Here is a 116,788-nt window from a genome sequence, read left to right as displayed (position 1 = left end):
TGGGCAAGCAACAACAACAACAGCCACAACAACGTCGCATTGTGCGGCATTTTTCGATCAATTTGGTAGTTGCGCCTGTGTCCGGACTTATAAATCAGCCAAATACCCTTTCCAGCCATGCCCGCTGCTGTGCCAATCGAATTGGAAGCCCACCTTGGTGTTAGCTTGAACATTTTTCTATTCTGCTGGCTTTTTGGACTGCCAGTTAACTAAGGTAAATCAGATATGAATACGCATATAGCTGAAGGGTACTGAGCTCTGCTTAGACATTTTGCTGGTATCATGCCAAATGATTTCTGATCCAGAAATTATAAATTTCCTTTTGCCCCGCTTGACTGAAGAATCGAGATGTGATTGAGCTTAAATTAAAATGATTTTAGTATAAGTCGAATGAGTGAGCCCAAAACATTAAAAGCAAGTATCTATTCAGTCTTTGAATGTACCTCAACTATCCTCACTTAAATGTGTATATAAAGTTAATTAGTGGTTGCTAATTCTTATCTATAAGGAGCATCTAAAAAACGTAATTAACTTGAGCATTTATATATAAATATATATGTAAATCAAGTAAATTATGAACTGAAATTCATGAGAGCCATGTTGAAATCTAAGGACCAAGAATAAAGAGCGCCCACGTAAAGACAAAATCAGTTTCATAGAAAAGGATATCCTGGCGAACTTTCTTAAAACGCAAAAAGAAGTTAAAAAGTGGCATTTGGGGCATGGGGCATGGGGCACGCCAGCAATGAGGCATACGAAAAGTGAAAGATACGCACAAAAGATGATTAATAATCTCTAAAGCACACGCTATACATAGAGTGCTACCGCCCTCTCCCCGTTGCCGAAAGAAAAGCACGCGTAAAATCTGCAGTTTCCCTTTTGGACTTGGCGCCAAGACAAATGTCCTTGCTGCGTGGCCGCTTTAACAGTTCATTTAAACGGATGCAGCTCCTGGCTATGCCCAACTTCTCCATTTCCCCCCACAGCTGAAACTCCACCTCAGCCCCTGAAAAATGCTGATTTTGTCAACTGTTTGCCACTGATAAAATTATTAGCTTCTCTCTTTGTCTCACAGTGCTCCCCCAGCCAGTTCCAAAAAATTAAAATAAAAATGTTTCGTCGCATTTTTGTATTAAAATGCAAATTTTTGCTTAATTTTGTTGTTTCTGTTTTAATCAGCGGCCAAACAGGGTGAAGAGCCCTCGCAGTAGCTGAAAAACTCATCCATTTACCAGCCGGAACACATCCTGTCTAGTGGTTGCACTTGGCTGATGATGAATAACCTCGGCGTATGTTTCGCCTCGTCCACAGCAGCCCCTGGCCTGACCAGGCCAAGGCCTACAAGATTGAAGATTTGCAGCACAACCTGCGGCTACATTTTTTTCATTTTCAGCTCTTAATTATAGCTGCTGATTGTTTTCTTCCTTTTTTAATTAGCCTGCCTAACGAGCTTGTTCTTATAAATAATATAAGAAAAAGTAAAATTGATATTTAGAATATATTTATACTGTAAAGTCCTAAGAAGCAAGAATTTAAATAGAGCAAAATTCTTTGGAGATTCAAGCGAAAATAAAAAATATAAATCAGAAAAACTATGAGAATGTCATAAGCATATCATTTACCTATTGAAATGCCTTCAAAAACAGATTTATATACTCATATATAAGTTATATAAGTTTATATATATCAGATAACATAATGCCTCATCAGCTGGCTATTTGTTGCTGTCGCTGTGTTTGCTCTAATTTCGGTTGCCTGGCACAGGGAGAGGTAATCTATATGTATGAGTTTATCTGGGATCTGGGTAGGCACTTGAAGCAATGCGACATTGTAGGAAACTCGAGTCTCACATAAAAGACATAAACAATTAAACTCATTTGACGATTAATTACGCGACGCGGCTAAATCGCGTGCCGCCGGCGACGCCAGCAAAATGTGTGCTATCACAACAACCAGCAGCAGCAGCAGCGGCAGCAACAGGAACAATAACAACAACAACAACAATGAGTTGTTCTGGCTGTGGCAAAGTACAAATTCATTTGCTGCTAAAGACACTGAAGGCCCGATCGGAACTTGCATGTCGTGTCATAATCTAGATGAATGTATAATTGCATAGCCCGGCCCGACATGCGGCACCCAGGCGAACTAGTGCAGCCCGGCCAACAGCCTAAGCCCCCCACTGAATACCCTAGCTTGCTGCGGTTACGTGCTGTGCAGCAAATGAGCCCAAATGTCAACCAGCATAAGTTCAGCACTTGTGCCTTGTCTATTTTCAAAATATTTTCATATACTTTAATAGAGAGCATTCCTGGCTGCTGCTAGGCACATGCAATTAATGAATAATTACTTAGGAGCCACCCTCGAGCAACCCATTCGAGCAGCCAGAACGGCGCATCATCAATGGCTTTTCTCACATAGCTGACCTAAATTATTCAATTCATTTTTATTTATTTTTAATTTTTTGATTTCTTGCAATACTTTGCTCTCTCTCTCTCTCTCCCTCTCTCAGTCTCACTCTATCTATCGTTTTCTTAGCTCGTCTCGGTCATGTTAAAGGGGTCTCTTATTGTTTGTATAACTATTTATTCTAATTTGACCCGCTTATTGCTGGTCGAGTAACATTCTCACATTTGGGGTCGCTCGTTGCTCCGATTATGAAATGCTCTTTGCAAGATATGAGGGAGCCGATCGACAGAGTGAGCCGATGCTCGTTTACCCCGTTTCTTAATTGCTCTAACAATGTCGCCCGACGCTCGATGCTTAAATGATGAATCACTTTTTCATTAAAATTTGACTTTGAGCGTGACCCTCATGTTCTTCCCGTTGACTTCTAGGCGGCTAATGTGAGTAAATAACTCTCGAGTGTCCGCCTTAATGAAAGAAATAGAAGCACAGAAAGATATATTATATATATCGGAAGTGAAGCAGTAATGTGCAAAGAGCTTAATCAAATATTATTTAATTTTATAACAACTTTTACAGAATCTTGAAAACAATACTTATTTTAGGAAAAAACCTTAATGCACTCGGTAAGTTGAAGGCTTATGGAAACTTAAATGTTTTCTGATATATTAGATGTTAGAAGAAAATAATAAAAATCGTGAACGAGTCTAGCTTATAATTTTGTTACGTTATAAGCTTTCATCAGAAAATTCAGCTAATATCTCCTTGATTATTTATTACTTAAGTGTGATATAAGAACTAAAATTCGTAGTTAATCAAACTTTGTTAGCGCTCTTGCATAACCTGATTTGGCAAATCTTTTATTTGATAATTCAAGATTTATTCAAACAAGAGTTTTACTTGTTTTCTTCATCTAGCTGAAGCAGCAGCAGCTGCGCTTATCAACCAATTCGTGCTGCAAACGCTCTCAAGCTAAAATGATAAAAATTGAGAAGAAAATTAGAACATTTGGCAAACAGCTGCAGTGAAACCGAACAACCGATAGTAAAAGCTTGACTTGCCAAATATTATTTAAAAGCAGTGGAAGCTTGGGCAAATGCATTTCAGTTCAAAGTTTTGTTTAAAGAACAACTGCATAGAGATGAAACTACTTTTCATAACAGCCCTGCTGGGCTGCATAATTGCAACGGGTGCAGCTTCTCAATATACGACCACGACAGAGGCTGTGTCGACAACTTCACAGGATACGACTTCAGCGGAAAGCACGGCAGACACCACAGTTGCAAGCTCGAGCACCGAGTCCTTGAAGCAAATTTCGACTGAGGAACAAATACTTAACTTGATGACAGAGCACACAACTCAGATGCTTTCTTCTAACAAATTCCTGAGTGAAATTGAGAACGCTATAAGCCTGTTATCCTTCAATGTTCAAGAGCAAATCGATCTATTGCCCCAACTGAACTTAACGCAGCAACAGCTCTCCAACACTAGCCGTATGGCACAGAATCAAACAGAACTAGTTGTGCAGACACTTAACAACACTGCTCGTGAAGTGGGCACTAAACTGGATCGTACTGTTGACAAAATTGAGTGCGTGATGCAGGAGCAAGAGGTCATCAAGGAGCAGATCAAGCAACTGCAAGACAAGCTCAACTCTTATCAACACAAGCTGCTCAAGAGCACTCAGAGTCTTGATAATAATCTGCTACAACTTACCGAGCTAGTCACTCGCGCTGTGCTGCCCCGTATACACAGTCTAAATAGCTCCTTTAGCAGTCTAAACCACTCTCATTCAAATATTAATCTGGAACTGGAGAACGTGGCACGTATCAAGGCAGTCCAAAAAGTAGCTGTGGGCCAACTCAATCACTTGGATCTTCAATTGGCTTATCTAAATCTTACACAAAACTCTCAGCTTCTTAAGCTAACAGAAGCTTCCAAATATTTCTGTCCAGAGAAGGTAAAGGAGATTGATAAGGGCTTACAAGATTTGATTGTAGCTCAAAAACGCATCCTTACAAGGTTGACCGAGTGTGAAGAAAAAAGGATAAAGCCAAAGAGCTACGAATTGACAAATAGCCCTAAGCATATACAAATCTATAAGTCCGCCAATGCGAGACCTCAACTAGTGCAATCCTATAAGACTACTCAACAGAATCGAAACGGCCAAGCAAGCCTGAAGACCTATTCCTCAGCTAATACCAATCCAAACCAGCTTTCCCATTCGAAGCTAGAATATTACGTTTATGATAAGACACCGCCGACATCACAGTCTGACAAGGCATATAGCAATGGAATCATAGAATCTCAACCAAACCTAAAAAGTTTTACATCTGAAAATACTGCAACTACAACTAAGCAAAAATCTACAGACTACTACATAAATGATATGCCATACGTATCGAAGTCTAACGAGCATGATCAAGATGCCATATCTGAAACTAAGGAATATAAAAAGAAACTTTTGCCATATGATTTTATTAAAGACCTAGAGACTAAGCTCCATGCTATTATAAAGCCTGACGCTCAGCTTAGCAAGCCTGTTGAAATTTATAATGGCAAACAGCGACAATCACAGCCAATCTATGAAAATTTTGATGTAACTAGTCAAAATCAAGCTATAGAATTGTCTAAAGTACAGAACACTGACAAATACATATATTATATAAAAAATCTGCAAGACGAGCAACTCAATGATAACTATAAAAATCCACAATTCAAGTCGAGGCGAATTGGTAATACTTATTATGGTAATGGGTATAGCGACAGCTATGCACAGGTGCCACAATCCTAAATGGAATTTGAACTACATTCAATGTAAGAGAAAAATATGAAATAAATATAAAAAATATAAATGAAATTATAAATATTATATTTTTTTTTTAATATCCTAAAATTATAAACAAAGTAATAAACCTCTCAATAGACTATCCTACACTGTTCAAAAAACATGCCATTTGCCATCTATTTATTTTTATTACCATTCCTTAGCTCAGACCGTGGAACGAACGAGAGAGTTGAACAGCAACCGAAACGAAATAAACTTAAATCGAATGAACTACAAATTGCCCGGGCTTGCAGTCCGGCGACAAGACCAAACTGAATTTAAAGTCAAAGTCAGAGTCAGAGTCAAATATGCCAGCTATTTGGTGGCTATCAATTTACAGACAAGAGCCAAGCGTGAAGCAGACCAAATGAAACTGATACCAGGCGAATGCTATTGAGAGCAGCGGGAGGACGAAAGGGAACTGTATATGGTAGGTGGCAAGTAGACAAAAGTCGCGCGGAACAAGCGCAACATGAATGAACCTTTTAACATACTTGTAGTTACTAATTCCAAGCGACAGGCGACACAGGAACACAACAAAAAACAGAAAACATAAAACAAAAACAAAACCCAACAAAAGGAAACAAAACGAATTTTTCATTTGTTTTCATTGTTGGCCATTTATAAAGCGAGACGGGAAAAGTGTAGGTGGGGCGGGCAAGGATAAGACAAGCCCGAACAAAGTTGTATCAACAAAGTGACCAAATCACTGGGCAATGGTAACAGCTACCAAAGCAGCAGCAGAAGCAGCAGCAGCAGCCACACCAGCAGGAGCAGGAGCAACAGCAGCAGTTGTTGTTGTCCTGATTTGTTGGCCAAACAGATGCTATGCGAAGGTGTTGCGCCCGTCCCGCATATAGCCTAAATATATACATATATATATATTTATGTGTGTGTATATATACATATCGACGGGACTATTCAGACTCAAGAGTTTTCAGGCACACGACCGTTTTTGGCACAAGCGATGCAATAAATTATCAGCTGTACAAGAAGGCCCAGGCCGAGAGAGATGGCAGACAACAAAAGGCACTCGAGCGAAAAGAGATGGCAACAAATGCAATTGACAAAACATAAAAGACAAACAAAACTCGAGCCCAGAATGACCAGAAGTATGTATGGCCCGAAAGCAAGACAAAAAGGCAGCCACAATAAACACTGGGCAACATGCTGCGACCCCGTAGCTATAGCCTGAACCTAAATCTCAACCTGGTAACGCGCTCCACACCTCCCTACGAGTCCGCACTTATCGGGCCAGAAGTCAGTCGGAAGCAGAAGCAGCCGCACAGCAGTCCAAATGACAACTTTGAGGGCAAAGTCAATGAGCGCCTTCCTGCACCCAGTTTGCCATCGTCTTCGTCCACTGGCGGAGACAAAGGAGGATCCCGGCGCGTTCCATATCAAAACATGAATACAACGACAGCTAACAAAACTCTCAACATGCGTTGAAATGTTGAAATGCTAAGAAATATTTCTACAGCCTCAGCGACCACTCGAAACATGCAACGTCTCAAAATGTTGTTCACCAATAAAAATAAAATAACCAAGAAAAAATATTTAAGCTTGCTCCTGTAGAGGTTTGTATACTCTATCACAGATATTTTTATTGCACTGAATAAGTGTTGGGAACTGGGCCAACTGTTGATGAAGATGAAGAAAAAGCGTAAGAAATCTTAGAGATTTTCAGCTTTATAAGAAAATAAATAAATTAAGTTTACTTTTTATTAATATAAAGCAGAAGAGTAATGAATTAGAGAGACTTCTAAGATTAAAATGATTCATAATTATTTTTAAATAAAATTTATTATAATATTTATTCTCCAGCCATAAAAAGTCAGATATTTACATTTACTTAAAAGGGTATACAAAAGTCATTATGATTTCATCAGAAATTCCAAATAATATGTAGAAAAATACTCTAAAGTCTGATATAAAATATAGACGACTGTTTTATATGAATAAATTGGCTAAATATTAGTAAAAATGTAATAAATGTTGAATACTTTTAAATACAAATTTATCAATAGATATGCTCATATTCCCTCTGTTTAGTTCTTTAAACACTTCTTACATTCCAAATTTGCATACATTGTAAATAAATAAAATGTTTTAGAAATGTTTCTGAATACCTGTACTAAAGATAAACATCCATAGAACTTACGAAGTACGAAGCAAAGCTGATAACTCGTAAATGAGTTGAGATTTTCGCAGCCATATAAGCCCAGCTAAATTTGATTCAAGCTGAATAATAACAACAACAGGCGATGGCAGTCTATTGAGCTCACTCTCTTCCTCTCTTAAGGTGCATGCGGCATGCCTCAGTGTTGCATGCTACATGCTGCTCTGCTGCGGCTGCTGCTCCTCTGCTGCTGCTGCTGCTGCATGCTGTGCGCGATTCATGTTTGGTGATTAAAGTAAAGTTCGTAAATTTACAGTTTTCATCAAAGAGGCGACTTTTAGTGGACTGGACTCACCTTTTGGAGTGCAACAACAACAGCGCAGAGTTCAAGCCCAGGTGACTGTGACGTTGACTCTGTGGCGACTCCGACTGTGAGTTGACTCGGGCAACAGCGCAGCACAGCTCTGGCTCCACACTCCACATACACTCGCTCCTCTAGCTTTCCTAAACTGATTTCCAGCAATAAGCATTAGTTGAAAATTGCAATTGTTTTTCTTTTTATGCCATGAACCCACTGCAAATCGCTGAAAAGGGTTGAATGTTTTTGTGCACAGCTTTGCCACTAATAGAAGAAGGAAACTGTAATATCATTAGTTTGAGCTAATCGTGAATAGAATAAGGATACCGACATACGTCTCGTTTTCAATGAGGGCTCGACGAAGTATATTTCTTCTTATAGAATTCATCGAGTTATACCTTTTACTATTTAATCTATATATTTAGGCTATCCTCTAGTCTTGCACGCCCGACCAAAGCTTTGTGGCTTGTTTTTCCCCGTCTCACTTGCTAACCGTGGCGAAGTGCACTGCGCACCGCGGGGGAGTGCCCAGGACCAGAACCAGCACGAGCACGACTCCACAACTAGGCATGGACCTAGGCACTGGCAGAGGCACAGGCATAGGCACATCATCAAGTTCGACAGCGAGCGCTGCCCCAAAAGAAATCCAATTGTATTTAACGAATTTTTGAGTAACCCGAAAAGCATCTGCGAATCGGCTGGCGATGGCGATGGCGATGCCTGGTCTGGTCGGGTCTGGCCTGGTGCGCACTGCCGTGAATCATATGGACACCATTAAATGGGAAAGGCTAAGACTATGGCTATGGCTATGGCAATCACCAACACGCGTCAATTGCGCGCTGTGTGAGACCGAGGAAAAATTGAGCAAAAATAAAACAAAATGATGAAGAAAACTGTGTGGAAACTGTGCGAAAGGCAACAGGCAAACTTTGATTGCAGCCTGCGCTGAAATCTGGCCGCGTTTTTCGCTGGAAATGCGCAACAGATGCTGCAGAGATTCGGACAAGAGCTTGAGTGTGAAACTACTATAGAGCAGCCAGACGCTTGTCATTTGGGGACCTGCAAGCATTAATAAAACCTAATAACAACATTAAGGGTTCAGATATCTGTTTGGGCTAAAACCCAATCAAATCTCACGATAAGTGCACTAAATCAGCTGCTCAAAGTGTTGTTAATAAATGTAATTTGAATTTCAGACACATACAGGCGGCAGCAACTGTTGCTGTTGCGGTGAGTGCCGGCAACATTACTTAATTGCATTGCATTGCCAAGGATATCACCGGGCAATCGATCGTCACGGATTATCAACTTGTAATAGAACCCGCTCAGCGTTCATATCTCAGCGTTAAATTATGCGTTGAAAGGGCTGCGCTGTCTCCCTTTGTTGTTGTTGCTGTTGCTGTTGTTGTGGCTCATTGGACAGGTGTTGATTGCTCTGGTCAGGCTCTGGTTGCCAATTTATTGCCCAGCCGCCGCATCTGTCGGTTCGATTAGAATACGCTTGCAGCATCAACAGTTGCTGCTGCCTGTTGTTGCTGTTGGTGTTGCTGATGTGCATGCACTTGCCGGGCGAACGTGTTGCAAATTATTGCAAATTGTACGTGACTCAAATGACGACAACAGCCACACGCAAATTTGCTTTGAATTGAGTTGGATGCGCAAATTGAAGCTAAGAGAAAAAAGAAGCTTAAATGAATATATTACATTTTCCAAAAAAAAAAGGGAAAACAACATCAGATTATTACTGCAAGAAAATTATATATACACATATATGAGTAGCAATCATAATCAAGACTTGGAACTCAGATGGCGTCCCATAAGCAACTGTTTAGCTCAGTCCAGTCCATAGACTATTTGAAGATTCATTTACATTGCAAAAATGAATTATTTACTTTCAATATTTAGTTTTATTAAGGCTCAGCTTTCAGCTAATTAAATTATAAATTAAGCTCGGAAATTCCCGGTTCAATTAATGTCTATTTTTATTTGTTAAGCTAACAAATTGAACAAACTTAGCAATTGCAGTTCAATTGCAGCAACATGACTTCATTTTGTTGCTGTTGCTGCTGCTGCTGCTGCTGTTGATTGTTGCGGTTGTTGCTCGCATTTGAAAGACAATCATCGTTGAGCTACAGCCACAGCAGCAGCAGCATTGCATCGAATGGCTCCGCCGTTGCAATTTGCTTAAAATTTGAGTTCAGCTGCGGGTCAAGCAACTGCCGGCTACTGAATTTCAGCTGAGGGCGCTACAAAAATCTATTTACTTCAAGTTATTTTTATTTTTAGACGCTTTTTTTTGCTTGAGTATCTGAAATCGCGCATTAAAAATTGTTTTTGATAAAAATCGCAAGCAGACAACAAAGTTTTTTTCTTATTCAAACAATAACGTGCCAAAAGTTTGCTACTGCATTTTAAATATTTATAATCTCGAGTTTGTCGTCATTGCACGCCCCAACAGCCCCTCGCCCTCCGGCCGCCCCTGCGCCCTGCTTTACTAAGTTTGTTTGGGGGCGCACGTTTTAGTTGTAGTCGCAAAAATTTGACTCGAACATGAAAAATATCTTGTTTAGATTTTAATTTGTAGATAGACAACAAGTAGACTTAATTATCATTTTTTCTGTAGTTTGTTTTTGTATGCCAATGTCGGCTTATATATGTATACATAATACATTAGGCAAGCTTTGAGGGCGGCTTCTCGACTGTTTCAGTTTCTGTTTTTTTTTTTTTGGTTTTGGCCAACTTTCTATGAGGGAAATTTCGCCAAAGCTTTGGCATAATCATTTCCCAGCAAATCTATGCGCATCTCCCACTCGATGCTATGCAAATGTAACTTGTATTCACCGAATTAAGCACAAGAATGCCAAAGAGAGAGAGAGAGGGAGAGAGGCAGAAGAGAGAAAGAGTGTGAGCGAGGTAAGCAGTAGCTGCAGCTAGGTAAACATATTTTCCATGTCGATGCTATCGATTGCGTTATGCAAAATATATGCAAATGCCATAAATACAAGCCAGAGAGACTAGACCCGACCAGACCAGGCCCCAAAATAAAAGAGCCCAAAGTGACGCAGCTAAGGAAAAACTGTTTTTCACCAGAATTGTGCACTGTTGGTGCTGCTGCTGCTGCTGCCTTCGCTTCGGCTTTGATACGTCGCGATGCCAAGATTTGTGAAATTTATCGGCCAAGTGATTGGTTAGGTGTGGGTGTGTATGTTTGGGGCAATAGAGGTACTTCGCTTTGCTGTACTGTTCATTCTCGGAACGGTAGTTAGTGCCGCGTCTTGAATAATCGACGACTTTGACAACATTTGAATATCGTTTGGTAGTCACTTCGATTGTGGCCATTGTAGCTATTGTTGCTACTCTTGTTGATGTTGCCGGGTGAAAATTGAGTTGGTGAAAGAATAAATCTGCGAAATCACGACGTTGAACCCATCTGTCAGGCGTTTGTAATTGACCCAAGGCATACCAAAAGGCAAACAAGTGGGATGCTAAGGTGCCGTTTATCATGTTTAGTCTAAGCTCATGAATGCCTAGTTAATAATAAGACGAGAAAGTTTTTAGAGAGCATAACAGTTGCATGAGCTGGAAACCCAGCTTAAAACTCAGCTTTATATATATTCCATATATTTATGCTTATATATATTACATATATCGGTTCCTATGGACTTAGAAAACCTAGTAAATAATATATATATTTATTTATTCATTATTTTTATCAATCTCATAGTCTCGTTGAGAGCATGGCATAATTTAGAGGTATACCTAGAGATTTCTCTGCCTATAGAGAACATATGTCTTTCATAATTTGCCTATCTTCCTCTCTCACTCACACCCATTTGCGTAGCTATAATTCTTTTACTTTTTTTGGTCAGCTAGAGAGAGAAAATCAAACCATAAATCTTGCGCAAATAGCACTCAAAAAGCAATAAGACTATTTCAACGCCATTGTGTGCTAAGTAGATTTGGAAAAGGCGATACAAATTTCACCCAAAGAATAGCATTCTAGATGGCATGGGGACAATGCCCAGCAGACCAAGAGCAAAGCAGACGCATGCAATACACAGTTGCAGTTGCAGCCAATACGCATTTCCATGACAATGCGGCAAGCAAAGACAAAGCAATCTGGAGGCAGCGGCAGAGGCTGAGGCAGTGACAGAGGCGGTTGCAGGCTTCGGGATAATCTATGAGGCAAATCACAGTAAAAGATGCGCCATATGCTGCTGCCCCTACCAAGGATCGTGCCTTGTCCAGTTGTAGCTGAAATCAATTTGTTAGGAAAAGTAGCCAGAAATTTAGCGGGAAAACAAAGCGAACTGGAGAGGCGTGTGACGTTTACACACATTGTGGGCTACTTAAGATGCCAGCCAACGGGGGTGTTTTCCTGTGGTGCGGGCGTCCAAATAAATGGACAAATGGTTAGCTAACTGCTCAGGTAATCGGATAAACATAATTTGTGCACATAATGAAGCCAGCTGCTGATTAGCTGTAGTAGCTGCGGCAGCAGAAGAATGAGAGAAACTCTGTAAAAATGCCGCTAAAAGAGACAAAGTTTAGCACCACTTGAACCACATAAACCGTCAGCGGTTCAGGGCAGCTGATCGCTTATCACCACAATTCCACGCAGCGGGCAATAGCATGGCACAGTTCTTGAGTTATGCCAATGATGAGGAAGCATTTGCGGTGCCAAAAGTGTCACACATGCAACGTCATCGTTGTCGCGAGCCACAGCCAAAGACAACATCAAGATGCAACCGCAACTGGCTGCCGCAACAGCCGGCATTTCACCTCTCTCTCTCTCTCTTCCTGTTTCTCTTTCATTGTGGCTTTATCTGATCGCAGACATCAATAACTTGGCCTATAGCTGACCAACAGCACATATCGATAAGGCCAAAAGAAAACAAATATTTTCAAGATGTTTTGCCAGAAATGTTGCCAAAAGAAATGCTGAAGCATGCCACATTGTATGTGGAATTCAGATATTTTTGGGGATTTCTTTAACGCATGAGATGCAAAAACTGTAAGAAATATGTTATTGCAAGAGAATGGTACCGTATGACAATACGAACCATAGCCGGCCTAAAAAGTATCAAATAACAATTGAACTAATTGATGAAGGATAAGAAATGGATATCTAAATAAATATTCTTGTATATACAAGTTATATATACATATATATATATATATATATATATATATATATAAATATATATATATATATCTCATTTAAATTTTAAATATGCTTCGAAACCAAAAAAAAATAATTTTAATTTTAAATAAATAATGAATAATTAATAATAATATTTGAATAAAGTTTAGGCTTAGGAAACTTGCAAAAATAAATTTCTGCAATTTCTTAAGGTATAATTGAGTTGAGCAAGATTATTATAAAAAGATTGGCTATAATGCAGGCTCAGTATTTATTAATTAATATATGTATTTATTTTTGGCAGCATCTGAAATAAAATCTGTGAAATCTATCTAATTCGAATATATCTAAAATTCCTTCATGTGTTAACATATATTTTTATAAAATAGTTTATTAAATGTTTGTAAATACTTTCCTACTATCCTCCACAAACGTATACATGCTAATAGTTGTATTTTATAACCATTCCTCAATTTGTCTTTGAGATATAAGTTAAGTTATTAACATGAATTGCTTAATCAAACATTGTGCATTTGCAAGCTGTGGGGACAGCATGTGAATAAATGAAAGTACTTCAATTAAAACTAATAGAACAATTCAAGAAATGCACATACAGCTAGAGTAGATAGTAGATAGAAGTAGATAGAGTGAGAGAGAAAGAGGGACAGAAAACATGAGAGTGAGAGAGATAATGGTATAGAAAACAAAAGATCTGCGCCAAATGCGGAATTGTAAGTGTGACGAGAGTTTTGTAGTCGCCGACTTTGGCAATTAAACAAGATGAATAAATAAATGAACGACTGCATGAATGAGTGACTGAGTAAGTGAGTGAGTGCGTGTGTGAGTGAGTGGGTGAGCTTATAATTTCTCAACTCTAATTCCCAAGAAGCACACACACAAATTAGACAAATGGGCGAAATGATGGGATGGGATAGAATTTCTACATAAATGAAACAGTATTTGCCAGCGGGTGGTGGTACAAGACGAGATAGGGGCGTTGCCCATAGTTGCAAAGTGCACACAAACAGTTAAACGGCAGCAACAGCAGCAGTTGCTGCTGCAATTGCAACATGCAATTACGGAGCAGCTGCCACAAGAAATAAACAATTTGTGGCATGAATTATGAATAGATATAAATATATATATATCTATTATGATTCAAGCAAAATGAGCACCAAAGACTCTTGGCTCTAATTAACTAAGTGCAAGAGGCAAATCGACAGCCGCCAGCCGACAGTCGGCAATCAGCAGGGTTTGAGCCAAAAACCCATTTTTAGCTTCATGCATTTTTAATTCCCTTAATAGCTTTTTGTCTCTGTGCCAGACATTGATGGACCAGCCAAACACCAAAAAATGAAAAACAACCAAAATTAAAACACCAAAAATTATGCCACAGCTGCCACTTGCCACCCACCAGCCAACAGATAAAGCAGCGGCGGCTGCTGCTGGAAAAACTTTTGTTGGACCTGGTGAAAAGTTGTTCTGGTTGTTTGTTACCTGGGACGCAGCTGTTAGCCAACTAAGCGCAACGTGTCGTCCATCAAAATTAATTACAAAAGACGCACAGTGCAGGCCAATTGTCAGCTGGCTGGCTCAAAAGTTAAAAGGGGGTCCCGCCAACAGGGCAATAAGCCAGGCAACTGGCGCCCTCTAACGGCCGCACTCAAACTCAAACTCAAGCACAGCTATCTACTCCCCTATCCACAGTAAGCCATGTGCTTAGCCGTCAACACTGTCCTGCGTGGCATCCGCTTAACAAGTTGCAACAAACTCGCCAAACTTTACAAAATGATAAATTGCCACGCCATCCCCGCAGACCTGGCCGCAACCACAACACGTCTCGCCACTAAACAGCGTAGCATTTCTGCTTGTCAGCAGAAAAAAACGTTGCATACTTTGGGGATTCTGCTTTGATATTCCAGTTGGGAAGTCGAGCAGCCAATTGGCTTCTGATTTGATTGAGTTGTTAATAATATTGTTTATTGAAACCTCATTACGTGTGTAGTATTTTGAGTTATTCATATTAAAGTATAATTGAGAGAGTTTCATTGTAAAACTTAATACTTGGAAGTAATAGATTTAGTATTACTGACTGAATAAAAGGCGTATAAAAAACAAAGCACAAACAGAACTGTAAAAGTAGTCAGGCTAACTTTTTGAATAAAACAAATGAATATTTGAAAAAAGTTTTTATTTAAAAATCTATATGAAATGTCATATTATATTTTCATCTACCGTCAGCCTAAGCTCTTCCCATATTTAAGGTAGCTTATTCTCTCAGACAAAAGCCGAAACTCTCTCTGTATGAAGTCGCAAACAGAGCAAACATCCAAAATGCAACCAAACAAATTGCGACAGTGTTGCCGCAACAATGCCAATCCTGCTATATTGCCAGGATATAAGGATAATGGAAGGGCAGCAGTGCGGCAACGCATGCGAGTCGCGCACTGATTTATTGGCTAATGCGCATTTCATGCTCGGGCCAAGGCCAGATTAATTAATAACAAAGCGTATGCGGCTCAATTGTTGGTTTTTAATTAAGGCGCCGCTGAATGGAATACGATTTATGCTGCTGATAAACGTCGGCAAAGAAAAATCAAAAAAATATGAAGAAAATACGTTGAAGCGCGACTTTAATTATAAACAAATAGCAGTGGATGTGAGGCCATAGATAAAATAAACAACATAATTAAAAGCGAACAACAAGTCAAATAGAAAGCACAAAAAAGTTGTCAATGGCGGACAACGTTTTGAACTCCGGGTCGCAGTTGGCACAAACATTTGCGCAAATATTTGACAACAGCAAATGCGACGAACGACATCAACTAATAGCCCAAGTATCCTTAACATGTCCTTGAATGCGACGACGCACCATTTGCCCCCTCTCCAAGCATCTCTATTTACCCAAGCCTTTTAATGCGAACCGCAAGCTAAGCCGGGGGTGTCAAGAGACGCCCCCTGGCGTCGGGTAAGTCGTGCCGTTGACGTCCTGTCAGCGATAATGTCACACATGGCTACCCCTTGGCCGCCCCTCCTTGTGTGACTTTCTAATTAAAAATGTAAAACATTCACGCTTGTCAAAGGACCGCAATATCTAAATTGGATATTCTTTATGCGATGCATTCTACTTTCGTTTTTGACATTTGAACTGCAACAAGGACACGCTGGCCTCTATGGGTGATGGAATATGGCTCTTTTCAATAAATCTTTTAAGAGATGCTTACTGTAAAGTTGTTAAATAATGTACATATATAATTCTTTACTCAATATTCCATATTTAAAAAAAAAAATATTGACAAAAAATACTGCTAAAGCCTATTGCCTCCTGTGAGGATTGAACTCACGACCCCTGGTTTACAAGACCAGTGCTCTGCCACTGAGCTAAAGAGGCACATGCTCATAAGGCAGCTTAGTAGCCAAGATAAGACAAGAACTCGAAACTTGTGTCAGTCAGAACGTCAGTATCATAAGATAGTTACAAACGATATCTTCTATTAGAAATAAGATAAAAATCAGTTGACTTTAATTAGTTTAAGTACAGCTTGCAATTACTTTGAGATAAAATACAGTTTTCAGATATTTCAGAGGCAACTTTATGCTGTCTTTTCACGTCTGTTATAGATAACGGAAACAATTTATTAGATCACTTTCTAAAAATAACTATATGCACACTATATTAAACGACTATAAATTATATGTATATTGCAAAAATATTAAATATACAAACAGTTCCCTTGGCAATTTAAAAAAAGGCTGAAACACTCACATTTAGGTATACAGTTTTTCATAAACTCAGATTATGGCCAAGATTATAACTGAATTGTTTACCTTTTTTTTCATGTTTCCAGGTTCATTGAATCATTTTTGTTTCATTTTGCTTTAAGGCCTTCTATTCTGGGCCGAGGGACTGGTCCAAAAGGTAGGTAGCCCACGCAGGTTTGCGGTATAATCCTTCCAGACGAATGCGTTGAAATTATTTATTATGACGCAAAACTTTTTTCCGGCCGCGACATTTTTCGAACACGGCTGCACCCGTTATCTGGCGAAAAAGTGCCAAAGGGCTCCAATGGGGTCCACAGCCAACCCGGGGGGACACAGCAAAAATAGAAAATTGCGTGCGTTAAGCCCAAAAAAAGCTTTAAAAGGTGGACAGTAGTTCTTAACGTTGCAATAAAAATTGAATGTAAGCTGATTTTTAAGAGACATCAAACGAGTTTTTTGTTGCTGTTTGGGCTTAATGGCTGAGGATGTCGTAATGATATCCTGCTATTATTCTTACAAGGACTATGACATCATTGTCAGCCGACTCAAGAGAGTTAAAGACAATGCTAATTGAATTTAAAGGAGTCCTCTTTTATATTTGCCTGGACATCAATTCTTGTTTTACGCGGGGTTTTCTAACCCTTTTTATGGCTACTGTTCTTAGTCTGATTTTCCATGCAGAAGTCATGTTTTCTTAAGTGTCTTATTGTTGGCAATTAGTGCGGCTTTAATTGCCGAAACCGTTAACAATTTATATGCCACAAAAAGCGGCAACCGTTGCGCTTTATAGCATTTGAGTCAGAGGCAAATAAAAAAAAGGATGAGTCGGAAAGGGATTTCATCCACCTCTGTCCGCTGGCCACATTTATTGACTGACCAGATCATTAATCCTGCGCCTTGTTAAGCCAAAAACAATTTGTCCAAATAACAATTAAGGCTACCAACCACAAGCTCGCACCCTCGCACAGCCCCCCACAGCCTTCTCGACAGTTGGCTAATGAAATCTGTTTGTTTCGAGTGAAAGTGACGCAAGTTGCCCTTTGATTAATGGCTTACAAAATATATTTATACGTCTTCTCTGCTTTTCTCTTGCATTTGTTTAAAATTCTGTTTCATTTAGCTGCTCTTTTAAATGCATTGTTTGCTGCAGTCACTATTTGTGCTGCATTTCAGTCCCTGTAAACATCCATTAAAGTCCATTATTTCAGAAATTTCTCTGTTCAGTTTTTTCCTCCTTTCTGTTCATTGTGCTGCACATTTTTGGCATAACAATGAGTTTTAGAAACAGATATGGTTTGTAGGTAGCTATTTCACTATAACTAATGTAGCTATTGTTAGCGGGTGCACAACAGTTTTGATAGAGAAAGCTGGAATATATTTTAAATTTAAAATATTTTAGATACTTTAATAAATTCAGTATTTCTTTTTGTATTTCATACTTTGGTTTAATTATATAATTAATGAAATAATAAAAATATTCTATGATCTCAAAGCTAATTGGTTCATCCAAGATGCAATGTTCTTATAGAAATATATATCAAGAAGAGATAAACTTCAAGTTGAGTTGAAAGTTCACATTGCTTGTTTAGAAGCATGTCACCAAGGCATGGCATAAAGTGATCATTGCACTTAGAGGTTATTCACTCGCTTGTATCTGCACATAGCTCCCCGTTAATAGAAATAATTAGCACTTGACCATACAGCAATTGTCAATAATTAACATAATGGAACCATAAATTGCGAAAGTCCACCCCAGAAGAAAGTCCAATTGAGTCAGAGCAAAGCAATGAAAGAAAGCAGAAGGGCAAAAAAAGAAATAACAAAACTAAATAAATATTATCATTGGCCAGCACAATAAATTCTAGTGAAAGCGCAAGTTGTAACGCCACATAAATTAATATGAAATGTGCATATGGCGCTACAGAGTGGAGGAGCTCGATGCCTATCTCTAACAATTGCAGCCAGTTGGCAAGTGAAAGTGAGCAAGCGGTTCACATGGGCTCATGGGCTTTAATTACTGCCTCCCCACCCATTTGTAGAAAGCATGTCCACTCGCCTGGACATGACAGGGGCCTAGGCAATGGTCATTTTGGAGTCGCTTCTTTGGTTAATTACCAAGATGTATGCGTGTCGCGCACACAGCCCAATTAACCCCCATTATGGGCCTGGTGGGTGACGACCACGACGACGACACTTCAACGCCAGCCCCTTCAGCTACAGATTCGACTTAAGCTTGTTCAACACTCGTCCTGGGCGTGTGAGCGAGGTCAAGCGCTTGGTTGGGCAAGTAATTAAGATTTTTGCCGGGTTTCCCTGCCCCACAACAACAACAACAAACACTGCGAGCAACAAGCTGCACATATCCATAAACGCGCTCTATGCGACGCAAACAACTCAGCGCGCCCCCCATTCAAAGCACCACAAATTGCTTTATGATGTTGCAGATTATGATAATGAATGCCATCTGGACTTGCACTGGACACTGTGCAGGCAGCCAAGGGCGCCTCAGAGTCAGCCCACAACTTGCTTGACACTTTAAGTGATTTAATGTTATTGTTTTCGAACAGCTCTACAGCTATACGACTTATAAGTGCCACATACTCCACTCCCCCATAGCTGCTCCCTCCTACCTCCGGCCTGAGTCTAAATAATTTAATGAATATTAATGCGTGACATTTAATTGAAATGTTTCGCTCTTCACAGCCTAAAAGCTTGCAGCACTGCAAAACGCAACTTACAAAACAGATTTAAAAGCATTAAAATTCTATTTATCCTTAAACCATATACAAGCAGAAAAAATAGTCTGTCAGCAAATAAATAAGAAATGCCAAAATCATAATTATAATAACTTCATTTACACGGCTGATTTCTTCAGCAGCTAAATGATATTAAGGTCGTAACGAGTCTATTCCGATTTATACCTATAATACGTAATATAAAAGGATATAGAAATAAGCAGAAAACAGATCAAATAAGGAGACGGAAGAATTTGATGCTGACCAGTAGTATAAATTATTATTTTTAAATGATCTAAAAATAAATAAAATTCTCGGATTTGGCTTCATTGGTATATAAAACTTTATACGAATCGATTTGTAAATTTTATAAAAATCAACTATGAGTTTTTATGTATAATAATTCTTGTCTTAACATAGACCAAATGGTATCCATCCTAAAAATAGTTCATATTGCCAATTTCTCATACATATTAAATGTATTCAGGACAAACGAAAAATTTGTTGGCTGTGCTATCTGACTAATGCATCAAATTAAATATTTTGTGCAACTTTATTGACTTGGAATGAAATAAATCCGTCGTCGTTAGCCAAACTCCAGTGAACTGAGTTGAGGGACTGCTGATTTCACATCGCCCACAATCAACCACCCACTTTTCGTTCAGTGTATGTGTGAACTGCTATTGAAATGTTTTTGATTGGAAAAAATTTAATTTCCTATACGCTTCAGAGTGTGCTTATCGCCGCAGCATTGTGTCAAAAAATTGTCAATTTTTTGCCAAAGCTATTTTTTTTTTAAATTTAAATCAAGTGTGTCATTGACTGGAAAGCGTTTAACGGATAGCTAAACTTTTTTGTGTTGCCGATATGTTGTAAGTACCTCAAACCACAATTAATTAAGCCCGGGCTCTTGATGACAATGCTGGCAAAAAGCGAATAGCGAGATTTCATAGACAGTTGCCAAATATTATTTCTCTTTTTTCAGTCTACTTTTTTTCTTTTTCTTATTTTGAAAAATGCGAATAGCTTCAATTACGATTTGGAGTTTCGATTTGTTGCAGCCAATGGGAAAATGGAGAGAAAAAAGAAGCTGTATTAAACGTTTTTCGTAGCGGCTGCCAACCAATTTTCGCATTCATGGAAATTTGCTGCCCACACAAAAGGCGGCTCCCGAAAGAAGAAAAACCGCAGAGCATGGAGTGAAATTCATTTTTTCCATTAAATCGAACCGTTGATTGTGCATGCACAAATGTCAACGCTCGGTTAGATGGCAGCGGCCTGATAGGTTGCCAGCTTCCATTCCCCGCCATACCCCAACTCCCCTTCCGCCGATGCCACGCTCTCCCTCAGCTCACACAGCTCCTGTCACATGCGAGTGGCAAAGCCCACCCAAGGGAGTATTTTTCCCAACGCACGACAACTCCAACTGTCCGACTGTCGCAACACCCTACCCAAAAGTTGCTCCAGCAAGCAGCTCATGTGTTGGCTACAGCTATGGCTATATGTACTGTACACTTTTTTGGTATATTCTTTTTTCGCAACACTGGAAATTCGATACGAACCGAAATGGCTTTTTGACAAACAATGACACGAACCTCACCTACTATTTGGGTCGCATTTGTTGCGGTTTTTTCCTTTGCTCCCATTGAGAATCGCATTTGCAAATGAATTGCTTATTGACAGTTTGATAGAATGCTGGCTGGCTGACAGTTGCTTCTTTTGCTGTCTCAATATGACTGGTCTTTTGTTATTCTTTAATTATGCATTGCGGCATTAAGCATCAGCAAAAGTCAGCATCATGTTAGAAAGAAAGAAGACTGAGACTGACTAAGAAAATAGCCCCATGGTGCTCAGATCAGATGTATTTAGTGATCTGAAAGGTCTTAATTGAAAAATTAGCCTAACATAGATGTTTCTGATTTGTATTGCAATGTATTTAAAATTATCATATCATATATATAACTCAGCACGAGCGGAACTATCCAGTATCGAACACATTTGTGTAGTTGCCAGTTTTATCCCTTTGAGCCCTAACTGATCATCAGAGCTCTCCATTAGCTTTACGATATTTTAAAGGCGAACAGTTGTCCGTTTTTTTAGAGTACCCTTTCAACTGGCTGCACACTGCAGAGCGCGCACTTCAGAATTTGTCGTCATTTCCCCTATCATTTGCGAGATGAGCGACATTATAATAATAACAATAAATTCGCATTGCAATTAACAACTTGGCTTCTCGTTCAATTTAATGCATGCAAAATCCATTAAATCACTTAAAATGCACAAATCTTGCGGCGACTGCATTAAAAAGTGCTAAAACGCGAACAGAACATTTCAGAATTTGAGAGCACTTCAGAGCAATGACATATAATATGACTACAAACAGTTGAGATGATGTGTGCTGAAAAGTCAGGACACAGGCCAGGACATGCACAGGAGCAGACGACCACGGTTCGTGCTGCCTGATGTCGATGATAATGTAACAACACTCAACCTTCTCCTTCTCGTCTGTGCATTTTATACCACTAGACAACGCGGACAGTGCCGGGGCGTGGCAAAGCACAGCCAAAGGGTTGGACAAGCGTGTAAAATCGCGAAACAAGGGTGAATGAAAAATCACCGCAAAATTAATTGTCACAGTTTCCAAATTTAATTACAGACATGCAAATGAAGACACGACTTGAACAGATGAATAAGAACTGTAATTAAAATCTATAAGCTTGTATTAAATATACATTATATAATCTATATACTCTACACTCTACACTCTACACTCTACACTCTACACTCTACACTCTACACTCTACACTCTACACTCTACACTCTACACTCTACACTCTTCACTCTACACTCTACACTCTACACTCTACACTCTACACTCTACACTCTACACTCTACACTCTACACTCTACACCTACTACACTCTACACTCTACACTCTACACTCTACACTCTACACTCTACACTCTACACTCTACACTCTACACTCTACACTCTACACTCTACACTCTACACTCTACACTCTACACTCTACACTCTACACTCTACACTCTACACTCTACACTCTACACTCTACACTCTACACTCTACACTCTACACTCTACACTCTACACTCTACACTCTACACTCTACAACTCTACACTATACACTCTACACTCTACACTCTACACTCTACACTCTACACTCTACACTCTACACTCTACACTCTACACTCTACACTCTACACTCTACACTCTACACTCTACACTCTACACTCTACACTCTACACTCTACACTCTACACTCTACACTCTACACTCTACATTGACAACCCTTCTCGTTCGGGTGCATGTTCATCAGCAAACTGTCAAAATTGAAATTTAAAAATGTCAGAAATGTTGACATGTACCCACGGTTACAATCGAGATGCTGATTTCATATGTGAATGATGTCATGCATGAAAGCCCGATAACAAAATATTGACAAAGAGTTCACTGAAAATACAAAAATATTGACTAAAAGTTGTGAAAGCTTCAACATATAATATATAAAAATAATATATATATAATTTTATAGATATTAAAAGACCTTTGAATATGATAAGTTTGTATATAAATTAGATTTTCTTAACACAATATAAAAAGAGTTAATCAAAATAAAAATATTAAAATTAGGGGCACTCATAGAACAGCCTACTAAACGAGCAAGCATTGCCCAGCCCATACCAGCCACTAATAAACCACCAAATAATCCACCAGTGCTTAAAGCTCATAAATGTCGGTTACTAAAAAATGAGCATAATTTCGTGAGGTAGTTTACAACACTGGCTAACGAGTACTAATGGACCTGGACCTGCTTGCAGACAGAGAGTGGACCATTTGCAAATTGCCGAAAATTGTTGGCCAGCTGCGGCCCATGGCCAACAGCAACAAAAAATAGGTGGGCGGGATTTTTCAATTAGCCTAAAACCAGGCTGCAAAGGCTGCCAAGCTGGTGACCAAAATATATTTAATACCTTTTATCCAGCCTCATAATTCGCATAATGACAAAAAGTCTCATTTGGTAATTTAGCCAGTGTGTGTGTTTGTGTGTGGTGGGGGCATCAACAAGAACAGTAAACGAACGAACCACCCAACCACATTTCGCTGACCAGCCGGATGCACTTCAACTTTCCACCCTGTTGCGTACAATCAAGCATGTGGCAGGTAAGGTGAGGACGGCGAGCCGATGGGGCGGGGTTGGTGAAAGGGGACACCCGCTGGCTGGCACACGACAGCCGTCGTCGAATTGTTGCAAAAGTGCGAAACCGCAAATGTTAAGCGCAACACAGAAGTCAACGCCACCACCACCACTATTACCACCCAAACAAACCCGCCGTAGACCGCAAATGCTCTGCGCGCTCTGCGTCGACCCACTCGATGCCGTCGACAAAGCTCTTCAATTTGCTTGCCATCTATTATGGCAGCTCATTGTGGGATTACCGACCCACAACCACAGAGCAACCACTGGCGTTAACATTGACGTTGACTGCGACGACGACTGCGACTGCGACTACGGGCAGGGGCGTTGAGCAATTGCTAATAAAAAGGGTGGAAAATCCACTTTGCTATGGCATTTGATTTTGATTTTTCTCTCTCTGTTTGCCCATTGACTCGAGGGACTTGAACGCCGCGCACAGCAGAGGGAGAGATTTCGAGAGATATATATTTGGCTCGCTGACTGTTGATGTCATCGGATAAGCAGAGGTTCGTGTACTTTGTACCAGGTAAGATTGGTTATGGTGCAAATATACTCTAATGGTTAAATAAAAAAATAATAAAATAAATCAACATAAGGGCACAATAATTACCCATTGAAAATTCAATTAAAAGTCAATAACTGATACGAAAACTTTACCAGAAAATAGGAAAAATACCAAAATACTTTAACTTATTATAATATATTAAAAAGCCAAATTTTATTATGCCATTATTTTCTATAACCTCAAATGTATCCAAGATGCAAACAGTTGAGGAATGACTCGAATGCCCATCTGTAAACTGCGCCTAACCCAATAAAAACGCCAAGGAAAAGGAAAGCTAATTCATCAGCACAAAAGCTAAGCTCGTTGTGAATGAGGTTTGGACATTTGGTGAGGACGCTTCAACAATGAATGAATGGCATCCAGCTGAGTGAGCTCGTCAGTGAGCAGGTCTTTACAGGATTACACTCGATTACAGGATACATTACACAAGTACTGACGGGAGGGCAACAGTTTGGCAGCAGCCGAATAGGTATCAGCATACCCGCTGGGTATGATCAATCAGTTCGAATCAAATTTGATTTGATGCACAACTGACTGAATGGGCCACAGCCGTTGTCGGGGTTGGCAACTGAGAGACGATTCCACTATTGTGATTATTATATTGCGATTGATGTCGAAAATGGAAGCCATGTTAATTATGAAATTGAGCTTTGGTTTTTGGTTTGGGTTTGCGTTTCCCGACCATCAATCTGTAATTAACCACTGAAAACTGGACTCAAAGCGATTGTCCGGCAAACAAATCATTTTGTGGCCAGCGATATGGATAAAAAAAAAACAAACACAAACATATCTACAACCCATGGGCATTTTGATTTGCCTTTTCGTCTGGGCTTAATGAAAAACGGAAATGCCACTTGTTTTATGCTCTCATTCAACATCCTCATCAAAGTCCCTCGGCCAAAGCTTTCGCATTTTGCGTCTTATTACAACTGTCCATGGGCGGGGGAGCTCTCGTGTTTGCTTATGTACTTTGTTTTTAGCGATTAATTAATGCAATTAATCTGCAGCTGGATTCGTGACTTTGGGCCTCAGGCTTTTGCCTTTCAGTTTGATGAAATTGTTTGTGCGCATTTCTGTGTATTCCCTTGGAGCCGCTGCCCCGTACACTACGACCATGAGCATTGAGTGTAAATAACTGGTAAAGATTAAGTTGAGATTAACGCTAATAAAGAAATTCATTAAGGACAGAATGTATATGAAATACCATGAACTGCATTTCAGTTTACAAGAAATTTATTAACTAATTAAGATGTAGCTAGGCTGACGATATATGTTGGTAAAGTTATCAATTAAAGTATTTAATAGACGTGTAATAGTGTAGTCTGACTTAGGGCTAAAACAGATTTAGATTACGCGATGAATGAACTGAATAAATCATTTTCAATCATTTTTGAGATGCTGCACATGGTTCGATATACGCAAGCAGCTTCAATAAATTAAGTTATTTGCTTCATCATACACTCATGAGAATGTTGGCCTTTGAGCAATGGGGCTAGTATTTATTATTAATTAGATAGCATATCAAGTCATATTTTATTAGTACTTATTATTTAAATCTAATTTATAATGATGAATATTGCTTAAGAAATTATTTGACTAGAATCAAATCGGACAAGGCCATGTCACCTTCACCAAAGTAAATGTTAAAATAAATGTTCATTTGATGCCATTTATACAGAATGACAACAAGACGGGATTACACAATATCAAAAAGAAGAATTTTCGTCTCCAAATACAATGTATAATCTAGCCTAGCCAATCTCACATAATTCAGTTCAGTTAACTTGGCTGAAGCGTTATAAATCTTTACATTTTTGAAGCTTTACATAAAAAATCTAAATAAATATCCTTACAACCAATATTCCAATATTGGATTCTAGATTCAGTGTATGCAGTTCCTTGCCCTTAGCTAGCAATCAGAGCCATCTATTTGAACATTACGATACCAATAATAATAGCTATTTCGCACGCCGTCATTACTGCTCGTAGTATCTGTTAGCACTTAAACAAATTACCATATTAATTGCTACTAATTAAAAATGCATTAAAACACAGAGCTCGTTCTGTATCAGCAGCGGGATTGGCTTCAGAAATGGCCAGGCTGGGAGTCTGGCAATTTATTATGCTTTGTCATCTCTGTGTCGCCGGGACCAAATGTGCAAAATGATAATAATAAACATTTTCATAATGGCTCCGCTATCAATGAGTTCATAACGATGGCCGCAGTCCCCCTCGCACTGTGTACTTTCAATTAAAAGCCAACTTTCAGCCATAATTCAAAAACTAAAATATGCAAAACGGGTTTTGTGGTGAAAGTTTCAATCGCATCGATTCGCATACAACGAAGGGTTGTCAAATATATCTGCATACGCGTTTGTATATGCCACCAACCCAACCACCCAAACACCCAACCACCTTGCCACACAACCTGGTGCACCTGTAACATCTGTGCATCCACCGCATTGCGCTATTTATGCCATAAATTCCGGCTGTGTGGCACATTAATTAATTTGCTTTGAGCCATTTCAAAAGGATTATTTACCGCTCATTTCACATGAGTGTGTGTGTGCGTGTGAGCACGTGTGTGTGGGCGGGAGCGTGTTAGTCAATAGGCTTAACTGTGACGCGTGTGTGTCTGCTTAGCGAGGTATTCAAATATTAAAGGCTATTTCATAATTATATATATATTCCGTTTATTAATTAATAAAGGGAATATTGAACTTCAATCTTACTTTATATATACTATAGTGCACTATACCCTTAGCTTATATAATTAATTCGATACATTTAAAAGTTTTCTATAGTAAAGTTCTATTCTCTTATTTATGCATAGCAATATCTTTAAAGTTTACTCACTTTCTGGGTCTGCTTTCGCCTTCTTTGGATACTTTTCATTTATTTCCTCCAACTTTTCCCCTTCGCAACCGGAGCAGCACTTAGTCTCAGCTGCGTGTCGAGAAACTTTGTGACATTTTCAAATCTAATGAACAAAAATTAATTTGCAATAATAACTCAGCTAACACGAAACGATGCCACAAGCTGCTAGCCACCTCAGAGTTCGGTATTCCCCTCCCGCCACATTCAATAAACCTTCGGCTCCTGTTACACAGCCGCAGAAGGAGTTGCGCCACAAGCCATGCTCAGTCACAGAGTTGGGGGCGTTGCGATTTCAAAGTGTTTCCCGTTTGCAATTTGCATAAAATTCGTTAAAATGTCTAACGGCATTAATGAGCAGGGCGAAAGGGGTGTGGCACTTCACCTGTTGCCCGGCAAAAGTGTCATCGGCTATGCCCAGTGGAGCTCAAGTGTAAATGGATCGCCTTGTGGTATCCGGTAATTGAGTGTAATTAAATCCAGCCCAAAAAAATAAAACAACAACAAATGACAAACACTGCGCTTGCGGCAGAACAGTGGGTGGCTCTGTGGTTGCCACAAACCACAAGCCACAAACCACAAACCGCAACCCTTTGCCTTTTGCCTTTTGTCTTTGTCGCAGTTTGTTTCTTTAATTATGTAGCGTGAATAATTTTTGCTCTTTGTCTCGTCTGTTTATGAGACATTGATATTACTTTTCTATGTTTTAATTAGTGGAAATTCTGTTGTAATTGAATACAGCTGGCAACTAAATTGGATTCGGTAAAGAGTTGTGTTTGGAATACAAATGATTAAAATTACTTTAAAATATTTACTATCAATAGAAGCTCATTTAAACAGTTTTAAGAACATAATTATTTTCTGTTATAAAATATAAGTAATATCAATATGTATAGAATATATTTTGAAATATTTTAAAACATTTTTGTAGTCTAACATATTTAAATAAAATAAAAATAATTTTGTATATAAAAGTCGATCAAATTAAAATATCAAAATTGACATGAATATAAATTTTTTGATGCGTGCAACGCCGGGTAACTTCCGCAATTATTGCTGCCTAATCTTTAAGCTGTTCAAACAAATAAATGTATTATTGTTATTACTATTCTTTGTGCCTTCCATTACAAATATCCGAACAGTTTTTGTATCTTGAACTTAATATACTCAGAAGTACTACAACTTGGCTGGGAGAGAAAGTTTCTCTAACTGTTGCAGAACGCCACAAACCGCAAAAAGTCTTAGGCATTCTTTGCTGTTGCTCGTGTCATGTTAGCCAAGTTAGTTTTGCTTGGATAAAAGGCGTAGTTCTAACACTTTTATTTGCATTGTGTGTATGTTTTTGGCCAAATTGTCGCCAGCTTTCGGTTAGCTGCTTGCTTTGCTTGCCACAATTTGCGGTGCTTGTGGCAATTTACACCAACAACGGCAACAGAGTCGAGCAGGGAGCAGGGTATCTCCTAGCTCCCCCAGCGTTGTGGCACGCTGTTTGTTGATTGTTGGCTGATTGAAGCCACGAAGAAAATTGCAGTTGTTGGTTTTGCTGCAGCCTGCGTGGGTTCTCTGTGCGACTGATTGCCTTACAATTAATGTTTTCGACTGGCGCACACCGCACGAAAAGAAAAAATTTACATTTAATTTGACTCAACTGTTCGCTGTGGCCCCAAAAGAGGTGCTAATGAAACTACAATTCTGCGTGGGCGCTACAAAACCTTGTTCACGCTGTTCTGTTTACGTCAAATGAGATCCTAACTTGCTCAATTAACGAATTGCTCAATCAATAAAAGAAGATATCGAAAGTGGTTGGAGCTCATGCTTATATAACAATACATTTATTGTATTGTTATATAAGCATTATATATCATGCTTATATAACAATACAATAAAACATTAATAATCATAGTATATTAAGAATATTTATTTCAAAAGTATTTTGCTTCTGTTAATAAATAAAGTTAATATAGAAACAAAACCCAAAAACGTTTTCTTGATTTTGCTGCATCATGCTAACCTCAATCTTAATGTTAGAACATTAAATTGTATGTAATTAATAATAATAAATATTTATTTACTAACTAAAAATTTTAGAAAATATATTTTTTAAATTACTTTTTAAAATGTATTAAAATGAAATTGAATATTATAAAATTTATTAAATATTCTTGAAACTTTTTAATAACTTTTAGAATAACTAAGAGCAAAAAAAGTTAATGAAAAACTTAAATAAGTGTTATAAACATATTAAAATATTTCCTGCCAGCCCAAAAAAGCACCCAGAGGTAAAAAAAAACCGATTACGTTATCTTCAGTTGAACGTCGACCATTTGTGGTAGCAGGGACGACCTGACCGAATGTTGTAATTAACCTTAGAGTTGGTGCGGGGCAAAACAAGTTGCGACTAATCCTGAATTATTATTTGCCATAGTCGAGCAAACGACAAGCAAATGGTTTATTTTCAATTTATGGCACGAAAGGGTTACCCAAGCCAAGCTAGAGGTTTGGTGTTAGCCCTCCATGGGCAATGCTTCCAAATCATTTGCATATGAATTTTGCGGGCATCTTTCTGCCACTCCACACTTGCCTAGTTGAGCATTCAAATTACTGTTATTATTATTTTCACTCATATGGCACTCGTCCGGGTGGGTTTGGGGTTAGGTTGAGGCCGGTTGAACAGTGGGCTGGGGTCGTACGGGCAAGCATTAAAATCCGGCACGACCTTTGAGCTGCGGCGATGCGCTTGGCGCACTTCCTCGTTGGCTTTTAATTCTATTAGACAAGGCCACAAGGCTCAACGCTTATCGCTGCCGGCACACATGTCGCCCGCCTCTGCCTAACCTCACGGCTTGGTGGCGCCCTCTGGCGGTCGGGCAACAGTTTCGAGGCGCGTAAAAGGTTAAAATTATAATTTGCGGCTTCGCCGTCGTCGCACTTTATTACGCAACTTTTTGGCATTTGCAGTCAACAAGCGTCGACACGCTTAATTTCTTGGCCGCCTTTTCATAACATTTGTTCAACACAATGTATTATGGAGGCTGGAGGCGTGGCAGTGCTTTGTTTGCCCGCCGCGTTCTCTGCAAAAACAAAAGGATGCGGTTTAATGGCCCTGCGTGGGTCGCTTATCAGCCACGGATATCCTTGACGCACTTGCCACAAAACAAATAAAGGTTAGTTACAAGATTCCCGAGGTTGCGGGATTTCGGTTTTGGCTTTTCCAGTTTATTTCTGTTTGTCTTCACTTTACACCTAAGCGGAAAGTGCGCAAAGTTTCGCAGTTTTCTGTGGGATAAGCGAGCGATAAGCGCCGTTTGAATTATTTCGTTAGCTGCCAAAAATTGTTTATCCTATTCCGTTAGCCATGCACAGGCATGCCCTTTTTTCATTCATACACATGTGTTTTGGATTGGCTGTGGTCGGACGAGGTTTACCTTGCAGGTAAGACCCACACATACGTGGAAGCTGTAGAGGCAATGGAATACGTTTGGATATGCTTTAAGTTAGAGATTTCAAATGCTAAATGTACCGAACAGTCATGCAGGTTTAATTTAGTAATATATATAGTACTATTATCATTTACAAACATTGAACTATCGAAGATAAAAACCCTAACGAGTATATCAAATTAGTTTTACCTATAATTTAATTAGAAAGAAGTAAAATAATCATCGGTAAGTAACAGAATTTATTGACAAAACTAAAGAAAACTAACATATAAGAGAATCTCAGCTACGCACAGTAGAGTACATTAGCATTCGCTGCCTCCAACCGTACTCATTTGCTATTATTTACTTTAAATAAAAAATCACTAATATTTTTTAACAGATTTTAATTGTAAAAGCAGTCATCTACTCTGCCAAGACCCTCTACATGTTGCAACATACTTTTTTTCTTCAATTACAACCATTTCTCAGAGGCACATCAGCCCAAGCTCAGCCCAGTACAAAGTATTTAAATGCTTTTATACGCCCCCTTTGGCAGTTCCCCTTTGCAAACAAGCTCGAGCCTTGGCTATGCCCAATGCCACAAACATAACAAATTGTCAACGCATAAGATGGCATTTAATCTTCAACAAATTGTGAGCCACTTGTACAGACAGCTTAAGTAAATACAGTCAAGAGCAGCCGCACACCACCTGCACCACCGATTCGGCTGGCAATCTATCAAGCTGCACAGTACGCAGCGTGTTATGCGGAAATTTGTGAAAATCTCTTTAGGGTTTGCATTTTCATCTCTTGGTCTTGTTCTTTTTTTCCACTTTTCTTGTAGTCATATGAAATTTGCATTTTAAGTCAATAAATTCACTTTGCATACGCACACACGTTGACTGGAAGCCACAACATGCTCTATAAATCTGTTCGCGTCGAGCGGGGCGTGGCAAGGGGAGTTGTCTTAGCGGCTTAGCCTTCAGCCCGCGGCCAACTTAAGTCTGGCTACTGACTTGCAACTGCCTAAGCCCCTGTACACCCCTGTATTACCAGATTACGGCAAGTGTGAGTGGGCAAATAGCTGAGAATAACTGAGAGCTGAGAACTGAGAACTGAGCACTGTGAGCTGATAGCTGGGTATCGCGACTGCCGTCGCCTTTTGTCGCTTTGGCCGTGCTTAAGGCGATATTTGCGTTATTTACGATTATTTACAATTTAAAATTTACATGTGCCAGCCCGCCCCCTCCCACAGAGTGCCTGTCTGTTGCCATGATGTTGTACATCGCTTCCCTTGGTGTATCTTGATCTGTTGCTTTTTATTTATATCACAATTACTTGGCTCTAACTACAGATTTGTTGTGCTCAACTGTGAGTTAGCGTTTGTACAACTGAATGTAGAGATAATTAAAAATTATTTTTTTTAACTACGAGATTTGAGGTATAGAAACTATAAGATGAGAGTGTGTGACTGGAATAGAATAAGACTTTTATATAGATCATTTGGATCATTATGATATATCACCCTGGAGAATAACAAACTAAATTTAAGATATTCATTTAGGATTTGTTAGACTTGAAAACATTCTTTTGTTCCCTTTTGACTTAGAGCTGAGTCAAAATTTATTGGCAACCAGTTTTGAGCAATTTTCACTTCTCATGCGCTCTGCAAATTTATGCGGTGGTGCGATATTTAGCCGCCGGCATTTGGATAATCGAAGCCGCGCTGCACCGCATAAACTTCTGTGCAACTGCAACCGCTGAAGAGGAAACCCAGGCTCAACAAGCAGCAACCCAAGTCGCCCCGCACTGCCAGCAACCAGCTAGAGTAGTCAGCATCACAGTTTGGCATCTTTTTGAGGCAACTAATTGAATTATTAGCGGCTGCAGCCAGTGGTTGGGCCTGTGGTTGTGGTTATGGTTGGGTCTGTGGCCGGTCCGTCTGCCCCTTGTGTGCACATTGAAATTATTGTTGGTGGTTGACAAGGATCAGCGCCGACGCCTTATTTGTGTTCATGCTCATTGCACAGCCACAGTCAGAGTCACGGACACAGCCGGGCGCCCTCTACGCGAACCAACTGCTGCTGCTGCTGCTGCCCTTGGGCAATGGGTGGACCAAGTTCTAACAAGCGGGTGTTGGCCACGTTGCAGCCCAGTTGGCAAGGGAACTTGGGTTTTTGTTGCCGCCGGCTGCCGACATATGCACACGTATTGTTCTTGTAAATCATTGATTAATTCTTACTCTTTTTGCATATGATTAGTGAAAGTTACGAGCACAGATTCAGATTCAGATTCAGATGCCAGTAAGGCTTGCCCCAGCAATGCGCAATTAAATTACGGCCACAACCCTTGGCCAAACTAAAGGTCGAACGTAAGGGAAAAGCAAGTGTTGACGTGCTAAATACTAAATGCTCTTGCATAGTAGATATATACTCAGCATTGGTACATATTCAAGATATATACAAAATAATCAACTATCAAGTTTCAGCATGAAATCTTCAAAACTGACAGAGCTCACATAGTCCGCTAGACAAAAAGCTCACTTCTTTCTGATTAAGTATATATGAACTTGTGTTATTTTATGTGCTTTATATAACTCTCAAATTAAGATACCCGCTGCTAGGGTATCAGTGCGCCATGCTCTAAGACACGTCCGTGCAACCCTTTGTTATCAACAATCCCATTCCAAGCAGGAATATGAGATGCACACACTTCCTTGACACGCTGACACTCTAGTCTGGCATCAGGCAAATGTCACGCATGTCACAAGGCCCAAACAATGACCAGATATAATCAGCATGTCTTGCAGGACTGCAGATCCTGACACTTTAGCAGCAAAACTAAAACTTTCTGAAGTGAAAACTTGCATATCTCTTGGCCAAGTTTGTGCTGCATTATGTAAACTTTTTGTGGCCCAACTTTGAACTTAGGAGTTTTCATCGAGTAGTTGACACTAGTTGGAATAGAAAAAGCATATGAAGTAGGGGCATATATATACCGAATATATAGAGAGGCAGAAAGAGAGAGAGAGAGACAACTCTCATAAGTGGAGCACACCAAGACGAGCAAATGGCCTGCGCTTCCGCACAATTAGTTCGTTCCAATTGTGCGCCTTCGGGTGTCTAGAGAAATATTTAGGAGTAAAAGAAAAAAGGAAAGCCATTTTCTGAGCTAGCAATTTACAAGGTGTTAGACTTAAGCGATGTAGGCGAGATGAGTTTAGGAGAGGGGAAGCGACGGGGTAGCTGTTCTCGGCAGACAAAAACAAATCACTTAGCCTTAATGGCTTATGAAGGCAGCGCATTTAACCAAAAAACCTCAAGCAGTTAAGCGCAGCGACAGTGGGCGTCGGCAGAAAGCCAAGGAAAGACAGGCAAAACTGGAGAAGGAGGTGCTGCAGCAATAGAAGCTGTCAAATGGTTGTCTTTACACACACAGAAAACTGGAACATTGCACGCTGCTGACGCTGCAGGCGCTGGGTATGAGATGGAGAGATGAGATGTGAGAACTGAGACCTGGGACTGGGTCTCCAGCTCGCATAATGGGCGACCCAATTAGGCAAAGTGAGTGTTGGTGTAATGTATATGAACCATAAAACAATTGAACAATGTGCTGACAACAATTAACAGACAGGCACAAAGAATCGAAAGGATAAAGACCCTAGAGACTGAAAGCAGTAGCAAAGCATATACCTGTATGAATAACTGAATACTTATATAAGTACTTATATAGGTAATACTAGAGCAAATCTTATTATATTCTTCCTATTATATGCTCTATACTGAACTATTTGGCAAGCTCATAGGCTAAGACGCCGTTGGTCTGTCTCTTAAAACAGACTACTTCGGAATTTGATTAACTAAAAGCTATAGATTCTATTGCAAACATATGCCTGGCCGATAAATTTCTTACAGCTGTCTGTCATTTGCTTATTAGATTTGTCAATGCAACAGTTTTTTGTCAAGTACATCCCCCCAGCTGGCCATAGAAATCATCGGAATTGCAAATAGATTGAGCACAAAAAACTTTTGCCCAGCACAAATGTCGGGTGTCACATGCAGGCGATGCGTATAAATTAGAGAATGCCACCGAGTGGCCATTGTGTGTGGCATCTTAAATGTCAAAAGTGACACCCCTCGCCCTTGCACCCTGCACCCTGCGCCCTGCACCCTCGCCTTTGCCAAGTGCACCTGAAGCGCTTCAACTTTGACTCAAACCGCCGGCAAAACAATAAATTTCCCTTTGGAAGCCATTGACTAAGGACAAAGCGGAGGCACAGCTTCAAACCTGACCAAAGCCCTTACATATCACACACACCCACACACACACACGCTTCACATTTGGGGGCCGGGCAAGAAAAATGATGACCACAATGGCCCGGCAACTGGACGCACGGCTGAACATAAGGGCATAAAAAAGGAGAACTGTTAAGGAACAACTTCTGGGCTAATAAAAAAAAAAAGAAACCAAAAAATCAAAAGGCAAAAACCAAGGGAAAACCTGCGGAAAAACCTGTTCCAAATGCATTTGGCCATTATGTCCTAGTTGGAGGGTGTTTAAGCGGAAAAGGTAAGTGAAGCTGGCGGCTCTGCTTGGCTGGGGTTGGGGTCTGGGCTTTTAGTCAATATCTCAGGGTACGCTGCAATTTTTCTTCATTTTTTGGTTTTTGTCACCCAGCATGGAACTCAGGCGGAAGTTAAGCTGTTGTTTATGTGTCATCGTAAATCATGTTCAATGTACACGAAACAATTCCACGTAAGTGGATAATGGAAACGCACATAAACTAGTTGAAGTTAGTTTTATGCTGTCGATGATGGCAACTGCGTGCACATTTAGTTCCTTAAAAGCTAAGCACACGCTGCTCTACAAAATAATCAATTTTATTGAGTAGAATGTTTCAGTATTATTGGCACTGAATCGAACCAAGTCTCGTTCTCATTGAAGCCGAAGAGATCAATAAAATTCTGTGATGAAGATGATCTTCAAAAGATACTATAGAGATCAAGCTGAAACTGCAATTGATTTGAATTGAAAAAGGAAGTGCTTAAAGAGAACTGATAGATGGATAAGAAAACTGGTTCAAGGAAAACTGAATCTGTAATGACGAAAGATGTGACCTGATTCTCTATAATTATGCGACATTAGATATTTGTAATCCAAATTGAGAGAAAACGAAGTCTGTCGCTTATCAAGACATAAACTGTCAAAAAAGGAAAAACCTGAAGATCGTTGATAGCTATATGTATATATGTCAAGCCATAAGTCAAGTCATAAGTCAAGCCATAATTGCTACACGGATCGACAAAACGTTTCTGCAGCCAATTACCCATATATAATTCATATCTACCATAGTCTGATGTATATCTAATGAAATTAAATGGTATTATTTGGCTGATTTGATCTACATTAAACACCTTTAAAGTACATCATAAGAGCCACACAACTTAGCTGGAAGCCATGAAGAGCCTTAGTTTATTTATATTACTTTTCATCCGACCTCAATTTATGAGAACTGAACCGAAAGTGCCTTTCAGCAAAGGTATGTAAAGCAACCTAAAGTCGACCATCGTATAATCAGATTTTGCTTAGGTGATTTGAAAACATCAAGTGAGATACCTTTAAATAACACGAAAGTGAGCACCTTCAGTCCCCTTAATTCAACAATAACATCCATTACGAGATCGAGAACACGTTTGCCATATCCATTTGTAGCATCAATACAGATCAATTCGAAGGGAAAGTATCAGCATCTCTGTGGCGCCACGATATTACATGCCCAATTCGTATTAACAGTGGCTCATTGCTTCAAGAAATACACTGAACTCAAAGCCAAAGATTATTTTGTGGCTGCTGGTTCCAATAAGTTGTTCGATGAGCAAGCTAAACGAGTTCGTGTCAGCAGTATAACAAAGTATATTGACTTCGACGTTCGCTATGGCTACGATATTGCCTTAATCAAATTGGAAACTCCAATGCCTCTCGACAACACTCGATTTGCCAGTTTAGATTTTAAGGACGACACGAGAAAAGGAGGCGATGTGAATGTTTTGCTACTCGGCTGGGGCCACACACAACCCAGCGTACCTAAGAATCTGGAAACTGTGCCGTTTCGCACCATAACAGATATACAGTGTTTTTTAGAGCATAAATTTAAATACTTGACTGGCTCTGAAATTTGTGCGATCAACACAGGTGGACCTCGCGGAGCGTGCGATGTGCGTGCTTGGATATTAGATACGCATATGTAGTGAATCTCTATACTAAATATAATTCCTTTTAGGGCGACTCGGGCGGACCTCTAATTGAAGAGGGAACACAATTGTTCTATGGCATGCTCTCATATGGACGCAAGCCCTGCGAGAAGGGAAAACCATACGCCTTTACACGTATCAGCGAATATGTCAACTGGATCAAGCAGAAAATGAGTGATTTGCAAAAAGTCAGTCACAAGACGACACCTTTAAAGGCCTTGAAGAAACGCTCTAAGTAGATATACGAATATGCCGCACAGTTTGTACAACTTATTCGCTGTATATTTTTCTTAATATATGCAGTATTATTCCCAGTTGACGTTTGCTTTTTCTCTTCTTTCGTTCGACAAACGTTCTCAAATGCAAATAAAAGAAGTCACTTAAAAAATTATGCCGCCCACTTTAGCAAGTGCCACGGGATATCCACGGATAAAAATGTGTTAATGTGCCGAGCGGCAACGCTTTTAGAATTCATGTCAGTTTTATAAGGTAACAGATTCACGCGCTATTGTCACTTACGCTGATTTCCGGAAAAGGCCCCCAGAGAGGAACCCCAGATCACTGAGGACGAAGCCATGCCCCAACCAGGCGCAGGCAGTACAAATGACAGTTACGTGTGCGGGTATTCCATTTCTTTTAACTGCTTTTTATATTGCATACTCTGTAAGAAGTTAAGCAGGGCATATCTGCAGACTTTGTGTAATGTAAAGGAAAAGAACAATTTAAAATCGACTCAGCAGATATATTAGAAATATTTGAACAATCATCAGTTAAATTAACAGAAACTTATAGGTTTTCCCAGCTAAGTTCTATATATTTGATGAAAAAGTAAACTTTCCCATTTATTTTTATAAATTCTCGAAATATTGACTTTTTACTGGCACAGCTGCATGCGTAAGCTGTGTTGACTTTGTTTTCTGAACAGAGTTCAAGGTAGATGACATTCATATAAGTATATAAATACATATATATATATATATATATATAAAAGCTAGTCGACTGCCATCACAGTTCAATTGAAGCAATTGTGAAATGTGGACGCGTTTTCTCTGGCTCTTCTTGACGATTATCTTTGCCTGGAGCTGCGGCTCAGTTGGAGCCTACAGACTGCTGGACTCCCTCGACGAGCCTTTGGAAAGCTGTCCAGTGGTCAAATTAGGCGCACAGCACAAGACATATTACAATGTCAATAAATTGAAAGGGAACGAGGCAGACGTAAAAGAAAGATGCGACATACCCGAGAGGCGGCAGAAGTCCGTGCACTTGCTGTTGCGCATTTTCAGCATCAGCAGACTTATGAGAAATGAGCCGGAACATATAATACCCAGAGCCCCATTGAAACACGGAGTTGGGCTATTCAGAGAAACTCGACTTTTCGAGAAACCCAGACGAAAACTGATTCTGGTTTTAAACGAAAAGCCCGAGAAGTCAGATGCAAGCAATCTTAGTTTTATGTAACAAATAATATATTTTTCATACTTTCAATTCATCAAGTTTTAGTTAGTTTTAGGAGCTCATAATTAAGGAAAGTTTCCAAAACACATGCGGCCACATTTGGCCATAAATTAAAAACATTTTGCTGCTGCTAAAGGATTAAGCAGTCAAAGCAAACGACTTCGAGCCCAAATAGCTTTAAGAGACTTTTGCCAATAAATAATAAGACTCACATATGCGCAGCTTTGGGCTTTGACATAAAAAGCTTCTGTGGCAGTTGATTGCGGTTGCACAACCACCCAGCCCAGCCAGCAAGAAAAGCCACTCGCATAAAAAATGATGTTATATGCATGACCCTAAATTAATCTAGCGAAACCTTTTCCTTGCGCAACGAGAGCCCCAACTCTGCTTTGCTCCGGATACATCAAAGCCACTGAAGTATGACAGAAACGAAGCTATTTGAATATCCAATGTCATATGCGAACAAATTAAATTTGGCTTATGACCAGCTCAGAAAAAGAGATGGAGAGACAAAGAAGGAGAGAAAGAGCGAGAAGTAAGCCACAAAACGGGGAAGTTTGCTGCATATCTTTTATGTTGAGCTCATAAAGAAGTGGTCCTTGGCCATTTGGATATTTCATAATTTCAAATATTTTTTGTGTGCCATAAAATGGCTCATTACGAGTTTTCAAGTGCCCAAATAAAATACAGACTAGGTAAATATTATATTTGATCTATAAAAAACGATGCCAGAGAATTCCTCTCACTTCTATCTTATTGTACCTTAAGCTTTCAACTGAGAAGTTGTATCTTTGTTAAGCCAAAACACATATTATTATATATATATACTCCTTTAATATATTTCTCTTATAAGATTTTCGGGATACGAATCAAGCTAAAAGAAGTGCTGAAAACTAGCTGCGCAATATGTCGCTTGCAGCGAATTGAAATTATGCAAAACAAAAGTAAGAAATAGAATTTCATTTGAAATTCAAAATTCTTTTCGCAACAAGACGTTGCCAGACTGTGGCAGAGAGAGGCTCATTCGCATGCAGTTGGCGTAGCGCAAAGTGGATATTGATATTTTGTTCTTAAATTTTGTTATTTATGTGGACACGGTTCCCCCGCCCCTGCTCAAACATATATATATATATATAAATTTATATATTCCATATAAGCGAAACAGAAGTTTACAATTTGCACAGGCGAGCGACATTTTTGCCAAGTTGTGCAAATTTAACGCGACATTGTGAGCGTTCCTGGGCCTGCCCTGCTCTGCCCTTGCCAGCCTGCCTTTTGCAACCTTTTTTCTATTCGGGGCGTGGCGGCGTCCGCCCTGGGTCCCGGTGTTGTCATGCCCATTGACATGCATGTCGTGTGCCAGTGCAGAGGCCGCCGCTTAACTTTGACAGACCAAACCAAATAACCCGCCCCAGCGACCCACTCCCAAGCTTTTCCAAAATTTTGCCATAAATTCTGCAACGTTTTCGACACATTGCAAAAGTTTTTTTAGCAACCACTTGAATTTTTCAATTGTCACAAATTTATTTTAATACAGCGTGAAATTTATGAGTGACAAATTGAATTTGAAAATTGAGTAATATTTTTACTTTAACATGGGGGAAAGTGGGTTTAAGTTCAGAAATAGAATATTTACTTTAAAAATCGAAATAAAATAAGAGCTAAAACAGAGAATTAATATTTTAAATTATTTTGAGTTTTTCTTTCTATAAGCTGAACTATTCGAATTATATTTTTCCGGCCTAAAACTTTTATCATAAAAATATATTAAAGACTTGTTCAACTTTATTTCCACAGCTCCCCCAAATATATTTGATTGATGATTCTTTTCTGACCAACAACGGCAAAGCATCACATGGTTTAGCCCATGTCAGAGTGATTCGATATGGATTGGTTTGGCTGCAGGACATTTGTAAGCACTAGGCACAGCCTCGCACAACGGCCTGGCTTAAGGATATGCGCGTGTTTTATATTGTTTCAAATGGGCCAATACACTAAACACTCCATAAATAAAACCATTAGAGGCGCCATTAAATGTGGCAGAAGAAAAAAAAGGAAAATAATATTCAAGTGAAGCAATTTTTTGTTTATCATTTTTATGTGCGCCCTGAGTATGTGGGCGTGTGTGCGGGAGTGTGCCTGTGCGTATGTGTGTGTGTGTGTTTGACAATCGCAATCATATAAATCTTAATGTTTATAAATCACGTCGTATTGTTATGCCCCAGGGTCACTTTTTACGATAAAGCAAACTTCAGATTGTTGAGCTGGGAAAAACTAAATACTTGAATTTTAGGATTTCATAAGATCTTGGAATATATTGAAATTGGATCAAGCAAAGCAAAGCAAATCAAAGCCTCATTACTTGAATACACATACTGAGAGTTCGTGGTCTTTAAGATGGAATTGGAACCAAACTGGGGTAAATCATAAAAATTATAAGTACATTTCAACAAATGCTTTCAAGCTTCAAGCAGGGGACACTTTCTGCTCGATTTCTCAATAGATTATTTTGTGGCACTTTTAATATGCAAATAATTTGATGCTGCCAAATGGCAGCCAACTGTGACCCAAGCAGCAGATGACAATGCCCAACGCCCTCTGCAAAAGAAACATGCGAAATCTATTCAAGAGTCAAGTTGACAACAAAGCGACGAGGCCTACTTGGCACTTGCCAAGCCAAGAAGCAGAGACAGGATGTGACCATGGCATCGGGATCTGCTCTCCCCGTTGCTACGCCATTTGAATATGACACACAGATGACAGCTGCTCCAGCTACGGCCCGGAATCTTACTGTTCCCGGTTCGGCCTGTTCGCCCTGATGATGCGTGCGCATTGTGCGCATTTGACGTTTGGTTTATTAATCAGTTTGGCCTGCGGCCAGGCCAGGCCAGGGCAGGGCACAGCACGGCAGGGCCAGGGCCAAGCACAACCAAACGCCGCCGCAATTTTCTACAAATGAATAATTTTTGTGCAACACACAAAAAAAAATAAAAGGCAAAGTCAAAAAGCAGCGGCCGCAAAAGGACTTGCCACAATCCTCAGTTCATATTTTTGTGGCGCAACTCGCATTTTAATTTCTCACAAAAGAAAAATGAAGTCAAACAAATGTCAGTCGTGTGTTAATCAACTGTAAATAAATGGCGCAAAGATTAGAGAGAAAAGGCAAAAAAAAAAAAATAAAACTGGGAAAAGCACCTTTGGGCTGGTGTTAATAGAGTAGACTAGCAGATGACCTGTAATCAAGGCTGAAGTGTGACACGCTCAGACACATTTCTCAATGTTTCCGATATCTAATACCTTTAGTAGTTATATTACATATTATATATTGAATTTAGTTCAGATACAGTTAATGTGGAGATACTTTTCATGCATCAACTCATTGCTCGAAAAATTATTAATAGAAAGTACAACTCTTTTCATACAACCCATACTCATTTCTCCATAGATTCTCTCTTCAATTTTATCACCTTATAGCCCCAAAAAAACCAAGTTTTATCCGCTTTTACAGGGTATAAAAACGGCTTGCTGCGACAGCCCTGCAAAAATAAGCAAATAAAAAATGGAGTGAGATGCACGCTACAACAAAAACCCCAAACAAATGTGAAAAAAATTGGCTTGACGAAAATATTTAATGGTTTTTTAAATGTTTTTTAAATGTGCGTGAAAAATCTGTCACTGGAAAAGCAAACAAAGGAAAAGCAACAACTCGCAATACTTCAAAAGCTTAAAGTTGCCGCAACATTTCCTGTTTTTCTGGGATATCCCATGCAAATTAGTTATACGAAAAGTTGTTATCATGAATCCAAGGCGCGCTGTTACTGCTTGGCACCCACTAAATCCGCAGCACAGCTCGAACTTGAATGCCCAATAGAGTAGAGAGGAAGCCGTAGCCATGGCCAAACCCCCAGCAACGCCTACAATAAATAAATAAATGCTCAGACACTGTCCTTTTCAAGGCGTTGCCCCAAGGGCAGGAGGCTGGCGCATGGGGCTGCCTGCCTGGTGTTGATGATACTATTATCTTAGATCGCGGCTGGGTTGATGGCAAGGACTCGCAAGCTGTCAGTGGACGCGGCCAAGCACTTCAATAGTCCTTTTACAATTCATAGATATACGCACTTAGATAGTCGGTTGGAAAAAATCGTTTTATTGGCTTTCGAAGTCCTTTTTGTCGCCTCAGCCGCCCACCGACAGCAACAAGGAGACATAAACCGCAAATAAGTTTAACATTGTACAACATTTACATTCCGGCAAGTGCCAGAGGTTTCCCTTTTGTTATTGTATTTGCTGTGATTTGTGTGGCTTTGTGTCGGGCAGCGCTCGAATTTTAAAATGCCAAGCACAGTGGGGCAAACATTGCAGGAGAGCAACAAAAACGGAAGAGACTCTTACACAAATAAAAAAAATGAAAACTCAGGTAGTCTAAAGAGTGGGCAAAGTATTCCATAGCAAACTAGTTTTGTAGTATGTTTTAGACTCATTCACAAAAACTAGCCAACTTATGCCTGAGCTCTAGAGCACTTCTCACTAAACAGTACTCATTACTTTAAGCCAAACTGTTAAATATTGATAATCGCACAGCCCAAACGGCCAGCCTTGGCCCACTGTGCCACCTCTTAGCCTCTGTCAAGAAAAAGGGGTGCAAATGATGCAATTTGTAAAATGGCTTGTTCTTTCTTGAGCCCCAGGCGAAAGTATAGACGTGGCTATAAGGCGACACAATGCTATCTAATCTTACTTGATATTATTTTTACGTTAAACTTGCATTTCAGCACACTTTCAAGGCGGAGTTTTGGGCGCCATTGTTCGAGCATCCCGGAAATCTAACAAATTGCCTTTAACATAACGAGTCGTGTCTTTAAACTTGAAAACAAGCGTTTTTAATGACATTTAACAGGAAATGCCAGCGAACGCATCAATCATTTGTCAGCCATAAAAATTCGCTACACATGAGCATTAAATTATAAAAAATAGAAAAGCCCTGACAACAGCAACTACAACAACCAAAACAACCGAAAGAGAACATTTCTTAATGGTTCTTTGTAAAAATGACCTTGTAAGTTATGAGGCACTGCCGGGCGCCCTTTTAGCCAAAAAGCCACGAGTCGAGGTTCAACAACGGTCACTCCACAGAGTTTGGCACAAGCCAGAGAGCCATCATCCACTTGTGGCTCAGTGGCTAAGGGCAGTGGGTGGCGCGGGTTCAATTGGTTTGCCAACCGCCTACGCCTGCTGTGTGTAAAAGAAAGACAGGGAGAGAGAGACTAAGTAAGGGTGAGAGGAAGGTAGTCAAGTGCGTGCGCGCTCATATGTGAACATTTATTGGAAAACATTATTATTTATGACTTTTTGAATGACATCGCTTGAACTTTTTCAAGCAATAAAGTCCAGGCACAATAACAACGGATATTGCGGCGGGACTTCAATTTTTTATATCCGCTTTTTAAAATTGCATTTTCTATAGAGAATTGAGAGTTTCTATTTTAATTTTGATTTATGAAGATATTCATTAGAAATTAGGTACATACGATGTACGAGAATTGAGGAAATATCAATGAAATGAGCCTGGGAATACGAACTCGATTATTATTCATCATTTCAGTAATTTGTTACACGTTCTTTTCCTCAAGATAGCCCAACTAAACTAAGTATGCTACTTCCAAAGGAGAAACAAATTTCTTAAGTCTCAAGCTCAATCTAAAATGAAAATCTTTATATCCACGCATTAAACAACCTCACAGCCTCGATATCACTACGCCAAAGGGTTGTATCCCAGCCTCCGTTTCAGTCAAGAGTTCCCTCCCCATGTGAAGGACGTAACATATATGCGCACGCTTTAAGATCTTATCAAATAACCATGAAAACAAAAATGATTATTTTAAGTAATTGCCAGCTATTGTTAGCTGACAAAATACCAACAAAAACGGATCGTTTTCTTAAGGCAGGCATTCCTAGCCTTCATTTAAACTAAAACTGTGACTTTTGCCTTTATTTACTGCAGGTAGAAAACTCTTCTCTTATTTACTTCTGCCATATAGACAAAAAAAGGGAAGTTATTGTATATGTATGAGTGAGATATGTACATGCTCCAGGCGCATGACCCATTCCTGAACCCACACAAAGCACTGCCAGCTTGGCATACGAAGAATACACGAACTCTCGCACTCCGACTAAACTAATGCCATCCTCGTCTAACCTCGTATCTCTGTGTGGGTGAGTCAAAGCGTAGATAGCTGCCTGCCATAGGACGACAACGAAGTGAACGATGTCGACTCCCCATACATATAGAATGTCCTAAGGTGGAGCAGAAGCCATGACTGCGGCCATGACAGCGATAATGTATACAAACCAAGCGGAAGACGGGTATAGCAATACAGTGGGAAGGCGGTGGGAGGGAGCTAGAAGATGGGAGCAACATTTGTAGGGTTGCCGTTGCTACGGTCCCACCCACCGGACCAGACCCAACCAAATGCCTGCTAACATCTGCAGCTCTCTCTCTCTCTCTCACTCACTCACTTTCTCTACTTATTGCCTGTTTCAGCTTTGTGGGTATTAAGTTTTGGTCTTAATACTAAAGCTAAACGTCTGTAGCCGCACTTATCGAGTTACTACTAGGAAGCTTATCTTTATGTTAAAAGTGAGTTTTCTTAGTTTTTTTAATAAAAGGAATATAAATGCAATCTAAGTAAATTATTAGCAAGTTGACTTTAAAATATTAAAATAAAAAAATTCTGTTAATTATTAAGATTCTGAAAATTTAAAATATATGGCGAAGAGATAACAAAAAATATATTAATGGAAATGATTACCTTGAAAATGATTTACCGTTTCTAAATCACCGATTCTTATATCGTAATATCTTTATTTATTTATATTATAATATATTTTTATTATAATTCCAAAAACTTGTTTTTTTTTTCATAGGAGATTAAACTGAAATATTTCCGAGAAATTAGGTCAAAACGAAATACATTTAAATATATAGTTTTATGAACTTCAGTTTAATAATTGTAGAATTCGTGATGAAAATGATCTGTTTAACAAGAGGATTAAAATGAAATGAAATACAAATTGAAATGAAATGAAATACAAATTATGTTATACAAAAAACTTTATCCCTACATGTTAAATATTTAAAGGCGTAATATATATATATATATAACTTGCTCTTGAGTGATTGTAACAACTATAGAAGGTTGCTCTGAAATTCGTATTATAAAAGATCGTGACAGTTCGGTAAAAGTATTTATAAAAACCAAATATTTAAGAATGATATTATTCAATTATAAGTTTGTTTCGGATTTCTGAAATCAACTGCTTAGCTATAAGTACTTAAATTATGTGTATCAAAAATGCAGACAGAAATCTGTGCGTATGCAATGCACAACAAATTCACTAGGGACGCTTTTTTATGGCGCATTCTGTTAAACGACACGATGTGGTTTGCGTGTGCGAGGGTCAGGGGTAGCTGGGAAAAGCCGGCGCCATATCCAAACAAGATGTGGTTTTTTGCAGCAACCCCAACAGTAAAATTGTATTCTTATCGAGCCAACAACTTTAAGCATAGACCGTGGGGACGTGGGTCAGTTGTTTTTTAGCTGCCTGTTGACTGGACGGACATGTGAAACACTTTTGTTTTATCGTGAACGATGATACATCAGCCATCAAGTTGATTAACTCACATGGAATGTGCCAAAGTGCCGAAAATCAAATTAAATTGCCTTGATGCGAGTGTTTGTGACATATCCAAGTGGGTTATGAGGGAGTTTTGTCGTGGGATGCTGCTACGCCATTTGATTTATGCATTGCAAATCGATAGGTTGTGTTGGTCCTTAGGGTAAAGGGATAAGTGTCACATGCACATAGATGATGAGATGGTGCACATCACATTGGAAAATTTGATGATGTGAGTAACAAGTTGACACTAGGCGGATTAGATCTGCTTGGCCTCTGCGTACTTCTGGTGCTTTTGCTCTAGGAACTTAAAGACAGATTCGATGGCTGCAGAGGAGGTCCATTCGTGCTCCGGATGTCCAGCAGATACGCAAGTTATATTTTTATCCTTATCACCATGTGTTAGATCGGTGTCAAGCGGCTCATTGCTGGAGACCCAATTGCAGGTTACATCTAGAAAGTATTTTTGACAACTAGCTGGCGGATTACCTACTGTGCCGTCGGTTAGCGCAATGGCATATACTTTTTCTTTGAAAAATTTCGTAAACTTTTCCGCCTGCAATATATAAAATATTAATAAAATATCTACTGGAAATACGTATTCACTTACCAGAGCTCTGCACACAGATCCACCAAAGCTATGTGCCACTATGGCCACACTTTCAGGTTGCGATGGCATGATTATATGCTCCCATACATAAGCGGCATGATTCATGGAATTGTCTACACCTTTGATAGGCGTACGCTTGCCCTTTATTATACGTGTGGTGTCATTCGTATTCGTGACGAGTATATCATAGCCCAGCTTCTGCGCGCGTTGTATATATGGCAGCTGTGTTCCATGCTCCAGACAGTTGTTAATAATCAATCTAATAGACATCATAGGATTTAATATCTATCTATAGACCATCTGAATAAACTGTTAACACAGCTAAATTATTTTGCCTTGCATAATTTTAGTTCGGCTTCAAACAGTTCAGACAGTTGAAAGTCAGACAAATTGAAAGATATATATATATATATATAGAGTTTCTACCTTCTTGCCCATTGGCCTGCCAGAACATAGCCGCTGCCGTGGATGAGCACAAGCAGCTTCTTCGAGTGGGCCAGAGGTTGAGGCTGTGTGAAGACGAAAGTGGAACGCTCAATGGGCTCTCCAATGGGTACATAGGTCCTCTTTAATCCATTCTTTTCCAGTAGCTCATATATTATGTCGGGTATCTGATTGGCTAGTTGTTCGTAATGCTCCTGATTTATAGCCGGATTGTCGCTTATCTTAAATTCATAAGGCAGATCACCGGGCTTGCCGCTGGCTGCATCTATTTTGCGTAGTTCGCCAGCTGCACGTACATATGGGTAACTGAGTATGTGACATAAACTGTAATTATTTGTATAATCACCTTCATTGAATGCATATCCGAATTCCCTCAAACGTGCAATTGCTTCCTGGCTGCTGTTAGTACAAGGATCTGACATGGTACTTTTTTGACGACTATAAATAGCGGCTTTGGTAATTGAAGTGATATATTTAAAGCGCCGCCACAGTGTCATTTTAATGCATGTTACTTACTTAATACAAGCTCACGTCTATTTGCAAATACACCGGCGTAGTTGGCAGCAACGATACCAATTGCAACTCTACACAAATTGACAGCCCTCTAAACGTGGCGGTATGTTGATATATACACAACTCATCATCGATTAGATTTTTATCGGTTAATGGTTTAAATGTTCTTTTATTAAGTTTTAAGTTAGTTTCTCTGTTCAAATTTCAAAAGCGGCATAGTAGCTAATTTCATGGTTACATTTTCAACATATTCGAGATTTTTAAAATTAAAACTTGTGCTAAATTTATAGTTTCTCAGTAATTTTGCCAACGTGAGTTTTATAGATAAGAGACCATATCGCCACCCTGAAAATTTGATATTTAATTATTATTATAAATTTTAAATGCATATTTATAAAATTCAACTGACCTATGCAGTTACGTATACCCTTTGTAAAGGGTATAAAACCGTAGGGATGTATGTCCTGGAAATTGTGTGGCAGAAAGTGATCAGGATTGAAAGATTCCGCCTCTTCTCCCCATATATCCTTTCTGCGTTGCATTTCAAATATGTTAATAATAATTTGCATGCCTTTGGGTATCACAACGCCGCTTGATAGCCGCACAGGTTGAGACGTTTGCCGTGCTACGATTGGAACCGGCGGTATTAATCGCAAACATTCATTCACAACGAGATCCAAATAAACCATTTGTTGTATATCTTCGTAGCTAATTGAAAAGTCGCCCGCTTTAGGAAACAGAGCTTGAATTTCCCCAAATGCCTTTTCTTGATACTCTGGAAACATGGCTAGCAGCATGAGCGTAAAGGCTACTGCATTCGAGGATGTCTCAACGGCTGCAGCAACCAATACACACGACTCATCTTCAACATCCTTTCTGGCAAAGGTGCCACGTTTAAATTGGTGAATTGCCAAATTGAGAACAGAATTATTATTGCAGGGGGTTTCATCTTTAATATCTTCAGAGAGCTTCTGATCCACTATCTGTAAAAACATATGTATTACTAATGATTCTGTCAGAGAGGGAGCATTTGTTACCTTGGTTATAAATGTACTTGCATAGGTTTTGGATTTTACAAATTGCTCCTCTTTGCCCAACATTTGACGTATAATTGGATTATACAACCACGGAGAGTGCATAATTTCCGTTGCGCATTCTATAAGCCTAAATTCGAATAGCTGAATACTCTTGAAACAAGATTTACTCACCATTGAAAATGAACCACTATAGAGTTATCCTGGAATTTTGGATCTTCCTTAACACAAGTGCCCATTGTGGTTTCTTACAACAACACAGACTTAAATTAATATATTTTTTTTAATTTAAGGCTTATACTTACGCGTTGCTATGCTTAATGTGAACAGCTGTAAACATGGCAATATATCCCTTTCTTCGCCATCTGCTAATTTGTTGAACTCTTTAAGTAATATTCCTGTCTCCTTGTTGAAAATCGGAAAGAAACTCAGCAACATTTTGTGGCTGAAAGCGGGATTTAAGATCTTTCTATGTTTGGTCCAATCGGAATCTAGAGTTAGGTCTAATTAGTTATCCTTTAAGAAAATTAAATGAGATTGCTACCGTGCAGAGTGATCAAGCCCTTGCCCAAAGAATCTTCTATAATCTTATAGAAGAAACTCTTATTCACACAATTTGGAGACGTTAATATATCCCGTGTTACTTGAGGATCACTGACAATAAGCGCAGGAAATGGACCCAGCCAGGACACAAAAATGTTTCCATATTTCTTGATATAAGTTCTTAGCAGCTTGAGCACAACTAAATAAAAAATACAAATTAGTATATATATATTACTTTGCTTAAAATCGATCTGCTGCTCAATTTACCTCCGTTATGGGATAATTTTAATGCTATGCCAATTAAAGGATATCCTAGAGGACCAGGAAACTTCATAGAAAGCTTATAAAACTCACGACGTGTCCACAGATAATAAAGCACTAGCAAAGCGACTAAGATTATGCACAAAATTAAATCCATGACTGAACGATCTTAAAAGCAAAAATACTTTAAGCATTTAAGCTGGAGTTAAGTTCTTATATATAGCTGAGGGAAGTTACAAATTGATTTCCATCCATTTAAGTTTATAGCTGTTGCACTTTGAATTTTATTTTTATGCCTATTAGAGACATAAACGAGAATGAACTCTCGAACTGATAATTTTCATTGTGCGGTGATAATTTGCTCATTGCGAAGGGTAATGTATAATGCTCGTATTGTATGTATCACCCATTTGTATTGCAAGCTCTAAAATCGGAAAAGTCGAGTTTCTTAGTTCAAATGAACTTACTATCGAACTTTTAAGAATAATCAACAAAGTTCGATAAATGGAGCCAGAACATTGTTGAAAGTTCACTCAGTTAGTTCTGTTTTTGACATAATTTTGGATTGTGATTACTTATATAACGATATATATGAATACCTCCTAAGCGCACTGTTTCATTAGACCATAAAGTCACGGCTGTAAACGAATGACCAATAATTTGATCTTTACAGAGCTTAAAATCTCTCGTCTGAGCCGATCCGTGTTTTGTTTTCTTTTATTGCCCGAAAACTAATGGCAAGTAAATGGTTGTGTACCACTCAGAATTAACTGTTTTAAGGTTCTCTAGTGCTCTAGCTGTAACAGGACATTTTTAGAAATAACGAGGGTCTCGTTTGACTTGAGGTGCTTCTTCCGCGAACAACTTTTGTTGCATTAAGCTCGTCATGGCTCGTCATATTTATCGGCCATTTTTTGCATCGTTTCTGTGTTGTCCTGTCTCTGTGTTGAAAAACGAAATAAACTTAGCAACATTTTCTGGCTAAATGCGGGATTCAAGATTTTGCTGTGTTGGGTCCAATGCGGATCTGGAATAAGATAAAAATTAGTAACACTATAAGATAATTAAATGAGTCGTCTACCTTCCAAGGTGAATAATCCTCTGCCCACACCACCGTTGAAAATATTATAAAAGACACTTGGTAAAAGTGCTTAACGAATTAAGTACACCTAAAAATTTTATATAAATATGAAAGTTTACTTAAGCGCCCTGCTTCAGTACAATTGACCTTCTTTATGCCAAGAAACTTAATAAAAAACTTATAAAACTCTCGACGTGTCCACAGATAATAAAGTACTAGCAAAGCAACAAATACTATACACAAGACTGAATCCATGACTGAACGATCTAAAGAGCAAAAACACCTTAACTAAAGTAAATTTCTTTTATATAACCGCGAGACAGTTACAATTTGATTACCATCCATTTTGATTTATTAGCTGCTGCACATCCCATTTTGTTTTAATGTGATATACATAAATAAAGTGAACTCTCAAGTTCAGCTATTCGTTGGTATTTCCTTGACGAGCTCTAATTTTTCGGCGAAGAGTAATATAGCGTGTATGTAGATTTGAAAAAATAATTTTCTATATATTAGGTGTTAGCCAATATGTAAGAATAAAATACCAATTTTAAATTTTCCGTGCTTAACCAGCACTCTATCAATCGAAAAAGTCGATTCTTATTTCGAAGTTCGAATGTACTTCGAACCATTTAAAATACTCAGCAGCCCATCAGCTGTTTCTTATTACGGCAACGTTCGTTTGGCAGCATTTAAATCCCAAGCTCTGAATATTTAATGCTTTCGAATTAAAACCTTAAAAATTTTAAATTTTAAGTGTTCCCGCTAGGTACAAAGTAATTCAAATAATCATATTAATAAAATACCATTCCAACTATCGAAAACAAGTGGAAAATCAGCTGTTTTGTTTCGTTGGCAGTTATCGATATGTCATCATTAGCGGAATCCAAACAACACAAACAAAAACGGACACATCGCATCAATGCTGATTGCATTCACTGCTAGTTCGCTGCCACGCTGCCAAAATTAAAAGTTATAAATGCAAAAAACGGCGTACGCATTCAGGGATTCGGAAAACTCGCCACGCACAATGCTTATGCGTGACTGGCGTACCGCCTTGCGTACGCCAACCTATCGAATTGGCAATCGCACCGTTCGCTTTAATTATCATTTTGCATTACTTGTGTTTTGTGCCGTGGTGCTAGTATGGCTCTTTTTATATGCGCGACAAGGCAGTCGCAGTTCCTCCGATGGATATTGGCTGCGCACCCAGTATGCCAGTGAAGCCAGCTCTATTCTCGCAATACCATACAATTCAACGTATCCACTGACACAGCCTTTGAGCGTGCAAGGCGGCGTCTGCAATCGCTTCAGATAAGCTGGCCCGGCTATATGATACACGAGAGCGTTGTCTGGTCACAGGTGCATCAGCGCTGGTATTTTCTGCCACGTCGCTGCTCAAAAGAAAAGTTAGTCATGTAGACACGATGTGGTTTGCGTGTGCGAGGGTCAGGGGTAGCTGGGAAAAGCCGGCGCCATAGCCAAACAAGATGTGGTTTTTTGCAGCAACCCCAACAGTAAAATTGTATTCTTATCGAGCCAACAACTTTAAGCATAGACCGTGGGGACGTGGGTCAGTTGTTTTTTAGCTGCCTGTTGACTGGACGGACATGTGAAACACTTTTGTTTTATCGTGAACGATGATACATCAGCCATCAAGTTGATTAACTCACATGGAATGTGCCAAAGTGCCGAAAATCAAATTAAATTGCCTTGATGCGAGTGTTTGTGACATATCCAAGTGGGTTATGAGGGAGTTTTGTCGTGGGATGCTGCTACGCCATTTGATTTATGCATTGCAAATCGATAGGTTGTGTTGGTCCTTAGGGTAAAGGGATAAGTGTCACATGCACATAGATGATGAGATGGTGCACATCACATTGGAAAATTTGATGAAGTGAGTAACAAGTTGACACTAGGCGGATTAGATCTGCTTGGCCTCTGCGTACTTCTGGTGCTTTTGCTCTAGGAACTTAAAGACAGATTCGATGGCTGCAGAGGAGGTCCATTCGTGCTCCGGATGTCCAGCAGATACGCAAGTTATATTTTTATCCTTATCACCATGTGTTAGATCGGTGTCAAGCGGCTCATTGCTGGAGACCCAATTGCAGGTTACATCTAGAAAGTATTTTTGACAACTAGCTGGCGGATTACCTACTGTGCCGTCGGTTAGCGCAATGGCATATACTTTTTCTTTGAAAAATTTCGTAAACTTTTCCGCCTGCAATATATAAAATATTAATAAAATATCTACTGGAAATACGTATTCACTTACCAGAGCTCTGCACACAGATCCACCAAAGCTATGTGCCACTATGGCCACACTTTCAGGTTGCGATGGCATGATTATATGCTCCCATACATAAGCGGCATGATTCATGGAATTGTCTACACCTTTGATAGGCGTACGCTTGCCCTTTATTATACGTGTGGTGTCATTCGTATTCGTGACGAGTATATCATAGCCCAGCTTCTGCGCGCGTTGTATATATGGCAGCTGTGTTCCATGCTCCAGAGAGTTGTTAATAATCAATCTAATAGACATCATAGGATTTAATATCTATCTATAGACCATCTGAATAAACTGTTAACACTGCTAAATTATTTTGCCTTGCATAATTTTAGTTCGGCTTCAACCAGTTCAGACAGTTGAAAGTCAGACAAATTGAAAGATATATATATATATATATATAGAGTTTCTACCTTCTTGCCCATTGGCCTGCCAGAACATAGCCGCTGCCGTGGATGAGCACAAGCAGCTTCTTCGAGTGGGCCAGAGGTTGAGGCTGTGTGAAGACGAAAGTGGAACGCTCAATGGGCTCTCCAATAGGTCCTCTTTAATCCATTCTTTTCCAGTAGCTCATATATTATGTCGGGTATCTGATTGGCTAGTTGTTTGTAATGCTCCTGATTTGTAGCCGGATTGTCGCTTATCTAAATTCATAAGGCAGATCACCGGGCTTGCCGCTGGCTGCATCTATTTTGCGTAGTTCGCCAGCTGCACGTACATATGGGTAACTGAGTATGTGACATAAACTGTAATTATTTGTATAATCACCTTCATTGAATGCATATCCGAATTCCCTCAAACGTGCAATTGCTTCCTGGCTGCTGTTAGTACAAGGATCTGACATGGTACTTTTTTGACGACTATAAATAGCGGCTTTGGTAATTGAAGTGATATATTTAAAGCGCCGCCACATAGTGTCATTTTAATGCATGTTACTTACTTAATACAAGCTCACGTCTATTTGCAAATACACCGGCGTAGTTGGCAGCAACGATACCAATTGCAACTCTACACAAATTGACAGCCCTCTAAACGTGGCGGTATGTTGATATATACAGAACTCATCATCGATTAGATTTTTATCGGTTAATGGTTTAAATGTTCTTTTATTAAGTTTTAAGTTAGTTTCTCTGTTCAAATTTCAAAAGCGGCATAGTAGCTAATTTCATGGTTACATTTTCAACATATTCGAGATTTTTAAAATTAAAACTTGTGCTAAATTTATAGTTTCTCAGTAATTTTGCCAACGTGAGTTTTATAGATAAGAGACCATATCGCCACCCTGAAAATTTGATATTTAATTATTATTATAAATTTTAAATGCATATTTATAAAATTCAACTGACCTATGCAGTTACGTATACCCTTTGTAAAGGGTATAAAACCGTAGGGATGTATGTCCTGGAAATTGTGTGGCAGAAAGTGATCAGGATTGAAAGATTCCGCCTCTTCTCCCCATATATCCTTTCTGCGTTGCATTTCAAATATGTTAATAATAATTTGCATGCCTTTGGGTATCACAACGCCGCTTGATAGCCGCACAGGTTGAGACGTTTGCCGTGCTACGATTGGAACCGGCGGTATTAATCGCAAACATTCATTCACAACGAGATCCAAATAAACCATTTGTTGTATATCTTCGTAGCTAATTGAAAAGTCGCCCGCTTTAGGAAACAGAGCTTGAATTTCCCCAAATGCCTTTTCTTGATACTCTGGAAACATGGCTAGCAGCATGAGCGTAAAGGCTACTGCATTCGAGGATGTCTCAACGGCTGCAGCAACCAATACACACGACTCATCTTCAACATCCTTTCTGGCAAAGGTGCCACGTTTAAATTGGTGAATTGCCAAATTGAGAACAGAATTATTATTGCAGGGGGTTTCATCTTTAATATCTTCAGAGAGCTTCTGATCCACTATCTGTAAAAACATATGTATTACTAATGATTCTGTCAGAGAGGGAGCATTTGTTACCTTGGTTATAAATGTACTTGCATAGGTTTTGGATTTTACAAATTGCTCCTCTTTGCCCAACATTTGACGTATAATTGGATTATACAACCACGGAGAGTGCATCATTTCCGATGTGCTTTCTATAAGCCTGAATTCGAATAGCTGAATACTCTTGAAACAAGATTTACTCACCATTGAAAACAAGCCACTATAGAGTTATCCTGGAATTTTGGATCTTCCTTAACACAAGTGCCCATTGTGGTTTCTTACAACAACACAGACTTAAATTAATATATTTTTTTTAATTTAAGGCTTATACTTACGCGTTGCTATGCTTAATGTGAACAGCTGTAAACATGGCAATATATCCCTTTCTTCGCCATCTGCTAATTTGTTGAACTCTTTAAGTAATATTCCTGTCTCCTTGTTGAAAATCGGAAAGAAACTCAGCAACATTTTGTGGCTGAAAGCGGGATTTAAGATCTTTCTATGTTTGGTCCAATCGGAATCTAGAGTGAGGTCTAATTAGTTATCCTTTAAGAAAATTAAATGAGATTGCTACCGTGCAGAGTGATCAAGCCCTTGCCCAAAGAATCTTCTACAATCTTATAGAAGAAACTCTTATTCACACAATTTGGAGACGTTAATAGATCCCGTGTTACTTGAGGATCACTGACAATAAGCGCAGGAAATGGACCCAGCCAGGACACAAAAATGTTTCCATATTTCTTGATATAAGTTCTTAGCAGCTTGAGCCCAACTAAATAAAAAATACAAATTAGTATATATATATTACTTTGCTTAAAATCGATCTGCTGCTCAATTTACCTCCGTTATGGGATAATTTTAATGCTATGCCAATTAAAGGATATCCTAGAGGACCAGGAAACTTCATAGAAAGCTTATAAAACTCACGACGTGTCCACAGATAATAAAGCACTAGCAAAGCGACTAAGATTATGCACAAAATTAAATCCATGACTGAACGATCTTAAAAGCAAAAATACTTTAAGCATTTAAGCTGGAGTTAAGTTCTTATATATAGCTGAGGGAAGTTACAAATTGATTTCCATCCATTTAAGTTTATAGCTGTTGCACTTTGAATTTTATTTTTATGCCTATTAGAGACATAAACGAGAATGAACTCTCGAACTGATAATTTTCATTGTGCGGTGATAATTTGCTCATTGCGAAGGGTAATGTATAATGCTCGTATTGTATGTATCACCCATTTGTATTGCAAGCTCTAAAATCGGAAAAGTCGAGTTTCTTAGTTCAAATGAACTTACTATCGAACTTTTAAGAATAATCAACAAAGTTCGATAAATGGAGCCAGAACATTGTTGAAAGTTCACTCAGTTAGTTCTGTTTTTGACATAATTTTGGATTGTGATTACTTATATAACGATATATATGAATACCTCCTAAGCGCACTGTTTCATTAGACCATAAAGTCACGGCTGTAAACGAATGACCAATAATTTGATCTTTACAGAGCTTAAAATCTCTCGTCTGAGCCGATCCGTGTTTTGTTTTCTTTTATTGCCCGAAAACTAATGGCAAGTAAATGGTTGTGTACCACTCAGAATTAACTGTTTTAAGGTTCTCTAGTGCTCTAGCTGTAACAGGACATTTTTAGAAATAACGAGGGTCTCGTTTGACTTGAGGTGCTTCTTCCGCGAACAACTTTTGTTGCATTAAGCTCGTCATGGCTCGTCATATTTATCGGCCATTTTTTGCATCGTTTCTGTGTTGTCCTGTCTCTGTGTTGAAAAACGAAATAAACTTAGCAACATTTTCTGGCTAAATGCGGGATTCAAGATTTTGCTGTGTTGGGTCCAATGCGGATCTGGAATAAGATAAAAATTAGTAACACTATAAGATAATTAAATGAGTCGTCTACCTTCCAAGGTGAATAATCCTCTGCCCACACCACCGTTGAAAATATTATAAAAGACACTTGGTAAAAGTGCTTAACGAATTAAGTACACCTAAAAATTTTATATAAATATGAAAGTTTACTTAAGCGCCCTGCTTCAGTACAATTGACCTTCTTTATGCCAAGAAACTTAATAAAAAACTTATAAAACTCTCGACGTGTCCACAGATAATAAAGTACTAGCAAAGCAACAAATACTATACACAAGACTGAATCCATGACTGAACGATCTAAAGAGCAAAAACACCTTAACTAAAGTAAATTTCTTTTATATAACCGCGAGACAGTTACAATTTGATTACCATCCATTTTGATTTATTAGCTGCTGCACATCCCATTTTGTTTTAATGTGATATACATAAATAAAGTGAACTCTCAAGTTCAGCTATTCGTTGGTATTTCCTTGACGAGCTCTAATTTTTCGGCGAAGAGTAATATAGCGTGTATGTAGATTTGAAAAAATAATTTTCTATATATTAGGTGTTAGCCAATATGTAAGAATAAAATACCAATTTTAAATTTTCCGTGCTTAACCAGCACTCTATCAATCGAAAAAGTCGATTCTTATTTCGAAGTTCGAATGTACTTCGAACCATTTAAAATACTCAGCAGCCCATCAGCTGTTTCTTATTACGGCAACGTTCGTTTGGCAGCATTTAAATCCCAAGCTCTGAATATTTAATGCTTTCGAATTAAAACCTTAAAAATTTTAAATTTTAAGTGTTCCCGCTAGGTACAAAGTAATTCAAATAATCATATTAATAAAATACCATTCCAACTATCGAAAACAAGTGGAAAATCAGCTGTTTTGTTTCGTTGGCAGTTATCGATATGTCATCATTAGCGGAATCCAAACAACACAAACAAAAACGGACACATCGCATCAATGCTGATTGCATTCACTGCTAGTTCGCTGCCACGCTGCCAAAATTAAAAGTTATAAATGCAAAAAACGGCGTACGCATTCAGGGATTCGGAAAACTCGCCACGCACAATGCTTATGCGTGACTGGCGTACCGCCTTGCGTACGCCAACCTATCGAATTGGCAATCGCACCGTTCGCTTTAATTATCATTTTGCATTACTTGTGTTTTGTGCCGTGGTGCTAGTATGGCTCTTTTTATATGCGCGACAAGGCAGTCGCAGTTCCTCCGATGGATATTGGCTGCGCACCCAGTATGCCAGTGAAGCCAGCTCTATTCTCGCAATACCATACAATTCAACGTATCCACTGACACAGCCTTTGAGCGTGCAAGGCGGCGTTATCAGCTATCGTATCGCTATGATAGCAGATCTAGATACCAGCTCTAAGGTTGTCAAAGCCGACGGCAGCACAACGTGGAGGAGCTATCTGAAGAAGGGCTATCTCACGTATCTGCCAAAGAAGCATGAGCTGCAAATAAACTGGGATTCTGGTGCACCAACAGTTCTGGAATCATCATTTGCGTTGAAGGGACGTGGCATGGAGCTCTCCGAGCTAGTCACTTTCAATGGTAAACTGCTGAGTTTCGATGACCGTACCGGGCTTATTTACGAGCTGACCAATGACAAGGCCATACCCTGGGTAATACTGCTCGATGGCGATGGTCACAATGCCAAAGGCTTCAAATCCGAGTGGGCGACAGTGAAGCAGCACACTTTGTATGTAGGCTCCATGGGCAAGGAGTGGACAACCAGCATGGGTGACTTCGAGAATAACAATCCCATGTATGTCAAGGCTGTCAGCATGGCAGGCGAAGTACACTCGTTAAACTGGGTGGAGAACTACAAGAAGCTGCGTCTGCAATCGCTTCAGATAAGCTGGCCCGGCTATATGACACACGAGAGCGTTGTCTGGTCACAGGTGCATCAGCGCTGGTATTTTCTGCCACGTCGCTGCTCAAAAGAAAAGTTAGTCATGTAGACACGATGTGGTTTGCGTGTGCGAGGGTCAGGGGTAGCTGGGAAAAGCCGGCGCCATAGCCAAACAAGATGTGGTTTTTTGCAGCAACCCCAACAGTAAAATTGTATTCTTATCGAGCCAACAACTTTAAGCATAGACCGTGGGGACGTGGGTCAGTTGTTTTTTAGCTGCCTGTTGACTGGACGGACATGTGAAACACTTTTGTTTTATCGTGAACGATGATACATCAGCCATCAAGTTGATTAACTCACATGGAATGTGCCAAAGTGCCGAAAATCAAATTAAATTGCCTTGATGCGAGTATTTGTGACATATCCAAGTGGGTTATGAGGGAGTTTTGTCGTGGGATGCTGCTACGCCATTTGATTTATGCATTGCAAATCGATAGTTTGTGTAAAGGGTAAAGGGTAAAGGGATAAGTGTCACATGCACATAGATGATGAGATGATGCACATCACATTGGAAAATTTGATGATGTGAGTAACAAGTTTACACTAGGCGGATTAGATCTGCTTGGCCTCTGCGTACTTCTGGTGCTTTTGCTCTAGGAACTTAAAGACAGATTCGATGGCTGCAGAGGAGGTCCATTCGTGCTCCGGATGTCCAGCAGATACGCAAGTTATATTTTTATCCTTATCACCATGTGTTAGATCGGTGTCAAGCGGCTCATTGCTGGAGACCCAATTGCAGGTTACATCTAGAAAGTATTTTTGACAGCTAGCTGGCGGATTACCCACTGTGCCGTCGGTTAGCGCAATGGCATATACTTTTTCTTTGAAAAATTTCGTAAACTTTTCCGCCTGCAATATATAAAATATTAATAAAATATCTACTGGAAATACGTATTCACTTACCAGAGCTCTGCACACAGATCCACCAAAGCTATGTGCCACTATGGCCACACTTTCAGGTTGCGATGGCATGATTATATGCTCCCATACATAAGCGGCATGATTCATGGAATTGTCTACACCTTTGATAGGCGTACGCTTGCCCTTTATTATACGTGTGGTGTCATTCGTATTCGTGACGAGTATATCATAGCCCAGCTTCTGCGCGCGTTGTATATATGGCAGCTGTGTTCCATGCTCCAGAGAGTTGTTAATAATCAATCTAATAGACATCATAGGATTTAATATCTATCTATAGACCATCTGAATAAACTGTTAACACTGCTAAATTATTTTGCCTTGCATAATTTTAGTTCGGCTTCAACCAGTTCAGACAGTTGAAAGTCAGACAAATTGAAAGATATATATATATATATATATATATATATATATAAAGTTTCTACCTTCTTGCCCATTGGCCTGCCAGAACATAGCCGCTGCCGTGGATGAGCACAAGCAGCTTCTTCGAGTGGGCCAGAGGTTGAGGCTGTGTGAAGACGAAAGTGGAACGCTCAATGGGCTCTCCAATGGGTACATAGGTCCTCTTTAATCCATTCTTTTCCAGTAGCTCATATATTATGTCGGGTATCTGATTGGCTAGTTGTTCGTAATGCTCCTGATTTATAGCCGGATTGTCGCCTTTCTAAATTCATAAGGCAGATCACCGGGCTTGCCGCTGGCTGCATCTATTTTGCGTAGTTCGCCAGCTGCACGTACATATGGGTTACTGAGTATGTGACATAAACTGTAATTATTTGTATAATCACCTTCATTGAATGCATATCCGAATTCCCTCAAACGTGCAATTGCTTCCTGGCTGCTGTTAGTACAAGGATCTGACATGGTACTTTTTGACGACTTTAAATAGCGGCTTTGGTAATTGAAGTGATATATTTAAAGCGCCGCCACATAGTGTCATTTTAATGCATGTTACTTACTTAATACAAGCTCACGTCTATTTGCAAATACACCGGCGTAGTTGGCAGCAACGATACCAATTGCAACTCTACACAAATTGACAGCCCTCTAAACGTGGCGGTATGTTGATATATACACAACTCATCATCGATTAGATTTTTATCGGTTAATGGTTTAAATGTTCTTTTATTAAGTTTTAAGTTAGTTTCTCTGTTCAAATTTCAAAAGCGGCATAGTAGCTAATTTCATGGTTACATTTTCAACATATTCGAGATTTTTAAAATTAAAACTTGTGCTAAATTTATAGTTTCTCAGTAATTTTGCCAACGTGAGTTTTATAGATAAGAGACCATATCGCCACCCTGAAAATTTGATATTTAATTATTATAAATTATAAATGCATATTTATAAAATTCAACTGACCTATGCAGTTACGTATACCCTTTGTAAAGGGTATAAAACCGTAGGGATGTATGTCCTGGAAATTGTGTGGCAGAAAGTGATCAGGATTGAAAGATTCCGCCTCTTCTCCCCATATATCCTTTCTGCGTTGCATTTCAAATATGTTAATAATAATTTGCATGCCTTTGGGTATCACAACGCCGCTTGATAGCCGCACAGGTTGAGACGTTTGCCGTGCTACGATTGGAACCGGCGGTATTAATCGCAAACATTCATTCAAAACGAGATCCAAATAAACCATTTGTTGTATATCTTCGTAGCTAATTGAAAAGTCGCCCGCTTTAGGAAACAGAGCTTGAATTTCCCCAAATGCCTTTTCTTGATACTCTGGAAACATGGCTAGCAGCATGAGCGTAAAGGCTACTGCATTTGAGGATGTCTCAGCGGCTGCACCAACCATTACACACGACTCATCTTCAACATCCTTTCTGTCAAAGGTGCCACGCTTAAATTGGTGAATTGCCAAATTGAGAACAGAATTATTATTGCAGGGGGTTTCATCTTTAATATCTTCAGAGAGCTTCTGATCCACTATCTGTAAAAACATATGTATTACTAATGATTCTGTCAGAGAGGGAGCATTTGTTACCTTGGTTATAAATGTACTTGCATAGATTTTGGATTTTACAAATTGCTCCTCTTTGCCCAAAATTTGACGTATAATTGGATAATACAACCACGGAGAGTGCATAATATCAGATGCGCATTCTAGAAGCCTAAATTCGAATAGCTGAATACTCTTGAAAAAAGATTTACTCACCATTTAAAATGAACCACTATAGAATTATCCTGGAATTTTGGATCTTCCTTAACACAAGTGCCCATTGTGGTTTCTTACAACAACACAGACTTAAATTAATATATTTTTTTTTAATTTAAGGCTTATACTTACGCGTTGCTATGCTTAATGTGAACAGCTGTAAACATGGCAATATATCCCTTTCTTCGCCATCTGCTAATTTGTTGAACTCTTTAAGTAATATTCCTGTCTCCTTGTTGAAAATCGGAAAGAAACTCAGCAACATTTTGTGGCTGAAAGCGGGATTTAAGATCTTTCTATGTTTGGTCCAATCGGAATCTAGAGTGAGGTCTAATTAGTTATCCTTTAAGAAAATTAAATGAGATTGCTACCGTGCAGAGTGATCAAGCCCTTGCCCAAAGAATCATCTACAATCTTATAGAAGAAACTCTTATTCACACAATTTGGAGACGTTAATATATCCCGTGTTACTTGAGGATCACTGACAATAAGCATAGGAAATGGACCCAGCCAGGACACAAAAATGTTTCCATATTTCTTGATATAAGTTCTTAGCAGCTTGAGCACGACTAAATAAAAAATACAAATTAATATATCTATATTACTTTGCTTAAAATCGATCTGCTGCTCAATTTACCTCCGTTATGGGATAATTTTAATGCTATGCCAATTAAAGGATATCCTAGAGGACCAGGAAACTTCATAGAAAGCTTATAAAACTCACGACGTGTCCACAGATAATAAAGCACTAGCAAAGCGACTAAGATTATGCACAAAATTAAATCCATGACTGAACGATCTGAAAAGCAAAAATACTTTAAGCATTTAAGCTGGAGTTAAGTTCTTATATATAGCTGAGGGAAGTTACAATTTGATTTCCATCCATTTAGGTTTATAGCTGTTGCACTTTGCATTTTATTTTTATGCCTATTACAGACATAAACGAGAATGAACTCTCGGACTGATAATTTTCATTGTGCGGTGTCAATTTGCTCATTGCGAAAGGTAATGTATAATGCTCGTATTGTATGTATCACCCATTTGTATTGCAAGCTCTAAAATTCGAGAGTTCAGTTTAAATTTTGCGCGCTCAAATTCAATTGTATCAATCGGAAAAATCGAGTTTCTTAGTTCAAATGAACTTACTATCGAACTTTTAAGAATACTCAACAGAGTAAGTTTTATAATTGGAATCAGAACATTGTTGAATGTTCACTAAGTTAGTTCTGTTTTTGACATCATAATTTTGGATTGTAATTACTTATACAACGATATATATGAATACCTCCTTAGCGCACTGTTGGATTAGATCATAAAGTCACGGCTGTAAACGAATGACCAATAATTTGATCTTTACAGAGCTTAAAATCTCTCGTCTGAGCCGATCCGTGTTTTGATTTCTTTTATTGCCCGAAAACTAATGGCAAGTAAATGGTTGTGTACCACTCAGAATTAACTGTTTTAAGGTTCTCTAGTGCTCTAGCTGTAACAGGACATTTTTGGAAATAACGAGGGTCTCGTTTGACTTGAGGTGCTTCTTCCGCGAACAACTTTTGTTGCATTAAGCTCGTCATGGCTCGTCATATTTATCGGCCATTTTTTGCATCGTTTCTGTGTTGTCCTGTAACACTATAAGATAATTAAATGAGTCGTCTACCTTCCAAGGTGAATAATCCTCTGCCCACACCACCGTTGAAAATATTATAAAAGACACTTGGTAAAAGTGCTTAACAAATTAAGTACACCTAAAAATTGTATATAAATATGAAAGTTTACTTAAGCGCCCTGCTTCAGTACAATTGACCTCCTTTATGCAAAAATTCGAATGCGATATAAATGAAGGGAGAAACTTAATAAAAAACGTATAAAACTCTCGACGTGTCCACAGATAATAAAGTACTAGCAAAGCAACAAATACTATACACAGGACTGAATCCATGACTGAACGATCTAAAGAGCAAAAACACCTTAGCTAAAGTAAATTTCTTTTATATAACCGCGAGACAGTTACAATTTGATTACCATCCATTTAGATTTATTAGCTGCTGCATATCCCATTTTGTTTTAATGTAATATACATAAATAAAGTGAACTCTCAAGTTCAGCTATTCATGTTGGTATTTCCTTGACGAGCTCTAATTTTTCGGCGAAGAGTAATATAGCGTGAATGTAGATTTGAAAAAATAATTTTCTATATATTAGGTGTTAGCCAATATGTAAGAATAAAATACCAATTTTAAATTTTCCGTGCTTAACCAGCACTCTATCAATCGAAAAAGTCGAATCTTATTTCGAAGTTCGAATGAACTTCGAACCATTTAAAATACTCAGCAGCCCATCAGCTGTTTCTTATTACGGTAACGTTCGTTTGGCAGCATTCAAATCCCAAGCTCTGAATATTTAATGCTTTCGAATTAAAACCTTAAAAATTTTAAATTTTAAGTGTTCCCGCTAGGTACAAAGTAATTCAAATAATCATATTAATAAAATACCATTCCAACTATCGAAAACAAGTGGAAAATCAGCTGTTTTGTTTCGTTGGCAGTTATCGATATGTCATCATTAGCGGAATCCAAACAACACAAACAAAAACGGACACATCGCCTCAATTTGTTGATTGCATTCACTGCTAGTTCGCTGCCACGCTGCCAAAATTAAAAGTTATAAATGCAAAAAACGGCGTACGCATTCAGGGATTCGGAAAACTCGCCACGCACAATGCTTATGCGTGACTGGCGTACCGCCTTGCGTACGCCAACCTATCGAATTGGCAATCGCACCGTTCGCTTTAATTATCATTTTGCATTACTTGTGTTTTGTGCCGTGGTGCTAGTATTGCTCTTTTTATATGCGCGACAAGGCAGTCGCAGTTCCTCCGATGGATATTGGCTGCGCACCCAGTATGCCAGTGAAGCCAGCTCTATTCTCGCAATACCATACAATTCAACGTATCCACTGACACAGCCTTTGAGCGTGCAAGGCGGCGTTATCAGCTATCGTATCGCTATGATAGCAGATCTAGATACCAGCTCTAAGGTTGTCAAAGCCGACGGCAGCACAACGTGGAGGAGCTATCTGAAGAAGGGCTATCTCACGTATCTGCCAAAGAAGCATGAGCTGCAAATAAACTGGGATTCTGGTGCACCAACAGTTCTGGAATCATCATTTGCGTTGAAGGGACGTGGCATGGAGCTCTCCGAGCTAGTCACTTTCAATGGTAAACTGCTGAGTTTCGATGACCGTACCGGGCTTATTTACGAGCTGACCAATGACAAGGCCATACCCTGGGTAATACTGCTCGATGGCGATGGTCACAATGCCAAAGGCTTCAAATCCGAGTGGGCGACAGTGAAGCAGCACACTTTGTATGTAGGCTCCATGGGCAAGGAGTGGACAACCAGCATGGGTGACTTCGAGAATAACAATCCCATGTATGTCAAGGCTGTCAGCATGGCAGGCGAAGTACGCTCGTTAAACTGGGTGGAGAACTACAAGAAGCTGCGTCTGCAATCGCTTCAGATAAGCTGGCCCGGCTATATGATACACGAGAGCGCTGTCTGGTCACAGGTGCATCAGCGCTGGTATTTTCTGCCACGTCGCTGCTCAAAAGAAAAGTTAGTCATGTATATAAATACCGAATTTCTTTTAATTTTCTTTAATTCTTCTCTATAGATATAATGAAACTATGGACGAGCACATGGGCTGCAACTTTCTAATATGTGCGGACGAGCACTTTAATGTTATAAGTATTACCAAATTGGATGGTGACAATACGCCCACTCACGGCTTCTCCAGCTTTAAATTTCTACCCAACACAAAGGACTCCATAATCATAGCGCTTAAATCGGAGGAGCTGAATGGCAAAACATCCACATTTGTGACTGCATTTAGCGTGGAGGGCAAAACATTTTTGCCGGAGACACGTGTGGAGACGGACTATAAGTACGAGGGCTTTGAGTTTATATAGCGAATCGTCGCTGCTGTAACATTCAGTGTATATAGTGTATTATCCGATATATATATATATATATATATATATATATATATATATATATTTTAATTTCAAGTTTATGTATAGCTTATATATTAAGTTATGTCACCTAGGAGACTCTCATAGACCAATGCCATAAATTATGCTGTTAAAAATACTCTGTTTACAAAGTGAGAATGGTATATTAGTTTGGAACAATGTCTGTCCGCTTGTATTTCGTTTGAATTTAAATTTAAAATTTTGCGCGAAGCTAAGCTGTTAAAATGTCTAAAAATCTCATCTTATATGTTAGAATTATTCAAGATTGTGAGTATTCTTTCAAGATATACATTTTATTCCACATTGTCAAATTGAAATTCTTCAAACATTCTGACCAAATTTGAACTTTAAAAACTTTTTGTCAAAAAGGATTTTACAAATTCTTAAATTAATTAAATTTATGTTCTAGCTCTAAATAGCAGAAATCTCTTATAAAATAATGTCTAAGACCTTTACATCACAGAAAATTAAACTATATTATAAACAAATAGATTTTCATGAAAAACCCATTATCGACCGGTTGTTCCTAGACTTCCAAAAAAATATAGATAATATATTAAACGTAATCCGTTCAAGTAAACAGAGTATTGAGCAGTCGGTTTGCATGCGACTGCAAAATTAATTTTTTTGTATTGTTTTCACATGAATCTTGTATTTATACGTAGCAAAAGCCAATTTATAATTTATTTGAATACAATACGTACAAAACATATACAAAAACAAAAAACTATCACACTGCTAGGAGTTAGCTATATTCTTTGTACTAATTACCGATTCCAGACCTGCCACTACCAAATCTTCATTGTCGATGCGTCCCTCGCTGGCACGCACCTCTAAGCGATTTGCGTTATGATTTACATTCCATAGTTTGGGCAAAAATTTGGGCTGCATGGTATGTAAAAAGTGTTCCCGCCACAAGCGCTCCAGCTCGACGAGACCACCAAATTTATCGCGATATACTTGAACCACTTTTTTGCCGTGCTGGCAGTAATCTTCGTTGGCCACACGACAATCCAATTTGGCGGCCTTTTGTAGAAGTTCAGGCGTTATCTCAGTGGCATCCGTATAATAATCCAAAAGGGTTTTCTGCAATTGTGTAACCTTTTGGCTGGGCATACGACCGCTCTGCATTAGCAAAGCCTTGCCAGCCAACTTAACGTTTCTGCAAGGAATTACAAATTAGAGTAGAAGACGGCAAAGTTTGGTGATCGATCAAATCAAAAACTAACCTCAGCTGCTGATCATCATGGTACTTGGAGACACCCTCGCCATGTCCAAACGGTGCCTCGCATGTAATCGAGAGCTTATTGCGTATCTTGTTATCCGATATATTACTTAATTGATGGCAGCTTGGACAGAGCAGGAGTATATCGTGGGATGTGTGTGATTTCATAACAACGGGAAAATGTTTGCGATATTCGCGTGGCACCACATTCTTTCGTATGTAGGCATCCCGACGTCCACACACCACACACTGATTCTCTTTGGGTGTCTGATAGTAGCGACCAACGTCTCCGACAGCTCGACCCGCCGGCTCAAAATTCAAACGCACTGTGAACGGCTGCTCACTAACCTGTGTGCCCAGATTCTGATTCAAATACCAAGAGGCTTTGCGACGATCAATCGTGCAGAGCAGCTCACCATCGGGTGCCTCAAGCACGCAATTGTCATAGAAAGCTTTAGACTGAGTTCCAAGATTGCGAATTTGTTGCTGTTGTTGCGGCTGCTGGTGCTTCTTATTACGCTTGTGCTTAGATTTGCTCGTCAGTGGATGTGTGGGAGTGCTTGTTGATAGGGTCTTTCCGAGGCCAGCGACAAATCCTTTGGTAAAGTCCACATCCAGAAATGGCTCAATTTTTGGACGCAATTGCTCGAATTTGGGAGCACGCCAGTCCCAAAAGGTACGTGGCTCCAAATCTTTGGATAACTTTTGAAATATAGCTACGGCGGCTAATGCATCATTAGCCGCATAATTAAGCTGTGCGGAATCCAGTTGAGGAGCCTCCCAATTAGAACAGGCCAGGCGCCAATTCTTGTCGAGCATAGTGTTTAGATGTGTCTGCGATAGTTTGCCTAGGCCTTCGGCCTGATGACCGGCCATGACAGCCATGTAACGCAAATCAAAGGTGCTGGCAACGCCAACCCCAAAATCATGCGAGAGTTTCATGGCATCGTCCTGTGGTGCGACGCCCACCTTAAGCACGGCATCATCCTCGAGCAGTTCACGCAAATCCTTGGGTATTTGCTTAATGCAACACAAACGAAACAGGGCACATAGCCCCTTATGTGAACTCAGCTGCAACAAAGCAACAGGTCGGCGTGTACCGCCTACAGTGATCCATTCACAATCAAAGCCGATCACTTTAAATGACTCGCAATGGCTACACATACAGGAAAGTTATGATTTAATTACGTTCAGTTTTGGTTAATCTACTATGACTTACCTCTTCAGTTCATTTAGAATGCGCTGTGACTCGTTTACCGAGCTGATAACTTCAATGCGTTTATGCTGTAGCTGAAAGGGACTGCGACAGAATATGCCCCAAATGGATTGCCTATGCCGCACGAGCACATAGGCTAAACCCAGGCTAGCGGCGAGCAAGGCCCAGCGCTTGGTGTTAGTATTAACGGTTTGGTTGCTCATGGCTAAGTCGAACTCGAAAAGTGTTGATGAAATTACCAAATATATCGAAATTACAATAAACTACGCCCCCGATTGACCGATAAAGAATGTAAACGCAGCCTACTCGCCGAGCCGCCCAAAAAAATTTTGAATGCCATACACAATTATTTTATTATGGTCCACGATTTTTTCATCGCATGCTTTGATTCAAAGTATTTTTGAATAATAACGTTTTAGTAGAGTACTTTAGACTTCTTATGTCACGAACATAGCTCATATATTTTATGTTGTTAATCGATAACAGCCCGTTTTCTGTTAAGTTGATTAACATTCGTTATCAATGCAATTGCACTTGGAGCAGATTGGCAGCTCTATTAACTCCATTAACTGTAAGTCTACAGCGCGGCCAGCTGTTAGTTAATTTTCAAGTTTTGTTCGTGCCCAAATGAAATGTTTTTGTATGAAAACTTATTAATACAAACAATTTACAACGACTATTAATCGAAGTGAATAGAATTAGTCATGTTAAGTTAAGAAATGTTGCATTTTAGCAGCCGTAGCTGCCTGCTTCCAATAAAACCGCTATCCAGTTGAAATATCGATTTTTCCAGCGCAATCAAAAAAGGTAACATAATTCAATAACGGTACTTTGTAACGCCTTGCTTCTAACCTAATTACATTCTTACAGAATGTGCCATTAAATTGAAAAGTAGCTTAGTTTAACTTGGAAAGCGGCAAAATGCCAGAGAATTTGGAATTGCATCAATTTGTGGACGGAACACGATCGGGCGATCTATCAAATCAATGGCTGGAGCAGCTTAAAACGCGCGCAAATTGCCCGTATTTGGGCATTATACTAGCCACACTGTCTTCGCTGTTCTTCTCGCTGTGTTCGGTGATTGTTAAGGGACTTGTCGATGTCAATCCCATGGAGTTGGCTTCGTTTCGTTTTGTGGGCGTTCTACTGCCCACCATCCCAATACTCATATATACCGAACAGCCAGTATTTCCAGAGGGCAAACGTGTCATCTTGCTGCTCCGCTGCTTTATGGGCACCACAGGGCTGATGCTCAGCTTTTATGCGTTTCGGCATATGCCATTGGCCGATGCAAGCGTCATTATCTTTTCCACACCTGTGTTCGTTGCGATCTTTGCAAGGGCCTTCCTCAAGGAGCCGTGCACGCTCTTTAATGTGCTGACCATTAACATGACGCTCCTTGGTGTGGTGCTTATCACTCGACCACCTTTGGTCTTCGGCGAGGCAACACCGGAGCTGGATAGCGAAAAGGATTCGGATAAAGCATATGATATCTGGGGACCAGTTGCTGCCATATCCTCGACGCTGTTCGGAGCCAATGTTTATATATTGCTGCGTGCTCTGAAAAATCTTCACTTCTCTGTGATTATGACGAACTTTGGAGCGATTGCCCTCGTTTATACATTGATTGTGTGTGGTTCGATTGGCGCTGTCTGCTGGCCAAGTTGTGGACGGGATCGCTGGCTGGTCGTCGTGTTGGGCATCTTTAGTTTTCTGGGCCAAATCCTGTTGACGCTCTCACTGCAGGTGGAACAGGCCGGTCCAGTAGCTATTGCACGCTGTGCCGACATCGTCTTCGCCTTCATCTGGCAAATCCTCTTTTTTGGTGAGGCACCCAATGTGTATTCTCTGTGTGGCGCTCTGATGGTCGTGAGCTCCGTCATTTTGACGGCCATGAAGAAATGGGCGATGACTTTGCCACGCGAATCGTCGCTGCGTAAACGCTTGCGTCTTATACTTATGGAGTAGAACAAAATAGTTGCTGTAGTTGTAGCAGTCATTTAGTTATGTAAGTGGTTTCTTAAAGCGTTTTAAATCAAATTTTCATTTGGGCATCGGGGAACAATGCTCAACTAACTACGATACGATAACTAATTCATATACACGACTTAGACTTTGGATTATTGATAAAGCTCAGCTTAGTATTTAAAGAAAATAGACGCATTATATAAACATTCACATCTTTTACATATATATAGGCATACAATTTTAAAGTTCGAGCGTGATACTCATACCATCTACAAAATATTCATACATATGACTATGATATATATATATATATATAAATCTAATGTTTAGTTTAGCCAAATTCATTGAGTTGTTGTTTTGTACATTGTTATACATGCTTACACTAAAGTATTTCGACAAAAATCTTATTAATAAATACAAATTGTGTAAAAGTAAAAACCGTTAATTGGTATTTTGATTTTCAGACGTTGCTGGTTCTTAAAATTTCACACTGGGGGCGCTATTGTAACAGCTGGGCTGACAGCTGTGCAAATTTCGATACTTGCCTATTCGATTCGTGTTTCTTGTTTTCTGTGTATTTTACATACTCAACATAAACATGCTGTTAACATGAGGCAACATTGTATAGTAACTGTTAGCTGCGCGTCGGCGCCACTGGTTACCTCAGCGCGAAAAACCCGATAGTAAAGTGCATAAAATACATCAAACAAACAGAATGAGCAAGTTTATATTCAAAAATGCATTTACGATAGGTATGCAGCGCCAGCAACGATATCTGTTTATAATATCGAGTTACAAGCACTTTTGACGTCACACGTTCATGTTTATGTCATGCAATTAACATTTGTTTAACATAGCGTAACCTCTCAGTGTTAATAACTCTGCTAACAACGCGTCGGCGCCACCGGTTGCCACAACAAAAAAAGTACTCGAACGCAGTAAATACTCATATAAAAAACAAAACAACGCGTTCTGCCGGCGAGAAAAAGAAACAATTAAAATACAAAAGTAACCAACCAATTTGCATAAGTGCTTGATGTGCTTGTGAATACATACATAGTGTGCCTTGAACTTACATATGTCGATAATATAATTATATTTAAATACATTGAAAGAAGGAACACTACGTAAACAGTAAACAAACACGTTGTACATTCGATTCTTTTTTTACTGGGGAGTTGCAGCTGTTGTTGTTCATCTTCTTCCGACTAATGGGCCTAAAAACCCAAATCGGCAATTACCGCATCCAGTTCATCCTGCAGATTGGTAGCCCTGGAGCGCACCTGTGAAATTTGATCCTGCAAATTATCCACATTCGCTTGCAGCAGCACATTGCATTTCTTCATTGCCGCAAAGCGACTCTCGTGCTTCTTCACGCGCGGCTCCAAATTGCATTTCTTAGCGGAATTGGCAGAATCCTACAAAGAAAGAGGTGAGTCGATATACAACTATTTGGCTTGACTACAAAAAATTGCTGCTGCCCGGCTTTGCGCGTCTCAATGAGTATAAGACTTATGCCATTATTTATACAATATCTAAATATGGATTCTCTTCTAATGTCAATCAATCTTCTCATTTGTATCACATATTGTACTTACTTCCGCTTCAGATTCACTGCCCGATTCCTCTTCGCTCTCCTCTGATTCCGATTCCTCTGACTCCTCCTCTGACTCTTCCTCTTCTTCCTCATGCTCCTCTTCGGCTGCCTCCTCTTCATCTTTGTCCTCGGCATCGACTTCGTCCTCGTCCAGCTTCATCGATGCGGCCATCTTTTGCACCTCCTTCTCCAACTTTTTGAACTTTTTGTTCTCCTCTCTGCAAAGTAAAACCCTTGGTAGCGCAAGCTTTCATTAATTTGGCATTTCCTACTTGAGTATAACATGATTCTTCTTCATGGCCTGCTTCAGTGCATCCTTTTCCTTTTTGGCCGCCTCTTCCTTGACCTTCAGCTTGGTTAGCTTGCTGCGTAGCACCTTCACCTCCTTGCCCATTCGCCGCTCGCGTCGCTCTGTCTTCTTTTCCTCGGGTTCGTCGGGGTCGCTTTCGCTCATCTCCAGCTCCAGTTCGGGCGAGCTGTCGCGACCGAAATGCGCATCGCTGGCTCTTCTGGAGCCATCCCATGTGCCGCCGCCCTATATTCACAATAAGGAAGAAAGCATTAGGGACACCTGTCGTCGCTGGCAACACCTGACCGATTCCAACTGTGCGCATTACCTTATGATTGGTCACCTTCTCACCGTAGTAATCGTCGTCCTCGTCCTCGTCGTCGTAAGCAAAGCGAAAACTAATGCGCGGTCTGTTAGTGCTTGGAGTCGCATTTGCCTTATGTAAACAGCGTTTGGGTTGGTTAAATTTGGTTAACGGTTTTAGTAAGCGGATAAAGAGTAGAGCAGCAAAAAGCAGTTGTCTTTGTTTGTCTTTCTAAACCGATTTACTTAATATTACAATATCCAATCTTGAATCTTGGCAATACCATCTAAAGGAGGTGTATGTAAAGTACACACAACATTTTGAGAGACTGCGAAGGAGAGATTTTGAGAGCATAGTGGGGATGAAAATCGAAAAGCCTTAACTGAAGCCGTGAAAATCGCATAGAAAGGCAATTTGGAGAGTAGACAGAGCAAGTAAAGAGAGAATAATAGTAGAAGAAATCAAAGGACAGTTTAGTGAGAGAGAGAGAGAGAGCGAGTAATACACAGAAAAAGGAAGAGGGAAAGTCAAGAGGGAGCGTGTTCAAAGGTCGAAACACTAGATTGGATGAGCTAAGAAGGAGGCTTTATGCAGGGTTAGACTAAGGGAGAGAGAGAGAAGGGCATATAGATATAGGCATAGGAAATAGAGCAAGTTGTGTGAATGAAATTGGAGATGGAGTCGAGTTCATAAGATGAAGAGAGCAAAACAGGTACATTAATGAGGAAAAGAAAAATTTAGCAAGTGTGGCACAAGGCAGGAAATGCTTGAAACGAAAGCAAATTGAAAGAAAGAAAGAGAATCAAGCTAATTGGCGCTGCGAATATCAGCAGCCAGCCCGCATTACGTCTCAGCAGGCCCCCTCAAAGGTATCCAAAATGTGTGTCGTGTTGTCAGCTGATGTGTAATTATTTATCGTATCTGCTGCTACGACTAGAACAAACAACAATAGCAACAACTACGACTACAACTATAAGAACTACAATCAATGCGAAAGCGACTAATTGCGATTGCTTTGTTAGCTGGTTTTTTAGATGATTTTTTTCTTTGCATTCAGGCTGAGCTGTCGCTCGGGAGGCGGCGGCGCAGGCGGCGCTGAAAAGGTGGATACATGTGTGGGTTATGACCCCAGCAACAACTAACTTAAACTGACAACAACAACAGCTGACAACACGCGTGGCATGTTGTGCGACTTGTGCCACGCCCGCCCGCCCCCTGCACTTTCTCCACAAGGTTGGGCTGTCGCTTACCTGCAAAGCAGCTGCCAATTTGCGCTCAAGCAATTGTATCTGTCGCTTTTGTTCCTCGATTTCTGTTTTCGCCTCGACTAGCAGCTCGCCCGTATCATGATAGTTCTTCTCCACCTCCTTGGACACCTTGCGCGCATCTTCCACTTCACGTTTCAGCGAGTTGACATATGCCTGTTCGGATGTGGGCGTGGGATCCATGGTAGCTACAATAACATTCGAGCCATACTCCAGATTCTTTTCGCGCGATTTCTCACGCTCCAATTCCGTTTCCAGCGTACGTATTTTAGCTAAGAGCTTCTTGTTCTCACGCTCCTGGGCCTCACGATTGCGCAGCTCGAGGGCCAGCATTTGCTTGGTGCTCTGCAAATCGTCACGTATCTTATCAATGTCATCCAGCTCATCGGGACTCTCCTCATCGATGGACATGGTCGAGACTATGCTGGGCCGAGAGCTGCCCGCACCAGTTGCCGACGCACTGTTTGCACTGTTCAGCGCATGGCTGCTGGGCGCCTCGCTCAACATGTTAACCTTCGACAGAGACTTGTGCAGCTGCTCCTCGATGGTCATCTGGCGTCGGAACTTGCGCAGACCCTCCAATATGGGCTTGCTGCGATCATTTGTCTGCGTGGGCTTCAGACGAACGCCGCCCTGAATTTGCTTGAGCAGCTTGTTGTGCGAATTGTCCTTCTCTGTTTCATAGATAAATTTGTCATCCACTTTGGTCATCGATTTGCATGTCAAAACGGGCTGAGATCTGCAGTGAAAGTAGCTTAAATTAGGCAAGCTTTATATTGCTTCTAATCTCTGGGGGTTATCCAAGTAATTTTGATTCATGGATTTTCATAGTTTTTATATTATAGCTTCTAGGGTTTTAATATTTATTTCTGGCTAAGTTTCTTCAAGAAAATGTTTTTCCTAAAGTTAAAAATTGCATAATTAAAGAGATTCATTAAAGCATTTTTTTGGTTTCTTTGCTCAGATTAATTTGAATGGCAAATGGATTGAATTTGTAACAGAGAGCGAGCCCCTATTATGCCTTAAGCTGGCAGTTATACACCCTTTGCACAGCGACTAACTAATTTGTAATCGATTGTGAAGGCTGACCGTTCATTTGTAACCGACCGAGGAGTGGCTAATGGGAGCTGCTCACCTATCGTTGCATGCCACATGGCGCAGCTTCTTGCCGCTCTCCACCTCCTTCATCATCTCGGACCAGTCGGGCCGTCTGCGTGGTCGTGACCTGTGTTAAAATGAAATAAATGATGGTTTAGTCTTAAGTTCTAGGATATGCTTGGATGCTGCTTCGCTTACTTGAGCTTCTCGAGCGTTTGCTTTTGCGTGTCGCTGAGCACCCGCTTCTCGCCGGGCGCCAATGGCGGCGGAGGCGGTGGTGGAGCCTTTGGCACCAACGAGGGCAGCGGCGGTGGCGCTGGAACTGCAACAGAAATATATGGAGTGGATGGTTAACTGCGGGTAGCTGCAATGCCAGATGAATGGTCTAGCTATTTTTTCAGCTTTTTTTTTGTTTTTAGCTTGTTTTTAGCGTATAAATCGTTTAGCGCTGCGTGCACTCGCGGTTATTAAATATAATTTTAATTTAATGAGTTTGCAATTTGTGTCAGTTGTTGTTTGCTCCAAGTTTTCCCTCTCAGCCGCCCTCTCGCTGTGTGGCTGCCGGCCATACATATCAATTGAGTTTGGCTTAAGGTTGTGTGGGCGGGTGTTTTGGTGGACGGGCTTTACTTTCCAATTCCTGCGTCTAAAGTTTCACTGCATTGGCAGAGATTGAAAAGTTACTGCTGTGGCGCAGCATCACAGTCCTCCAGTCGAGCTGCCCCCACTACCCAATTTGTTTTATTGCTTTAACACCTCCTGTTCCACTAGGGTCGCCCCTCCCAAGCACCCCAGCCTCTACTTTGTAGCAGATGAAAACTTTGATTGCATTTTCGATACCCTTACAAAAGGGTATTCGTATTTTGTACGAAAATATGTAGCAGGATCGTCGCTTAGCTCTAAACGAAAGAAGCTTTGCTTGACCAATTATCTGCAGCATTAAGGGACTTTTGCATAGCTCGTTCTATAGTTCGGGAATCGACTAAAGTCTACAGTCTTATATGGTAAATTAGGTATATTTTCATGGCAGACATTTGAGAGGCTGCAGAGGGCATTTAGTATTCGTTGGGAAAGGCTTTCGCCTTGTTTTTTCTTTGATAGCTTTCGCCTTTTGTGCGTTGCGCTTGGCTCGCCTTTGGTTTTGGTTTTCGGTTTTTGCTTTTCGGTATTCGGTTTTCAGTTTTAGTTTTAGTTTAGTTGGTTTTAAAGTCTGTGATGCGCTTTTGCCGGCACACATTTCTGTTAACTGGGCCAATTAGCTTGTAATGTTTGCTGCTGCCAGCTGTTTCGTCTCCAATAAATTTCCAGTTAAATTGCTGGCCTAACAAGTTGCCAAGTTCCACAAATTTTTGCCACTTCCACCCACACTTTTTGTTACCAAGTTTCTTCCCTTTGTAATTAGCAATTGAGGGAGTTTACTCCTTATATCTGTATATATCTAATGTATGTGTGCATGTATTTATACCCGTATCGTCTGTGCACACTTTTCGTACAATAAATACTTTGCATTCTTTGCAGTTACTTTTTTCAGTCACGCCCCCGACCACGCAGGCCGGGCGCCGACTTGCCTTTGTTGTTCGTTGTTTTTTGTTTGTTTGTTAAAAAAGTGCAAAAGTCAAACAACTGTCGTAAGACAATGGCCGTGCGCGATGTGATGAAAAGCTGACAAATCTGTTAATTAGCTTTGTTTGAGTGAACTCAAAGCAAGTCTCTGCCATAGCCGCACCGAACTCGGTTCAGCCAGCCAACAAATCTGCCCCAATCCGCACTTTAGCAAGCAGCTTCGCCCCCATCCTTCTGCTGCCTGCCTGCCTCAATTTTCTCTCATTCGCTCGGGTCGCGCCTGGCTGAATCTGCACTTAATCTTTAAGTGGTTGGCTGCCTCTTTGTGGTGCATTAGATGCTGCTCAGAGTCCTTTTGCTCCTTCTATATATACGTGTACATATATATACATGTATATATGTATTGTATGCATATATATGTGCTCTGCACCTGGTGCTTGGAAACTAATCCTGAACTCGTGTTACTTTGGCTCAATGAAATCAGCGCCAAACTTGATTATTGTCTGGCAGTTACCCGGCTGCATGTTAATGTCCCTTGCTGCTCCACCCACATGCTGTGTGCTTTGTCCATCGTCCGACGTCCCTTCGCCCCTTTCGCCCCTTTCTCCCCTTTCGCCCCTTTCTCCCCTTTCTTCCTTTGTGTGCCATTTGTAGTCACTGATTAAAATACGTGGTCAACTTTTTGGGCAGCCAATTGAGCGCTCGTTTAGTAAGTTTCGCTTAATTCGTTTTAGTAATTTATGGCAAAGCTCTGGCAAAAGCGTCCAACCTAAATCAGTGCACACTCCCAAACACACACACACACACATACTCCCCCTCGCAAAAAGCAAGTAAGAAAAAAACTCACCCAAGCTAAAGCTTGTGGCGCACCCGTAGCCAGATAAAACTCTTCATTCATTCATTCATGTCGACAAAATTATTTCTTATTTAAATAAAATGCTGAGCAGCGTCTCCAAGTTGATGCTACCCACTTAATATACCGCAAAAGCCCGCACTCCGAAATGAATAGCGGGGTATGTAAACATAAATTTTGTGTAGCTCGCCCTAAAACATCAGACCAACCAAACCCGCTGCCGCAGCTTCATGTTACTCTCTCTCTCTGTCTCTCTCTCTCTCTCCCTCTCTCTCTGTTGCTGTCTTTTTCTATCACAATCCACATTTTGTTATCATCAACCAAGCGAATATTCTATGCATGCACAAATGTTGCCGTTGTCATTGAATCACGCTGTGCCTGCGGTTGGGCTTGGGGTTGGGGGCATTAGCATGGACTCCAGTTTGATGACTGACTTTGTTCGCCATTGTCTGAGCTTTTGTGGCATGATGAAGCGTCGCATGGAGAGTCTGCCATATTTTACAGTAGCGCGCCAAAGCCACCAACCACCATACTGACAAGCTCCTAATCCCAGGCGGGTTGCCGGCGCCCTGATTAACGTTTTTCATCTTGTTAATAACTATATATTGCCTGTTCATTTGCGACCAACTAACAAACACTGCTCAACATGGTTAACATTTTAAAATATCTGACTGCCAGTTGCAACTGTGGATTCACTTTAAGGCAAGAACTGGGAGGCATTAGAATGATATTTAATATAATTATTATACTTAGTCAATTTCTACAATTTCTATAACTTTTTCATAGAAGAAATTATTGCCTACTCTTATGCTTGGCTGAGCATCATTCTGTGTTAAACGAATATAAACGAATAAGCCTATGAATGTGAAACGTTATTAGCATGAAACACTATTTAATAGTTTAAACTTTAGCTAACGATTTAGATTAGAATAGATCTAGATACACCTAAAATAGTTGTAAAGCCTTCAACTTAGTTATCGCCTATGTAATTATTTGGAGAAGTTCCTGCATTTAGAGACTTTGTTAATTTCTTCTACAAATTCTCATAACATCTTACCCTTAACTCATAACAATCAAGTTTTTACTAGTGATTTAAACTAATGTGCTGCAGTTAATAATTTATTGGACCATATTATTGTCGTTTAGTGTAATTATTGACAGAAGCGAATGCGTCATGTCACAATTTCAAAATGGCCTAATCATCTTTTATGTCCCAAGCACGCTCCTAACGGCTGCACCTATTGAAAGTCCACGTTTCTAATGCCAGCCAAATAAATAAAAAAAATAAACGAAGCAAATAAAAAATGAAAGAAATGAATATAGCACAGCCGTTACATGTTTTTAAGCACAAACACACACACTGGCGCATCTGCGTATATGTAGATGTATAGAAGAGGCTCATTTAAATAAAAGAAAATATATATATATATATATTTCCTTTTCGACCAGTCGCTTGTCCTTTGAAGACATTTGCCAAGGCTTTGCGGCCGCCCTATTTTTTATATGTATATATTTTATTTTTGTTCGTTTTCTCGTCTGTTTTTTTTAGTGCGTATATTTGAATATAAATGGCGCATTTAGTTCGACTATATCAAGCACATGCCCATATATCTTGGCCAGCTTTTGTCCTTAAGAGTGTACGAACAGTTACAATTCTCTCTTCCTGTCGGCGCTCCTATTGATAGTTGCCGGCTTTAAGGGGCAGTTCGGAGAAACAAAACACAAAAACCATCCAGAAAGTGCCTTTTCCACTCATCTATCCTCATCTGGTTTTAAACATTCCACTTTATGTTGTAGTTTTGACACAATGAGCAATAATCATGAATTTTACTTAGACCATAAAAAGAGAGATGAAAACACCCAGAAAGTCGGCCCAAGACGTCGTCCGAGCACATTAAATAAATGTTTTTCTTTTCTGTGTGCATTGTTGCCTTATTTCTTCTTTTTTTTTTTTGCTTAGCTTTTTTATACGCAATATCCATAGCAAATAGCTAAGAAATTGGGTATGTTGCTGCTGAGCATCAGTAGGAGGTATTTTCCGTCCGAGTCCTTTTCTCAATATAAAGTTAAAGCTTTGCCTAAAAAACACTTGACAGATTCTCGAAGTGAGGACTTTAAATACTTTTTAGTCATATTTCCAATATGCCTATATGCATTGGGGAGTATCTATATATTGAAAGCCCTAGATCACAAATGCTGCATAGAGGGTATCAGCTAGTCGTGAGCCTTGGATAGTAACGGTTTTATTTGTTTTTTTGCTGGCATTTTTTTTTATGCGACAGCTTTAAAGGACAAACGTTGGGCACAGCGGTTACCATTTCGTTGAGTGACCTGCCCATGTCTTGCCTTTGCTCCCCTTTCCTTTAACCCTCCCTGCAGCTTCGCTTGGGCGTCACAGTTGCCTTTTGTTTGCCTGGCAAAGATTAGGACGCATTTGCGGTCACGTTATTGCCCACTGATTAGGACATGGTAGCTGCCGGGCCGTTAACCGAACCCACGCCGCACACCTTTTCCAGATACCCTTTGCGCTTTGCTGCCACTTAATGTGCTTTACACTTCATGTTTGCTGTCCCTCCGGGGGGATTTCGTTTTTCAATTTGCCAACTTATGCAACTCACTGTGATAATACGCAAATTGGCTATTAATATTTTTGCACGCCTGCAGCCAGAAAGTGCATTGCGAATATTACAAGCTTCTCAATTATTTGGAAAATTCTTAGTTCATCCTTGGCCTTTTCTATTTTAATAATTTTTATTTTGGCCTTTTCGATCGGTGGGTGGGTAAACAGTTTTGCGCCTCTTTCGACTCAATGCACAGCACTCACTAAAAATTTAATAAATAAAATATGTTATTTATATTGCTTTTCAGCCCTCTCTCTCAGATTCTGTGTGTCTTTGTCGTTTTTGTTTGGGCTCACAAATTTTGATGAAATGTTTTCATTTCATACTTGTATTCATACAGCTACTCCTAGGTACTCATAGATATATGCATATATATATATATATATATATATGTCTCTGTATACAAACGTTTGATGCGTTTTCAGTTGGAATGGATGAATGGACCCATATGCATACATACATACATAACAGGTATACACACCTACAGAGGATGCAGCTAGGCTAGAGATGGTCTCATGACTAAAAATATTTCGTCATGCATAATAAAACTGAAAAACAGAATTGCATATGGTTCGCATACCGTAAAAAACATTTTAAATATATTTTTACATGTAATATATGATATGTTGTAGTGCCATCTGAAGTCAGGAATGTCGTCTGCTATGAATGACAAACATGTACCTCTTATTTATGCACTTCCAAAAGTCAACAATTAGGTTACGCTAAGTGCAAGTTGATACTGAATCAGCCGAACGTTTTCTTACGGAAAACTTAAAATTAGAGAAGTTCTATAAGTCTTCAGTTCAGCTCAGTTTAATGCTTCTTGAAATTTGATTTGAATCAAAAGCATTTACAGTGAAAGTCTATCTTTGTTCTCCTACTCAGTTAACAAGATATGAGAGAGGTTTTCATGCATAAGAATCATATACTCGATCACGCGGCCATCCCTAATTTTTTATACTTATACTCATAAGCCATATCCGCGACAGTCATACATGTAAAATATCACTCATACGCTACGTTTGCCGTGTCTGTCTCTTATATTTTATTAATTTCGCTGTGACGTCTGCTGGCCTTGTCTTTACGCCAACATATTAATGCCTACTTTTTATAGATAGCGTTAGAGGGAGAGAGAGTGAGATAGGAATAGGGAGAGAATGAGACATTTGGAGGCTAGCAATACAAAGGCCAATGCGGCCAATGCACACGGCCAGTTTCATTGATATATTTATATATATTATATTATATATTATCAATTTAGTATTTGCGCATATCTGTTTGCTTGGATTTGCGCGATTATTTTGTTTTGGATATTTAGACAATTAGCGAAGCGTCTGAATAATATTTACAGCATTTTTTGGCGATCCATTAGAGTTGTTAATCGGGGATTTAGCATCCAGAGTATTGCGATTCGATCTTTGGCGCTGGCTGACGATCGTAACTTACCGTTTTTGATGCTCGGTTCGCGCTTTATTGAGGGCGCTTTCCTCAGGGTTTTGGTCTTGAATTCGGGCTTGGGTTCTTCTTTGGGTTCTTTTAGTATTTCATCAACTTTGGGTACCTTTTTCAGAACTGGTCGTATCTTTAGTAGATTGTCGGTGCTCTTGCTGGGCAGTGGCTTTTCCTCGCGTTTTACATGCCTCAATTTCGGCTTCTCCAGCTTGAAACGCAAACGTTTCTCACGCTCCTCCTCCGTTTCGCCGTCGACAGCCTCATCGTCATCATCGGGCGACACCTTCTTCATCGATTTGTCACGCTTGACTACAACGCTGCGCAATTTGGGTTTCTCTAAGGTGAAACGTTGTGTTAACTCACTTTCCTCGGCCTTTTTGTTGGTCTGCGTCGGGCGCAGCTGTGCGGCTTTCTTCACGTGCTCCGGCACCTTGGCATCCAGCGTGGTGTCGTCGTCGTCATCGTCGTCGTCGTCATCGTCTTCATCTTCTTCGTCTTCGTCTTCTTCGCTTGCTTCCTCCTCGCTTTCTTCTTCGGTTTCAGTTTCCTCTTCAGTTTCCTCCTCCTCTTCCTCTTCGCTTTCTTCTTCCTCGGAGGAGCTTTCGGGCGGCGGCGTTGGCTCCTTCTTCTTGGCCAAGGGCTTCTTTGCTACCAAATTTGATTTCTTAACCGGCTCTAGCGCTGATTTTTTAACCGGCTCGGCAACGGCTTTTTTCGCGGGCTCCGCTTGCTTTTTAGCTGCGGCTGCTGTCGCCGCTGTGGTCTTCTTAACGGGCTCAACGGCTACTTTCTTGGCTGGCTCAGGTGTCTTTTTAGCTGGCTCAGCTGTCTTCTTGGCTGCTGCTGTTGTTGTTGGTGCTGGCTTTGCTTTGCTGTTGGTTGTTGACGTTGCTGGAGCTGCCTTTTCGCCATTTTCCTTGGTGGCTGCAGCTGCTGCTGCCTTTTTGGCCCAGGGCGTTGTCGCCGGCTTTGTGACTGCCGCATCCTCTTTCACCCATGGTGGGCGAAATGTGGTGCGGCCAGTGCCGCTGCCAGCACCGGCGCCGGTGCCAGCTGCGCTGCCAGCGCTTGTTGTGCTACGGGGTGTCACGAAGGGCATTGCGTGGACAACAACTGTTTTCCGTTCTGTTAATTCTCCAGAGGTTGTTGGTGTTCGTCTATTTGCACACACTTTTTAAATAATTTTCTGTGAATTCTTTGTTGTTGTTGTTGTTGATGAAAACACAAAACTTTGCACATTAGCACCAGCACAGAGCAAGGGATGCGCAGGGCGCGGTTGGCACTACACTTGGCTCACTCTACACTTGTCCAAAAGTTTTTTTTTTTTTTTTTATATTTTTTCTCAATTTTATATATATATATATGTATATTTGTCTGTAGATATTTCCTTTTATTTTTGTTCGTTTGTTGCTGTTGCTGTTGTGCTATTTATTTAAATTTTCTGCGCTGTGGACGATGAGCAACAGCTGTTTAAAATATTTTCAATTCTCAATTCCGTATATATTTGGGTATGTTTCATTTCGTGAATTTATTTATAAATGCATGTGCTCATTAGCTGGGCAGCACATTTGTTGCCTTTGCTGCTGCTGTTGTTGTTTTTATTGTCTGTTAGTGTATCTGTTTTGGCCAAAATAGAAAAAAAAACTGCAGAATATAGGCCTTTGTGTCATATAGGCACAAATGCCGTCTAAACTGTACAAATTAGTTGAATTCCTCCCCAGCTCCAACAAGTTTTGTGTGTTACTCAGTTTTATTCCATCTAACAAATGCTACAACAACAAATCAACAGTAGCAGCAGCAGTAAAGGCAATAAATGACAGCCAACAATTTGCTATGCCAGTGTGCCTCTCCGATATGTAAAAGGCGAAAATATTTAATTTTAGGTTCTTTGTGCCAGCGAGAGCAAAAAGCGTCGGGAGAATCAAAAACAAAATCAGAAAACTCAAAAAATCGAAAAAAAATCCGTGCTGGCTCTGATGCTTGCGTCTTTTGCCTCGTTTCACAAAGTATACACTGAAACACACACACACACACACACACATACGCACACGCACACATAAAAGAGAATCCAAAATAAAAAGCAACAGCGAAGAGAATGAAATGTGAATTTGTTCCATTCCATTGCCAGTTTCCATGGATTTTTTTTTATTCATTTTCATTTCCATTTCTCCAATTCGTCCAACGGCCTTTTGCAAATTTCTTTTCTTTCTTTTTTAAATGAAAACAACAAATTTTCAGTTTTGCCTTCGCTTTTGGAGGCGTTAATTAAACATGACATGCAAATATACAAATTTTACTTATAAATATGCCGTCATTAGAGAGGCGGAATAATATAGACGACGCGACATAAAAGCCTCTAAATCTAATGGCCAGCAATTTGTGAAAAACTTATTGCAATTAAGAAAAGTCGCATTTTCAGAGGAACCTAATGATATTAGCATTCGATATAGCATAATCAGCATTTAAGGATATTTTTTATATTATTTAAAGAAATTTAGATTATTTATTGGAAGAAATACGATTAATAAAGCAAATATGATATTGATTTATTTTTAACCAATTGTACAACAAAACGCAAAACTGATGGAGTGTTTGGATATAATTAGAAACTATGTTTCATAAAAAGAAAATGTTATTTTTAAAATATTTAAATTTGTTTTTTTATTTTTTGTCTTGATGGTTGTTGGCCTTGTTTATTATTTATTAGATTTATTATTTCTTTTATTTTTTGTCTAGTTTTATCGGAGGCATTGGCTATGCAAATCGGTTTGGCGTGCTGCGCATTTTGCTAGATTTATTTATAAATATAATTTGATTTGATTTGATTTTCTTTTTAATGATTTCTCAATATTTTTTTTTTTTCGACTAGTGCAGCTGCAATGTGCAGTTGTGGCTGTTTATAGACAGATTTTTCTCTATATATCACTGAAAACGCCTACACGTAAACACACACACGCACACACACACCCGCTGGCACAGTGGGGCAAATAAACACAGAATACGAGACACGGTTTAGCTAAAATTTTATTTGCTCGGCACGCAGCGCCTATGACGGCGTTTCAAAAACTAAATTCATGTATTTTTAACAGCACGCTAAATGCTTGAAAATTTCGAAAAGCACAACAAGTTGAAAATATAATTTCGCTCTCAAAATCGCGATCAGTCGTTCGACCTGTAAAGACGTGAATTCGAACAGCCTTCGCTTAAGCTCTACTGCTGCAGAGTTCTAAAAATAGAACTTTGCGGTGCATTCTTCAACGCAACAGCAACAAAAACCGCACACGCAGCGTTTTCTTATCGCTTGCTTCCGCGTAACTCAATTGCTTTAATTGCAATTTACGAAATTTCGTCGCTTGGCGCGAGTGCGCCTGCACTCAAAAGCACAATCCGCGATGACATCTAATGTCAATAACCTCGCTACAGCTGTAAAGGTAAATGCAGAAATGCAAGCCCAGCTTAACGTTGTGATGGCAAATAGGCAAGCCTCCATCATGCCAATAAACTCAAAAATAGATATCGCCTCCGTGCAAGGCATCACTAACAACAAAAACACGAAACGTAAACAGCCAAATTCACCAAAAACCATCAAGAAAAGGCTCATCTTCGACGAACCAAGCACCAGCAATGCAGCATTAATATCAGAAAATCGATTTTCACTGCTCGTAGAAGAAGATGAAGACTACAGCGAATCACCTGTAGCTCCAGAAGCCCCAGTATTGACCGACCAGCAAACTACTCCGAAACCTCGTCCGCCCCCCATATGGTGTCCAAACATCAAGTCTGTGGCCCTACTTCAACAGATAATAGATAAAGTAATTGATGCTAAATCATACGTAATTAAGCCAAAGAAGAATAACATAGGTGTATTAACCCAATGCAGTGAGGACTATCGCAGAGTTATAGACCACTTTACTAAGCTGGAATTGGAGTTCCACTGCTACCAGCTTAAGGAGGACAAACCATATAGAGTCGTGTTCAAAGGGCTTCACTCCAGCACTGATACAACACTAATTAAAAAGGAATTGGAAACCAAAGGCCACACAATTACAAATGTGCACAACCCACTGAGCCGTATGGACAAAACACCGCTAAATATATTTTTTGTTGACGTGGCTCAGGCCCCCAACAACAAAGAAATTTTGGACATTCGAGTTGTCTGCAGGCAACGCTGCACAGTGGAACTGCCAAGAAGATACAACGACCTGACACAATGCCATCGCTGTCAAGAATTTGGACACACACAACGCTACTGCCACAAAGCTCCCAGATGTGTGCGTTGCGCCGGGAAACACGCATCCAAAGACTGCACCCGCGAAAAGGACCAGGCACCAACTTGTGTGCACTGTGAGTTACAGCACCCAGCCAACTATAAGGGCTGCCAAGTATACAAGCGGTTGCGCAAATTGCAATCCCCAGCACAAAAAAGGAGTCCCACACAAACACCGTCTACGGGTCCGAGTACTGCTTCCGAAATTACAAGGCCCCGGAGCATTACCCAAGCCACGAGCTTTGCAACGCCTATTAGTGGTGTTTCTTACGCACAGGCCGCTAGAGGTGGACCGTCAAATAAGAATACCACAAGTGACACTTTGTTCACTGAAATGCTTCAGCAACAACAACGTCAGTTTGACGCAATTAATGCCGAGCTCAAAGCGATGCGAGAAGTACAATCCCAACAAGCAACCATGCTAAACAGTTTAATGGCCATCATAACCAAGCTTGCCTACAAATAATGGCTTTACGTGTGGGTATCTGGAACGCCAATGGCCTGAGAAACAAGACTCAGGAACTGGCTGCGTTTCTCTCACAAGAAAACATAGATATAATGTTAATAACAGAAACTCATGAGTGCCCCACTACACAAATTTTCGGATACGAACACTATCAGGCTCATGGTGAAGGAGCAAACTGCTTTGGTGGATCCTCAATCCTCATACGAGCAACAATACCGCATACACCTTTACTGCCAATTTGCAACGCAACAATGCAGGTCTCAGCCATCACCCTGCCTACGTCTATTGGAGCGATCGAAGTTGCGTCAATTTATCTTCCGCCAAACACTGGTCTGTGTGATCATCACATGGAACAGGTTCTAGGCCAAAGGTTGAATAAGACCCTCATCGGCGGCGACTGGAATGGATGGCACCCATTTTGGGGAAGCAATAGTGCGAATCGTCGCGGAGAAGTCATATTTGAGGCGATTCAAAACTTACAATTCAGCATATTGGCGACTGGAGCCCCCACCCGTTACCCAATTAATGGACACAGGCCCTCGGCAATCGACTTCGCTGTCTACAAAGGCATCTGTGACCGGCAATTGACCATTGAAGAATCCTTGGACCTATCCTCTGACCACCTGCCACTAATAGTCACAATCCACGCGCAGCCACAGCCCTTGCCCATTAGGAAACAACTACTGCCAGCAGGATCAGATTTAGGAGTCTTTAGGCGCGAGCTCCATTACTCTTTGCACATAGAAATGGAACTTAACACTCCTGAAGACGTGGACTACGCAGCAAACAAACTGCAGGAAGAAATAGTCAAAGCTGCGCACCAAGCCGCCCCACCATCTTGCCAAACAAGACAACAGTCTCCGTACAACATCCCCCTCACCTTGGAGGCCCAACACCTACTAATACACAAAAGATGGGCCAGGAGACGCTGGTTAAGATTACGCACGCCTGATGCCAAATCCATGTACAACGAAGCCACGAGGCATCTTAAAGCTGCTCTCGCCCTGCTTCAAAAGAGGTGTATCAGCGATGCGCTGGTACGAGCTGAATCGCCCACTGACGCAGAGTTTCAATTATGGAAATTTACAAGAAAGCTCAAACGGCAGCCAATACGACGTCATCCCATTCGGAGCATTTCTGGTTCCTGGCACATTGGAGACGAAGCTCAAGCTGAGGCTTTTGCAAACCACCTTCAAGACCAATTCACGCCGGTGATTACCGCAGAGGCCTCAGAAATCGAAGCAACAGAAGACATCGTTCTCTCGCCCCTCCCAGCTGAAGACCAGATAACTGGATGTACAAAAGAAGAGGTTCTTGAACACATCAGAAGAGTGAAGGCAAAAAAATCCCCTGGATATGATCTAATAAACGGCAGAGTCCTTAGAGCACTGCCTGACTCCACCATAGACTACATAACTATGGTGTACAACGCCATGCTCCGCATCCGGCACTTTCCAGCCTGCTGGAAGCGCGCCGTGATTGTGATGATTCCTAAGCCTGGCAAACCCGTGGGAGAAATTGAGTCGTACAGACCAATTAGCCTGTTGCCAGTACTCTCCAAAATATTCGAAAGAATATTTCTGGAACGAGTACTGACACATCTGGGACGCCAGGAGGCCATTCCAAACCATCAGTTTGGCTTCAGGAGACAGCATGGAACACCGGAACAGGTTCACAGAGTTGTGCACCATATCCTTGGAGCCTTTGAAGAAAAGATGTACTGCTCTGCCGTCTTTTTAGACATCAAACAGGCGTTTGATCGAGTTTGGCACCTGGGACTGCTGCAGAAAGTGAGGACCACCCTTCCAGCCCCATTTTTCGCGTTGCTATCCTCATACCTTATTGGAAGAACCTTCCAAGTGTCAAGGGGGCAAACAGTATCCTTGACTAGACCAATTATGGCTGGAGTACCACAGGGTAGTGTTCTAGGCCCAACACTTTATACTTTATTCACAGGAGATATGCCAACTCCCGAGCCAAATATAGGAAGTACAGATGCAGTACTCATAGCGACCTATGCAGATGACACCGCCATCTTATCACGTCACGTATCTGCGCAAGAAGCTTCAGACTCACTACAAAAATATCTGGACTCTTTCGGACGCTGGGCAAAACGGTGGTGTATCACCATTAATGCACAAAAGTCTGTACATACTACCTTCGCCACTAGAAGAGGAGATTGCCCAAGCGTTGCATTGGGGCCCACTATTCCCAAAGCCTCAAAAGTAAAGTACCTTGGTATCACTCTTGACAGAAGGCTGACTTTTAAAGCGCACATAAGTCAAGTAACCTCAAAATGCAAAAGCAAGCTAAAAACCCTCGACTGGATGCTGAGAGCTTCAAGCAAGTTGTCTTACAGCAGCAAGGCCGCCATCTACAAGGCAATAGTTGTCCCAACCTTCGTATATGGTATCTCTCTATGGGGCTCCTCGGCGAAGACTACAAGGAACAAAATTCAGACCCTGCAGAATAAAGCACTACGCAGATGGACTGGAGCCAGCTGGTTTGTAAGAAACTCAGTCTTACATAGGGATTTAGCAATTCCCACAGTTGCTGAACTCATTGGGCGACACAGTTCAAGATACGCGGACAGACTTGCAGCGCATCCTAACCATCTCGCAAGCAACCTGGCTATAAACAACAATAGGCGAAGACTGAAGAGATTGCATCCTCTAGACAATATTAGAACTAATTAAGATAGTAGCTACAAGTGCAGAATAATTGGCATATCTGCCCTCCCATTAGTTAAGGTTTAGAGCTAAATGCGCTATAGAGTCTAAGACAATAAGCTGCAACAAAATAAAGAAATAAAAACGAAAAAAAAAAAAAAAAAAAAAAAAAAAAAAAAAAAAAAATAATTTCGCTCTCAGTGTAAGTTCTCTGCTCGCTCTCGTGAAAATATTTAGAAAAAATGAAATTGAAAATTATTTTGGCCAACAACAAAAAAATTCATATATTTTTAGCCATTTGCTCGGACCGTTGAGCGCACAGCCGTTTTGACCTTATGCCAGGTGCAACATAGGTTCAATGGAACTGGAATTATGAATATATATAAATGTAGTATACAGCGTGTGTATATATATGTGGAGCAGCTCAAGTGCCTTGCTTAAGTAGCCGGCGTCTGCATAATATAACGTACGGAAAGCGAAACTCTTATCATTTAATTTGAGCACATTAAATGGGACTCAATTACGCAAGTTGCTTGCTACGGATTCTATGTGGGTGGATGGGTATATACATTTTTTTTGTTATTAGTTGAGGCGTAACGCGTCTTACCCTGTGATAAAAACCAATCTTCTAGAAAATCCAAACCCATTATTGCTTCTGTTCTTTTGTATTCCTGTTAAATATGTTTTCTTTTGTTGGACTCTTTAGTATCTTTTTGCAATATTTACATTGTCGCAATCGCCCAGTTGTCGCACTCCTCTATTCTCGCTGTTCTATCTGTTGGATGCGTTTGACATTTGCGTTCGACTGAGATTGAGCGATTTGCCATCGTTTAGTGCGTGATAAATTTTATTTTTAGTATCCAAATGATTGCATATCGATTAGTTGAATTGCATTCGCAGTGTGAACCAGTGCGAGAAGTTCAGCAAATGTATAAACTTTTGCCAGATCAGAAGAACTTAAGCAGAGTACGAGAAATGTTGTCACAAGGCATAAAAAGGAGCCTTAGATGCTGATAATTTAACTTCAAGAAACATAAGACATAAAGTAAGAAACGTTTTCGCAACTATAAAAATAATGCGAAAATAAAATATATAATAAAAATATTGATGCGAAAGTTACTTATTTGACCCAAAGACAAACTTCGAGTATTTAGAAGTTATTACAATATAAAATAGATAGTTTAACTACACAAGATGTTGCGCGCTATAAAAAGCAGCCAAAATACAATTATACAGCATCACAACTGCTGAAAACTTACTCGGGAAATAAAAGAAAAACTAATTAAACTTGAAAATAAACTGAATTTTAATGCAAGAATAGCTGTAAAACCAAAGGCGACAAAGAGTTGACAAGTAACAGCAATTGAGGGAGAGAGAGATGGGTTTGCCAGATAAGCAATAAGAATAGTTGAAAAACTGGGGTACATTAACAATCGACACGAAGAAAGAATAAAAAAAAAATAAAATAAAATAATTGAAGTATTATAAAAGCAAACCGAAGAGAGAAAAAAGTGGGCCAAGGAATTCAAGTGCAAACCGTAAACCGATTGAAAGGAAGAAATAAAGACAAAATTTCCGTTAAAAAGAAATGGAAAGAAATGACAAAATGCGGTAAATGTAAAAAAATGTAAGAAGCAGAAGTAGGAGTTATGCGGTATAGAAAAGGACAAAAGCAAATTGAGGAGTTTATGACTTTTGAAACTAAGCGAAGGAAGCCCCAAAGGGAATGCATACCAAATGCCATTGAATGAAGTCAGACACCTACCGTCGTACCGGGCTCTGAAATTTAGCGCACATAATTTCAATTAACTTCAGCGCGATGGCACTCGTTCGTCAGTGTTAAATTACCGAAATATTTAAAATAGATGCAAATTCAAACTCGCTCTCTAGGGCGTGCTTATATACATCTAATTAATTAATTTCTATTTTAAATTTGATGAAGGCGTGCTGCAGTGAGAATAATTTCGGTCCAAAATATTTCAATTTGTTAGAAAAGCAATTTAAAATTAGGAAAACGTTAGAGCGCAGCAAACGTTTCATTGAAATCAACAAAAATGTTTTGTCTATAGCTATGTTAAAGCAATAAGCTTTTAATAACTTAACGTTTTTCAACACTGTCATTTGCATGCAACAACAACATCACTAGGCGTATACGCAATATGAACGTGAACAACCCGAAAGCCGTAGGGAAGATACATAAAATAGAAGATAGTTGCATATTGTTTAACTGGCGCACGTGAAACAATTTGCGTACTTTTTCTTTGTTCTGCATTCTGTTTCAGATTTCCTAGATGAACATATATAAATATATATAGATATGTATGTATGTATGTATGTATTGTGTTTGGTAGCTAGGAATAAATAAATTTGCGCGTAGTTTTGGGGTTAAATGCAGGAAACAAATTTGCGCTGCATACTTTTTGGCTCTGTCAGAAAATCATTCAGTACCATATACCCCGTGCTTGAGCACATAAAAAATATTTGTATATATGATATAGTTATATATAGTTACATATAATAAAAAAACATAAAATAAGTTGAACATTTTCTTTTTGCTACTGTAATATTATTAAACTAGGCATACAAATATTTCTAAATAATGATTTAAATATGATGAATGATTTAAATATTATATAGTTGTAGATTTTATTTTTGATACTCATTCACGACAACTAAGGGCATATACTCGCGTCACTCAGTACCATATACCCTGTGCTTGAGCACATAAAAAATATTTGTATATATGATATAGTTATATATAGTTACATATAATAAAAAAACATAAAATAAGTTGAACATTTTCTTTTTGCTACTGTAATATTATTAAACTAGGCATAAAAATATTTCTAAATAATGATTTAAATATGATGAATGATTTAAATATTATATAGTTGTAGATTTTATTTTTGATACTCATTCACGACAACTAAGGGCATATACTCGCGTTGACAAGCTAAGTTCTAGTATGTCTACGCTTATTGCAGGCGTATCTATAGCTACGTCAAATGTGGGCGTGGCTTGTCAGATAAAGCTGTATCTTCCACAGTGAGTTACTGTTGAGTCTCATGCCTACCAGCGGACTGATTATAATGGGACAGTTGAGCTACTCCTTCCTGCTATCTTGAGTTTTTTCTTTACTCCAACTGAATATTGAATGAATGAATGACATTAAAAATAAACAATATACAACAGGGTATTCTCTAGTCAAGCACTTTTGTTTGCTTTGCTTTGCGCATATTTAAGTTCGCTTTGGTGCAGATCGTAGCACAAATCAATAAAATTAAAAGTCGCTTTGGCGCCGGTTTTCATTATTTTATTTACTTTTTGTTTGTATTTATTTATTCTACTTTTTTATTTGATTTTTAATTTTGTGGTTTTGCTTTTATTTTGATGCGATGACAAGTCGAAAACTTGCCAGGACCGTCGTAAATCAATTTGATGAACGCACAGCGGTTTGTAATGAAAAATAAACTAAAATAAAAATGAAAATAAAACAAAAGCAAAATATAAAAAACCTTTTAATAATTGAAAGTATTCGCGAATGGATTTTTTCACTGCAATCAAAGCAAATTGCGAATCGTAAATATTTTTTAATTAAATGAGTCGAGCATTTCAAATTGTAATGCTAATAGTTTTTATTTGTCTCTCTTTCTCTTTCTATATCTTATCAAATACTGTGTATAGGCGTCTCTCTGTCTGTCTGGGTTAGAGACACTCGTTAAGTTAAACTAGCGTTTGGGTTTGGGCCTAAACCTTGTTAGCCACCGGCTGCACCTCGACAGTTTTGTTGAGCTGCGTAAAATGCGGCCATGTCGAGATCTCCTGATACAGCCGGCCACCGGGGCATTCGGTGTCCCGCACTTGACGGTGTCCCAGCAGCTTATAGGATGGATCTATGTAGCCCTGGGCAACACCAAAGGCAATCAAATCCTGTGCGGCTCGCAACATGATAGTGGGGGGCAGTTCAGCTATTGGAGAGAGAGCGAAGGAATTTATTAGTAAATATTGAATGTTTAGAATATCCATTTGGCTTACTTCTCCAATCGCCAATGAGTACAATGCCCACACTTTTGTCATTATATTTGGGCGCATGGGCGCCAACAACATTGAAACCGCGACCCGTATAGATCAGACCATCGCCGCCGATGCCAAAGCTGTAGCCAATGTCGTTCCAGCCGCGATCCACTTGATGGAAGTCCTGCATTTGACGCATGCTGAGCATGCAATCCGGCGTAGTGGAACATGCGGCGGGTATATACGAGTGATGTATGATGACATACGGTGCGGGTCCATCAAAATAATTCACCTCTTTTGGCATGCGGGCGCCCCAATCAGCGCGGGACAACAGCTGCGAGCTCTTAGCTGCACCACCCGCACCACCATCCGCTGCGAGAGGCTGCATGTGTTGGCTATAGCCTGTAGAGCAAAGATTGGCCATTAGTTGTTTGTTAACTTGTTTAAGTTGGTGTTCAGTTTCAATTTCGTTTATTTACTATTTGCTACAATTTCACTTCCCCCTGAGCCAAACTGTGTACGTGTGTGTGACTGCGTGTGTGTGTGGCTAGGTGTTTTTAGCCAACTTTGTTAGTATTAATTGCAAGAGTTTGTTTAGCTTTAACTTTAGTCGCGCGTTCAAGTTTGCTTCCGTGTAGCCATTGATCAATTATTCGATACGGACTCCCCTTTCGATTTGTCAGCGGCAGCTGGTGCTGTTGGTGGTTTTTCTGTTTCAGTTTGTTGTGTTGTCTCAGCGAGGTGAGAAATCGCAATGAAGCACACCAGCCAACTGACTGCCGTATCGCCTAATAAAAATTCCCCGCGTACCGCTTAACAAGATATAACAAATACCTAGAAAGAGTGGGAGGTGGATAGAGAGAGAGCGGCTCATGGACTCAACTTGTTTTTAATCCCCAAACAGGTAGCTGCACCAAGCTCTGATCGGTTTTGATATAATCTGTTTTAAGTAGTATTTTATAAATCTTACTCTCTTTTCTGCTGTCGTCATTTCTGGCATTCTCTTTCTCTGCCTTACCTTCTCTCGCTCTCTCTCTCTCATTCAATTTCAGTATTTTTCTTTGACAAACGTGTCAATTAATGAACCGGCCTTAGTTCATATAAAATATGCATAAAGTTTGTTTGGCAATTTATTTTAGTTACTAAAACGTTTAATACACTTCAAGCTCTGCAGGGTATTGCAATGCAGACCAAACGTTTGTTTAACTTTTAATTATACTTCATTACACAAACATTTATGAAAATAAAAATTGAATCTATGAGTAAACAGATCAGATAGAAGTTAAATATATACATATAAGTTAAATATTTATAGAAAATGATTTTTCAATAAATTCGACCTAAAACTGCAGAAGAAAATTTGTAAAAATTTCTTTATGGCCCCAAGCATTGCAATATGGTTATATCATTCCTCTATATTTGTTAGCGTATTTCGGCTGTCAGTCTTTAACTGTTTTATATACAATAATCCACAAATAATGATGACTCAGCTTGAAAGTCTAACAAAAATGTTTTGCTTTTTGCCTTAAATTTGATACAAATGGTATGCCAACAGGTGGTATCATCCGTCAGTTGTGGCACAGTCATCTGTAGGCCAGAGCCCGGCCTTCGAAGTCAACTTTCAGCTTCCTCTTCAACCCGCAACACATAAATGCAAATAAATCCGACCAAAAACTATTTCATTCAAAATTCGGTAAATGTGCGGATGTTTGTAAGTGTGTGTGTGTGTGTGTTTGCGTTTCTGGGTGTGTGCGTGTGTGTGTGTGTTTGTATGTGCGTGAGTGTGATGTCGTCGGCGTAGAAGAGTGAAACTTAAACAGCAACCATTTGGCATGTTTGCCAAGGCGTCGACAACTTTAGCAACTTGGGCGTGGCCACGCCCACTTCCTGGCGCATTTATATGCATACGGAAAGTTGGCAGAATAGTGAGAGGCCCTGCAAGAAGTGGAGAGCAGGATCTGCTGATTCAAGACTTGACTAACTTAACAGCAGCAGCAATTTCTAATTAGAAATCTGGAGAGCAAAACATTTTTGTTAGCACCTGCGACTGTCCTGACTCATATGCTGAACGGATGTAGCAGCGCGATGAGAGCTGGAATCAGATCTGGAGCTAAATCTAGAGCTGAAGTCGAGTCTATTGCCAGCGCGTGCTTGCATAATAAACAGAGCGTGTTAAAGGGAAGCTGTCTGTCAAATCGTTTGCTATTTAATTTATGCCTTTTACTGCATAGTAGTATTGCACGTTAATTACGTTTATAAACTCTCTCACACTCTCTCCCTCTCGCCCGTTCAATGCTCCTATGGTATATTTACCACTTTGCCATTTCGAGCTCCTCGTTGTAAACCCCAATTTTACACACGCTCCTCTAATCATTGGCCCTAATTACGCGCGGCCTACTAAAGTAAACATTAAACTCGTTGTGCTAATCAATGTTGCAAACTACTGCCTAAATATACACACACACCCTGACACGCCCACACATAAATAAGTTTTAACTTAGATATTTAATAATTACTATAAGCTGTGTCTGGGAAACCTACTCGTATTTCATTAGTAAATTGTTTCAAAAAAGTAATTTTCGACTATGTGCCAGTAATTAGAATGCCTCGAGGCACACACAAATAGAAAGAGAAAGGTATAGGCAGAGAGAGAGAGAGAGAGAGAGAGAGAGGGAAGTGGAACGCAGAGCCTATACCATGGCCCTTGCCAGTGGTTTCTTTGATAATTTGATAAAACTTTATCCTTGAGCATCGGATCAAGTATTGTCTCATAATTGAAGGAATTCAATTTATTCAATTGCAGCCACAAAATAATCGATCGCCTCGCCCGCGCGCCTCTTGTTTGCTTTTAATCAGCCAAAGCATATCAAATATGATATTTATTCACAAACACACTCACGCACACACGCACACACATTCCTGTGGGAACATATTATGTGTGCGCGCATACCAAACGCATTAGGCAAATATTTTGCTTTTGAACAACGAGAGTATGTTATAATATCAAATATTATATAGAAAACGACATGTTCCAAATTAAGTCATGTTCAGTTTAAAAAAGAAATTAATTTAAAAAAAGTACCAGCGAAATTAAAAAATGACAAGCCAACAAACAAAATTTAGTCTCAATTATTATACAAATCTAAATACTCTACACAGCTAAATAGAAATAATTTTGGATTGAACCTCTGCTGAAAATTAAATACTAACAAATTGATCGGTTCATTTTAGAAATAATATTTAAATCCGTGCTCATAAAATAAATATAGAAAGCAATTATACAGAACACGATTAATTTGTAGGCTTCAGACTTAAATGTGATCTATGATTTTGCAAGAAATAAATGCGAAAGCAACGTAGACTTTTCTGTTCTTGTTTACAAGAAAAACTTTGATATTAAATTTTAAAAATAGTTAGCATTTACAATTTAAAAAAAACTGATTTAAATGTAATCCCAACGTAAGATACAGTCAGAAGACAATTCCTTTAACATTTTCCAAATAAATGAGCAAAGAATTATTCCAAATAATCATTTCCTGCTCTATTAAAATTCATTTATTTAATATATTTATTTGGATTCCGAAAAACCATTTCAAGAATATTACTTGACAAAGGTATTAATTAAAAATGATTGTGAACTCTGCAAACAGCTTCGTATATGCCTGGTACCCCAGCGAAAGCGTATTGATAAAAACAATAAATTATAATGTGCATATTATAAAAAATTCCCTTTCCCGACTGTCAATAAGTGTGGTGGGTGTATGTGTGTGTGCGCGCCGTGTGAGTGGGTTTGTTGGCGTTTAAATGACATTATTGTTAAATGCAAGTAATTAAATTTACGCTCAATCTGAAACATAAATTCTCGAATAGTATGTGTATTACGACGAGCAGCAGTGCGAGTATACAAATTACCCAATGTATAAGATGCATATCTCGCTACTGCTGCTGTCGTCTGCTCTGCCAGTTTCTCGGTTTACAGGGTGAGTTGACAACAATTTCCAGTTGGCCTTTAGCAGGCGTGCAGAAATTACCGATAAGCGGCAATTGCTCTGTGCTCAACTCTGTCTGTGTGCGTGTGTTCGCTCGTCTGTGTGTGTGTATTTCAGGGGCAACTTGGCGATAAGACATTACCAACCCACACTTACCCATCATAGATAGCAAAAGTAATCCAAGTGCTGTCATGCTGTCAGGTGTTGCGTGCTTTAGGAACTGCTTTATTTTATATAATTGTTTCTTTTTAACGAACTTAGGAACTTTTGTTTTAATTGATTTAAAATTTTAACTTAATTTGTATTGTTACTTTTTTTTTTTTTTTTTTTTGGCAAGAATTGTGCAAAATATTCGAGTTGCAATTGTTCACATGCTTTAAGTATGCTAAAATGTATTTATTTATTGGATTAGCTTTGCGTTATGTTTCGCATTCGCACGAATCTGAAGAGCGAATGGTTGGGCAGCATAAGGGCGCACCAATGTTTATAGACGCGTACCAAAAAAAAAAAATTAAGTTTATTTAATTTTTTTTTTGTATTTTTGTTTTCTTCTTTCGTGTTTTATTTATTTTTTTTTCGCACCAGCGCTGTCGACGTCAGCGTCGCTGTTGTTGCCTGTGCGCAATGCCAAACAATTTTTAAATCGCATGAAATTTATTACCAAGCGCCAGCGTCGATGTATACGTCGACGTCGCGGTCGCTCAGTCGGCGTCGCTGTTCATCGGCTCATTCAATTCGCTCATTGCCGCTCCGTTGCGCTCGCTTCCGCTCAGCTCAAACGCTTGTTGTCGTTGTTTTTGTTGCTGTCGCTACGATCGGTTAGCTCTCAATTTGCTGATAATGTTATCAGCCCAATTCGCTGGGATTTGTCTCTGTGCCTCTGGCACGGACCCAGAGCGCGCGCGCTATTAGCGAATTTTATACGCACCGTTAGGACTGATGTAGGTTCAAGTTCCTGTGTGATTTACATGTGAAATTTTGCAAAATTTGCAGTCGACCTCTTTTATAAAACGCGACATTCCGCTTGTTTTACTGTCTATATGGCCCGCTGAACGGTACTTTTTGCTCGCACACAGGTTACGGGTACTTTTTTTCGCTGAGCCCTTTCTAGATGGCACAAATGATAACTTGTGTATCGAATGACAGCTGAACCTTGCAACGCTTTACAATAGGCCAGTCGAAAGAGTCGACCATGAGTCACGTCAGCCAGGCCGTTAACTAATCGACTGTCAATTATTAATATAATCAAGTTTTTTTTGTATACTATAGAAGATTATGTCTCTAATCAAATAAGTTGCATTTTTCTTTTATACTTTCTAATTTCACAGTCTGAGAAATTTACTAAACACCTAAAACGAACGATTTACTAATCGATTCTCGATATTTCCAGATTTTCAATCTTTGTTAATGTCAAATCATTGTGTTCTAGGTCGATTTTATCGGTCAATTTACTTAGCCTTAGACTCAGGCTTAGATTAGATAGAGTAGCTATGACTAATGATATGCAAGATATTCGTTTATTTTGCGACTATTTCATTTACTTTTTATAGTTTTATGCTGCTGTTTACCTTGAGTGAAAGTCATAACTTATGTTTATATGGTATGCAACAAGGTTGTCGTTGCCAATAAAAATAAAGTTTTAGCAACATTAATCAAAATCTTAGTTAAACATATGCGCATGTGTTAACTATTCGCCAAGCTGTAGAGCAATCAGCTCTCGTCCGCGACTGCAACTAACTTCTGATTTTGCAATATGAATATAATTTATTTGTTTTTATTAACTATCAACTGTTGGGCAATGGGCAATTATACTCAACTGGAATTCACAGCTGTATTTACATTTACATAAGTTCTTTAAATGGGACTATAGGGGGGCTATAGTATATCCCCTGGTTCTTTACTGAAGATCTTATCGAGCGCTTGAACTTAGTGAACTGCGTTCTAAATGGCCTATCACTGTCTTGCACTAAGCTTCCCTTCCGTTTGTTCGCTCCGCGCGTTCCTTACTCTTCTTGATTCTGTCGTTCAAATGTGTTTTTTTTTTTCTTAAACCATCCGGAGTTGTGGGGAGTCCCCTGGTTGGTTTCGAGGGGAAGCACAGGGCAAATGTATTGTCAAATTGCTTTAGTCAATGCGCCGCCTTTTGATAGACAAATTAGCGGCGTTTGTATTTTAGTATTTCATTGCCAAATCTCTAATATTTTTAGGCATTTCCATACTGTAATAGAGCTTGTAACGCCTATGAAGAATCCCAGTTAATTTCATATCTAGTTAGCCAAAGCCCTTTTATTTATGCATATGGCATGTCATTGTTTATTTTAGATATGTGACAAATACCAGAAATATTGATATATTTTTAACTTACTCTGCAAAGTTGGCACAAATATTTATATTTGGCAAGTTGGAATGGAAGCAAAGTTGTAGAGCTCTCTGACTAAAAATATGAAACTCGTTATACAGGCTATGCCAGAAATCTGGGCTTTCCACAAGCCGCAAATCAATGAATGGTTTTTATTTCGTGGCCTGCTCATACAAGCAGCTGACTCCTAAAAAAACTCACACCTTCATTTAGTAAAAGAGCATCGTGTTCTGGGTAGTGTATTTGGGGTACGTTGTGTTAGTTTTCCCTGCTTGTTTTTCATTAGGCGCATCTATCACTCAACAAACACGCACAGCCCGCTATATATATTCTTGGGGGGATAACCGCAGCCTCCAGATGGCCATCATCAAAAGGAAATTCAAGTCGTTTGCCAGCCAATATTTTTGGCTCTATGCATTTATGTGGGAAGGTAAACACGCAAGCTAGAAACCCCCCACAATACTCTATTTATTTATATTATTTTGTTAAGCACAAAAAAGGGGAAATTTTGACGTAGAGGTCACAATAGACACATGGAATAGTTCAAATAGTTGTCTCGCTGGCACAGCACTTACCACAAATTATACTCAGCTGCTGCTGTTCTTTCTGGTGTTGTTGTTGTTGTTGTTGTTGTTGCTCTTCATCTTCTTCTTGCCGTGTGACGGCGTCTAAGGTCTCGCAATTGGAGCCAGACCCCGACCCACTTACAGACCGCTCGTCGCCCATCGCCGTGCCAATGTCGTTAACAACCAAAACAATTCTGAAAAACAGCTAAGCAACAGTGCGAAGCTTGTCCGGGAAACCGAAAAACTCGAACAGTCAATGCCAATGCCGAAGCCGTTTAGTGCGTGGAATACACTGAAATTGAACCAGGGTATGTGTAGTACTCTATAAAGAAGGTCCAAGCTATATGACTTTTAACTATGATTTGTCTAGATTGTGTTTATGATTTGAGCAACACACATATTTACATAAGATTATTTTTGATAAGAAGAATATATATGTATATATAGATTCAGAGAGGCTCAGCTTGATTCAGTGTTTATGAATAAATTGTTAATTGGTAAGAATCTTACAATTATATGATATCTATATATCCATAATTTGGGGTATATGAATACTGCCCCAAATCCAACTTGTTTTTCCCTCTGTTTCCTTGGTTAAGGTATATCAGCGACGTGTGTTCTTACTCCACATTTTTCTCTTCTATAGTCTTAGAATTTTTTTTTAATTTACCATTCAACTGTCCCTAATCGTACATCTTATCAGTGTATTAAGTGCTCTGTTGCGCTAACTGCTGTTTGGCACGCTCTTCACTATTATATTATTTGTTGTTTTCTTTTATATATATATGTATATATAGATGTATATATGATTAGTTTGTTCCCCTGTGGCTCGAAGCTATACAAATCACATTGCTTTTAGGGTATTCACCAGAAGGCGAAGCATTATCTATGCAGCTGTTAGATAATGACGAGCGTCTATTACAATTAGCAAAAGTAATTGCGAATTATTTGTTCAAGCAGCAGTGGCTCATTTAGCCACACACATGGCACCCCCAAACGTGTCCCGTATTCCAGCATTGATATAGACCGAAGCACATGCACGCCTACCTTCCGCTATTGGTCCCAAGCTTATCGGCCAAAAAGACTTAATTAACAAACAAGAGGCACACGGGCTTGAGTTGTGTTAATTCCAACTGGTCTGAGTTATGTGCTCTATAGCATAGTAAAACATACATAATTGTGTTAGATATATGCTAAACATATATCAGGTCTTAATCGCCGAGTCATTAGTGCCACGCTTATCTGTTCTATGCAAATTTGTATTTTCGGTCTTCAAACAAAGATTCGTATGATTTAATTGAATTGGAATTGAAAAGTGAATTTTAGTCAGACAAAGGCTTCGCTTAGCTCTTGTTAGAAATTCCATTAGCATGTGAAATTCATAAATAATTATTTGATATCTTATTTTTATCAACTTAACTATTTAACTATTATATACTATATATGCTAAAATATATATATATTTTTTATAATCCTCATAAACAATTAAAAATTGTATTATATTTCTGAATCCATTTGTGATTATCTTCAAATGATAGCCTTATGTCATTATTGGAATTATAAGAACTTTGAATTGCAAAAAACAAAACAATTAAGATTTCCGTAACGACCAATCTCGAAGTCAGTCATATATCTTCATGTAGCCCGTATATCTAAATATGTATATATACGCACACATGTTTATCTTAATATATATATTTGGGAAAGTTTTGGCATGCAGCGACTCATCAGTTGGCGCTTATATCATTGCCTTGTGCGGATTAGTTACGCTTGCTGGTTACCATTTGGGTTAGAAATTACACTCTTAAGGGCCAGGAGTGAGGTTACCGGTGGGCGGGAAGGCGTGGTATTCTAGATCTCTTAACTGATGGCAGAGCGGGCTCCACGACACGCACATGCCATATATTAAGGCATACATAAAATGACAAACGATTTGCGCGGCGCGTAAATTGAAAAGCGCTGAGCCTGTGAGATTGCTATATATCCAGGAGTCTGAGAGCAGACGCCAGCCAACAGCAGCAGGAGCAGCTACGTTTCAGGATTGACTAGAAGCAACGAGGAGCAAGGGAAGCTGTTGGCTGGCTGGCTGGGCTGGCTGGGCTGACTGGTTGGCAGTTGTTGGCGACAGCAGCGACTTTTGCTTGTTTGTTTGGCTGTTTTTGTTATTGTGTGAGGTTGTAGTGTGTGTGTGTGTGTGTGTGTATGTTTGTGTCTGTCTAGATATCTTGTGACACGCCTTCCAATCCTCCCTTCGCTCCATGATCCTGGGCTGAATGCCAAAACTTTGGCAAAGTATTCAAATTAAAATTTCAATTAAGGAAGTGAATTTGGTGTGCCGAAAGTGTATTAAGTCTATTTGGGCGTCATCTTGGCATTTGAGCTGTGGGCTCAACTGTCGCCCGCTCGATTGAAATGTGGGCGGCCACACGTGTGCCACTCCCAACAGCATGCCAGCGCCGCCAGCCCCACCCGCAATCCAGCTTGTTCGCACCGTTGCTTGATTTATTGGCAAAGTTTTGTCAGTCACATGACATAAGAAGTACTTTGTGGGAAATATATTATGCATTTTGTATAAACCAAACGCAACATTCTGGAAACGGGTGTTGCTTGTTGTGGCGGCGGTGGTGTGGCTGCTGCTGTGGGCATTATTAATAATGTAATCAATTTGTAAACAATTTGGCATATATCAATGCGCTTCGTGCTGCCCATAAATCTCGCAGAAAATTAGCAAACCCGCCGTCCACGCAACGCCAACGTCAATTTGCATCCCGATGCCGGCAAATGTGGGTGGTGGTTAGTGGTTGGTGGTTGGTAGGCGGCTTTCAGCGGTATCCAAAACGTAGCTCGAAGCACGCTCTGTGTTCAGGCCTCTGACATATTGCAACGGGGCCACGTTGATGGATGGACGCTTGGGATGGACAGTTGCCTGTATCTCAAAACTCGTTGGGATCAAGGCTGAAGCAGGAGTAGGTGGGGCAGCTGGTGGTGGGCGCTATGCGAGTGGTGGTCGTGCGACATTGGCCAAGCAACAGCTTCTGCGAGTTTGGGTAGCTGGCTGGCTGGTTGGTTGGTTGGTTGGTTACGTTGCTTTTGCTTCTGCCTGCCGCTTCTGGCTGCTCGCTTGGCAGTTAGTGACAGCTGCTGCCAGGCAGAAACCAAAAAGTAAAGGAAAAAAATAGCGAACAGCCATGGCCAGCGTAAAGAGCGCCATATCTAATCTCTAACAAGCCCGAAATTTGGTGGTTTGTTGCCATAGTGGACCAAGCCAAACCAGACCGAACCGAGATTGAGACGTTCGTCTGGTCTGATCTAGTCCCAGTTCAGTAGCTGTTGTTTGAAACTAACAGCTTCCTGTCAGTTACTTAACTTAAAACCCACAGGAAGGGCACTCCCAGCAAGCTGAACTAGTTATGTTTTTAAATATAATAAAAATGTTTAGTGCCTGCTAAAATCGCTTTAAAATAATATATTTAATATTTAATATTTAAGTGTGCAATTGAGATATTCATATGCGATAAGCTGCTTTATGTTTAATACCCTTTGAATCAAATAGCTTCGCTTCATAGCTAGGTATCCTCTTTGGCTGCTCAAATTTTATTTACTTTTCATTTAAAATAAAGTCTTCGTGTTTAGAGCAGCTCAAAGAAACATTGACTCATATATTTATGTATATAAAAACATTTACTAGTATCAATAAATAAGCCTTAGTTCTTAAACTGATTTAAGGCAAAAAGCTTTCAAAATAAACTTTAATCTTTGTTTCCGGTTCCCTTACACTTGTTGCATATGTCAAAGCACTTGACATTTATAGCCTAACAGCTCAAACAGCACTATTTTCCTCTTGACTAGGCGACGATTATAGCCTCAATAAGTTTCAAATATAAAAAATATATAAATAAATAAGCGTGCTTCTGAGAGCTAATATCTCGAGTGCTTGTGCTTTTTGACAAATGCTCATGCAGCGCAATCAAACGGCAAATTGAAGTTTTTTTTCCTTTTTCATCTTTTGCTACTCAAGTTGCCTCGTTGGCTTTTCATCATCTTCCAGAGGCTGTGTCAGGCACGAGTGAGCACGGCAGTGTCTAGAAGTTTATGAACTTGTCATTCAGCTGGTCACATTTCTCACACATTCTTCTTCTCTTCTCTATTTTGCTTGCAGGACATGTCGGGCCGGTTGAATCATCAGCATGCGGCGTATGCCTGGCGTCAGGAGCAGGTGAACAACCGGGTTGAGGCGATACAGCAGGTGAATCGTTATTACGACCATTGGGGTCAGGTGACGTCGCGCTATGAGAACTGGACCAATAAGGAGTATTACGACAAGGCCGACAAGCAACTGCAGCAGCGCAAGACTCAGCAGCAAAAGGAGCTTGAGCTGAATGAGCGTCGCATCAAGCTGCGGCAGCTTCTAGATCAGGATAATAATGTCTACGATCTGGAACTGGGTCGCAAGCGTCGGCCTCGTGACGCACCCGCTGATATTAAGACTCTAGAGTCCATTAACCAGTCAATCCAGGAGCAGGAGCAGCTCAAGCGTAAACTGGAATTGGAGGCCAAATTGTACGGTCGCTGGCGCCATGGCGTTGACGACGAAAAGCTGCTGTATCAGTCCAAGTCCAACAACGAGGTACTGGCCAAACTCAACTGGCTGGACAAACAAATAGAGCAGGAGCAGCATCGAGAGGAGCGCGAGGCACTAGCCGCCGAGCAGCAGCTGTTGCTCCAACAGGAGATGAGTCGAACCGAGCAGGCGCAGAAGGAGCGTCAGCTTATACGCGAACAGGAAATCAAGGATATACGCGCACTCCAGGAATCGCATATGGCGGAGCTGAAAGAGCGCCAGGGGCAGGCGGAAAAGCTGAAGCAGGAGGAACAAAATTTCCGCCTATTTATAACGGAACTCGAAAAGGAGAAAAGCCTGTTGGAGGAGTCCACAGCACTGATGTTGCGTCAGTCGGATGTAAAGCAGGCCTTCAATCAGAAGAAGATCAAGATCTTCATACGCAATCGCAACGAGGCCTTTTGCAAACAGATCTTGCTATGCATAAATCTGCTCGAGCGCATAGCCAAGTATGCCATTAGGACGGAGCAGCTGCAAGGTGTGCTCAATAAATGCAAGGATCAACTGGAAAACGAAAAACTGGCCGCCAATCAAATCGATACGATGTACGAGTCAGAGGCCAAATATCAATTGCAGAAATGCGAGGAGAATTGGCGTGAACAGCATTTGCAGCGCTTCGGCGACATCAACAGGATAATCGAGCAGGAGCAGCAGCTGCTGAGCGGCATGCTGCGCGAGAATGTCACCGAGCAGGAGTCGATCGTCGAGCTGCGTGCCACACACATTGCGGGCATTGAGCAAGCCACCAAGAAGCTAGAGCAGCTCATCAAAGAAGATGAGCTCTCTTCGCCACGCTCCGAAGAAGGCATAGAAGCCATCGAAGCCGTGCCCTGTGATAAACCCGAGCAGCCAAACGCTTGTCCCAGTCAGATCGATGCCGGCGAAGAGAATGACCTGATGCCCAAGGTCAGCGACTCCTTTACCAATCTCAATCTAGATGTCTGGCAGGATCTGCCGCCCGTACGTGGACGTGTGGATACGCCACGCCTTGACAATACGCGCTCAATGAACGTTGTCGACCCACTAACATCCGTTCCGCCCAAGTTTGCACGCAAACGCGTTGTCTGGACCTAATTGCTCCAACGACGCACCACTTAAATTTTAAATGTACTTTTGACTATTAACCTAGATAATCAATGTTTTAGTTATAGTTAAATAACAAATATGTAAGTGTGTATGTGTGTGGCGAGGAGGGAGAGGAGAGGGAGAGAGCGAACGACGAGAGAGAGAGAGAAGAGAGAGGGAGAGAGTCGAGAGGAGCGAGAGAGAGACGGTGTAGAGCGAGACTAGAGTAGGGAGGGACGAGCGAGACGAGAGAAGAGCAGAGAGAGACGAGAGCGCGAGAGCCAGAGATGAGAGAGAGAGAAGAGAAGAGAGGAGAGAGAGAGAGAGGGAGAGAGAGAGAGATCTTCTATCTCTCTCTCTTTCTCTCTCTCTCTCTCTTTCTCTCTCTCTCTCTCTCTCTCTCTCCCTCTCTCTCTCTCGCTCTCTCTCTCTCTCGCTCTCTCTCTTTCTCTCTCTCTCTCTTTCTCTCTCTCTCTCTCTTTCTCTCTCTCTCTCTCTCTCCCTTTGTTTCTGTCTGTGTGCTTGCTGTAAACTGTGTCTAAAATACACTCGCTCTTTATGTGTATTCATAACCGACTGATAATGTTATAATATATTAAAAATAAACTGAATTTTGTGGGCCAACCGAACACGACTTCTATAATTCGAGCGTTAAATTATTTGTATTTCGGACTTCGAAATTGAAATATTAAATTATTAAACTTGAAATTTAAACATATTACACATAGCTTAGTGACAAAGTCTTCATCCCACTTCATTTGATTGACGCATTTCCATATTTAAGACGCTTTGTTATTTTAGGAGAGTGCTTCAATTCAACAAAATGTAAGCCCCATTGAAATTCTATTAGGTGCAAAGGGAGATCATTTCTGAAATGTTTTGGCTCAACTGAACTATTTGAATTGAAGCAATTGTAAACCAATTATAATTAATTACACATATATTACCTTTAGATATCACACACAAGGTAAGTGCCTCAATCGATTTAATTGCTGAAGCAGCATGCTTCAATTATTTTGAATTTCGAGTCAGCAAAGATGTGGACTAGACAGCCCATCCAAGGAAGTTATACGTTCGTTATTATAATTATGGATAAGTTGGTCAAAAGGAAAAATCCAGAGGGATACACAAAATGCACACATTTTGCAGTTGGTTCAGTTATTTCACCTGAGGCGCACAGCAGCCAGCGCATGGCATGGCCATAAAATTTGTTATAGATGCAGACAACTGTGATGGAAGCACCGAGTTGCTACAAATTTATTATACACTTGTGGAATATATTAGGATTATCTCATGGATAGCCAGAGAGCTTTTGGACATAGCAATTTACTGCACTCCTGATGGAGTTAGGTCGTACTGTCTGTGCATCAGTTGTAGAGCTTATGTCTATATAAATATAAGCTGCTTTTATTAGAAATTATATGTATTCAATTTAAATATTCGAAATATAGATATACATATAGTTTAAGTGACGTGGATAAAAACGACAAGACACCGAATATTATATACTGTCTAGATAACTAAAGCTGCAGAAACTGAGCATGCCTAGAAGGGTATAGATTCTTCGACTTGCTGTTGGTGCTTTTAGCATGAAAACAAAATATGATCAGCAATCATTTTCCGAACGTTGCGAACGTACGAGCATTTGAAATATTTGCACACGATTTAATAATCATTATATTATATATATATAATGCAAGCCGAGTAAAAATGCTTCAAATATGGCCGATGGATGGATGGTGGGGAGCATGCGGACGTCTTTTGATTAAATTTCTTTGAGTGTTTGGGGCACAAAATCCAATTTCATTTGCGCTAATGGCTGCTGTTGATGCTGTTGTTCCTGCTGCTGCTGCTGCTGCTGCTGCTGCTGATGCTGCAGCTGCTGCTGCCGCTGTGCAACTTCCGGTTCGCTTCGTTGGCAGCAACAATGCAAAACACACAGCGCAGCAGAAGCGGCGGAGCAAAAGAGAGAAAAAAAAGAAAAATGGTGAAAAGTGCATGAGAAAAACGCGATTGTTAAATTGAATTAAAACCAACACGAATGAAAAAAACTGCGACGCAATGCAAACATCGCCCGCTGCATTTGGAGCAACTGGCGGCCAAGCGGAAGGTATGTATATCATGAGCAGAAACAGCAGCAGCAGCAGCAGCAACAGCACCAGGAGCACTTTATCGCCATCTCTTTTACAACCCCCTTTCTCTCGGTCACTCGCTCTCTTTTCTCTGCCTTACTCTTTGGGCCATCAATTTTTGACATGGTGTTAGTGTAACCATTACACTTGCTTACTTGGTCTAACGAGGTCAGTTTTAGACAAGACAACAAAGGATTTGGTTACTTCAAAGGATAAGCAAGCTAGACAAACAGTTATGGATTACAAAGAGTATTAGGTGTTCTGTATTTGCTTGAGGTTTATTGTAATCCATTCGCTGTGATTTGCTAGAAGTAAGCTTGATCATAAGATTTAGTATATAAATTCCTTTTAGATCAAAGATTGAATGTTGCAAGCCTGTCAGGTATGAGGCACTTAGGCTTCACTTTCGACATTCAGTTAAAATGCGCTTAAGCCACTTGAACACTTATGTTTTATAGGTAATACTTATTAATAATCAAAGATGATCTAAATTCGAATAACAGTCAAGTGCTTGGGTGTTGTGTGCTCTTGGCATAGAACTAGATGGCAGTGAGCTAAGATGCAAAAGGCTGATAGCATGTTGTTTTAACCTACATAATACACATTAATAATATTGTTAATATTAATTGAATAATTGAGACGTTTAAGGCACTTGAAATTAATTAATTCTGCAATATCCATCTCAAAATGTCAACGATCATGAATTATAAATTATGGATGAAGCGAGAGAGCTCAAGTTATTTACAAGAATATGCGCATTTTGTATACTCTACACATTTAAAAGCTTAACTAACCTAATGAGCTGCAGTTTCTCTCTGATTAGAAATACTGTTAAGACTGTAGTTAGAGGAAACAGAAATGGGACTTTGCAATATTAATTATGAAGTTATGTTGTCTAAAACATTTTTTTGTATTTAATGTCTTCCAGTTGTCAAGGCTTAAGTTGAAGCCCCACACAGTTCGTGTAACAGTTTCCCAGAATGACAAATCCATTTCATAAGGAAATTATACTTTGCTTAAGTGAAAGTCAAGTAGACCAACTTGTTCTACCCTCACCCAGCTATATACATATATATATATATATATATATATATATATATATATATATATGTGTGCATTCCGCAATAAATATCATATTTTGCATGTTGTAGTTTGTTGGTTGTTGGCTGGTTACGTGGAACGAACATTGGAATGCCGACCAGCAGGGTCTGCCTTTGCCCTGAACGTAAATTAAATAAAATGCAAAAAAATAAAAATAAAAATTGTCTGCAGCTGTACGCATGGAATTTCGCCTTTAGCGAAAGCTGTCTTCATTTGACAAAAATAAATAAAAACTGAGCGAAATGACATAATAATATTTAAGGAATTAATGCGATCAATTTAATTTCATGACTATGTAAAATTCATTTACTTCAATTTAATGCATCTTTCTTTAACTGAACTAAAGCCCGATTTAAATGCCTTCGTAATATAATCAGTTGTCTAATTATTATTATTAAATGCTACTTTAATGACAAATATGGTAATTCGATAAGCTTTGCTTAAGCTTGGCTTTAAGCCTGCCAGTTATGGCAAGAACTGGGCCTATCGAATAACTGATTTATGTAAACGAATTTATTTACTCTCAGACCTATGGGACTAACACTTGCACGTTTCGTGCATCTAATCTAAATTAATAATATAATATAATTAGGTTACTCTTCTTACGCATCCCGCATTATGTAACACATTTTTGCTTGAGCAACTGTTTCGTCTAGTTGGGATTCGAGCGTTACCCTGACAATGTTTCGCAATTCAAACAGGTGCGGAATGCGCATTGCCCATAGAGCGACTTGGCCAAAAGCTGTGCTACGGCTGTACCTTAAACAAGATTAACGATGCCGTCGGATGCGTTGACGGCTGCTGTAAAGAACAAGAAGAAGAAGCAGCACTTCTGCTGCCGCTGCTGGTGACAATAATAGCATGAAGCAAGAAGCCAACAAGCCATGTCTGTTGGTTGTGCCACGCCCACGCCCATACGACGAGCCTTTCAGTCGAGTGACATTTACGTCAACAATTCAACAAACAATTGGCAAATGTGGCCATAAAACCCATGACAGTTGCCGCCGTCGCAGTCTTGGTTGGCTATACCCTGTACTCTTTCAAATTGGAGAATAAAGGGTATGTGGGACAACTGCAGAGGTATGCAACAAGCAGAGTTAATAAGTCTCTGCAGCTGTGGTGAGCTCAGCTCTTATTTTCATATTAGCAGGAAAGTTTGATTATTGCTGCATAGTTGTAATACATTTTTTTATTCACTGAGACTTCAATAGGTGCTATCAAAGCTCATATAATATATGGCGTGAAAGTCTTTAAGTTGCTTGAAGTCTTTTTTATTACGCGAGAGTGCGAGATTGCTATTAGTTTATAATTATCGATAAGTATCGATTGTAGTTAAATTAAGTTTATTATGAGTTAAGGCAAGTTCAAATGTAGAATAATTCATTTTCTTTTAGGCCCAATTTCCAGCTGTCATATGCCTCTGATATCGATATATGCGAATGCAATCAGTTTTCAGTTATTGATTGACTTGATTGACCCATTCAGAACTAGCTACAGAGTGTTTGCCAGTCAAGTCTGCAAACATAGTCAGCTGCTGATGTCGCTTATTATTGTTGTTGCTGCTGTCGGCTGTCTTTTTGCCTACCACTCAGTGTCTGTAGCTGTCGCAATGTTTATGTGTGTGCGGGCCTCTGCTTGTGTGTGTATGTGTGTGTGTGTGCGTGTGCTTGTGTATGTTTGCTGCCTGTTTTCAGTTGCTTACCAATGCACAAAGCGGAAACGGATGCGGATGCGGAAATACATGTATGCGTGCCGTTGCAACCGACTGTTGTAGCTGCTGCTGCTGCTACTCCTGTTGCTGATGCAGCTGTAGCTACTCACAGAGAAACAGTCGGACTGGCGGCAGCATCAACGTTGGCCATCGCTGTCAGCGTCAACGGCTCAGCTATAAGCCAACATGTCGCCAGCAGACTAATCCCCAGTGCGGCCGCACATTTTGCCGGGCTAAGCCTTCAGTCAATTGCATTCAAATAAACGATTCGCCGACTGGCTCCCTCTGCACTTCAAAAAGAGACTGGCGAATGACTAGCTAAAGGGTTTTCATGGCGGTTATAGCAGCGCTTACTGGCATGCCGAGATACTGAGCGACACATAGAGAGATAGAGAGAGAGAGAGATTGCTTGGGATGCTTGGGATATCTTTTGCCTGCTGCTGCAAGCAGTCAGAAGTGCGCTTTCGGTCCATTTACATAGAAATAAGCCAAACAGGAGCCTTCGTTAGAGTCAAGTCGACAACTCTGCCGTGCAATTCGGGGAAAAGTTCAATTTCCCAGGGAAAGTAAAGCGCCAGCAGCGTTTCACCTAGCACTTTATGCTTGGTTAAGCGGGGCAACGGGGTAAACAGACACGCGGCGGGTGTATTGCAAAACTGCGTTTAAAAACTTTAAACAACGTTTACATTATCTGACGCGCGCTGCGCAACTGCCAGCCACGCCCATAACTCCCACACTTCAGCATTCAATCCCAGTTGGCATAAAAAACTGCGTAAATATGCCAGCGAGCAATACAAACAACAACAACAGCAACAACAGGAATGAGAGCCGTTTCGCTGGCGCCGCTTTAAGCTCGAGCTGCTGTTGTTGTGGTTGATGTGTGTTTTACATGCGAGTGTATGTCTGCCTGCTTGTATGTAATACAGTTTCAGTTTCATAACTAAAAAACCATAAAACAAAATTGTGTACACACAGAGAACACAACCAGCTCAATGCTTCGCCACAGCCACCGCGCCCTGTCGTTCCCTGCTCACTCTTGCACTTGCTAACGGATATGAGAATAATAAGCAGGCTGCTGCATGCCATGCATACCATGTATATAAGTTATTTATTTTAAGATTTCGAAATTATGTTAAGCGCGTACGGAGTATCGGCGTTAACACTTATTCGAAAAATGAGAAGACTTTGTGAATTCCGTGGCGATGACCGACGTTCTTTATTTCCAAAAATCAACTAACTCTATTTGACAATCGTTCTTATAATAGAAGCTAGCCCTAAGCCCTGAAAACGCTGGCATTGCATACAGTACTAGGTCGCTGGTCAGCAACATTGTTGCGCGTGGACGCTTCCGCTGTTGTGCAATGTCCGCTTGAGACAGCTGGTGTCGTAAGCATTTATGCTGAGAATGCATGGTCAGCTTCAATATTTACGTTCTGCTGATCAATTGTGTTAACTCCTCCCCCACTTAGGTGAATGACGTCCTCGGAGTTCTTCAAACTGTTAATTACCGCTTGAAGATCAAGTTGACGTTTGCTCCTCTGATGTCTTTGATAAAGTTTCATTGAGGCGTAGCAGGAAAGTAGAATGATGACCACGGTTAGTCCAGATATTATTGGTCTTTTTACCAGTTGTTCTTCTATTTGAGCAATGTCCCGGATGTTTTTTATGCTTAGCTTCTGTAGGTACGGCAGGCTCGGTATTTCCTGATGATCCGTTATATTTAGAAGCGTGGATGCCGCTGGTCTCGGGGATTTCCTCACGTATTTTTTTTGATTTTTATATACGGTGCCGTTTACCTTTATCTCGTTGTCAAAGGTAAGGAGGAATGTCCCTTTCACCATTTGCTCGTCAACTATAGCCACTCTGTCGTTGATGATGATAACGCCATCGTCGATGATGGTTAGAGGTTCAAGATGGCTGGGTCGAGTTGAGCAATGTGCAGTGCCACCTGAGTGCAGTTGTTGCGCGCACGTTGTATAGGGTAATTTCTTACAGAACGTTGTTGTGAGGGCTGTGCTACAATTTCCTATTGATATTACATGGTTGTCGCAAACAGCTATATCGTAGTCTTCGGCGAAATTGATTACAATGCCATCGTGTTGGACAGGGTATATTGTTAATTTTTTACATACTATGTTAGGCTTAGGGTATCTTATAATAAAGTGTAAAAAGTTATTATTTAGCAAGACTTTAACTTGAGATACTTCCATTAAGTCAGTAATAGTGATATTTATAGGGTGTTCATTAACAATATTTTTTAAGTCAGAAGAATCTAATATGGAGGGGTTTACAATTCCAACCTTTGCAAGTGTTACTGATAGCATCAAGGTTTCTAGTTCTGAAATAATTATTCTGTTTCTTGAGAGCAGTGTCTCATACAAATGTTCTGTATCTATTTGCTTTGTTTTTGTTATGAGGTTTACTGTGTCGGTTAGCTTATTTATTTGTTCTTGCATTTTTGTGTTTATAGTTACTTGCCTGTTTTCTGATTCTACAAGTTCTTTCTGTGTAAATTTAAGATTTTCCAAGTCGTCGGAGTCTGGCGTGCCAGCTACGACTTTAAGAACGGTGCCTAGCATATTAATGCTCCTAGCATGTCTATGATGGATATTTACTGTGGCTATTAGTGCTTCTATATGTTGTATATCTGTGTCTAATAACTGTCTCATATGTGATCGTGGAAAATTTTGTCTTAATTTCTTCGTGTCCTCTACTATTGCTGAGTATAGAGTAAGATTAGTTGAATGTTTTAAATATTGGAAATCCGTCCAAATGGTTACATATCCGTCTGAGATCGGTATGTAATCTGTGTTCGTATAATCGGTAAGTTTCGTCGCTACCGTTGTGGCGAAGAGAATTATAGCCCAAATCCTAAAGATAAAAAGAAATAAAAAGGGTTTAATGTTTTGTTTACCTTAGGTTGTCTTTGTGGACCACCCTCCCTTTTATTAAGACCGTTGTCCCCAAGTCTGCGTCAATTTTGTTTTCATTGTACAGTGGTGTCAATTTGTTCCCTAAACGTCTGTTTGCCTTTACAAGAACTGTATCGCCTACTTGGAATTGTCTATCGTGTCTTGTTTCATTTACCCTGTTTATTTGGAGCTGCTGTGCTTTTTGAATTTTATTTCTTATTTCAATTTTAAGTTCTGGGGAGGATGAGTGGATTATGTCGATTGGACGTTTGTCTGTTACCGAGTGAACTGTGTTGTTGTATTCAATAGTTGCTTGGAGTATCGTTTCAACGGTATCTGTAATTTTTCTTTGAGCTGTTAGGCATCTTGCGATGTCGCTGAGGGTGCTATGAAATCTCTCGACTTGTCCATTTGAAGTACTATGGAGTGGTGGGGCGTTTACGATTTGAATGTCATACTGGCCGTTTAATAGTGATTTTATTGTTTCGGACTTTAAGGAGGGTTCATTATCGCAATAGATCGTCTTGATATGTCGATAAAAATTTACAAGTTGTAAAATTGCCGATTGTATGTCGATTATTGTCCTTGAAGCAATGGGTTGAACGGTTGCGAATTTTGAAAATTTGTCTATGCATGTAAGGAAGTATTTTTTATCAGTTGAGTATACGTCAATGTGTAGCATTTCACCCACATAGGAAGGTATAGGAGTTTCTCCAAGTATTTGTTTTTGTGGGTGACGGTTGTACTTAGCTGTTTTACAGATTTTGCAATTTGCAACCACTTCGTTAGCTAGTTTTGTCATTTTTGGAAAAAAGTAGTCTTGTAAAATCTGTTTTACATTTTCTTGAGCTGCTCTGTGGGCTCGATTGTGTTCTGTTACAGTTATTTCTTTTTGTTCGTTCTTGTCAAAAATGTCATTTACCATATGTTTTGTATATCGAAATATTGTTGTTGGGAAAGTTTCTATTAGTTTATGTTGTATGAATGCCAGTACTGGTAACTCGCAATGGATTGCATTAACGACGTCTTTTTTGACTACATCGTAAACTCTTTCGATTAACGAATTTCTGTCTGAGAAGTGAATTGTATGTCGGATTTTTTTACCGAATATAATGACTGTACGATCAGAGGCTACTCTATCTTCTTCAATTATAATTTGGTTTTGGAAACAGTTGATTGGTTTGTCTGTTGTTTCTATAGTGTACGTGAGTGATACTTCGCTATGCATTGTAGCTCTGTCTGACTGTGCGTCGTCTTCCAAGGCATGAATATTATGCCGCGATAGCGCATCAGCAACGTAGTTTTCCTTCCCTGGCTTGTAATAGATATTTGCATTATACTCGTCTATAAAAGCTTTCCAACGCCTGATTTTTGCGTTTGGATTACGGTCAGATACTGCAAACGTCAGGGGTTGGTGGTCCGTAAAGATATTTAAATTTTTTACTCCGTACAGATAGTTTCGGAGGCTTTTCAAGGCCCAGACTATAGCAAGTAATTCTCTTTCATTTGTTGCAAAGCTAAGTTCCCTATCTTTCAATGTCCTTGATATCATGGTGATTGGTTTTCCACCTTGGGATAAGACTGCCCCTAGACCAAAGGACGAAGCATCAGTTGTTAAATCAAACGCTTTCTTGTAGTCGGGGTAGAGTAACATTACATTTTCGGATGCGAGAACCTCTTTTAGTTTCTCAAATGCCGTGAGTTGACTCTCGTCGAATTTTACTGGTATTTTCTTTGATTGTCCTGCGCTAACTTTGCCGTTTTCGCCTTTTAAGATGTCGCTTATAGGTTTTGCCAAAGATGCGAAGTCCTTGATAAAACACCTATAGTAGCTTGCCAGGCCGAGGAATGATCTGACGTTAAACAGAGTTGTTGGTAATTCGTAGTTACGAATCGCTTCAACTTTACTTGGACATGTCTTTATACCTTTACTTGAGACCACGAAACCTAGATATTCAACGCTTTCTTTGAAAAAGTGTGATTTTTCTGGCGAAACTCTCATGTTGGCCTCGTATAGCTTATCTAAGACCCAGGCGATATGTTTGACGTGGTTTTCCATGTTTTCAGAAAAAATTATTACGTCGTCGACGTAAACATAACAAGATTTTCCGATTTGCTCTCTGAGCACATCGTCAATGGCTCTTTGAAAAATACTGGGTGCATTTTTCAAGCCAAAAGGGAGCCTGCAAAACTCATACTTTCCACTTCCTATAGAAAAGGCTGTCTTTTCTCTGTCCTTTTCAGCAAGTAAGATCTGGTGAAATCCGGATTTCAGATCTAGGGTTGTAAAATACCTTGCTGTTCCTAAGTTGGATAAGATAGAGGCAATATTGGGGATTGGATATTTGTCGTCTATTGTTTTTTGGTTAAGTTTTCTGAAGTCTATGACTAAACGCTTCTTTTTCCTTCCCTGTTCATCAGTACCTTTTTTATCTACAACCCAAACGGGGTTATTGTACGGTGAACGAGATGGACGTATTATACCGTTTTTTAACAGGTCTTGAGTTTCTGCGTTTACGAATTCCGATACGCCCATTGGGTATGGGTATAGTTTGGAATATATGGGATCCTCATTTTCTGTTCTAATGGTGGCAATGATGTTGGTATTATACGGGAGTGCCTCATTTGGTTCCGCAAAGACTCCTGTTCGTTTCTTGAGCATTGTTTGAAAGTTTGTCGTTATGGCTTGAGGGGTTTCTATTTCTTTGACATCCGTAAAATTTACGGCTGGGCATTTTAGAAATTTAATAGTCTCGGAAGTGCAGTTTGTTATTAACTTCTTGTTTTTGAAATCTAATATAACGTTGTTTTGGTTTAGTAAATCAAGTCCAATTATACCGTCAAATTTCGTAAGGTTTGGTAGTAAGAAAAATGTTGTATTTGTGTTAAAAAGATGCATTGTACACTTCCTGTCAATATCGTTATAGCCATGAATTGATTTTACTCGAAAGGGTTTTTCTACTGGCTTAATATGTTTTAATTCTTTTAATGGTTTAACATAGTTTTTAGAGGCCCCTGTATCTATAAGTAATCTTATTGTCCTTCCTGCCACTGATCTTTCTATGAACGGTAGCAGGGAGCCAGGTCTAAAAAATGGACCTGGTCATATTCGTCGGATTCGTCTTCAATGTCTTCTGCCTCATTTTCTGCGATGGTCCGATATTTATTACCGTCCTGTTCATATTCTGAATCTCTTGCTTCTAAATAGTTAACTCTTTGCTGCTTCGGTCCTGTGAGTCGTGCACTACTATTATTTGGTCTCTTGTTTGCTTGTCCCTGATTATTGTAACTTTCATATTTTGTGTTTTGTTGTTGAGTCGACCACTGAGTTTGCTTTGAGGGAGCCGTGTTTTGCTGGTATTGGGTCGTCTGTCCGAAGCGAGCGGATGTATCAACGTCCATTGGTTCAACTTGTTCTCGTCGTGGTGAGAATTCTTGTTTCTTATAATATGGGCTTTTCCCTGGCTGGTTGTATTTTGGGTCTTGAGTTAGGTTCCTATCTCTGCCTTGTTGTTTTTGTACTGTTCTCTGAGCCTTTTCTTCTAAACTACGTGCAAAATTCGTGGCAAACATATACCGGTCATGATTAGACTCGACTTCTTGGGCTAATGCCAGTGCAGACGGAAGGTCAGTTGGTCTAGCTGAGAATAGGACATCACTTAAAGTTTTCCTGGTACCTGAGATGAATACTCGTAGAGCGTCTGCCCTGTATTTCTCATTTAACGAAGAGGCAACGTTGGCGTCATAGGTCATGATTGTCTTATTTATGAGTAAAGTCAGTTTCTTCTCCACTTCGTCATAGTACTGTAGTAGTGTCAGATTTCCTTGACGGAGTGTTGACAGCTCTTGTTCAATTAGGTATATCGGTCTTTTGTCTGCGTACGTGAAATCTAACCGATTTATAATGGCCCTAAAATTCAGAGGAGTGTCAAACGAAGAGAGTACCATATCGGCGGCGTTTTTAATTTTGTTTCTTAATATTCCTAAAGCTTGATAATGTTTCGAGCTACCATCATATTTTTCATATACTTTGTAT

General features: G+C 39.8%; 13 protein-coding genes, 1 non-coding gene and 1 pseudogene across 26 annotated transcripts; 5 read left to right on the top strand and 10 right to left on the bottom strand.

Annotated features, from left to right (window-relative positions):
- Positions 1 to 16,169: 16,169 nt before the first annotated feature.
- Positions 16,170 to 16,241, bottom strand: Trnat-ugu. Its single transcript has one exon. It is a non-coding gene; the product is annotated as a tRNA-Thr (tRNA).
- Positions 16,242 to 35,850: 19,609 nt separating this feature from the next.
- LOC111604567 (chymotrypsin-2) lies at positions 35,851 to 36,993 on the top strand. Its single transcript, XM_023322668.2, has 3 exons — positions 35,851 to 35,957; positions 36,008 to 36,633; positions 36,699 to 36,993. The coding sequence occupies exons 1-3, from the start codon at positions 35,876 to 35,878 to the stop codon at positions 36,906 to 36,908; spliced, it is 918 nt and encodes a 305-aa protein (XP_023178436.1). The 5' UTR covers positions 35,851 to 35,875; the 3' UTR covers positions 36,909 to 36,993.
- An 8,332-nt stretch (positions 36,994 to 45,325) lies between these two features.
- LOC111604570 (FAM172 family protein homolog CG10038) lies at positions 45,326 to 47,439 on the bottom strand. Of its 2 annotated transcripts, XR_002751757.2 has the most exons (6): positions 47,369 to 47,439; positions 47,199 to 47,303; positions 46,835 to 47,138; positions 46,409 to 46,667; positions 45,807 to 46,354; positions 45,326 to 45,733 (listed from the first exon to the last, which is right to left on the bottom strand). XR_002751757.2 is itself a non-coding variant. In XM_023322671.2 (5 exons), the coding sequence occupies exons 2-5, from the start codon at positions 47,272 to 47,274 to the stop codon at positions 46,058 to 46,060; spliced, it is 936 nt and encodes a 311-aa protein (XP_023178439.2). In that variant the 5' UTR covers positions 47,275 to 47,303; positions 47,369 to 47,439; the 3' UTR covers positions 45,326 to 46,057. The 2 variants fall into 2 exon arrangements, 1 of the variants encoding a protein (XP_023178439.2); XM_023322671.2 differs by having other exon boundaries at positions 45,326 to 46,354.
- Positions 47,440 to 47,499: 60 nt separating this feature from the next.
- On the bottom strand, positions 47,500 to 49,792 carry LOC115482800 (probable cytochrome P450 313a4). The gene is made up of 7 exons (XM_030222909.1): positions 49,210 to 49,792; positions 48,944 to 49,141; positions 48,705 to 48,890; positions 48,574 to 48,646; positions 48,403 to 48,529; positions 47,775 to 48,348; positions 47,500 to 47,710 (listed from the first exon to the last, which is right to left on the bottom strand). The coding sequence occupies exons 1-7, from the start codon at positions 49,358 to 49,360 to the stop codon at positions 47,550 to 47,552; spliced, it is 1,470 nt and encodes a 489-aa protein (XP_030078769.1). The 5' UTR covers positions 49,361 to 49,792; the 3' UTR covers positions 47,500 to 47,549.
- An 836-nt stretch (positions 49,793 to 50,628) lies between these two features.
- Positions 50,629 to 58,699, top strand: LOC115482801 (soluble calcium-activated nucleotidase 1-like). Its single transcript, XM_030222910.1, has 2 exons — positions 50,629 to 51,576; positions 57,723 to 58,699. Exons 1-2 carry the CDS (start codon positions 51,264 to 51,266, stop codon positions 58,367 to 58,369), a joined length of 960 nt encoding a protein of 319 aa, XP_030078770.1. The 5' UTR covers positions 50,629 to 51,263; the 3' UTR covers positions 58,370 to 58,699.
- LOC115482803 lies at positions 51,495 to 53,575 on the bottom strand (annotated as a pseudogene).
- On the bottom strand, positions 53,661 to 56,570 carry LOC115482799 (probable cytochrome P450 313a4). Of its 3 annotated transcripts, XM_030222906.1 has the most exons (7): positions 55,356 to 55,932; positions 55,090 to 55,287; positions 54,851 to 55,036; positions 54,720 to 54,792; positions 54,549 to 54,675; positions 53,921 to 54,494; positions 53,661 to 53,856 (listed from the first exon to the last, which is right to left on the bottom strand). In XM_030222906.1, the coding sequence occupies exons 1-7, from the start codon at positions 55,504 to 55,506 to the stop codon at positions 53,696 to 53,698; spliced, it is 1,470 nt and encodes a 489-aa protein (XP_030078766.1). In that variant the 5' UTR covers positions 55,507 to 55,932; the 3' UTR covers positions 53,661 to 53,695. The 3 variants fall into 3 exon arrangements, with proteins under 3 accessions (XP_030078766.1, XP_030078767.1, XP_030078768.1); XM_030222908.1 differs by lacking the exons at positions 53,661 to 53,856; positions 53,921 to 54,494 and adding an exon at positions 56,431 to 56,570 and having other exon boundaries at positions 54,586 to 54,667; positions 55,356 to 56,376; XM_030222907.1 differs by lacking the exons at positions 54,851 to 55,036; positions 55,090 to 55,287; positions 55,356 to 55,932 and having other exon boundaries at positions 54,549 to 54,667.
- A 63-nt stretch (positions 58,700 to 58,762) lies between the features above and the next one.
- On the bottom strand, positions 58,763 to 60,147 carry LOC115482802 (FAM172 family protein homolog CG10038-like). Its single transcript, XM_030222911.1, is given in 5 exon segments — positions 58,763 to 59,169; positions 59,224 to 59,482; positions 59,664 to 59,901; positions 59,904 to 59,966; positions 60,027 to 60,147. Coding segments are annotated over 5 exon segments (933 nt in total). The 5' UTR covers positions 60,103 to 60,147; the 3' UTR covers positions 58,763 to 58,872.
- A 179-nt stretch (positions 60,148 to 60,326) lies between these two features.
- Positions 60,327 to 62,194, bottom strand: LOC115482777 (probable cytochrome P450 313a4). Its single transcript, XM_030222760.1, has 7 exons — positions 62,037 to 62,194; positions 61,771 to 61,968; positions 61,532 to 61,717; positions 61,400 to 61,472; positions 61,229 to 61,355; positions 60,601 to 61,174; positions 60,327 to 60,539 (listed from the first exon to the last, which is right to left on the bottom strand). The coding sequence occupies exons 1-7, from the start codon at positions 62,185 to 62,187 to the stop codon at positions 60,379 to 60,381; spliced, it is 1,470 nt and encodes a 489-aa protein (XP_030078620.1). The 5' UTR covers positions 62,188 to 62,194; the 3' UTR covers positions 60,327 to 60,378.
- Positions 62,195 to 63,808: 1,614 nt separating this feature from the next.
- On the top strand, positions 63,809 to 65,388 carry LOC111604562 (apyrase). Its single transcript, XM_023322661.2, has 2 exons — positions 63,809 to 65,013; positions 65,072 to 65,388. The coding sequence occupies exons 1-2, from the start codon at positions 64,067 to 64,069 to the stop codon at positions 65,364 to 65,366; spliced, it is 1,242 nt and encodes a 413-aa protein (XP_023178429.2). The 5' UTR covers positions 63,809 to 64,066; the 3' UTR covers positions 65,367 to 65,388.
- A 764-nt stretch (positions 65,389 to 66,152) lies between these two features.
- LOC111604578 (exonuclease 3'-5' domain-containing protein 2) lies at positions 66,153 to 68,277 on the bottom strand. The gene is made up of 3 exons (XM_023322680.2): positions 67,874 to 68,277; positions 66,659 to 67,810; positions 66,153 to 66,591 (listed from the first exon to the last, which is right to left on the bottom strand). Exons 1-3 carry the CDS (start codon positions 68,071 to 68,073, stop codon positions 66,168 to 66,170), a joined length of 1,776 nt encoding a protein of 591 aa, XP_023178448.1. The 5' UTR covers positions 68,074 to 68,277; the 3' UTR covers positions 66,153 to 66,167.
- A 156-nt stretch (positions 68,278 to 68,433) lies between these two features.
- LOC111604579 (solute carrier family 35 member G1) lies at positions 68,434 to 70,100 on the top strand. The gene is made up of 2 exons (XM_023322681.2): positions 68,434 to 68,677; positions 68,741 to 70,100. Exon 2 carries the CDS (start codon positions 68,792 to 68,794, stop codon positions 69,836 to 69,838), a length of 1,047 nt encoding a protein of 348 aa, XP_023178449.1. The 5' UTR covers positions 68,434 to 68,677; positions 68,741 to 68,791; the 3' UTR covers positions 69,839 to 70,100.
- A 562-nt stretch (positions 70,101 to 70,662) lies between these two features.
- Positions 70,663 to 89,084, bottom strand: LOC111604584 (FK506-binding protein 5). Of its 7 annotated transcripts, XM_023322688.2 has the most exons (9): positions 89,009 to 89,071; positions 88,890 to 88,953; positions 74,590 to 74,713; positions 74,429 to 74,518; positions 73,279 to 74,032; positions 72,053 to 72,160; positions 71,708 to 71,970; positions 71,437 to 71,653; positions 70,766 to 71,256 (listed from the first exon to the last, which is right to left on the bottom strand). In XM_023322688.2, the coding sequence occupies exons 2-9, from the start codon at positions 88,927 to 88,929 to the stop codon at positions 71,056 to 71,058; spliced, it is 1,797 nt and encodes a 598-aa protein (XP_023178456.1). In that variant the 5' UTR covers positions 88,930 to 88,953; positions 89,009 to 89,071; the 3' UTR covers positions 70,766 to 71,055. The 7 variants fall into 7 exon arrangements, with proteins under 7 accessions (XP_023178454.2, XP_023178455.2, XP_023178456.1 ...); XM_023322686.2 differs by lacking the exons at positions 88,890 to 88,953; positions 89,009 to 89,071 and adding an exon at positions 80,875 to 82,224 and having other exon boundaries at positions 70,663 to 71,256; XM_023322690.2 differs by lacking the exon at positions 88,890 to 88,953 and having other exon boundaries at positions 89,009 to 89,084.
- On the top strand, positions 71,181 to 104,970 carry LOC111604586 (trichoplein keratin filament-binding protein). Of its 2 annotated transcripts, none has more exons than XM_023322693.2 (2): positions 71,181 to 71,270; positions 103,370 to 104,970. In XM_023322693.2, the coding sequence occupies exon 2, from the start codon at positions 103,373 to 103,375 to the stop codon at positions 104,903 to 104,905; it is 1,533 nt and encodes a 510-aa protein (XP_023178461.2). In that variant the 5' UTR covers positions 71,181 to 71,270; positions 103,370 to 103,372; the 3' UTR covers positions 104,906 to 104,970. The 2 variants fall into 2 exon arrangements, with proteins under 2 accessions (XP_023178461.2, XP_023178462.2); XM_023322694.2 differs by lacking the exon at positions 71,181 to 71,270 and adding an exon at positions 103,127 to 103,276.
- On the bottom strand, positions 91,913 to 99,435 carry LOC111604587 (peptidoglycan-recognition protein LB). 3 transcript variants are annotated; one of them, XM_023322695.2, is made up of 3 exons: positions 99,220 to 99,435; positions 92,318 to 92,698; positions 91,913 to 92,250 (listed from the first exon to the last, which is right to left on the bottom strand). In XM_023322695.2, exons 1-3 carry the CDS (start codon positions 99,368 to 99,370, stop codon positions 92,030 to 92,032), a joined length of 753 nt encoding a protein of 250 aa, XP_023178463.1. In that variant the 5' UTR covers positions 99,371 to 99,435; the 3' UTR covers positions 91,913 to 92,029. The 3 variants fall into 3 exon arrangements, with proteins under 3 accessions (XP_023178463.1, XP_023178465.1, XP_023178467.1); XM_023322697.2 differs by lacking the exon at positions 99,220 to 99,435 and adding an exon at positions 96,442 to 96,568; XM_023322699.2 differs by lacking the exon at positions 99,220 to 99,435 and adding an exon at positions 92,965 to 93,032.
- Positions 104,971 to 116,788: the final 11,818 nt, after the last annotated feature.

This window comes from Drosophila hydei, unplaced genomic scaffold (assembly GCF_003285905.1).
Source record: "Drosophila hydei strain 15085-1641.00,03,60 unplaced genomic scaffold, DhydRS2 tig00000063-arrow-pilon, whole genome shotgun sequence".
Taxonomy (NCBI): Eukaryota; Metazoa; Arthropoda; class Insecta; order Diptera; family Drosophilidae; genus Drosophila; species Drosophila hydei.
The sequence above is the reverse complement of the archived record's forward strand: the minus strand, read 5'-3'. Positions and strand labels throughout refer to the sequence as shown.

Bases quoted from the DNA above. Each gene is read 5' to 3' on its own strand.
- LOC115482799 (XM_030222906.1), bottom strand. From the start codon at position 55,506: ATGGATTTAATTTTGTGCATAATCTTAGTCGCTTTGCTAGTGCTTTAT. The intron at 54,495-54,548 runs GTAACAAATGCT...ATGTTTTTACAG, and splicing joins CAAGTACATTTATAACCAAG to ATAGTGGATCAGAAGCTCTC. The intron at 53,857-53,920 runs GTCAGTTGAATT...TCAAATTTTCAG, and splicing joins GGGTATACGTAACTGCATAG to GGTGGCGATATGGTCTCTTA.
- LOC111604579 (XM_023322681.2), top strand. From the start codon at position 68,792: ATGCCAGAGAATTTGGAATTGCATCAATTTGTGGACGGAACACGATCG.
- LOC115482777 (XM_030222760.1), bottom strand. From the start codon at position 62,187: ATGGATTTAATTTTGTGCATAATCTTAGTCGCTTTGCTAGTGCTTTAT. The intron at 61,718-61,770 runs GTAGCAATCTCA...ACCTCACTCTAG, and splicing joins GGGCTTGATCACTCTGCACG to ATTCCGATTGGACCAAACAT. The intron at 61,175-61,228 runs GTAACAAATGCT...ATGTTTTTACAG, and splicing joins CAAGTACATTTATAACCAAG to ATAGTGGATCAGAAGCTCTC.
- LOC111604586 (XM_023322693.2), top strand. From the start codon at position 103,373: ATGTCGGGCCGGTTGAATCATCAGCATGCGGCGTATGCCTGGCGTCAG.
- LOC111604570 (XM_023322671.2), bottom strand. From the start codon at position 47,274: ATGTCAGATCCTTGTACTAACAGCAGCCAGGAAGCAATTGCACGTTTG. The intron at 47,139-47,198 runs GTGATTATACAA...ATGTACGTGCAG, and splicing joins CGGATATGCATTCAATGAAG to CTGGCGAACTACGCAAAATA. The intron at 46,355-46,408 runs GTAAGTGAATAC...TATATATTGCAG, and splicing joins GATCTGTGTGCAGAGCTCTG to GCGGAAAAGTTTACGAAATT.
- LOC115482800 (XM_030222909.1), bottom strand. From the start codon at position 49,360: ATGGATTTAATTTTGTGCATAATCTTAGTCGCTTTGCTAGTGCTTTAT. The intron at 49,142-49,209 runs GTAAATTGAGCA...TTTTTTATTTAG, and splicing joins AAAATTATCCCATAACGGAG to TTGTGCTCAAGCTGCTAAGA. The intron at 48,349-48,402 runs GTAACAAATGCT...ATGTTTTTACAG, and splicing joins CAAGTACATTTATAACCAAG to ATAGTGGATCAGAAGCTCTC.
- LOC111604578 (XM_023322680.2), bottom strand. From the start codon at position 68,073: ATGAGCAACCAAACCGTTAATACTAACACCAAGCGCTGGGCCTTGCTC. The intron at 67,811-67,873 runs GTAAGTCATAGT...CTGTATGTGTAG, and splicing joins ATTCTAAATGAACTGAAGAG to CCATTGCGAGTCATTTAAAG. The intron at 66,592-66,658 runs GTTAGTTTTTGA...AATTCCTTGCAG, and splicing joins CATGATGATCAGCAGCTGAG to AAACGTTAAGTTGGCTGGCA.
- LOC111604562 (XM_023322661.2), top strand. From the start codon at position 64,067: ATGCAAAAAACGGCGTACGCATTCAGGGATTCGGAAAACTCGCCACGC. The intron at 65,014-65,071 runs GTTAGTCATGTA...TCTTCTCTATAG, and splicing joins CGTCGCTGCTCAAAAGAAAA to ATATAATGAAACTATGGACG.
- LOC111604584 (XM_023322686.2), bottom strand. From the start codon at position 81,979: ATGCCCTTCGTGACACCCCGTAGCACAACAAGCGCTGGCAGCGCAGCT. The intron at 74,714-80,874 runs GTAAGTTACGAT...TTTCTGTTGCAG, and splicing joins CGAACCGAGCATCAAAAACG to TTCCAGCGCCACCGCCGCTG. The intron at 74,519-74,589 runs GTAAGCGAAGCA...ATTTTAACACAG, and splicing joins CAAACGCTCGAGAAGCTCAA to GTCACGACCACGCAGACGGC.
- LOC115482801 (XM_030222910.1), top strand. From the start codon at position 51,264: ATGCAAAAAACGGCGTACGCATTCAGGGATTCGGAAAACTCGCCACGC. The intron at 51,577-57,722 runs GCGGCGTCTGCA...TGAGCGTGCAAG, and splicing joins ACAGCCTTTGAGCGTGCAAG to GCGGCGTTATCAGCTATCGT.
- LOC111604587 (XM_023322695.2), bottom strand. From the start codon at position 99,370: ATGGGCGACGAGCGGTCTGTAAGTGGGTCGGGGTCTGGCTCCAATTGC. The intron at 92,699-99,219 runs GTAAGTGCTGTG...TTTGCTCTACAG, and splicing joins GCAGCTGAGTATAATTTGTG to GCTATAGCCAACACATGCAG. The intron at 92,251-92,317 runs GTAAGCCAAATG...TCTCTCCAATAG, and splicing joins ACTCATTGGCGATTGGAGAA to CTGAACTGCCCCCCACTATC.
- LOC111604567 (XM_023322668.2), top strand. From the start codon at position 35,876: ATGAAGAGCCTTAGTTTATTTATATTACTTTTCATCCGACCTCAATTT. The intron at 35,958-36,007 runs GTATGTAAAGCA...GATTTTGCTTAG, and splicing joins GAAAGTGCCTTTCAGCAAAG to GTGATTTGAAAACATCAAGT. The intron at 36,634-36,698 runs GTGCGTGCTTGG...AATTCCTTTTAG, and splicing joins GACCTCGCGGAGCGTGCGAT to GGCGACTCGGGCGGACCTCT.